Raw genomic sequence first — 144,179 nt, forward strand, 5'->3', positions numbered from 1 at the left:
CCCTACATCCAGTGAAGTAACTGGGAGGCCCAGCCTGACATTGTGAGTACCTGCTCCTGACCAGCATATGGACCATTGAGCTGACCTGTTCTGTTATATATAATAAAACCAGTTAGAACTGTCCAAGCGTCCAGTCGTCCTTGGAGGCCACAACACCAGTCCTGTCTGTTTAACCAATAGCGCTTTGAATTCTGGGAGTTGTAGTTTCCTTATGTCTCATTATCACTATTGGCCTGCATGACCCAGCATCTACAGCTAAAACATTGTGTTAATTATGTAAACCCACTTTTATAGAGCATGTTAATGATAGCACGTGCTGTTTCCCGCCAATTCTTTCTGGGATGAATGATTAGTGGGCATGAGGTAGTCGTGACTCTTCTTTTGGTCGAGTCCCTCGTAATCCGCAGTCCACACCTGGAAGGCCTGGAGGGGGGTACCCAAGGCTGCAGGCTGATGAGCACAGTGTGGCGTGGGTGTGGCTTCTCCGGGTGGGCGTGTCATGTTCATGCGAATGGGCGGGGCCTAAACTCCGGGCGGGGCTCGTCTCTCCCTTGGACGCGGCGCAGCGGATTATGAGAGAGCAGCAGAGTCCAGGGGTGTTGAGAGACTGTATCGGACTGTCACTTGTGAAGTTCCAAACTTGAGCGGGTGCCCTCAAAAAAGACACGCTCACCCGGGAAGGAGTCTACAGGAGACTGCATTCGAGAGAGAAACATACGGAGCCTGGGAGGAGTGACAGGACTCCGTTTAGAGACACCCCACTGCAGATTCCATTTGAATTAGAGAAGCCATCACCCTGGTGGAGGGACACCGAGAACCTAGGAAATAGAGAGTGTATCCGGAGGAATGAGACCCCTTCCGAAACAGCGCCCCACAGGAGTGGACTGCACTTGGGACGGCTGCGCCCTCCTGTATCAGTACCGAGTACAGACGAGACATTCCGTCAGGAACGAGAATATCCCTGAAGACGCCTCAGCTAGCCGGCAACTGAGAGAACCCGACCCCTGAACCCCAGAACACGAGTCCGTGCCTAAGCAAGTCTCCATGCGACTGTTCCCAGAAAAAGAGACCTCACTTTTCTGATAACTCCAGGACATGGGGCTGCCCTTGGCGGGCTGCCCTCAATAGGCGCCACCCCCAAAGACACTGAACGCTGGGCACACACCAGTCGTTAGACTGCACCCGTGCAGGGAAACTGCACTTGGAGTGCGGCACGGCGAAGTACGTAGCTGCTCTCGAGGGAAGAGACGGGCCGACTTTCAGGGACCCCCGCATAGAGTGGCACTCTGGAAACACGATATCGCCGAGGACCGCCCACATTAAAAAGAGATTGCATTTGTGTGACAGTCCGGCTCCAGCCTAGAGACCTACGTTTTCATCGAGAGGCGCCAGAGAGGTGGCGAGGAGACCTGGGTGAGGTTTTGGCGTTCAAAGAAACTCTCGCTGTCACCAAGAAGAGAGTGAGAGAACCCACTGACGGAGAGACTACATCTTGAAAAAGTGACTCGCCCAAGAGCCCGCTTCACGGAGCGAGAGACGGCGGGGAGGGACCGCGTCCGCTACATAAATGGTGTGACTATAGCACAGAGGACTCACCGTAGACAGACTGGCCCCACGTGTGACGGTTGACTTTCTGCACAGAGCCACCCTGAGCAGACTCACCAAACAGAGACCTTCTGCACGCACTGCACACGCTGACCTCTTCTGTGCAGACTGAACACGCAGACGGCACCACAAACTGGACTAGCGGGGACCTCCTGTACAGACTGGACTACCGGGGACCTTTTGTACAGACTGGACTAGCAGGGACCTCCTGTACAGACTGGACTAGCAGGGACCTCCTGTACAGACTGGACTAGCGGGGACCTCCTGTACAGACTGGACTAGCAGGGACCTTCTGTACAGACTGGACAAATAGAGACCTTCTATAGAGTCTGTCTAAGCCGAGCCCTTCTGTAGAGGCGGCCCCAGCAGAGACCTGGACAGGCTGAAGCAGCAGAGACCTGGGCAGGCTGAAACATCAGAGACCTGTGTGGGCTAAACATGGCGACTACATAGTCTGCAGCAACAGATCGCTTCAGTTCAGACTGAACAAGTAGAGATCCCTGGTACACACTGCACAAGCAGATACTGCTCTGCAGATGGGCAAGCAGAGACCTTCTGCACAGACTGCACCCTCTGAGCTGTTCTGTACAGACTGAGCAAGCCTAGTCCTGCCGTAGAGACTGCATCAGCAGGGATCTGGACAGGCTGTGAAAGCAGGGACAGGCTGTGAAAGCAAAGCTCTCATTTGTAAAGGTGGCTGACTGAGACCTTATCTACAGACTGAAGAAACAGAGACCTTCTGCACACGCTGGGCTGTTCTGTATAGAATAAACAAGCACAGATGAGTACACACTGAAGAAGCCTAGTCCTCCTGCAGAGACTGCATCAGGCTGTACAAGCCGAGACCTTAAATACAGACTGAACAAGCAGAGCTCTCCTGTATAGACCTGGCTTGCTGAGACCTTCTGTACAAACTGAAGAAGCATTGTGGCCCTTTGTGCAATCTGAACAGTAATACACCTATATGGACCACACAGACTCCATCAGCAAAGACTTGTACAGGCTAAACAAATAGACGCCTGACTGCAAAAGCTGAGCTCTTCTGTGCAGACCGAACAAGCAAAGACTTGGGCAGTCTGAGCAAATAGGACTCTCACGTGTAGACTAGACTCTCTGAGAGCTTCTATACTGGCTGAACTAGCACTGAGGCCTGCATACCAGACAGATACCATCAGAAAAGACCTGCACAGGGCGAACCTGGAGACTCCAGGTGTAGGTGATTTGTGTACAGACAGAACAAGCAGGCAGCCTTTCTGTAATGAACGAACAGTGACCGTCTGGACAGACTACACAGACACCAGCCTGAACAGGCAGATCCGTTTTGTAGAGACTACACAGGAAGAGAACTTCTGTCGACGGTGCACGGGCAGAGTCCGGCACAGGCAGAGTCCTTTTGGACAGCGTGCAGCAGCAGAGGTTTTCAGTGCAGACTGAGAAAGCAGAGAAACATGTCCAGGCTGTAGTGGACTGAATAAGCGGATACGTTTTGTAGAGGGGCGCATACGCAGCCTCATAGACTCCAAACGTGGAATTGAACAACAGCCCCCGATTTAGGCTCACTGCAAAAGCAAGACCGTCTTTACAGATTGCAAAGAGACTCAGAGAGAGACCGTCTGTAGAGGTGAACATTTCCAGAGACTGTCCTTTGAAACAGAGGTAACTCTACAATTATTTATTTATTTATTGTGATTCTGGTTGTTCATACTTAATCTTACACAAGTTAAAACAAAGGGAAAGGAAGAAAACACATCATCTACATATATACAAACTTATATCATAAAAAATACAATTTTAAAACAAAGGAGAAAAAGAGTAATTGTTCCAACCGCTCCATAAATCTACAATGGGATTGCAGGCCCCAACTCCTCAACAATGCTGTAAGTGCAGGATATACACATGCCCGGGATTGGATATGTGCATGTCGTTCATGGCTGAAAAGGTAGCCCACTGGGTGAATGCGCCTGCTGCAAAGAGCTGTTCTGGCCAACAATTCATAGGCGCGGCCCCCAGTGGGGCTGAACTAGCCTCCCACCCTCCATTTCTTAGGTCAAATAAATCAGTCCCAAGTTTGCTGGGTGGCAGCAGCTGTGCTAAGCCCTTTGGGAACCTTATGGCGGAACCCCAAAGGAGCTGCGGGCGCCAAAGCTTGACATGGTGGAGGGGCTAAACTTCTGACCCCCCGGGGCGGTCTCTTTACATGCAAACCTAGCATCACATAGCTAGCATGTTCCAAGAGCCTGCCTAGACGGGAGGGGGAGGGGGAGGGGGGCTGTTAGCTAGGATCTCACGATGGAGGCGCCTTTTTCAGAAGCCCACGCACCCCTTCTGCAGATCTGACCGTTTCTTCACTTTTGGTGCATACTCGCAATTGTGCACATTGCGCCTAGAAGCGCGGGAGTTGCTCCAGACTTCTAGATTGGCCTTTACTAATATCTGAATTATGCGGATGTGACACAGGCAGAAAGCTTTGTAACCGAACCGATGTGTGCCCTGCAAGCATCTACTGCTGTCTGAGTGTTATTGTCAGGGCGAGGGGCGCAGGCTATTTTTGGAACCGTGTTGATACGCGTAATAACTTTTGTACAGCGCTGCATGACTCGAAGCGTTTTCAGGGCGCCCTGAAGACTCCACGGATCGCGAGCACGGTTCCTCGTGTTAATGTGGGGGTTTCGGGGGCGCCTTTCAAGCTCCAAACCCCCCCCGCCCCATCACCCTCGCCCCCCCGCCCGGCCCCCGCCCGCCGCCCCATTCAGCCTGTGTTATCTCGGGATGGGTGTCCGCTTTACTAGAGATCTCCTGAATTTTTCAGTGTGTTTTGGAAGATTACCTGTCGGTTGCCATGGCAGCACCGTGTCTAGGGTTACATGCGAGAGCATGAAACGGGATACTGGGGTGGCGAGGTGGAAAAAGCATCATCTCCCCTCCTGTGCCAATGCCGAGCCTCTGACTCGTACCCACAGGGCACAGCGTGTAACAGTGCGGCCCTGGGACACTGCCATCAGAGTCACCGCCAGCAGGGGTCGCTGTGTTATTCTCACCCTAGCAAGGAGTGATGTGCCACTCCCAGCGCATCAGACGTTCTCAGCAAAGGATCGGGCGCTTTCTCTATCTCCCTCCCTCTCGCCTCTCATGGCAACGGTCCGGCGCCATGGCAGTGCCTCCGTTGCCCCCTGGTACTCAAAACAATGGCGATTGTGCCAGTCTCACCTTCTTCCGGGAGGCGGCGCTGCCTGTGTCACCGGGAGTGCAACTAGACTAACATTTCGGTGGCCTGGGGTTAACCCTTCAAGTTTTGGAAGCCGGGCTAACTTCAGAGACTGTGGGGGCAGGGCTCAAGTCGACGGTACACGCGTGGGGAGCGGGGGACGACATCGACGGGGGTCGATGGAGTCCACCCACTTTATGCAGTGGGTGGACTCAGTCCCCCCTCCCCAGCTAAAAGAGAAACATTGGATGAACTCTTTGAATGTATGAGTTAAAGTCGACCTCGGGAATCAAACTGCAACTGCAGTCCTCAGGTTTGCAGGCCGGACACTTCACCACTGCACCATATAACCTGATGAAAAATAACAAACAACTAAAGGTGGAATATCCCATTTCGGTGCTGGAAGTCCCAGGGAAAACATTTGTGTTGGTTCTTGGAGTTTAACACATGCACACCTTTTAACGTTTCCAAAAACACTATTAGAAGAAAATATCCTCTCTTGGTTTTGTGTGTGTGTTGATTTTATGAAAGGCAAACGCCATTCGACCTGTGCAATGTGGGTGGTTATGCAAAGCCTATTTAATGAAATGTGCATATTGCACCTTGATATGCTCATTTCTGGTGATGTCACATCCCATTGCGTTTGTTGAGTCCCCCCACTTTAATTTTTAAGATTTGACCCCTGGTGTCGGAGCATTCTAATGAGACTATTCTAGTCCAACTTCAATGTTACAAGCAGTTAACTCCCCCCTTTAAGTCTGAAAGCACCCACTTAAGGAGTGCCGTGAGAATGAGCGGTCGCCTCGCCCGGCATGCAAGTACTAACCCACCATCACGATTTCAATTCCCTAAACATGTCTGTCTAAACATGTCTGTATATGAACGCAGCTCAGGGCTTTAAGTGGGGTAAGAAATCAAGGGAGGCCTCATTTGGGGGTGTGGCTTGTGGGGTGGGCGTGGTCTTAAAAAGTACACAAACCATAGTACAGTACGAAAACATTTTATATATTTGTATGCGTACCTTACTATGGTTTGTGTAGTATGCAAGCCATCTTTTATAAACATAGAAATATGTAACATGGTTTGTGTAATTAAAGACCCCTCAGTGACCTGGGGAAACAAAAGCACAGTAACTTCCTCTGGTGACCTCTCGCGTGAGGGGTCACCAGAGGAATTTACAGTGACTGATACAAGTGCCAGCCAGTCACATCATCGCTGTGGCTGGCTGGCACTTCTGTCAGCTTGCCTAAAGCCCAATGATCGCCGCATCACTGTGTGTCACCAGGCCATGCATTTCCCATCAAGCGGTTTCTATGCCACTTCCGCCGGTGCCCCTGCCAGCAAAAGGTGCTGTGCCATCCCACCCTGTGGCGCAGACATCTCGGCCTTTCCCGCCATTGGGTGATGTGTCGGCCTCACCCCCGCTTCTCACGGCAGCGTGTTATCATGCCAGTCGTGTCTCTGTCTCGCTGACATCTGGGCATGATCTGCCACCCTGTCCTTTGCCCAGCTGTAGTTGGTGTTGCGCCACTTCCACGCAGGTGTGGCGTTCCCAGCAGGTGAACTGTACCCGAATTGCACCGTCTCTCCCAGCAAGGGGCGCTGCTCTAGTCGCCCCCATGGACGCCTGTCATGGAGTCGTCCTATTTCATTTCCCCCGAGGCAGGTCCTCCTCTGTGGTCGCTGCCCACTTCAGCCCCCTGTGCACAGGCTATTCCACGAGGCCAGGCCAGGCCAAACTTTCGGTTAATGTTATGGCGAGGTCTCAAAAAGGGGGCCGATGCTTTCGTATTTGAAAATCGATTATTGTCGGATGCAACAGTCGTCCAATTGGCGGAGCACGTGGAACGGAGCCCACTTCTCCCCCTACACGTCGCCTTAGGCTACTTCTGTAGCGCTTATACCCTGCGAAGGCAGCGTCAAGGTTCTGGTTCTGTAGCGCTTGTACCGTGCCAAGGCAGCTTCAAGGTTCTTTTTCTGTCGCCCTGCACTGCTCTTAGGTCGAATCAATGTGTTGATAAAAGTTGGTCTTAGCAGTGAGGATGCGGGAGGTAAGCAGCTTGTCTTTTGAATGCTAAAGTTGTAAATTCCATTTGTGATTATTACGGCAGCATCACAGTTTCGCGATGCGGCGGTGGAGGCCACGCTGGAACGCTACAGATGTGCATGTTTGTTTGTAGTAGTATCTCCGTAAACTGCCTTGCAGCGCCACCTGGCGGGCGAGGATGGCATGGGCTGAGGGGAGCTCGCTTTCACACGGTGCTTCCGCCTCAGCGGGGCAGCGATAATAAATAGAACTTGGACGCTGCCTATTAGAAAGTGCCACCGAATTACGGCCATTTTTACCAGACTGCCAAACTCAGAATGAGGCCGTGTATGTTTAGGCATTGTGTGGGCTGTGAACTTGGATTCACAACATACATAAAGAGTAAATGTACGACTGCATGGAACAGTGACTCCCAGCAGATGATGTATCGCGCGGATAACCCAGGAGCAGGCTCGGAATGGCCACTGGGGCAAAAGGCCCATGGCCGCACCGAAAACGCAAAATGCTGGTGCAGGCCACTTGTTGGGCCAATGTGGGCCAGTTTAAGGAGTTACTTCACTATGCGGCTAGTAGTTTTGACACGATTTGCATCACATTTTATCAAAAAACGCCCCCTTGCGTTCAAACAGTGTCACAAAGGGAATGAATAGCCATTTGCAACTGTTGGTCACTTTTTCATCGTGCCCGAGAAAATGTTATTGCCCCAGTCAGAGCCTGTCCAACAGAGGCATTAAAGACATCTTGAGTTGGCCCATGTCAAGTGTGATATACGTAATTCCTGAATGTTAGGCTCCTATCACATTACATTATATGGTGCTTGTAGTCCTGTGTTTCAAGTAGGACAATACAGCAACACATACTGTACAAGAATACTTAAGGCCATCTAAAAACCTAAGACTTGTAATAGATCTCAACCATCAGTCAAGACAAATAAAGGGCTTTATTTCTGCAAATGTTTGCTTGTGCAGCAATTCCAATGGGCTGGCTCTTCCTTTGCCTGCCTTCCGATTATTGGGATGTTTAGAGCTGCCAGGATGGGGGACCAGAGAGCATTTTTTATGTCCAGTTTAAAATGAGAGAAATGTGAATCCATAGGTGCATTGTCTCCACTCCCACCCAACCACCCACTCCTCTTATCCCATAGCCTTACTTGTGTGCAGATAGACACTTTTCTCTGATGTCACTTCTGGCTCTGTCAAAGCTTGCCTTTTTGGACCAAGCCTCATCCCCAAAATGGAACATTTACGAGTTGGCACCTTTGCACAGAGTAGTAGTTTAACACTTGCCATACTACGTGATAGACAGCATTGCACGCTGGAACACAACTAATGTTGAATATTGTGTACGGTTGTCAGAGAGCAACCAGGACCACACATACATAAATACATGCATTTCAGAACTAAAGGTGCAGCAGTGGTATGTGTAGGCTGAAGTGGAACCCGGACTCACAGTCAGGCTTCTCCCTTGACCAAACTATGTGATCCTGGGCAGGTCACTCTACTTTAAAATGGAGTTATTGTCTTTGCCTGCCAACATAGGGATCCTTTAGAAAGAAGGTTGTTAAGTGTGCACTACTCAAAAAGTCTCCCTCGTTTATGCTTTAATATGCCACTGTGTTTAGTCCACATATAATGATCACTTCTGTAGAGTAGGCCGCAGGATGCCGTGCCCTTTACTCTGCCCATTGCTCAGAGAGTCATCCGCTGTGAGCCAGGATTCTCTTCTAACAGAAAGGGGAAATAACTGATGCAATACAGAGCTTGATGGCTGTTGGGGGTTCCCTGGCGTGTGGGCCTTGACTGTGGAAGGAGTCCACCCGCTCACCGCCTTCTACTCATAGTCGGTGGTAGGGGCCATGGGCTCTGCGTCTTCTGCCAAGTGATGGGGCGGGGTTGTTTGTCTAGACCCGAGGCTTCCCACCTGTCACGCTCTGCTTTGAACTTTCTGCCCGCTCTCCTCCCTCCAGAACCTGTGGGTGCCACCCGCTTCTCCTGCTTGGGCCTGAGAGCTGTCGCAGGAAAGCTCACCTCTGGCCTAGGCCCGCTAGCAGCTCAACCTGGCGGTGCCCGTCACCTGACAGGAGGCTAGACACGTGTGACCTCTCCTGTGCGCACATATGTCTACAACATATGCATCAACCAACTGAGGTACTGACACATTACATTTAAATGATCTATTCTGAGTGTTTATATATAAGGTGTGTAATGGAGAAATGTGATATAACAAAGCAATTGATGCAATCCTTTGAATTCATTCTAATCTGCTTCCTTACTCCATGCCTTCACATTTTAAGCTGTGTCAGTAGCATTAAAGAAGAGGACCAGCCATGCCACCGTTTTAGCGTGTCCCCCAGGTCACAGAATGTTTACTCATACGTGGGCCCCATGCTTTCTATGGCTAGGCAATCAAGCAGCGCTTCCATGATTAGAACTGCGAGTCCGAACAGTTTACGAGGTTGGCTCTGCTCCCTGCAGGGCTCTCGTTGTATTGTCATCACTAGGCGGGCACAAGACCAGTTTGCAAACGGTTGGTCCCGTTCTGCCCTGTTACAGGTGGGATAACGTCATCAATAGTATGAAATGTGGTTTAGAGCAATGCCAGTGGTTGTGGTTCATCATGCTTCCATCCGTCACTTGTCAGTTTTCAAAGAAAGTGCATAGAACCGAGGACTACCCAGTGTGCCGCCCACAGTCACTTGTCTGTGACGTCACTTCCTCTAGTGTCGCTCACCGGAATGTAACTTTCCATGACATCACCTGGGTCAACATTTGGACCATAAGGCTACCCCTCACCCCACCACCCGGTAAATTAAAAAGTTTGCACCCCTGTACAAAACCTCTGGTTGTAAGAGGTTAAGACCTGGAAGACGGGGCAGGACGATTTGGCGCAGCCAGTTCGGCGCTGGGCGATTCGCCCAGACCGCTTCAGGGCAGGAGACATTATTACGGCGTGCCCATTTTGGCACGCCCAGTTCGGCGCTGGGACGTTTCGCAGCAGGGCTCTTTTGGCGCTACAGATTAGTTTTTTTTTAAATGTACGGTATTGCATTATGCTGCTGAAATATGTGACTTGTGGACATTACAGTAGTACTACCAGTTTGACCTTGTGGTTACGTTCTCACCGCAGATCCTTACAGGCTACGGTTCGTGGCCGAGACACAGCTTTCATTTTTTTTAACCTTTCTTTTATTTTCCCATTAAAATAAAAATAATGGTATGTTTTGCTAATTAAAAAATAAAATAAAGCTGTAGCTCAGCCACGAACCATGGTCACTAACCACAAGGCCAAACTGCTCCTGTGAGTTCAATGCGCACAAGTTACCTATTTTACCACCATCATTCAGTATGTTGATAAAAACACATATATATTTATATTATATATATAATCGCTGTATTTACACGTAACAATATACCGTTTGTGAAGGAGACGTGTGTGCAGAGAATGGTGTTTTGCAAGTAATCCATTTCCGTTTGGCGTGAGGGTTTTTAGACTGGCTGTAATGTCAGCCACGTCCAAACGTCCCTCGCGCCAAATCGGCGGTGCCAGAAAGGCTTCTGCGCTAAAATGCGTGCGCCGAACTGGCCGCTGCGTCAAAGCGGTCGTTCCAAACTAGCCCGCGCCTAATCGACAGCGCCAAAAAGGGGTGTACCGCTGGAAGAGGTCTTATTACAAGTTTAGCAGCACCACAGCACCTCCCACTGGGAGAAGCAGGAAGTCCAGGACCTGGGCACACCCTCCCTCGGGCCACTGTATCTGCTGCTCCTTCTGATGCAAGAGGCAACACATATGGCTATTTAATGTCTCTTTTCTTTTATATGCATTTACCCCACTCTGAATCTAAATGTATTTGTCTGCTTTCAGAGGATGGCGCTGAACCCGGAGCAATGGCACCGGAGCACGCTGCGGAGGAGAGCCAGCACACCGTTGCCAGCGGCGCACCACTTCCACCAGAAGGACTCCCAGACGGGCACAGACCCAAGCCGCCACCCTCACTTGGGGCAATCGCCCGCCTTTGGTGCCATAATCAAGCAGCCGGTGAAGCCCACGTGCAGCTGCTCCTCAGACTCCACAGACTCCGAGGGCTTCTCAGAAGCCGTCTTCCGCGTCGCCCTGTTGGGTGATCCTGGGGTTGGGAAGTCCAGTCTGGCCAGTATCTTTGCCGGGACGTCTGACCGGGGGACTTTGGACCAGCCTGGAGGTAGGCAAGCACACCTCTGCTTTGACTCCTGTGTACTCTTCTAGCCAGCATCACTCCTTCTCCCTGCAGACACATTGACTCTAGATGCAGCTGCACAATCCCAGACCCGGTTGTGAACACGCAGCTAGCAACACATGACCTCTTACCCCCCCTATGAACCGCTGCCCACAATGAACACTTTATTGATAACCAGTAACCCTGATCTCCACGTGAACCTTTTCCTGGTCAGACATGGCTCAGTCAGAGCGATTTGGTAGCCGCAATGACTGCTGATCCCAGCGGGGAAGCAAACACTTTTCCCACAGTCTCCATGGGAGTCCTTCCGTGACTACTGATGGCCCACGGTCCCTGTGTGCACAGTGGACTTCGCCACCTACCACCCGTGATCTCTGTGTTAACCCATGCTTTGCCCTGAATGGCCTTTTTCCCGCCATGTGCCCTGTTCCTTATTAACTAAGGGCCCATCTCGGTACGAATTTGTTGGCCACAATGAACGAGTCGTGATCAATTAATGGGCTACTTGTGTAGTAGCCTGATCCCTACCAAAATTATCTATTGACAACCAATGGGCCCTCATTGCTGAGGGCCCCACTGCTGCTGCGCCCTTCTTTGGCCACAATAACCCCTGACCACACTGAGAATTCTTCATGGACATGCAATTATACCTAACCCCTTTCATCTGGGCGTTTACCACCAAATGTGCACATTTATAATGTAAGTCTTTCATTGATCACCAATAATCTTTGGTCTCCAAGTGAACCATTTGTTAGACCTCCCGTAATCTCCGAGTTGGGTCTTTGTTGGCCTTTGATGACCAATAACCTCACCTGACCCTTTCTCTGGCCACAAATGAGCCATGATCCCCGTGTACACCTTTCTCTGACCACCAATGGCACCTGATCGATGTGTGAACCCTATGTTGGCCACAAGCACTTAGGATTCCTGTGTGAACCCTGTTTTTATTGGTGATCCTGGATTCTCTTCCTTGTCCCTCTAGTGTTCTGCCCCTCTCTGTCCTGGTGTTCCTGCCTGCCTCCTTCCTCTCTCTGCTCTGCTCCTTCTAAGACTGTTCATGCTGATTTCTGATTCCCTGACCCTGGTCCTGCAGACCGGTGTCCCCCTTGAGAAGTCTTCCCGTCCAATGCCTAGATCCTCTTGCCCCTTCTGCTTGCTGCAACTCATCCATGGTCCTGCTGCCTGTTTCACGTTTCTCCTTCTTGCCTCCAGAGATGCACGAGTGCACCCTGTGCGTGGATGGCGAGGAGACCACCCTGCTGCTGCTGGACACTTGGGAAGCGGAGAGGCAGGTAACGCAATACAGGGAGGGGGGGGAGGGGCAGACATGGAGCATGACTCCCAGTGAATGTGTGTGAAGGGGGACCTCCTTCTCTGGCTACAGGCCTGAGCCCCCAAACCCCGTAGCCGTGCACTCTGGCCACACTGTGACAAGTCATACAGTCACCCACTTACAAGCTGCAGGATCCCTGGAGCCCACAGGGGCTTCCTTACAGCATGTCTGTCGTCCATGCAGTGCCACTGAAAAATGGCTATTTGCTTCGGTAGTGGCTGGCCGGATCTTTATGTCCCCGGTCTCACGAAGCATGCATAGCGAGGCCATTTTGCAAATTGTTAGGCATCTACTAGTACAACGGGGGTCACAGAACCCCCTAAATTGGGCACAGCATTTATTTCAGGTACAAACTATATCCAAAAGTCAAATATGATGGAAATAAAATATATGTATGGGCAAGTTAATGAGAGTGTGGGCAGAGACTCGAAGTCGTTAGTATAGTTACCAAGCCTTGGGTAATTAATTTGGTGCAGGCTGATCAGACATTATGACTGGGAGCTTAGCGGGGGTTCAAATGCGGCTTTGTTATATTGTGCAAAATATCTCACGTTTGCTGCGGTGTTCCACTGCAAGCGAGTTCTGCTCCTCGAAGGCCCCGGTGATCCCGCCTCCCGTCTTCCGGTGCACGCACCATACATGGCAACAAACATTCTGTGACCTAAAATCTGTAGGAATCTTAAAATTTCAAACATGCTAATTAGCATAATAATGACATCACAGGAAATGATGTCATAACTTGATCCGATGACATAACAGGACAACATCACAGTAAATGATGTCACGAGAACTTTGACCGTATGAGATCACAGGAAGTGAGTCCACTTGGCATATGGCCTTGACGAGATCGCTGGAAAGGACTGCCTGTCCTCTGAACCATCATGAGAAAGACATTTGCCACATGAGTGACCCGTGAGAACTGTGACCACTTCTTCCTCATTAACACATATTTTCCTCTTCAAACATACAATCAGGTGAAACCACTTCTTTATACCCCAAGGGAAGAAACGACCGCGATGACTCCAGCAAATGCAGCTTGTGAGGCGAGCCAATGCAGCTTGTGAGGCGAGCGCTGCGGAGCGCTCATTTAAAGCCCCGAACGAAAGTAATATAGAAAGAAATATATGGGTGTATGAGTGTTGGGAATGAACATTTAGCTCTGTGCCCTTGCTCTGCCTGTCAAATACCTGAAAATCTCCTGCCGAGGTAAAGGAGGTGGTAAATCATCCAATAGCTCACGCGCAAGTGGCATCTGAAGAGTTGGTACGCAGCTGTTCCCTAAAACATCTGAAAAATAAATGCATCTGTGCCGCTGTACCCACAAACATCTGAAGAGGAAATGCAGCTGTGCCATAAAACATCAGAAGGTTGTGTGTACCTGCATCCTAACGCATCTGGAGCAGGTGCAACTCTCCCTTATACTGTGTCCATAACGAGTGCAGAGAAGTGGTGGCCTAGAGCATGCTGCCTAGCGAGTGCACTGAAACCAGGAATGGTCTGCACACAGCTAGCAAAGGAAACACAATGTGGCCCCAAAACTTAGCATGCAGCAGCAGCAGTCACCCCAACCTTCCACAGAGCAAGTGCAGTGTCCCCTTACGAACTACTGCAGTAGTTGCAAACGGTGCCCTCCTACCCCCAAATGAGGAAATGACAGGGCCTCGGATATGAGTTGGCTGTGGCATTAAAAGCAGAATTCTTTGTACAGTTGGAGGCGGGTGACTTCATCAGGGATTAGGAATAATTGGGTAAATGGTGCTCTGTATTACAATGTTATTAACGCAGAATTGCTTTTTCATTGCATAGGAACCATGCAAAAGCATAATGGTAACTGGCCCTGCCACACTCCCTGTTCAAAACTAAGGTTGCACACGACTTAGAGGACAAACTCTGTTTCGTCATCAATTCGTCAAGCACACTGTGAAAGATATGAGCGCCAACCCAACTGTTTTGTAGTGTTTACAACAACGGAAACGGTCCGCCTGAGAATGAACACGTCCCAATAAAGTGCTCGCTTTTCCTGGCCCCTTCCTCAAGAGCTGTGCATGTCAGGCACCAAAAGAGCTTGGGTGATGGCATCAGCGCTTAGGGATGGCTTCAGGGAGCTGTACATTCTGCACACCAAAGTAAGTTTATTCTGCGTGCTTACAAATGTGTGTTTATGTTACAAAATCAACCCACGTGGCCACACTACTACCTGTAAACCCACTGCTGATATTCTTCGCAGTCCGGAGCTTCTGCCATTTTCTTAGCTGTCCTTACGTTTAGTGGTATACTCCACAGCACTGAGCTCAGCAGCCCACATGCTGAGCGATGCGATGTCTGCAAGGAGCGAGTGCACTGGGGCGACGATGGGTCCATGATTAATGTGCACCGCTGCAGGGGCTGAAGACATTGGCTTGGTGGTGGGCACATCGTTTTTCGGGGTGGGTGTTATGTATGGCACAAGGCTCCTTTTGTCTGACATAGGGAAGGCTAGTGAGCTTGGACTGTGGGTGGGGAGTTCATAAGGAAAGCAAGCAGCCTAAACATGCTTCTGCGATAGTTCAGGTAAGACCCTTTGCGGTGCCGTAACAAAATGACTGGAGCTTTTGTTAAATCACATGGGTATTCCTTTCAGCTGAGCTCCCTCGATGCACACGCTGACTGTTACTACTCCCGATTGCAAGATTTAAACCTTGGAACTGAAATGTGCATTTCATTTTCTTTAGGTGTCTCCGAAAATAAGGGCTTCTGGAAATGGCAATCAATATCAAAACGGGTATGGGCATCGTGCCATGCACTTCAGGATTACAGGAAGATGGTTTTGTTTCTTAACCTCTCAAAGTAGACCTATATCAAAACGAAACCACATTGATGTAAAACGAATAACCCGAACAAGAAGGTTTTTTTTACAACAACCAATTTTCAGTTTACTCTAGAAAGTTGTCTGCAACCAAACACAGTCACCTTATTGTTTTAGGCGTGTTTATTCACCGTTGGCAACACTTGCACTGCCTACGTGTGAAGACCTCCACCACAGTATGCATACGATCAAATGCCACAGGCAACTGGGTGCACGTTTACTCACCATAATTACAAGGCTTTAACGAAACTAAGCATAGGCTAATTCTTTGAAGATGCGATACTTTAGAGCTGAAAGCTGACACATGAAGTCAAGCGCACATGGCCCTGGCCTGCCCTAAAACAAGTTAAAGTAAGTTTACCTGCATAGATTGGTGACAGCCTGCTTTTGCAGTAGGCACATGTATAATGTACAGCAGAGCTGAGGAACACAGAGGAATGTTTAGTTCAGTACGAAGATCAGAGACTACACCGGCCTGGAGCTCGCAGCAGTCTGCAGGCAGCTCTGCTCCGATAGAGGCACGGGATCTCATGGCAGCATCATGTGACGCTCTGACACAGACACTCCTGGATCAGGGGTGGGCAGGGCAGAGTCTGCGTGTCTGTTTCACGTTGGCCACGCAGTTATCAATCAACATGAAGGGCCATTAACATGTCACGCCCACCTTGGAGGATTCTGCATTGCTCTGCTCCTGGCCTCAGGCAGGCAGACAGGCCCATAAATCCGTAGTGTTGAGAGGGCAAACCAGTAGGAGGTAGGACTGTTTAAATAGCGGTAGCCTACCACCTAAATCTGTGGGGTTGGCAAGTATGATGCAGAGTCTTCCTGTCCGATCCAGGTCTCCTCCTTTGAGGACACGATCTAGACAAAGTGAAAACAGTCCAGACAGGGCCAGGACCCTAGCGTGTCCAATCTGGTGTGTAGCTTGTGAGGGGACGACTACCCTTCTCAGCCTCATGAGTGGGAGGTTTGGACGGGTGCTAGTGTTTGGTGTGAGAAGGCAATGTCTGGTTCCAACTCGATGTGAGGCTGTTGACTTCCTGTGATGGAGGCCGCAGGCGTGGGATCTGGCTTCCCGCCTGGCTGGGAGCTCGGTCTTGGACCCAGTCAGGCGTGGGCAGCCGGCCTTCATGCCTAAGGCCCTCTGATATTGGCACTGGAATCTTGGGCTTCCTCTAGTTGCAGGGAACATTTTCCGGGGGTTGGGTGCGGGGTGTGCTACGAAAACCAGGGGTGGTAGAGAGTTGCCATGAGACAATACCCTTGTGGTAACAGTACCCACTGGATAATTCAAATGCACTTCTATTTCCTATGTGGAAGTCAGTGAGGTCTGCCTGCTCAGGCTTCTGTACTTCAGAAGGCCCCCTGTACCCGCGCCTCCTCCGGGCAAACCCTTTCTGGGTTGGTATGACCCCTTCCTGCAATGCTTCAGAACAAAAAGATACAATGTGGCCAATTTGAAGCTAAGTTGCTGAAGTGTTAGTGGTTCTCATTCTGCAATCATGCATCAAAAGAAGACACACACAGTTAACAGGCCACAAGTAGCTAGACATTCCTGGCACCAACCTTCCAATAAAAGAGTAGAGACGTTCAAATTAAGAAGATAAGAGACACACATCACCCCGAGTGACTTTGCAGGGTGTATGAACATTGTGTGGAGAGTTCCCGCCAGAGAAGCCGAGAGCGCCTCACGCAATACATTCCCCAGACAGGCTCACCACCGCAGAGGCTTCACGAGAAAGGGATTGGAATGCCTCAGTGTGGCACAGCGGCACGATAGGCCACACGTGGCACTTCCACACCACCAACGATGAGGTCGATCTAAATAGCCACTCAAAATTCATGCACACGCAATGAGCCCAGTGGTAGTTGGTGAATTTCACAATTGGAGGGATGTCAATGTTTCCCCCTAAATGTGGGTGCAACCAAGAGCACGGGGGGAACCTGAACTAACCAACAGAGGTTTGGTGGGTTACCCCCTTGAGAGCATGTACAAAATCCCAGGTTAAAACAGTGAATTTTACAGCAGACGTTCTTTGAAAAATTGAATAAAAAGCCACCCATTTTGCAATCAGTATTTTAGGGTAACACATGGAAAATTTTAATAGGTGCAACAAAGCCACCAACTGTGCAAAGCAGTATTGCCCTAGGCATTTTCACGATGCATTTGCCCACAATATATGCCAGTATGCAAATCATATTTATGCTGGCTGTGCCCATACAAGTCCATGCAGGTTCCATCAATATATGCCAGTATTTAAATGTAAGAACATACTCCTGTTTGCTTTGCACATAATGTCAGTAAGGATACTGCATAGAAATATGTCCATGGTAGCTCCAACCAATATATGCCAGTATCCCCATGTAAGAACATATTTTTGTTGGTTTTGCCAGTAAGAAACACCATGCTACAGTTAGAAAACATTCCCAGATTGGCTGCACTAATTTATGCCAATATGGCCACGTAAGAAGTCTCATCATGTTGACTTTACCCTAGATGGCAGTAAAAAATGACAATTCCAAACTGCACCAATGGACAGAAGTATGGAAACGTAACAACACTTACCTTGTTGGCTTTACATTTTACGACAGTAAAAAATCCCACGCCACTGTGAGAAAATATGACAAGACTGACTGCACCAATGTAGGCCAGTACTCTAATGTAGCCCAGCAACCATCAAATCAGTGGCCTGCTTCACACCTAGCTCACTGGCAAGCACAAGTATACTTACAGCATACACTCTATCATTCTCGAGCACATCCACAAAACATACACACTTTCAATTGTGTGTTCAACCTTACACCATACACTCTTTCATTCACACATGCAACTAAACAACATACACTCTCTCATTCACACAAAGACGTATAGATGAAAACCCTGGCTCACACACACACACATACATACATATATTTATTTTCTTAACTGTCGCCCAGGTCCCGACTGCCACACTGCCTCATGCTGCCTGCCATGATGTCCCTCCAGCTCTGGTGCAGCACAAAACCGGAACCAGGAAGCACATACAGCTTCCTGGTTCCTGCACATGGGTGGTGGAGCCAGTGCACATCCATCTCACTGTCCCTGGGAACCTGAAGGTACGTGGAGGCATAGGGGAAACCCCTACGCAGATTCAGCCCTTCAATGCCCCAGTCTGCATCCCCAATGGGCAATTCAAGGTTGGGGAAGCAAAACACCTCCAGCCTTGCACGGCTATTGGGCATGACCCCTGAGGTACTGAACTATCAAAGGGAAACCATGTTTCTCTGTACAGATAAAGCCAATCCAAGATAGCCCTCAGTGTTTTCACTGGGTGGCGTGGCTCCTCTATAAGGGCAGAATGCACACTATATAAGACCCAGGTGCATTACATTAAACATCATCCAGCACATGCTCTCCCCAGCTTTACGCCTGGTTTCTGTGACCCTCCCCTGGGGCTGGACTTTAATGAATGCACTAGGCCATTTACCCTGATGGGGCCTTATGCCTTGGGTGACTTTAACCTTTCCCGCCCAACCACTTCTCGGAAATCTGGACTTCAGTCTTTTCTTAGTGACCACACACTCCACTCTATCCATAACTACCTACCCCCACAGGGAGTAAGTCTTTGGATCTCTTATTCATCTCCACCTCTCTCTCAGCCACTAATACTACTGTCACACCACCCATATCTGATCACTCAGTTGTTTCCCCACCATCTCCTCCTTTCCACCCTCTGACCTGTCCTCACCACTTGGTTCACCCATTACTAAAAGGAAATTTAAACCTTTTGCCATTCCCCCCTTTCTCTCCGACCTACAGTTCTCACTCTCCTCCTTCACACCCAATGCCTCCTCCACCAACACTGTCATCTCCAGCTTCCAATCTCTACTGTATAATTCATTCTCCTCTCACTTCCCACAGCTAACTTTCACCCCTAAGCCTCAGCATCCTCAACCATGGGTCACCCCATTCATACGCTCTCTCCGCACAGACTTGTCAGCTGCTGTGCAAATGGAGGCAAAACCACTCGCACGAGGACCTGAAACTCTAGCTCTCTGCCCGGAACTCTCAAGTTCACTCTTGATGGAGCGAAAAGGGAATTCTACCTAACCCTCATTGACTCTCACTCCAACCATATTCGCTGGTTACAGGGCATGATTTAAATATCTTCTCCTGGTTCACAAATCTATCCACAGCAAGGCACCACTGTATCTATCCTCCTCTATCCAACTCTATAACCTTTCTCGTAATCTCCGCTCTGCCTCCTTGACTACCCTTGTGGCTCCTCGCCCTCTATGTGCTTCCTCTCACTTCTGCACTTTCTCGCTTCGTGCTCAACTTCCATGGAATTCTTTTTCCCCAGAGATCCAAGAAACAGTCCACACAGATGAATTCAAAACTAAACTAAATGCGTACCTCCTTGGTTCTGAGTTACCCTCTTAACCTACCTCTCATCTGCGTGCTAGGTAATATTTTTCCCTCACCTCTAACCTGCCTCTGTCTCTCACTTCCTCTGTCTCCATTCTAGCACTTCACCCATCATCTTCACACCCCGAGCACAGCTGGCCGTGCCGCCTACCTGTACTTAAAAATGTCCAATGTTGGTTGTCCTTAATCTATGTATGTCCACTTATGTATTGTCACTGGTGACCGTTCCATTTACTCCCCTCCACAACCTGGTCAGAATGTACCTCAAACTCACCCCATTGTAAGAAGTTCTCTGCTTCCCATCAAATCTGATTTATCTATTGTACGTTCTTTTGTGATCAAAAGAGCAGTGTTCCTTCCGTGTATAAATAAATAAATATTAAATACTCCATACACCAATACATTTACCACCTGTACATCACACACAACCACAAGCAGAACTCTTCCAGTCTGGAAACTATTGGTGCACCCAGACACACAGGGGTCACTCCCAGAGGCCTTCAGGGTTGGAAGGAGTGCATGTACTGTGTGAGAGCCCCCTAGTGGATAGACCATATTGCCACACTCTTCTCAAGGAGAGACAGAAAATATCCTTTCTAAATGGGCTAAGGCGCATCCTCTGACAACCAGCTCGGGTCATTAGTGGTTAAATCGCACTTATCGTACAACTGAATGTGGCCTGGGATGTGAGTTGGGGGTCTAATGTGAGTTATAAATAGTTGGGGATCCTGTTCCCTAAAATCACTATCGCACAGTCCGCACAAGTTGCTATCCTTGCTGATTCTAAGCTGATAAGGTAAGGAATGCAAGATTTTGCAGACAAAGGAATCTACCCTCCCTCTAAAAGAGCCTCCCCCCGGATGGGGGACTGTAGCACTGATGCTGCCCATGTTAATGTGTGATGTGTGCAATGGAATTGCCTTCAAATCGATCATCGTGTGTCTGTGTGTGTATGAGAGAGAGATACTTGGACTGTTGCTGCCTGAGCAGTACTTTTTCTCTGTAATATGGAAGCTTCTGTGGCATGGGCCTTTAATCACCTTAACCAAAAACAGGCCCACCACTTATGAAGTGAGTACATGGTTGTACATAAGGCAAGTTTATTGTACAAGGCCCCGGGCAGCGGTTAGATGGTGTTGCAGGACCAAACTAACCCAAGTCTCGACAATTCAACATCAGTTGGCAGTTTACATACTTTTTGCAACAATTTCAAAACACTTCCAGGTACTTTATTACCATCCTCCTCCAGATATGATTGGACAAAACCTCTCCAAAAAAATAATTTCTTTCCCCAATTCTTCCATTTTCATTGGTCAGGTTTATATTCATTATTATCTTCAGATCATTTTCAAAACACACCTCTTCTTGAGATTCGTTGTAATAGGTCCTGACGTCAGTACATGGTTAAACATTGCTATTAAAAACATAATTCATTGCTAGCAATAACTGGCCTAAGACCTTTAACTTTAAGTATGATTGCACATGGCCTTGCTGACGTATTTTAGCAAATAGAGGAAGGTCTGCATAAAACAAGATTTTCCTTGAACCATGATTTGATATGATAGTTTATTTATATAGCGCCTATACACAATGTGTTTCAAAGCGCTTCAAGGCAAGGGAGGGAACAAGGGAAAATACAATGACATTCTTACAGGCCATGAACAGTAAGGATGTGAAATTAACTATCGTACTCGGCCTGACGACATTTCAGATAGTGCAAGAGCTATGACATAGATAAGGAAGGGAGGGGAGAGTGGGAAGGAAATGGAAACAGACAGGCGACTACCATACTAGGCATGACAACTTTTCTGGTAGAGCTGGAGAAAACAAAAGGTGAGAGAGAGTGGTGCAGAAAGGGAGGGGAGGAACAAAACAAGTGACTATCATACTAGGCCTGACAACATTTCAGATAGTGCTGGAGGCCGGTGGGGTGGTGGGGAGGAAAAAACAGTAATGGAAGGGTGGAGGAAACGGGCGAGGTGGCTATCATATTAGGTCCAGGGACAAATCTGATAGAGTAAGTGCATAGAAGAAAGTAAGGGGAGCAGATAGGAACAGGGAGAAGGGAAAGGAGGAGCAGTCAAAAAGAGTGGAGAAGCAAGAGTGGAGAGTGAATACAATTGCAGAAGTCAGTAGTAACACATAATGTTGGAAGCCAGGATACAAGATGAAGATGAGAACAGCATGAGTCAGGGCCACCATGAGTACAAGATGGAAAGGAAGTCCAGCGTGAGAGTTGAGAAAGGGTGACGCACCGTGAATGAATGAAGTCCATAAAAGTCAAATCCAGCATTGTCCACAAGACGGTGATGGTGAAACCAGAATGTATCAGGACAGACTCCTGCAGAAGTAGGTTGGAGAAGGTTGAGGGGGAGCAGGGTAGAAGAATCAAGCCATAGATTGTAATCTCCATTCCACTGACTCCTGTCGCATTTAAAAGACTCATCGCTAAATGCTAGGTGCTACCCCACCGAGCTGGTACCTATATTTACAAAGTTGAAATTTGACTTTGGTAGCGTATAGCCACATTGGTCACCGACAAGGGACTAGAGCCGCCAGCCACTAAACAAAAATACAAAAAACGAGTGTGCCCTTGACCAATTGCGCATACACCAACAATTATTTCTTCCAATTGTTGTATCCTTTAAAAGTTAAACAATTTATGCACACATCTGAAAGTTATTAGTTAATCATTTTTAATGGTGGTATGCCAACACATGTTTCAACCTTCCCATGAGGTCTTCTTCATGGCGCCATTACCAATACATATTCATCATAAATACAAAAACCATAACAAATCAATTTCATACATTACCAAAGAATAGGAATTCCATCAATTTTCATAAAGATTCAACCACATAGTTACAATATCAAATTCAAGCATGGGTTGCAGATGAAAACAAGAGGAGACAAACAACAAACTGTTATACATACATATGCCCTATACAATTCTTGGAGCCTTCACCTTTCACCTTTACCATGTTGTACATATATTTCCCCTATACAGTTCTTGGACCCTTCACCTTTACCAAGTGTTCACCACAACCAAGTATCACTGTGTACGTGCCTTCATCGTTTAATTAATTAGGCCCTACACTTATTAAGAAGACCACACAACTGCTCAACAGGTCCTGTACAACTCGCAACCTCACTATTCTTTACCGTTTCTTGATCCTAACCGCATTCAAGCTCTATAACAATATTTCAACTTCCCTGCATGACAAAAAAACACAAAACAACAAGCCAACTTCTAGTTACGCTATATCCAATCTGGTGCCCCCCCGCAAAAAACAAGAGAAGAAAGAGAAGGTAACACCCCATTTACACAACAAATATAATGGCCACCCCTTTACCTTACTAGCTCCAGCCGACTATGCATCTCCCTTCTGATTTCCATACACTTGTGTGCTCATTGATTCATCATTCAAAAAATTCTTCAATACCTGCAACATTATTCAAAAGCGCCATCGTTACCTCTAATGTTTGTGGCCACTTCCCATACTTTCCCAGAGCTTCAGCTGATTTGGACTTTAAAGTATTTTTAGCAGCACACAACACAACATACTCATCACGCACGCCTCGCTGCTGATACTGGATTAGGAATGACAAAACAAATTTAGAGCCTGCCAAATGCAAGCAACCAAGCTCCCCCCACAGCCCTGTGCCCAGCAATTCTCGTCCTTGTAGCTAGTCATTATAGACCATACCGAACATCCTCACGTCTCACTTACTGATTCTGGTGAGCGATCGTGCTCCAAAGAGCCCAATGGCTCGACCTGCGGCAGTCCACACATATTCTACACCAGTTACCAATGAGAGTGGAAGCCCGCCCATTTGTAGCTATGTTTATATCCCTTGTTACCATGCCGACACAGAACGTGGCCATCATGACATTTCTAGTGTCCCACGTCCTCCAAGCAAATCTTAATAGATGTGCAGACACAAATCTATACAATGCCATTACTTGACAAACCTTCATAACGTGCCTTTTAACATGCTAACTGCATTCCTGCTCGTTTTAACATTCACCTACTTAAATATCCTACTCACATTTATATATATACTATTTCCATAACGACACAGCGCATGCTTTCCTACCTTATCTCAACTGCTCCCACTATAAATCACCCTCACATATGATGTGCCTTTCACCTTAAATCCTGAGCTCCCCTAAGACAGATTTCCTTCAAGATGCACTCACATTTATTGTGACTTACACCGTCAAACATGACCTTACTTAACCTCACAGAGGAAATCTTCACTACCCCTAACATTTAATGTGCTTTGCACCACTATCCTAACCTCCATTAGAATACACCTACTCCAGATTTCACTCACATTTATTGAGACTTGGACCACTACTAAGCCCTTATTTTACTTTGCAGGAGAAATCTCAACTGCCCATGGCGTGTGCACACACTAAACCAATTCTGGTGAACACATGGGGCCAGTCCTTGGATAACAAATAGTACATACAGTCTTTCCCATACCTCCTTCCACCCAACATAAGAAACCATCCTAATGGACCCCAAGGGCTGGTGTTTAGTTGATATCCAATTTACAGAGTATTTTCTTAAATAAACCTCCTTCCACCAAACCTTAGTGGCCCATCCATATGATGCCACCAACATTGATTGAAACTTGGCTCTTTTACAAAAAGGCCCCCATCTTGTGCTCAGTATTTAAGCCATGCATAATGGTTCTATATTTACAGATTAACTGAGCTTCAACTCTCCTTAATACTCTCTCCCTCTATCCCCCCTCTTGGGTCTCTAGGAATTGTCAAAAGTCCAATGAATCTTAGATCCTCTTTTCTGTCCAGCTGATCTTGCTGCACCCAATGTAGGGATAATGGTAATCTGAGATCCTCCTTCCTTAGTACGGACATGTGCTCACCAATCCGGACCCTAGTATAGTCCACATGGACATGTGATTGCATACACTACATATTTTGTTTTACAATTGATAAATTCACTTTTTACAAACGCTTCCTTAATATTGATCACCACATTCGTACATGTGTTTGTATATTGGCACATCTTGCATGTAGCACATTTAAAAAAACCCTTCAATGCATTCTTAAGCCACATTTCTGATCTCTCCACAGGTTTAAGAAATGAAGGACACAATTCATTCTTAAGTATCAGTGCTTCAGTGAACACCATATACAGTCTCTTGAATATGTATTCCTGTAGATCTGACTCTAACATCAGGATTCCCCAGTGTTTATGCTAAATTTTTAATAGCTTACTGTTATCACTGGAGTGATGTGTCACCATCCTAACAGTTCTCACGTATTGGGTTGCGCCATGCTTTGGGTTGCAAAAGATACTTCCTATTCATTGTCAAACCTTTGTTTTTTGCTTTCGACAGGATGTCACTCGGGTACCCCCTCTTAACAAATCTTGCCTCCAAATGTTTACATTCACTCTCCAATTCTGTCCTTTCCTTACAATTTCTATGTGTCCGGATATACGCTCCTACAGATATATTCTTGATAACACTGGACATATGGCAACTTGTAGCCAGAAGTACCGAGTTAACTTCTGTGGACTTTCTGAAGGTACTCAACATAATTTTATTATCTCTCACATAACAATGTATGTGTCAGACTTCGGCTCCACCTCCCCCTTCTCCTCACCTGAATCTTCTGATACTGAGTCCTTTACCGTAGTCCGGATTCAGGGACGTTCCTTCTTCTTGGTAGAGATAAGATCCTTAGGTGTTCTAACCTTCTTATCGTGCAAGTAAGGTCTGGCCCCTCCGGAGGCCACCTTGGCAGTAGTGGAAACCTGCCGTGGGGGGCTCCCAGTGGGCCAGCCTCGGTGCCCAAGGGAAAAAGCCGGAACGGCAGAAAAAACCCTTGAATGAAGATCTGCAGGCAAGGTGAGGAGTGGTTCCTAAGGCAAGGTATAAGGCAGGTTCTCCCAGGCTGAAATGATGAAGATTCAGGAATGATGTATCGAAAAGCGAGGGCTTTCTCCAAAGTCAGGACACTGTAGAATGCCTGGAGTGCCAGATGCCTCGGACACAGAAACTGATAGGAGCCGCAAGCGGTATAAGGTACAGGAAGGTAACAACGAGGAGCAGAGTGCGAAAGGTTTCGCTAGCAGAGAAATGGTTAACTGGAAGGCTAAGAGAGGAGCGGAACGCGAAAGGGATTCCGAGCAGAGAAAGGTTTCAGGAAGGCAGAGTGAGATGCAGAGTGCGAGAGGTTTCGCTAGCAGAGAAAAAGTAAACAGGAAGGTAAGCAAGGAGCGGAGTGCGAAAGGGATCGCGAGCGGAGAAAAAGGAATCAGGAAGGCAGAGCGAGGAGCAGAGTGCGAAGGGTTCCGCAAGCAGAGAAAAAGTAAACAGGAAGGTAAGCAAGAAGCGTAGCGCGAAAGGGATCGCAAGCGAGAAAGGCAGAACACAGATAGTCGGTTACGAAAACCACGTAGACAAAAACACAGAGCGGACAGAAGGGGAGAGGGATACAGGAGAAAAAACAAGCTCACGCCGAAAACGAGAGCGTGAAGGAAAACTCGGAAAGAAAGTTACAAGCAACTCTGAGCGCTGGTAGAAGTGTAGGCAATACACAGATACAACGCGCCGAGCTGGAGGCGGGGCCTAGATTTATAGTGGAGGCAGCCATGATGGGTGAGGACTAGAGCGTCCATCGATCCCACAGCTTCCACCCTCGATTCCTGACAGTATGTCCAAGAAATCAATCTCAGTGGGTGTGAGTGCATCGTGAACTCTATACCAAATGTATTATCATTCAGTTACTGTACAAACTCAACTAACTTGGAAACATTCCCCTGCCAAATTATAAAAACATCATCTATGTACCTGACTCACAACTTATCCTGGTTCTATATTATGTCTCAAAATGCACATAAACATCCTCAAAATACCCCATAAAGAGGTTGGCCAGAGATGGGTGTAATTGTCCCCCATGACCACTCCCCTTGTTTGTTTATACAGAATGTTGTTAAACAGAAAAATTTTATTACGTAGAGTAAAATCTAACAGTTCCTTCAACATTACTGTATGTCAGAAATACAAAGCAGATCTGCTTGCATAAATGTACTCTACTGTCCTAGTAGCCATATCATGTTTAATGGACGTATACAGTGACTTCACATCTAATGTAGCTAAGATAAAATCATCCATCCATACAAGAGTTTCCAAAGTTTGCAAAACCGGCATGATATCTCCCAGAAAAGCAGGCAACTTTGGTACTTCTTTGCTTATAATGCTTTCTAGATATATGGAATACTTTAGTCACCCAACCAATTCCACTTCCAATAGGCCTTCCCCCAGGTCTCTTATCAAAGACCTTGTGGACCTTCGGCAGAAAATAAATCGTTGGAGTTCTTGGTTTGGACGTTGTTAAAAACGTCTTCTCTTCATCTGTTAGGAGACCAGTTCTCACTCATTTGAGAATTAGGTCCCCAGATTCTCTCATTATCTCTGCAATAATGTCAGGTTTAACTTTTGCATAACATCCTGGTCCAATGTAATTCTGCCATTGCTATATAATCATCCCCATCCATGATTACCACATTCACCCCTTTGTCCGCCTACTTGATAATGATTGTATTATCCTCCTTCAAAACTTTCAAGGCTTGTCTTTCTAACTTTGTCAAGTTATGAGGTACAGTTACAAGCTCATTTTTGTTGATCAAATCATGAATATCTCTAATTACTGCTTGTTGGAACAATTATATTGCATTCTCAGTACCTAGAAAGGGAATAAACCGAGATTTATCCTTCGTCTCAATATTGGTCAAATGTTTAGAGTCAATTTGGAGTTCTCTCAACAAATCGATATTGGAAAACATGTCCTCCTCTTCCAATCTCCTTAATAGGTGTATATCATCAATATCTGAAATGAGTAGATCACTATCAGGTTCTGGTCTATCAACCTTATACCTCAGAAAATCCCAAGGGGATTGAGTGTGTTAATCTTTCCAGACTTTTCTAATCCAGAAGACCTTGATCTAGCAGAGAAATGGGAGAAAAATCTCAATCAGAGTTCCATTAATATGATTCTATTGCTGATAGAACACGCAACCAGAGAGCATAGCAGAGTAGTTACTCAAATAGATGAAGTAAAAAAAGAGATAGAAACCATGAATGCTGTACCAGCCACAGTGGATACAAATTATAAAAAGATGTTTTAGATTTTGAAGCACACCAGAATAAGGTGAAATTACAGCAAGCGCAAAAATTCTTCTGAGACGAACGCGATTACCGAGCCGATAGAGTTTATAATTTTTAGACTAAGTATGATGAGAGGGTCCAAATCAGTCAAGGGAAAGTGATCCTGAGGTGACGGAGGATGGCAGAGGATGGCGGAAGCCAATCTCAACATTAATATCTTAGCGAATAAGGAGACCTGGCTCCATGAAGCCGCTGGTCCTGCTTTTTCACTATCCCTCCCACAAGAACTCTCTATCTATAGGCAAGATAGACACACATCTAAAGGTGGGGGTGTAGCCATCATAGTCAAAGATTGCCTAACGGTCAGACAAACCTCCTCAAACCTCGGGGTGAATATCGATTCCGTCGCAGTTAACATCTCTATCTCCCCCAACACCACCCTCACCATCCACGTAGCCTACCGCCCACCAGGTCCAATAGTGGACTTCCATGATAACCTCATCCACCTCCTAGGGGAAAACCTTAAAACCTCCACAAAAACTGTTCTCCTAGATTACTTTAATTTGGGTCTTAATGACCAGAAAGATAGACCTTCCAAAGCCCTGGCACAAGCGTTACAGGAGCTTGGTTTCCACCAAAAAATCCTCACACCCACCCATAGCAATGGATGCACTCTTAACTGGGTAGTAGAACACAACTGTGATATAGACGCAAGATACAAGACCCCTACCCAATGTCTGACCATCACTGTATACATTTCTTCATTCCGACCTGCGTAAACACACCCAAAACTCTCAGTCCCATCCCACCTGCGTTAGCCAGAAGTGCATGGAACCTTGCTAAAGAAAAGATCGTCCCCCACTTAGACTCTCTAGCACTCAACCTTCCAACCTCCTCAGGCCCATCGGTGCTGGCGGACGTCTATAACACAATGCTGAAAACAGCTGTCGACACCATAGCACCACTACAAAGTAACAAAGCAAAAAGAATAAAACACTCCAATTTTTGGTTCTCCGCAGAATTAAAATAACTACTTGCCCAAAAACAGGATCCGCATTATCCACCTACAAGACTCTGGCCACTCAATACAAGAAAGCCATAATGACAGCCAAATCCTCTTCCTACAAGGACAGAATCACCAATGCCACCTCCGAGATGAAAGAACTCTTTGCCATCTTTAAAGAACTATCCACTCCAGCCACCAAATCACAAGAGATTGTCAAAGACAAAGCATGGTGTACCAGTGTACAAACAGCCTTGCTAAATAAAATTGAGCTCTTGCAAAATAAATTCCATGAGCATCATAAAAACCTCTAAACATATCATTTTAGCATCCCACCATGACAGCAAGGTCACCACAGACAAGATGAAACCCTTCTTTTTTAGGGAATTTACTGAGTCTGAAGTTATAGATATTGTCAACAAAATCAGGCCATCAAATTGTAAAGGAAATGCCTGCCCAGCCAAACTAGTCAAAGACTTTGCAGAAACCCTTGCCCCTTTTCTAAAGACTTTCCTCAACGCGTCCTTCAAAGCCAATACAGTTCCTGACAGCTTAAAAGAAGCATGGGTTTTCCCACTTCTAAAAAAAACCTCACTGGACCCTGAAATAGCGAACAACTACATGCCCATCACCACTGTCCCATTCTTGCTTAAAATCTTGGATAAAGTGGCATATATGCAAATCCGGCAATTCCTAGAAGAAAACAAGATCTTAGGCAAAAGGCAATATGGATTCCGCCCAGGCCATGGGACAGAATCTGCCCTACTTGATCTCAAAATCCAACTGGGCGACATTATGGACAAAGACAAACCAGCACTTCTCCTCCTGCTTGATCTGTCGGCTGCCTTTGATCTCGTCTACCACGATATTCTCGACAAGCAACTAATAAATGCTGCCCACTTCTCCCCGCAAGCCACAGCATGGATTGCGTCCTTCCTCAAAGGAAGACTCATGAGAGTCTTATCTGACTCTGTGTGTGCCTCTCCCACTACTATACACTGTGGAGTCCCACAAGGATCATGTACTGCACCCACCCTGTACAACATCTTCACCCTCCTTCTCTTCAATGACTTGGATCAGCGTGACATAGCCTACACAAACTATGCAGACGACGCACAAGTCCTACTCCCCCTAACCAGCATCTATGAACGAGACGCTGCGGCCTTAACTAATATCTACACAGCCATCGAAACATGGATGGCACCCAATGGCCTTTGTCTGAATGGAGATAAAACAGAGATCCTCGTTGTAGGCACCAAGAAACGCTCAATAAACTCTCCCCCCAATATAGCACTTTCAACATTGACAATATCACTATCACTGCTTCATCAGCAGTAAAAACCTTAGGAGTGTACCTTGACTCCTCCTTATCTATGACACACTAGGTCAGTGCCATAGCCTCCTCCTCTGCCCTCAGCACAAAGATTATCAACGCGGTCAAGCCATTCCTGTCAACCAAAAACTGCCTATGAATTGCCAGAGCCATAGTCAGCACCAAGCTTGACTACAGTAATGCCCTCTTCCTAGGCACCTCTGCCAAAAACCTTAACAAGCTTCAAGTCACACAAAACAATGCCCTCAGAGCAGCATTGAGCATTCCAAAAAGGGTACACATCTCACAGGCAAGGAAAGATGCAAACTGGCTACCGGTTAAAGAATGCATTCTCTTTAAAACCATGGCCATTACGCATAAGTGCCTATCACTTAACGCCCCCCCTATCTATCGGAAAGGATCACCCTCAACCCCTCATCCAGACCTACTAGAGCGCATCTCTCTAACCAGATCTATGTCCCCTCCTTCAAAAGGTCAAAGGCAGGAGGCTCCAGCTTTGAACACTTAGCTCCAAAAAACTAGAATGCCATCCCCACTGCACTCAGAAATGAAAAATCCTACACAGTCGCCTGTAAAATGCTGAAAACCAAACTGTTCAACTAATCATGTCGCTTCTCTGTAACCTGCAACACTCTTACAGGCCTGTTATGCTGTTCCACTGTAACCAATGAATGCATATTTTTCCTACGATTGTCATTATTGTTTTGCATTGCTGCTCCTCTTATGTAAGTCTGTATTAAGCAAGCATTCTGTAACAGCGCCACAATTCCCCAGGGCAGCTGTGCGCTATACAAATTCAAATAAATAAAAAAAAATAATAATAAATAAGGGGGCCCTGTCAAAGAAGACTTTTTGTTAGAACAGCACAGGAGAATAAAGAAAGGCAATTTCAAGGAAAACAGCTAGTGGGTAAGGTTTCGAGATCCACTTGCCATAAGTACCATAACCAAGCCTAGGTCAAACGAGGCTGTACAGGTGGGAGAGGAGTCAGAGGAGGTAGACACAGATCGGCAAGCAAGAATCACGAGATCTTGGATGCACAAGCAGCAACGTCCGCTAAAGCCGTGAACCTTGTAATGAACCTTTCTCATAGAGGTTTGACTACTATTTAGGGATCATTTTTGAACAAAGGGCTATCATTTGCTCGCACGAATAGGAGTGATTGGGTAACTATTCAAATGGATCTCTTTGTTTGTTAGAAAACTCAAACTAAAGAAATACTTTCATCAGCAAACTTTGAAAATGTATAAGGGTAAATAGACAGGAACCTGATAGTGATCGACTAATTTTGTATATTGAGGAAATACACCTATTAAGGAGCTTGGAAGAGGAGGACACGTTTTCCAATATCGATTTGTTGAGAGAACTCCAAATGGACTCTAAAGCTTGCACTGTACGTCATAACTTGACAAAGTTAGAAAGGCAAGCCTTGAAAGTTTTTAAGGATATTAATACAAACATTATCAAGCAGGTGGACAAAGTGGGGAATGTGGTAATCATGAATCGCTGTGATTATATAGCAATGGCAGAATTACATTTGAATACACCAGGATGTTATGCAAGTTACACCTGACATTTTTGCAGCGATAATGAGAGAATCTGGGGACCTAATTCTCAAATGAGTGAGAACTGGTCTCCTTACAGATGAAGACAAGACGTTTTTAACAACGTCCAAACCAAGAACTCCAACAATTTATTTTCTGCCGAAGGTCCACAAGGTCTTTGATGAGATACCTGGGGGAAGGCCTATTGGAAGTGGAATTGGTTGGGTGACTGAAAAGTATTCAAAATATATAGACAGCATTATAAGAAAAGAAGTACCAAAGTTGCCAGTGTTTCTGAGAAATACCATGCAGTTTTTGCAAACTTTGGAAACTCTTGTATGGATGGATGATTTTATCTTGGTTACATTAGATGTGAAGTCACTATATACGTCCATTAAACAGGATATGGCTATTAAGAGAGTAGAGTACATTTATGCAAGCAGATCTGCTTCATATTATTTACATACAGTATTGTTGAAGGAACTGTTAGATTTTACTCTACATAAAAAAAAAACTTCTGTTTAACAACATTCTGTATAAACAAACAAGGGGAGTGGCCAAGGGGGCCAATTACTCCCATCTCTGGCCAACCTCTTTATGGGGTATTTTGAGGACGTTTATGTGTATTCTGAGACAGAATATAGATCCAAAATTAAGTTGTGGGTCAGGTACATAGATGATGTTTTCATGATTTGGCAGGGGAATGTTTCCAAGTTAGTTGAGTTTGTACAGTACCTGAATGATAATACATTTGGTTTAGGGTTCACGATGTGCTCGCACCCACTGGAGATTGATTTCTTGGACATACATTGTTATGTGAAAGATAATAATATCATGTCGAGTACCTTCAGGAAGTCCACGGAAGTTAACTTGGTACTTCTGGCTACAAGTTGCCATACGTCCAGTGTTATCAGGAATTTATCTGTAGGAGAGTATATCCGGACACATAGAAATTGTAAGGAAACGACATAATTTGAGAGTGAACGTAAACATTTGGAGGCAACATTTGTTAAGAGGGGGTACCCGAGTGACATCCTGTCGAAAGTAAAAAACAAAGGTTTGACAATGAATAGGAAGTATCTTTTGCAACCCAAGGGATTGCGGAACCCAATACGTGAGAACTGTTAGGATGGTGACACATCACTCCAGTGATAACAGTAAGCTATTAAAAATTTAGCATAAACACTGGGGAATCCTGATTTTAGAGTCAGATCTATAGCAATACATATCCAAGAGACTGGATATGGTGTTCACTAAAGCACTGATACTTAAGAATAAATTGTGTCCTTCATTTCTTAAACCTGTGAAGAGATCAGAAATGTGGCTTAAGAATGCATTGAAGGTTTTTTTTAAATGTGCAACGTGCAAGATATGCCAATATACAAACACGTGTACGAATGTGGTGATCAATATTAAAGAAGCTTTGGTAAAAAGTGAATTTATCAACTGTAAAACAAAATATGTAGCGTATGCAATCACATGTCCATGTGGACTATACTAGGGTCCGGAATGGTGAGCAAATGTCCGCACTAAGGAAGGAGGATCTAAGATTACCATTATCCCTACATTGGGTGCAGCAAGATCAGCTGGACAGAAAAGAGGATCTAAGATTCATTGGACTTTTGACAATTCCTGGAGACCCAAGAGGGGGGATCCAGGGAGAGAGTATTAAGGAGAGTTGAAGCTCAGTTAATCTGTAAATATAGAAGCTTTACACATGGTTTAAATAACGAGCACGAGATGTGGGCCTTTTTGAAAAAAGAGCCAAGTTTCAATCAATGTGGGTGGCATCGTGTGGATGGGCCATTAAGGTTCAGTGGAAGGAGGTTTATTTAAATAAAATACTCTGTAAATTAGATATCAACTAAACACCGGCCCTTGGGGTCCATTAGGATGCTTTCTTATGTTGAGTGGAAGGAGGTATGGGAAGAACTGTATGTACTATTTGTTATCCAACGGCTGGCCCCATATGTTCGCCAGAATGGGTTCAGTGTGTGCACACCATGGGTAGTGGAGATTTATCCTGCGAAGTAAAATAAGGGCACGAGTAGTGGCACAAGTCTCAATCAATGTGAGGGCAATTTGAAGTAGGTGTGCTCTAATAGAAGTTAGGACTGGTGGTGCAAGGCACATTAAATGTTATGGGTAATGGAGATTTCCCCTGTGGTAAGGTCATGTTTGACGGTGTAAGTCACAATAAATGTGAGTGCAACTTGAAGTAAATCTGTTTTAGGGGAGCTCAGGATTAAAGGTGAAAGGCACATCATATGTGAGGGTGATTTGAAGGGGGAGCAGTTTAGATAAGGTAGGAAAATACGTGCCGTGTCGTTATGGCAATAGGATATACATAAATGTGAGTGGGGCATTTAAGTAGGTGAATGCTAAAACAAGCAGGAATGTTAAAAGGCACGTTATGAAGGTTGGTCAAGTAATGGCATTGTATAGATTTGTATCTGCAAATCTATTAAGATTTCCTTGGAGGACGTGGGATGCTAGAAATGTTATGGCGGCTGCATTCCGTGTCGGCATGGTAACCAGGGATAGAAACCAGGCTACCAATGGACAGGCTTCCTCTCTCATGGGTAACTGACATACAATACATGCTGACTGCCGCAGGTCGAGCCATTGGACTCTGGAGCGCGATCGCTCACAAGAATCAGTAAGTGAGACGTGAGGATGTTCGGTATGGTCTATAATGACTAGCTACAAGGACGAGAACTGCTGGGGACAAAGATGTGGGGGGAACTTGCTTGCTTGGGTTTGGCAGGCTCTCAATCTGTTTTGTCGTGCCTAATCCAGCATTAGCATCGAGGCGCGCGTGATGAGTATATTTTGTTGTGTGCTGCTAAAAATACTTTAAAGTCCCCATAAGGCGAAGCTCTGGGGAAGTATGGGAAGTGGCCACAAACATTAGAGGTAATGATGGCGCTTTTGAATCATGTTGCAGGTATTGAAGAATTTTTTGAATGATGAATCAATGAGCACACAAGTGTATGGAAATCAGAAGGGAGATGCATAGTCGGCTGGAGCTAGTAAGGTAAAGGGGTGACCATTATATTTGTTGTGTAAATGGGGTGTTACCTTCTCTTTCTTCTTTGGTTTTTCTGGGGCGGGTGCCAGATGGGATGATAGCGGAAGTAGTATTTTGGTCGTTGCTTTATTTTTTTTCTCATGCAGGGAGGTTGAAACATTCTTATAGAGCTTGAATGCGGTAAGGATCAAGAAACGGTAAAGAATAGTGTGGTTTTGACTTTATAAAGGAGCTGGTTGAGACTTGTGTGGTCTTGTTGGGTTCTAGGTTAAAGGTTCGAAAACAAAAGGCTCTAATGCCTTTTTTTTGACACCAAAAGGACCGAAAAAAATGGTCGAATTTTTTTTTCTTTTTTTTATGGGGTGGTTCCCGCCCAACGCCACGTTTTCTCCTTTAAAAAAACTTATTTCCACATACCAAACAAAAAAATATAAATAAAAAAATAAAAAGAATTCGACCCTTTTATTTTCGATCCTTTTGGTTTCGATCAAAAGGGCATTCGACCCTTTTGATTCGAAACTTTGACCGGACACCATCTTGTTGATAGGTGTAGGACATAATTAATTCATGAAGGCACGCACGCAGTGATACTTGGTTGTGGTGAACACATGGTAAAGGTGAAGGGTCCAAGCACTGTATAGGGGATATATGATCCATCTTCTACTGGTGGATCCTCGAACAATCACTGTATTACATTGACAGGTAGCCCACACCATGCTGTTCAACTGACTGTTACCTAAACGCTTCCCATTGTGTAAGAACATGCTGTTCAATTGATGCTGATACCTTCAACGCTACCTATTGAGTATGAAAATGCTGTTCAATTGATGCTGATACCTAAACGTTTCCTATGGAGTATGAATATGTTATGCAGTTGATGCTGACTCCCTTAAACGTTTCCTACTGTGTATCAACATGCTTTACAATTGATTCTGATCCTGATACTAGTAGTAGGTTAGACTGCACTGATATCATGCCTACCTCCCCACTGCTCACAGCTAAAAACTGCCAGGAACCTTGCCCTAACAATCAGACCTGGGCCAGAGTCCTCCTTATGCTTGCAATGTCTCACCACCTCCTTGTCTCCAACGTAATAGCACCTAAGCGATTCCTACCACCTGCTCAGTACCTACCCCTTAACCCTGGGCAGGTCAACACAACCTTCACTTCCAGTCAACCTAAGGCTAGAACTGTTATGTCCACATCCACAGGAATTAGTCGCCCATGCCTACCACCACGTAGAAACCCGAGTCACACTACCAAGACCTGGCAGGATAGCAACTGCATGGTCACTTTCGCCCCTACCCTACTAACAAGGAACAGTTTCCTTGCCTATAGAACAGGTGTTCACCATACCACGATGATCAATCGCCACACTCGCCACATGCCTGATATGCCACACCTAACCACAAACAAAAGAAAATCCCAACCTAAATCTAACCCACAGACCTGTCTAATGTCACCTAATAAAACTGTGCTGAACAGTTCACAAAATAGTGCGAGCAAAAAAACCAATTCATACAAAGCGCCCTCATAAACGCCAGATCCTTACCGGCCCACGCCCTAGAAATTGTAACACTATTGTCACACGGAACCTTGACTTCATAGTCATCACTGAATCCTGGCTCCATGTAGCAGCGGGCCCAGCACTTGCCTTAGCCGTACCTAACAACTACACCATATTCAGAATGGATAGACCCATTGCTAAAAGAAGCGGAGTAGCCATAATCGCAAAAAACACTGTCAACATTAGAACTGTCCCATCTACCTTCATACCATCCAGGGAACTACTGTCAATAAAAATGACCTCATCAGCCACGGCCACCCTGGACATCCACTTACTCTAAAGACCACCAGGCCCGATCCTCTCTCTGGAAAATGATCTAGCCCAACTTCTCTCAACTAATACTAAACCTGGCACTCGGACAATTATTATGGGAGACTTCAATCTAGGTTTCAACGACCCGTCCGATAAGAATGCCCTCTCGATGGCCAACATGATCTCAACCTCTGGCTTCTCACACCGAATACAGAACCCCACACATATCAAAGGCTGCACCCTTGACTGGCTAGCGGACCATAACTGCAACACAGACATCACATCAAGCTCCCATTGCCTCTGGTCAGACCACCACCTCATTACCTTCACAGTTAACACAAAACCCAAACCCACTAGGCCTGCCCAATTGGTACCTGCTGCCCTATCTAGAAACAAACAGAATAACACAGCCAACAATATACTTCCACTGCTACAGCCTATCCTGTCACCTAACTTAACCACAAAAGACCCGACCATAATGGTTGAATTGTACAACCAAACAGTACTCTCAGCTACAGACAAGCTAGCACCGCTTTCCAAGCGAAAAGCCAAGCCAGCAGCACATCTTAATTATTGGTTCACACCAGCCCTAAAAACTCTGCACAATGTCAAAAGACAAGCAGAATCCACCTGGCTAAAACAGCCTGGTGATCTCAACAAAACTAAATATAAGGCAGCTGCGCTTGACTACAAACAAGCGGCCCAAATCGCCAAAAAGCACTTCCTATAATGACAGAATTAGAAATGCAAAATCTAAAACTAAAGAACTCTTTGTCATACTTAGAGAACTGGAGACCTCAGTACCACAGGTAGAAGTCTTTAGCAAAGACATCCTGTGGTGCTCAAATATCCAGAATGCTCTATCCAACAAAATAATTCTACTTCAAAAGAAAATTTAAGCCAAAAAAATGACTACCCATATGTCACAAACAAGACCCCTTACCTAGTACCACTATCATTACTTGCACTACACCCCAATTTGAATTTAAGACTGTCAGCAACAAAGAAGTCCTCAGAATTATCAACAGCCTTAGATCTTCCAGGTGTCAAGACGACCCTTGCCCAGCCACAGTCATTAAGGAATGTGCCACTGAACTCACACCATTCATCACAAACCTAATCAATGCCTTTTTCACTAACAACATGATCCCATTGGATCTTAAAAATGCATGGGTACTATCGCTCCTCAAAAAAAACATCTCTGGACCCTGACATAGCTACAAACTACCGTCCTATTACCACAGTACCCTTCCTTCTGTAAATATTAGACAGAGCCACATACTTGCAAATACAAAGTTACCTAGAGACTAACAATCTCCTTGGTCTTAGACAATCTGGATTCCGACCCCGACACGGGACGGAAACTGCCCCACTGGACGTAAAAATCCAAATGGATGATCTAATAGATAAAGGGAAGCTAGCATTATTGCTCCTACTAGATCTCTCTGCAGCATTTGATCTTGTGGACCACAAGATCATTTGCAATCACCTAGCCTCAGCTGCCAATTTCTCCCCCAATGCCATCCAATGGATCCAATAATTCCTGTCGGATAGAACTATGAGGGTCGTCTCCTCCACTGCTGAAGCTCCTCCCTCACTGGTCATGTGCGGGGTTCCACAAGGGTATTGCATCTCCCCAACGCTCTACAATGTATTTGCCAAACCCCTCTTCGACCACCTCGACGACCTGGGTGTCACCTACACCAACTATGCAGATGCGACCCAGATCCTCATCCCTATCACTGGCGATCACAGCATTGACTCAGATACCCTCAAGGCCATCTACCTAACTGTTCAAGCCTGGATGGCACACCATGGCCTTTGCCTTAATGACGATAAGACGGAGCTGCTCCTCTTAGGTTCACAACTCTGTATTGCCAAACTAAACAACGCCTTCAAAACCTTCACTATTGATGGCAACCTCTTTAAAGTTGCCAAATAAGTAAAAACCCTTGGTTTCTTCCTGGACTCATCACTCACTCTGAATAAACAAGTAAATGCTACAGCGTCTGCAACAGCATATACCTGTAAACTCATCGATGCCTGCAAACCATCCTTGTCTACAGACAGCAGCATGATGCTGGACAGAGCCCAAATACTGTCCAGATTAGATTACTGTAACGCCTTGTATGCCGGCACGAAGACTCAAAACATTAAAAAGCTCAAAGTACTTCAAAATAACACCCTCAGGGCGGCTTTCAGCATTCCAAAAACTACCCATATCTCTAAGATTAGACAAGATGTACATTGGCTACCAACCAAGGAACGTACTAAATCTAAAACCCTAACCTTTACTCATAAATGCTTAAATAAAATAGCACCCACCTATTTTGCAGACCAAATAGTTAGATCCCAGACTGTCAGGAACATCCGCTCAGCCAATAAGAACCTACTAGCTACACCGAGATTCTACTTGCCCAAAGCAGGAGGCGGCAGCTTCCCCACACTAGCTGCAAAACATTGGAACGCCTTGCCTACCAATCTTAGAGACGAAACTTCCTTATGGAAATTCACAAACAACTGAAGACACACCTTTTCACACAGGGCCTTGCTACCAACCTATGTAATCATGCTTTGTAATCTAATGATCACATCCCTCATCTGTATCACACATGTACACGTGTAACAGTACAAAATTGTTATGTCAATGTTTATACCTGAAACTGTACAAATATGTGCAAATCAATTTTCACACTATGTGCAACCCTTTGTATGACTATGTAAGATAAGCGCCTAGATGCCTCCCGGTTAGGTGCGCTATATAAATGCAAAATAAATGAATAAATATATGTATAACATGGTAAAGGTGAAAGGTTAAGGTTCAAATAATTATATAGGGGTATATATGTATGACAGTTTGTTCTATTCCTCCTCTTGTTTTCTTCTGCAACACATGTGGCAATATATTTTATCTATGTGGTGGAATCGATGAAAAATTGATGGAATTACTATTCTTTGGTAATGTCTGAAATTGATTTGTTATGGTTTTGTAGCCCTGAAGAAGACCGCATGGGAAGGTCGAAACATGTGTTGGCATACTACCATTAAAAATGATTAACTGATAACTGTGTTTATAACATATTTAGCATTTAAAAGACTTTCTAAGTTATGTGGCACCATACAGCCTATGATGACCTGGAAAAAAACGTAACCGCCGGACCCTGGCAAGGCCTGTGAACCTTGCCCTGTTCATACGACCTTATTACTAGGTATCTAATTCTGTTTTCCATCAAGAATGTCCCTGCTACTTTAGAATGTCTGTGTAACAACTAACCATGGAAAAAAGCACCCCATTGTATGGATTTGTGTTCATGTTGCAATTGCAGTTTTAATATTGTATCTTTCTATGTGTGAAGACCTAATATGTATACAGTCTAAATAATTGTAATACTATAAGTAACATATTATTAATTCCATTCAATTCATATGGATTTGCAACACTATCCCAGTTTTGCTGCCATCCCCCCCGTCATCAATATGGTGTGCGCAACATGAATCCCTCCTAACAAAGAGGACCCTCCTTGACCACCCTGACACTTGCATTGTAACTCATTTTACTGTACATATGGTCTGTGTGGTTTGCGTATGTGGGACATTTGAACTGCTTCTGCACTGCCTGTACTGTACTTTTTCGATGTGAAAGGGAAGCATGCAGTGCTGTTGCCTGTCCTGTGCGTGTTTGTGTGTGAAGTGTGCACTGTACCTGACTGCATGTGTACTGTGTGTGATAGTCTTTGTAATCCTTCTGCATGTTAAAGGAATCCTTATCTGCAAAATGGCAACTATGTATCACCCGCAAAAAGAACAGTTCACCAATATGCAAAGGATTGGTAAGATTGTATCATTTGCATGGCAAATACCGCCACACAACTGCACGCTGGAAACACACCACACGCATGAACTGGATCCTTATCCTACGTGGGATCTTGGACACCAGCAACATCGTGGATTTTAAAAGTGTCTTGTGTGCAAAGCTGACTGTCGATGAATCCGTGGGCTTTTTTTCTTTTCAGGGATATGGGGTCTGGCTTTTGGGCCCTTCAGGTTCTTTCACGGCACAGCGGGTGTGCACAGATTCCTCAGGTGACTGTCCCCTGACCTGGGAATGGAGCTAAGGGAGGAGGGCCAACGGATCTTCTTGGTCACACCCTAGAAGGCTCTGTAACCAAGCTGGGGATTTGGTTTTAGATATATGATAGTAAACCTTACATTTGATACACACAGGAAGCCTTTTTTGCAAATAACGGAGGTAAGGTCCTGGGGATTAATACCTAAAAGAGGTGTTCTTCAGTCAAACACAGCTGTTTTCAGCTAAAGGGACACTGCTGCGTATTGTCTTTAAGTAATTCAACATACATACAATGTAAATAGTTCTTCTTTACGAAAGAAATAATTTCCTTGAAACCATTTCCTAACCGTAAAACAAGTACTTTTTGCCACAGTGTACAGCACTAAGGGGATACCTAGGATGCCCTCTTCTCTACTGTGCACCTCAGCGAGAGGAACACCTAAAGTCCTCTTTTCTCTACTGTGCACCTCAGCGAAGGGAACACCTAAAGTCCTCTTTTCTCTACTGTGCACCTCAGCGAAAGGAACACCTAAAGTCCTCTTTTCTCTACTGTGCACCTCAGCGAAAGGAACACCTAAAGTCCTCTTTTCTCTACTGTGCACCTCAGCGAAAGGAACACCTAAAGTCCTCTTTTCTCTACTGTGCACCTCAGCGAAAGGAACACCTAAAGTCCTCTTTTCTCTACTGTGCACCTCAGCGAAGGGAACACCTAAAGTCCTCTTTTCTCTACTGTGCACCTCAGCGAAAGGAACACCTAAAGTCCTCTTTTCTCTACTGTGCACCTCAGCGAAAGGAACACCTAAAGTCCTCTTTTCTCTACTGTGCACCTCAGCGAAAGGAACACCTAAAGTCCTCTTTTCTCTACTGTGCACCTCAGCGAAAGGAACACCTAAAGTCCTCTTTTCTCTACTGTGCACCTCAGCGAAAGGAACACCTAAAGTCCTCTTTTCTCTACTGTGCACCTCAGCGAAAGGAACACCTAAAGTCCTCTTTTCTCTACTGTGCACCTCAGCGAAAGGAACACCTAAAGTCCTCTTTTCTCTACTGTGCACCTCAGCGAAAGGAACACCTAAAGTCCTCTTTTCTCTACTGTGCACCTCAGTAAGGGGACACTTGATGGGCTCTTTTCACTTATGTTTGCCAAAGTGAGGTGACCTTGTTTGGTCCTTTATTCTACTGTGTGCCACAGTGGTGGGGCTCTTGATGGACTCTTTTCTCTACTGTGCGCCCCAATGACGGAACACTTAAAGGACTCTTGTCTCTACTGTGCACCCCAGTGAGGGGAACACCTAGAGTCCTCTTTTCTCCATTTTGCGCCTCAGTGGGAGGCAGGGGAGTTGCTAGGTCTGGAAAAGACCCGGGGCTAAGCTGATGTCAGAACTGTTGGGACTGGGGGCTAGCTAGTCTTTTGGCTGTAGCTCCTGAGATTCTATCCGGGGCTACAACCAAAAGATCAGGGGCTATAGCCCCCTTAGCCCCCCCCCTAGCAACGCCCATGGTGGGAGGAACACCTAAAGTCCTCTTGTCTCTATTGTGCACCACAGTGAGGGGACACTTGATCGGCTCCTTTCCCTATTCGTACACTGTAATGAGAGGACGCTTGATTGGCTCTTTTCCTACTGTGCACCACAGTGACATAGCTCTCAACTGACACGCTTTTTGGCAGGTGCCACCCGCCTTGTAAAGGGCTGAATCACCTGCCAAGCCTCCTGCACGCCCATTCATTCCAATGGGCGTCTCACCCACCAAAAACAAAATAGGGTGATTTCACCCACCTTTGCAGCAAAAATGGTTGAGAGCTAGGCAGTGAGGGGACACTTGATTGGCCCCTTTCCCTATTGTTCACTGTAATGAGAGGACGCTTGATTGGCTCTTTTCCTACTGTGCACCACAGTGAGGGGACACTTGATTGGCCCCTTTCCCTATTGTACACTGTAATGAGAGGACGCTTGATTGGCTCTTTTCCTACTGTGCACCACTTTGAGGGGACACTTGATTGGCTCCTTTCCCTATTGTACACTGTAATGAGAGGACGCTTGATTGGCTCTTTTCCTACTGTGCACCACTTTGAGGGGACACTTGATTGGCTCCTTTCCCTATTGTACACTGTAATGAGAGGACGCTTGATTGGCTCTTTTCCTACTGTGCACCACTTTGAGGGGACACTTGATTGGCTCCTTTCCCTATTGTACACTGTAATGAGAGGACGCTTGATTGGCTCTTTTCCTACTGTGCACCACTTTGAGGGGACACTTGATTGGCTCCTTTCCCTATTGTACACTGTAATGAGAGGACGCTTGATTGGCTCTTTTCCTACTGTGCACCACTTTGAGGGGACACTTGATTGGCTCCTTTCCCTATTGTACACTGTAATGAGAGGACGCTTGATTGGCTCTTTTCCTACTGTGCACCACTTTGAGGGGACACTTGATTGGCTCCTTTCCCTATTGTACACTGTAATGAGAGGACGCTTGATTGGCTCTTTTCCTACTGTGCACCACTTTGAGGGGACACTTGATTGGCTCCTTTCCCTATTGTACACTGTAATGAGAGGACGCTTGATTGGCTCTTTTCCTACTGTGCACCACTTTGAGGGGACACTTGATTGGCTCCTTTCCCTATTGTACACTGTAATGAGAGGACGCTTGATTGGCTCTGTTCCTACTGTGCACCACTTTGAGGGGACACTTGATTGGCTCCTTTCCCTATTGTACACTGTAATGAGAGGACGCTTGATTGGCTCTTTTCCTACTGTGCACCACTTTGAGGGGACACTTGATTGGCTCCTTTCCCTATTGTACACTGTAATGAGAGGACGCTTGATTGGCTCTTTTCCTACTGTGCACCACTTTGAGGGGACACTTGATTGGCTCCTTTCCCTATTGTACACTGTAATGAGAGGACGCTTGATTGGCTCTTTTCCTACTGTGCACCACTTTGAGGGGACACTTGATTGGCTCCTTTCCCTATTGTACACTGTAATGAGAGGACGCTTGATTGGCTCTTTTCCTACTGTGCACCACTTTGAGGGGACACTTGATTGGCTCCTTTCCCTATTGTACACTGTAATGAGAGGACGCTTGATTGGCTCTTTTCCTACTGTGCACCACTTTGAGGGGACACTTGATTGGCTCCTTTCCCTATTGTACACTGTAATGAGAGGACGCTTGATTGGCTCTTTTCCTACTGTGCACCACTTTGAGGGGACACTTGATTGGCTCCTTTCCCTATTGTACACTGTAATGAGAGGACGCTTGATTGGCTCTGTTCCTACTGTGCACCACTTTGAGGGGACACTTGATTGGCTCCTTTCCCTATTGTACACTGTAATTAGAGGACGCTTGATTGGCTCTTTTCCTACTGTGCACCACAGCGAGGGGACCCGTGATGGACTCTTTTCAATACTTAGTGAAGGGATATTTGGCTCTGAAGGAATGTAATCAAGAGGAAGAGCCTTAGGCCTTTAGGGGGATCCTTTTTGTGGGCCGCTCCTAGGGTCTGCACGGTGGGCTGGCGGCCCCCGATATACACAATGAAAAAGATGTAAGGATGTATTGTTGTGTGGCACACTGATATGAAGCGTCTCTTGAAATCATGTGCAACGTTCCCTCGGTGGAGCTGAAAAGTAAAGGTTGTGTCAATCATGAATCGTACTGCTATAGTCCAATTGATTCTTTTGCAGTAAGTCAACAATGCAACTTCAAAAAGTAAGCATGCTGGGAAATCAAATGCCATAAGTGCGGCATTGGGTCCATGAAGGCAAGGGGTCACTTGTTAGTGCTGCCGGCTTGCCTGTGAGGGGTTAAAGTTCATGGAGGATGTGACGCTCAGGCTGACCTGGAAATCAAGGTCCGCTCACCCTCCAGGGACGTTCCCAAATGTACAAAGCAGTGCTTGATATGTGACAATTCTCGGGCCTATCTCCTAGGTGAAGTCCTCTCTCTTTTTCTCTCTCTCTAGTCGGCGGAAGGAGCCGAGGCGTGCTGGAGCTTACAAACCGGAAATGCGTACCTCCTGGTGTACTCTGTCACGGACCGGAGCAGCTTTGAGAGTGCCTCTGAGCTCCGCATCCAGTTAAGGCGAATACGACAGTCGGAGGACATTCCCATCATTCTTGTGGGCAACAAGACCGACTTGGTGCGGTGCAGGGAGGTTTCAGTGGAAGGTGGGTATGGCCTGGGCCCCCAATATCTCAATTGTTTTTGTAAACCTATCACTGGCCCTCTTCGCAATGAGCCCACACATCCCTCTGCATGGGCCATTCATTGCTACTAATCCTTGACCCTATCAATTCTCCCAAACGCACACCTCACCACTGTTTCACTCCACTGCCAAACATTAGGCCGCCTTCTTGATCCACTGTGAGGGTTTTACAACTTTGAACCCCACTGTTTCCTCTGCTATTCGATCATGCTCCCGCATTTTGCTCACCAGGCCCCACCTGCTGGGTTTAGATTGTGTTGCTGCAATCTCCCCGTTGGCGTCCATTTCAGCACCAGCAAGCAGAGTGTTTTGCTGACCTTTGCATGCACAGCCCAACAGAAGCCTGGACCAAAGTTCATGAGAGGCTCCAGGACTGTCCCCACAGACTGTACGGCTGTCACGGGGCACCAAGAGCAACTTAAGTCTACAAGAAGATAGAGCATTGAGAGCCCATCTTTGCCCATTAAAGGAACCTGCCAACAGTAACCACACAGAGCGCTCCGCTCACAGGTACCACCTAACAGTCGAGGCTTCTATCAGTCATCCAGATACTGAAAAGCATGGTGGTCAAATCTGCTGATCAGAAAGGGTATATAGCTACATTGGTCCAGCAGTCCTGCAGTCATTTGGGTTTCCTTTTACAAAGTAATCTGTTTTCTCACATGTCCCATGCTTCCTTACAGGCCACCAAAGAGCCTATCAGGCTGTCCTTCTTTAGTCAGCCAGGCTCAATTACCTGTAGGGCCAAATAGCTCCCCTTGGTCCTAGCACTGCCACAGTCCAGTGGTGCAACACAAAATGTGGGGGGCCCCCTGCGAACCATGCTGAGTACTCGGCAACAAATTACAGATCGCGCCACACTCTGGCCCGGCCTAGATTACCACGCTTCGGGCAATACGCATGAACCTGCTGCTGCAGAGGTACGCCGCACAATGCACTGGGAGAAATGTATAAATATGTGTTTTAATGCATTACACAGCACACTTTCTGAGAAAAATTAGCTAAAAGGCCAGTCACCATCAGTGCACAGGAACATTAATGCTTTAATATAATGCTTTTCTATAAAAAAAATGCCATCCCACAATGAAAACATATCCAACTGGCTGCACAATGTAGACCAGTCTAGACACGTAATAACATAGTACTGTAAAGCATACCAGGCCACATTTAAACATACCTAGACTGGTTGCACTAAAATGCCAGTCAAAGCAGTAACACTTATCATGGTTATTTTATAATAGATGCCCAGAAGAATATACAATGCTGCAGTAAGAAATGACTAGGCTGGCAGAACGCAAATGCCAGTCTTGCCAGGTAATTACACGTAGCAGGATTGCTTTATCAGAGATATCCAGTTTTAAAAAAAAATCAAGCCGAACTAAGAAATTACTAGACTGGCTGCACCAAAATACCTCTCTAGCCACTAATACAACATAGCAAGCCTGCTTAGCCTGGACATGAATGACCATTACGAATTATCGCACAATCCCCATCCAACACCCTCACCCCCCCCACACATCCCCTCTCCCTCCCACCCCCCTGCCCCAAACCCCAAAATCTGCTTCTCTGCCCAGAATTACCTCCACATCCCTTTTCCTTGTCCCAGTGATTACGTATGAGACTTCTTGCCTCATAGGTAAGTACTGGAATGAGGAAGAGTGAGACTAGGAGTAATTAAGATTACAGGGAACTAAACCAGGTATTACCTCCATGTCCCTCGACCTCATCTCAGTACTTGTGTATGAGGCAAATTGCCTCAAACACAAGTACTGGGACGAGGAAGAATCTTCATGGGTAATGAAGATTACTGAAGTAACCAGGGGATTAAACACAAGTAGTGGTGCAACACCGTTGAGCTGGCTGGGCTTAAGCCCCCCCTCCTTGACAATTTGGGCTAGGTTGACTCGATCTGGCTGACCTACAGAGCCATTGCCGTCAGAACAGGACACAGATGTTAAACAGCACCTGGGGTTCGCTGTTAACCAAAGCCCAGCAATTACTAACGGAAAGCATTTCACTGTTAGTACCTGAATCCAAATGCATATTTCTTCAGGCAATTGAAATCTTGATGTGGGTTTAGTACTTGCATGCCACTTGACTTTTTACACATATCAATAAAACTCCATATTTAGATTACAGGGAAACAATTTTAAAAAATGTACAAATTGCATAAAAGAAAAAGGAATTTAGAGTGGCAAAACTGAGCAGGAAAAAAACACGGAGAGAGGGAGAAAAGAGTAAATAGGGAAAAAATAAACAGAGGTTAAAAAAAGAAAAGCAAGGAAAAAATCAACAAGGATCTCCATCGCTTTTCACGTGTCACAGAGGTCAATCTCCCCTTTTCCAATTAAGTTCAGTTTTTTAAGAAAATATACCACCTCGGCCGTGAGAAAAATTTCATTTCCTGATGAGAGTCTTTGCCAAAACATGGGTGAGTCCAGCGACCGAGCGCCATGTATAAATCTCGAGACTCTTTGAGCTCTCTGGTTCAATGTCCCTGTGCATTTGGACAAGAGATGAAAGATTGTCTATATTTCCATTGCGTCACACCTCTCACATACATTTGACAGATGTTTTCCTTTGTCTCTAATGTGCTGGATTTCCAAAATTGGTAGAATATTTAGTCTAAATCTCAAGAAATTTGACCGCATACCAGGATCAGGAGATTTCTTTAGATATGTTGGTAGGAAGGACCTAGGTTTATCTGTTAAAGTGAGAGATGAAGATAGTTTAGCCGATCTCATTTTCCCTACAGTCTGAATCCAGTCCATACGTTTCATTACTTCCTTTACTTTTAGAGGATTTTGTAACAGGATGTCAATGGAACTATGAGTCAGATAGTATGTCCTCACATTTTGATCTCCATTTATTCAGGAACCAATTATTCGAGTTATGCATAGAAACTTTCAGGTCCTCGTATAAAGATGATTTGAGAGGATCTAAGATTGACCTGTACATGGAAACCCATTTCCACTCCATCCATGCTAACAATGAAGTGAGACCAAGCTCGTATCTTATGCAAGCAATAGGTAGACAATTGGGAAGTGCAAGGGTTCTTTGCCAGATTTTGCCTTTGACTTTTTCCCAGTTAATCTCAAAACCCTGGAAGTTAGATTCCAAACCAAAGATAATAATCGGGACCACCTTTCCAATATAAAATTTCAAGACAGGGAGAATTGAAAACTTGCAGTATTGCGAGTAGTTCTTCATTTGGGATCCTAGATTCATTATTTTTAGATCAATGGTCGAGAGTAGATGAGGTTTGGTGGGAAAAGCAGTAAGTTGACTCACCAAATAAGTTATTTCTTTGGAGGTAGAAATTGGTGATTTATCCAATTGCCATAAGAAAGGTTTTAATTTTTTATCGGATGCTTGAATATGATTATTTTTTATTTATTTGGATTTATTTTCAAATCATTTATTAGTGCATATTCAGAGAGGGCAGTCTGCAGTCCAACTTGTGTGTAGTTTAGGACTACAATATTGTCTGCATAGGCTAACCAATTTATTTTCATGTCTCCAACCCTGGGACTAGCCAAGCCAATCCCCCCTCAACCATTGAAACAGATCTGACAAATAAAGGATGAAAAGAAAAGGGGCGATCAAACATCCCTGGCGCACTCCTCTTTCAATAACAACCGGCTTGGACAAAGACCCTGATCTAGACATTCTAACGCTCAGTGAGGACCTTTGATGTAATTCTATTAAGATGGACAATAGATTGTCCGGGAGGCCCCAATTTTTCAGCTTTTTCCATAGCCGGTTTCTGTTGATATTATCGAAAGCCTGGTAAAGGTCTACCCAGACTCCAAATAGAGGCATCCTGCCCTTTACAAAGGACTCTGTGCTAAGGCTGGTAAGGATAAGGGTGTTCAATGTGGTCGATCGTCTCCTCTTAAAACCTGCCTGTTGTTTATGTACTATTCCTTTGCTCTCAAGCCATTTCTCTAACTCACCCAATATTAGACCTGAGAAGATTTTACCATCCGCATCAAGAAGAGAAATAGGTCTGTAATTGGATGCAACCAAACGGTCCCCTTTTTTATAAATGGGCATAATAATGGATTTTCTCCATGACTCAGGGATTATCTTGGTGGTAATTATGTTATGACTCTAGTTATAATCTCTATTTTTGTTAGCGGACACATACGAGAACCAGACACTCTCTCTCACATTCCTTATGTAAAGCTGAAACCCCTTTTAATATGGGAAAACAGTAGAATCAGAAACATTCTCCTATAGCCCTAGTAAAGGGGGACACACTCATTTTATTTGGTGACCATCAGGGGAAATGGAGATGCTCTCTAATCGCCTAGGTTTGAGGATGACGCATCTCACTCTGCTCAAGAGAGGATCAGGCATGCCAGTAAGCTCTCGCAATAACCTTGTGTGAAGGTGCCATCACCTTGACACTCTTTGGTGACAAAAAACAAGGCCAGTGTAGGTCTCTGACAGAACTGGTGAGTGGCTTGCATCTCCCCATGTGTTAGGCGATAAGCAAGTGAATGAGAGTTCCCCACCAACACACTAAGAGCGCGACCAGGATTGCAGCCTGTGGATGTGCAGTTCAGTCGGCATCTCTCGCAGGATCCCATGAGTTTCCTAACCCATCTAGCTAGAGCGGGGTGGGCCCACACACCTGGCCAGCCTTGCGCAAGCCCGATGTAAGCTTAATCAGTTTAGCACAAGAAACAAAGCGTAAACAAGTTTTTAGCTGAGCTTCTTGTGAATTTTTTCCAATAAGTGTCATCCAAGAAAGTGACCCCTCTTAGTCTCGAGCAGCCATGGTAAGAATACTCCTCATGCAAAGGTACTTCGACATGTACATGCTTGAGTATATTCTGCCCTGATTTACTGACGTTTGAGTTGATAATCACAAAACCAAGCCATTTTCTAATGAGACACTGTAGGCAACTCTCTATTTTTAAATCCCCGCACATGGTCGATGTTGCTTGTCTTAGGCTTGGATGACAAATCTGGCCTTCCAGGGGCATACCTCCTTGCATGATAATCCTTCCTTACATGGTCGCCATGCTTCACATGATCACCATTCCCTCCATGGTCGCCTTATTCTCCAAGGTTGCCCTACCTTCCAAGGGTACCCTACATCCATGTTCTTTTCTAATCGCCATACGTTTCATGGCCACCTGATCCATAATCATCTTAACTTCTATGGTTACCCTTTCTTTCGTTGGACTACTAGTTTACGGATTGTCACTTATATTCCATGGTATTCTTCACTTCAATGTCTTCATTGATCACCCACCTTTCCATGATCACTGCACCTTTCATAACCATCCTCATTTCTGGGTGCCCATGGAAGAAAACCTGTTCTTCCATGGGCACCCAAATCATGACCACTCATCCTTATATGATTTCCATGTGCACCCTACCTTCTGTTGAGGGTGACCATAGAGTCTATGGTCTGCATGGAAGAGAGGGCGATAATGGAAAGTGGCCATGATTGCCTGACCTTTGATGGAGACCCTAGCTTCCATATTCACCTGTGCTTCCATATTTTCCTGTGCATACCATGTGCGCCCTGAGGCCTGCGGGCATGTGACGCGTTACAAGAATTAAAATAAATAAATAAATACATAAATGAACCCATTATCTCCCATGGTGCACCTGTCTTCCATGGTCACTGTGCCTTCTAGGGTCACCCTACTCTTGTTGGTCATATGCGCTATGATGGGCACACCAGTTGTCATTGCATCAAGCTTTCATGGGAAACCAAACTTCTGTGGCCATCCTACATTCCATTGTCAACCTAACATTTGCTTAAGGTACTGTTGACCCAACCGTAGATCATCTCAGTGCCTTGCTGTCTGTTGCATATATCTGTCTACCCACCCTTTATCTTATCTTCCATTACCTGATTGATTTACTTTACTCATCTTCCATCTCCCCCCCCCCCCACACAGAGGGCAGAGCCTGTGCCATGGTCTTTGACTGCAAGTTCATCGAGACCTCAGCAGCTCTTCATCACAATGTTGCCGAACTCTTTGAGGGCATCGTCCGGCAGATCCGACTGCGCCATGACAGCAAAGAAGCTAATGATAAGCGCAGGTCCATCTACAAGCGCAAAGAAAGCCTCACCAAGAAGGCGTGCCGCTTTCTGGACAAACTGGTGGCCCGCAACAACCGGAAGGTAGCCCTTAAGGTGCGCTCCAAATCCTGCCATGACCTCTCCGTCCTTTGAAATCACATGCTGGGGAGACGTTCACTAGGATGTCACATTGGGGGTCTCCACTTCGTTCTTCTATTTTGTAATGAGTGAGCTGCTGCCTCACAGAGTCCTGGGACACCATGACTTTACAAACTACACTACCTCAAGTGCTTTCTAGCTGGAGTGGACTCTGCGCTGGTTCAACCGCCGAGGCAAAGCATCTAAGGCCGTGTGATGCACACCTTAAATCTGAGCTGGACCACTGTAGTCAAAACCACGGTGTCTTCTATGGGGAAGTGAAGGCTCGGATCCCATCATCAATGAACTCCAGCTACAATGCCGTGCTGCCTTATCCTTCTCTCCTCCATTGGGATGAAGGGTGTTACTGTGATCAATCTTCATGAGCTGGGGTGCCCCAGGCAGATGCTTCATTGGTGGACAGTGAAGCCCCCAGATGAAACTCACACTCTTCCCTGGGAATGCGCTGCAGTGGGATTGTTCGAATCGTCGGCTGTAGGGACATGCCGACAGGATCCGGCGATGCTCAGAGCTAATAGGGGCAGTGATCTCTTATGGAAAATGCTGGCACTGAGGAAACAGGGTTGGTTAAAAGGAACTCTGATGGACAGTTTTTACAGGGGATACTGACATTGCTCCCCACAAAACAGGGATCTGTTAGTATGGCGTGCTTTAATCTGGGGGAAGGGTGTTAAAAAGATGGGTCATCTACCAGGTGCAGCTCCTAGCGAACGTTGATGTTGAAGCCTGAGGGACAGGCGTAGGTGAAGCTAGGCCTCTGAGATAGGATGGGTCTACATTTGGGGCCTCTGCAAGCAGTTGGTCCTGAGGCAAAGGCCTCTGCAACAGAGTGGGTTTGAGGGTTTGGCTCTATTTGACCTAAAACATTTGACCTAATCATATTTGATCGAATTTATTTTACCTTTTTTTCAGTCTAAAATGCAGGGGGGGGTGAGACCCCCACAACCCACCCCCACTTCCCCTCATCCTAATCTATGCCCTTACCCACCCCCGAAAAAAAGGTTTTAAAAAATCGGTCAAATGTGTTTAGGTCAATTATGAGGCCCGAGCCGCTGCAATGTATAGTTTTCATGTCTGGAAGTTAAGGACAGGGCTATAATGTGAAACGAGTCCTGGTTCTCCCAAAAACGTGGACAAGCCACACCCTTTAGATGGAAACATTTGTGTCAGATGCTTTGAATCTTAACTTCAGAAACTCTCTCACCGGAGACGAGCATAGTGGACTGTGTAGTGACTGCTTCAAGGAAGCCAACCTGGATGGCAGATATGTGGCATGTGGGAGGGTCTATGCTTTTCAGTTCTATGCAAAATAGTGCAACATGCTGCATGATTGGCTCTTGATCAGCACATGGCCAGCGGTGTCGGCAGATGGGGTATAGGGCAGCTGCATCCATCTTGCAAAGGCAGCTGAGTAACCGTGATGGTGCAGAGAGGCTGCTGCTTTCCTCCCAGGAAACAGCGGAGCCAGGCAACTCTGTGTCATCAGCCGGGTTGGTACCTGTGTCTCAGGCATGTCAAAGAGGTTTCCAACAAAAGGCCTCCATCACTGGGAACCCCCGTAACCTCTCTGTGCTGCAACGTGGCTTTGATCCCAGAGACCCCGGTCCCTAGTATTCCATGTGAGCTTCCGTAAGAAACTGGGATATGATGGGAAAAGACTTTCAGCTGCATGTTGTGAGTCTCCACCTTGACTGGCCAACATGATGCAGTCAGCACTGGGGGGAGGGGAGGGGGAGTTGCTGTTGGGGAATGTTGGCAAAGGACTCCAGCCAATCCAGAGCCTCTGGGTCCAGTCTGGGTCCATTGCTCAGCAGATGCATTTGCCTAGCTTCCTGTTTAGCCTAGAGACAGAAATGCCCACTTTCAAGGGCCCCCAGAACGTCTCCCTGAATCCAATGCATTGATTTCTAATTTGCATCAGAATTGGAGAGCCCTGGACGATTTACAGCCTGAGCCGTCAGTGCGTTCCCTGGGTTACAGCATCTGTATTAGCTGCACAGGTGTCTCTCGAACCGGCAATACAAAAATGATATTCTGATCTTCAACCTCTGCACCTTATGAGTGCATCTGTGTTATTCTTTCGGCCTCGTGGATATCCAGAGTGGGAAGTTGATCCACTGTAAGTGGCAGACCCCCAATGCAAGCCTTTCTAAAAAACAGCAGCAGCTTTCAAAGGGGACCATTTGTCTGTAAATATATCCTGATTTCTTTAAACAGCGAAGACAGACTAGGAATGCTTCTATCCTGTAAGACTCCCACATTGGGAAGGGAGCGGGGGCATGAGCCGAAGGAGCGTAACATCAAACATCCATAAGGAGGGATCCAGCCCTACAGCTAAAAAGTAGGGTGCAGGCTGTTTTCCCAGGGTTGGTGAGACAAGAGTCAGGGAGGTGTTACCACGGCCGGAAGTGAGAAGAACGAGCATCCCAGACACAGGCGCAGTCCTCTTTCTCTCCTCCTCTTCAACAGTGCAGGAATGAACACCTTGTGCAAAAGCAGAGGTCTGGAAGGGAGGGACAGGGCAGTCTCTGGTGAGCTGGGGAGTGAGCCCACCAGCTGTGGGACTCAGTTGGAGGACAGATGTTCTAAAAAAAAGCATACTGTGCATGCTGGAGTAGCCAGCATATTTGGTAGCTGCATTCTTAACCATGGCACCACCCACCCGCAAGGTATTCGCAGGGAGCAGCTAGCATAGCGGGCTAACCCCTACCATGGGCCCCTACATAATAACAGTAAATGAATAACATGTCATACCCTGCTTACCCCCAATGATAAGAGACAGAGACCTTCTGAAAGTTGGAAACATATTACACTTCATTGGAAACATATGGGTCCATTATTAGAGTCATCCTATCGGGCGGCCCCAGCCCCGCTCAGGTCTTACGAAGGCCTGGCCCAACACATAGTCCTTTCCCGAGTGGCTCCGCCAATCCCCAGAGGGAGCAGCTAGAAGAGCAATTCGTCCACTAGAGCAGGCCTAGCCTAGCTCATGCCAGGTCTCTTCCGGCCAGCATTGCCCACTGATGGAGACCTCTGCTCGGCTCTTTCTTGCGGTGCATGCCCCATGAAAACCTGGCCCGTCCAATGACTCAGCTGGCAAGTAACCCATTGTGGCAATATAGTCGTGCTGGCACCAGCCAAATGCTTATCAGGGGTCTTATTTTGGAGCGTGCCCGGCTGCTTCCTGCGATGCCCTAATTGCTGCTGAGTGTTGCCAATCCCCTTAGGGCTGGGAGTTGAGTGGAAGAAAAATGGGAAACACATTATCCCTGCAACCCGACCAGATCCATGGGGTCAAGCAAAAGGCGCTGGGTGATATAGTTTCCAATGAGATCTATTGAAATTCCAAATGCTTACCATAGAGTACATGATTCCCCCCTCCCCCCGCCGTTTATTCCTCCGCCTGAGCTGTGTAAGCCCGAATACTCTAGATCAGTAGAAAGAAGCATTTTAGTTGTTTAGTTTTCATGCAGCAGAATGATACATCAGGAGCCCTTCACACTGACTTTAGCCCTCCGTGATGTGGGATGTTTTCTGCAGCCGAAGGCAGTGCCAAGACTGAGGAGGCACTGCCGGCCCCAAGGAGCTACAGGAGGAGTCGGGCACAGAGGGTAAGTGTGCCTAGAACGCGACACACTTCCTCAACACTTTCTGCAACTCCCTAAAATAAAGATAAACTCTGAGGTAATGTCGCACATTGTGGTGTGTTTCATCCATTGGGTTCCTAAAACTGCCGATTTGCCTGGTGTGCGGCGCCATCTTCAGAACGGAAGGAAGATCGAACAATAATGTCTTGAGCAAACGAGGGGCTCCCACCAGTTTGCAGGACTGTCCCGGGCAACCCACGTCTTTGGCCATATCAGCCAGACACCATTACACATCTGGACTGTAACAGACCTGATTGGCCAGAAAGAATCGTCCCCTTGCCAGGCCTTCCTCGCTAAGAAGGGTTCCATGTGTTAAAATCACTACAAAAATGGCAGTTTATACAAAAAATTGCGGAAAAAATGCTGTGGTTTTGCCGCTGCGATCCATGTAACCCCCGCAACCCTCAGACCCATTATACCATTTAAGGGGAGCACGGGATATCCCCGCAACCCCTGCTCCCCTTAAATGGTATAATGGGGTACACCTTTACCGGGTCAAACTATGCATTTTTGCCATGTTTTCTTGTAAAGGCGACATTTTTACCACAATTTTATTACTGCTTACCCTAAGCAGCGTGTGGCCTCTTTCTGCCCAGGGTGTTCCAACTTTCTTACATAATTCAGTAAGTTTGTTCGTACATATCATATGCCCAGGTATTACTCTAGTCGTACAAGTAATTACAAACCTCCTGGAGGGACTTTTTATATGGCTTCCCCCCACCCCCCTGGCCTCCCATATCTGCAGTTCCACAGATAATCAGTGTTCACCCTTCCACCTTTTTCTTCAAGAAGTGTTTCCAAGCGGCGTTCTTTTCTCTATCTCAAAGGTGACCCCCAAAGGCTCGATCTCCTTAGCACCTGCGTTCGGCCAAAGATGGGCCCTTCACGTTGTTCGTTTGACGTCACTTTACAGGCAGCAGTTAGAATCTGCGGGGATGTTTCTTTTTATAAGTGCAGCTGGCTTCGAGTTAGTACCCTTATTCTAGACACACACACACTCCACCCCACTCTCCCAGGCCAGCGTGCTGGCTGCACAGAGCACCCCATCAGACTCTTCCTCTTATCCCATTAACCCTTCCCTACCCAACACATTATCCTTGCAATTAAGCTTTTACCACTCTTCAGACAACGTAGAAATGAAACTGGCAGGCCAAAGTTTGATGTTGCTGCTTGACACAGCAAACTCAAAGAGATCACAGGAGAATGTGTTTTCGGAGGGGAAGGGCAGGTAGCCATATGGATTAGCATGGCCATAGGCAGTCAATGGGTGGGCAAATAGCCAACTAACCTCCACAAGATGTGTGCCCCTCCTCCCATTTCCTCTTCTACCTGTCCTCCACTGCAATCGTTGTGGCTTACCTGATAGCTCAAACTAAGAAAAAGAAACTAAAATGCAGCACCTGCGTGGTGTCTTTTACCATACTCTACACTTTCAAAAATCAGAAAGGTGGCAGACATTTTGGAAATCCTCACAGTGACCCTGGTGCACACGCCAGCCCCGCGATACGTTAGCAGTAGCTTTTGCTGTGGGAAAGCATGACAGCTCCCCTCACATCCTCCCACCAGACCTTCAATCCTCCTCAGAATGATCCCAGGGGTGGACTGGCCTTCTGGAGAAGTCCCAGGTTTCCTGGGCCTCTTTGGTGTGGTAACCTATTTCATTTTCAATTTTTCCCATAGGAAAAGGTCGGGCTTGCTGAAAATGTGTAATAGGGGGCCACTTTAACATGTATTTCCGGGGTCTGTTTTGGAGCCCAGTCCATCCCTGGATAATGCTGCTGGAACCTGGGGGGAAGCTGGCTTTCCACGTTACCGTTCACACAAGCTCAGAGAGGGGCCCAACAACTCGATTTCCAAGGAGTGCAAGCTTCACTTTCTTCCTGTCCCCTGTGTACGTGCACCCAGAGATAAACACACGCCGGCAGCGGGCAGTCTCGCTCGCGCGCTGTGTAGCACTTCCCCTTCTGGAGAGCAGGGGGGAGCCCTCCCCACCCAACTGCAAACATGGAAACTTGGCAAGCGACTGTAGACAAAAGAGTTTATGGAAAATATGAGCTCAAACTCAGGAAAAACACAGCTAACGAATGACCCCTGACACCGCTCTCTAACTGCGGCATCCTTTGACCGAGCGCCCTCTCACTCGCATCCCAGGGAAGCTGTCGCTGGTGCTTGCGAATGAGCGCTCATTTCCCAGTGTCTCTGCCTGTGACTTCGGGGGTTCGTGTCACTGTCAGTAGATGAGTTTTGAGCAGCCAGTCACGACTCAGGGTTCATGTCAGTATGACTCTCTGTGATTAAGTCCTCGTCTCTCATGAATGACTGTGACTGAGGTCTGAACTCCCAGCCTCACTGTCTCTGAATGACTGCTGATCCCTCAGGCTCACTCTCTATACTGAGGGCTGATCTCCCGGGGTCACTGTCTGTACTGTGACTGAGGGCTTATCTCCCTTGGTCACTGTTACTGAAGTTTTATCTCTCAGATTCCCAGGCTAAAACTGAAGCCTGATCTCTCACAGTCACTGTCTGGGACTGAAGTCTGATTTCTCAGGGTCTCTGTTCGTGACAGAGGGCGGATCATCCACTGTCCCTGTCCGCAACTGCGACTGAAGTCTGATCTGTCAGGGTCACAGTCTGCGACTGAAGTCTGATCTGTCAGGGTCACTGTCTGCGACTGAAGTCTGATCTCTCTGGGTCTCTGATCGCGACAGAGGGCTTATCTCCCTGGTCCCCTGTCTGTGAAAGAGGGCTGATCACTTAGTCGGTGTTTGGGGCTGAGGTCTGCGGTCTCGGGGTCCCTGTCAATGAGTGAGGGTTAATCTCCCAGTAATCTCCCAGTGTCAGTATCATTGTTTGTTATGTTATCTTATAAGGCATTTATATTGTGCCCATCACCTCTTTAGGGGTCTTACAGTGCCAAAGCCTGTCCGAAAAGGTGACATATTTTGTTCTCGCCCAGGGGACCAGACTATGGTCTGTGGAAGAAAAGAAGAGCATGGGTTGGAGGATGGGGGGGGGGAGCAGAGGAGGAGAGCAGTAATAGGATGCCAACAGACAGACACATGTAAAGAGGCAAGGGGGTTGAGGAACGGGGAATATGGTTGTGGTCAGGGCCGGCCCTAGGACCTGCGGGGCCCCGGGCGAAGAGTAAGTGTGGTGCCCCCTCCTATTTTCAAATGTAGTGATGTCATAGGAAGGGACACACAATGCATACACGTTGAAAAATGCAAAGATTTTAATTTAGAACAATGCCATGCAATGCCAAAAGCAGAATGTGCATAACCTGGGCATTTGTCCATTTGTTATGCCAACTTACATCACCTATTACTCATTCGCTTATGTCCCTTTCTTTCCCCTCCAGTAAGGTGCAGAATGAGACATGTTTTCTTTGGGGCATAAAAAGGCAGCAGATTTATTTTCACAGATAATAACCACAGCAAACAAATAGTGAAAATAGCTCCAAAGGTGCAGCGACTGCTCCATATCCAAAAACCTGCTTCCCCCATTTTTTCCAAGTCCATAAAAGGCCCAACTCCCCCAAGCCATTCGAGTCTGAGAACCGCCTGCCCCTGCAGGTGTTTCTAGACTGGGGGAGCGCTGTTTGTTGGGGGGAAGCTGAGCCCTCATTGCTACCAGCAGACACCACCGCCATTTTAGGCTCCCAGGAGGTACTGTTCCGAACGAGTGAAGACTCTTCCGGCTTAGCAATGGCTCATTCGGAATCTGTCTCTATCATTGGTCGCCAAAACACGCCTTGCCATCCTGCGACGTCGACGGCCGGGCCCCGCCATAGCTGTTCCTCCTGTAGGGTGGGTGGGTCGTAAAACGAAATCCTTTCCTCGGTGGCGAGCGTCCGGCTGCTGGAAAACTGCAAGTGCCTTCTAGCCGGACGCCCGCCACTTATATGGGGCTTGCCCCGCCCCTTCCCTTTGTCTGCCCTTCGCGGGCTTTCTGCGCGCTTTGGCACTCTTTGGGCTTCATGACCTCTCCCCCTGACCCCGAAGGGGGGCGGGGGAGAGAGAAGAGGAGGGAGGCCCCTCCCCCGGTTATCGGGGTGCCTCCTCCATTTTGGAGATTATTTTCCGTCGTCACCTTCACATCATTTGGCGGGCATTCTGACCTTTCTGTGACTGGAGCCCCAAACATGTGGTTTTGCAGTGGGCTTTCCTTCCGAACTGATTGCTGACCATGGACTGGCTGTGACTGCAGGGGCCAATGGCTCGTGCTTAACTGCATGATTGGAGGGTGGGCGGGTGTGAGCGCCACAGAGTATGGTTTCCTGCCCCCCATGCATTGTTTCTTCCTGAATGGAGGGAGATGCAATAGCAGGGGGCTCTGATACACTCAGAGATGTGACCTCAGATGCCTGTGCTCTGAGGCGTTGCTAGGGGGTGTGGGGGAGGGTAGGGGGCTCTAGGCTGGGTCTTTTGGTTGTAGCCCCGGTTAGAAGCTCAGGGGAAACAACCAAAAGACTATAGCTAGCCCCGAGTCTCGACAGTCCCGACATTAGCGTAGCCCCGGGGCTTACCCAGACCCAGCAACACGCCGGCCTGCTTTAGGTGATTTCAGAACACGGAGCCCGTGATTCATTCATTCAACTGTGAAGCTGCACTCTCTTGTTGTCAGCCAGAGCCTGCTGCCGAACGCTGCTCATGAATGTGATTGCAGGATGCACACCGTGGGTCAGATGCCTGCCTGCCCTCCCCACCCCCGCGCTGCAGGCTCCCGTGCCACTGCACAGTCGGCCCAGGCCTTGGGCCGGCTCTGGTTGTGGTATCGAGAGTCTGTAGGTAGTCGTTTCTGATGGCTCAGATGGAGTAATGATCAGAAGAGAGGGGATGACACCCATTTGTAAAGCTGAGCATTTTCTATGCAAGCAGATTGCGGCACATTCTCCAGTGGCGCTGCAGATAATGAGTGCTTGGTTGTGTGATGGACGCGAGGTGTGCTCAAGCATGCCCCTGAAGTATGGAGACGTCTTCACCAGATGAAGTTGATCAAGCATACAGCCTTTTTCAGAGAGGACAATGGGGTGATATCCCAGCCGTCTGACCGGAGTGTCAGCACCAGGCCTTGGCCCTGTGCAAGTGTGTGCAGAGGGACACACCACGTAAATAGACACTTCTGTGATTGGTGCTGAGCTCCCAGTCTCATGGTCTGGGACTGTCCTGCAAGGCGTCGCGCCGGTGCTGGGCACCTGTCTTCCGTTGCTGGCACTGTGTTGGAGAGATAGTGCTGTTGGTACTGATTATGCAGAGCGAGAAATCAAGCCAAGGTGGCCCTGATAAACACAGAGAACCCCTGAGCCAACTCCCTCCGCGGCGGGACGACACTTCCCTGATTTCCGTGCCAAAGGGACCATGCAAGCACTGACAGGGAAGGCCATTCCAAGGACACAAGCGTCCAAGTACTGGTGAGATGACGGGCGTTCCTTTGATATTGATAATGATATTTTATTTCTATCGTGCTCGTACACAAGTGCTTCAGAGCGCGACAAGGCAAGGGAGGGGAACAGGGGAGAACAAAACAACGATCTTACTAGGCCCAGTGACATTGAGAACGCGCAAGTGCATGGGAGAGGGGGAAGGGAAAAAGTGCATGGAAGGGGGAGAAATGGAGAGTGCCGAGCAAGGAGAAACAGATAAATAATAATAAATAATAAAGGCAACAAACAGTGGTAGTGCAGCCAGCAAGTGGCAAGTGCGGAGGCAGTGCGGGAGGGTGGCAGGGTGAGCAGGTACCTGGGCCCGGAGGACAGAGGGTGGCCAGGTGCACGGTGCCAAGAGAGAACAGATCAGCAGGGGAGAGGGGGAGCGAAGGCAGAAGCAAAGAGGAAGGTCTTGAGATGCTTCCGGAACCGGAGATGGTTCTCCTCAACTTTTAGAGTGGCAGGGAGGCTGTTCCAGAGGGAGGCCCCAGCCGAACACCGAGATCTACCCCCGGCTCGTTTCTTTGAAAAACGACTGACCCTGAGGGAATTACAGGTAGAGGAGCGAAGAGCTTGAGAGGGGAGGTATTTGCGCAGGGATAGTTGAAGGTATTTTGGACCCAGGCCCCAGAATGCCTTGTGGACAATGCAGAGGGTTTTGAATTTAATCCTTGCATCCACAGGGAGCCAATAGAGAGATTTCAGAGCTGGAGAGATATGATCACAGGGCTTGAGGTCAAGGACAAGTCTGGCAGTCCTGTTTTGGATTAGTTGCATAGGGCGGAGAGTAGAGGCAGATAGATTTAGAAAGAGGCTGTTACAATAGTCCAACCCAGAAAGAACCAGAGCTTGGGAGACCATGACGTTCTGAGGGAAGTAGAGGAAAGGCAGAGTAACTCTGAGGAGGTGCAGTAACAAGTTTGACTTTTTAGAGACATCAGGGATGTGGGCGGAGAAGGAAAGTGTGGCGTCAAAGATGACCCAGAGGTTCTTAGCCTCGGAGGTGGGGGTAGGAGGAGGGCCAAGGGAGGCTGGTCAGAGAGTTAGGTGAAAGGATGGTGAAGGAGTGCCGATGAGAAGGATCTCCATCTTGCTGGCATTCAGAAAAAGATCATTGGCGGCACACAAATCTTGAATGGCAGTTAGGCAATCAGCGATGAGAGAGGGAGAGGGGGTGGCCGAGGGCAGCCTGAAAATGAGTTGAGTTTCGTCAGCGTAGCATTGGAAATTTGAGCAGAAAATGGAAATGCAGTTGGCGAGAGTTGCCAGGTATTGGTTGAAAAGCCAGGGCAAGAGGTTAGACCCCTGGGGAACACCACAGGTAGAGAGGAAGATAGATGATAGGAAGGACCCAAGTTGGACCTGGGAGGGTCAGTCAAAGAGGAAAGAAGTCAGCCAGGCCAGAGCCTGATCAGTGATACCCAGGTTATTACGGAGACGGTTGAGCAAGATGGCATGGTTGACCGTGTAGAAGGCAGAAGAGAGATCGTGGAGGATGAGGACAGAGGGAATGTTAGAGTCAAGGTTGGAGAGCAGATCTTCACGGATGGGCAACAGCAGTCGGCAGTGAGGAGAGGGACCCCCAAGACCTGAAGAGGACCAGGACCAGCAAAAGGCAGTATGGACGGAACAGTCCAGATGAAAGGAGGTCAAGCATGATTGTAACGAAGCAGGAGCAGACAAGAAGCATGCAGACTGGACAGTGACTGGGGCCAGGAGAAAAGGACATGGGGCAGGCAGCAGGGGAGAAGGCAATGAATGGACCCAGGACAGGTTGGAATAGTCCCAGGGCAGGCTGGTATATGGACCCAGGGCAGGCTAGGAGTCGATGAAAAGGGACTGGACCCAGGACAGACTGCAAGGACCCAGTGCTGGATAGCAAGACCCAGGGCATGGACCCAGAGCAGGCAGAACAACAGGAGGGGAAGAGGAGCTAGCACGTGGTCAGGAAGCAAACTGAGACGCAGCTTGCAGGAGCCTGAATGGCACCTAAATAGGCCCTTGTAAGCGAAGCGAGGCTTGGGGCCAAGATGGCTGCACCCATCCGCATCAGCATCCGCTGGGGGCCTATGTCCCAGGCCTGCAGCCAACGTGGATACAGGTGCCAGGAGGGACCGCAGACACATGGTAAGGCCCTTTGTGAATCGGGTGCGGCATGTGGCATGACAGGGACCGAAAGCTGGATTTCTAGTGTTACAGTCTGATTCTGTCACTGAGGACAGATCCCCAGCCACACGGTCACTATCTGTCACTGAGAGTGGTCTCCAAGAGTCGCTGCCCATTACTAAAGGCTGGTCTCCTGTACCAGCATCACTACCTACGATGGAGAACGAATCTCCCAATGTCATAATCTACAAGTGGGAAATGAACCCCCAGTGTTACTGTCTGTGAGGGGGGGCTGATCTCCCGGGGGGGGGGGGGGGTGGGCTGATCTCCCAGTGTCATTGTTTGTGAGTGTGGTCTGATCTTGCAGTGCCATTGTGATTGAGAGCTGACTTTGCAGTGTCACTGTGACTGAGAGCTGCTCTCACAATGTATGGTAGTCCACCAGGGTAGGAGAGGTGGACACAGAGGTAATTCCGTGGCACCCCACAGTGTATTAAGTCAACTGTGGAACCACAAACCAAAGAAAACATTCCAAAAGGAACAGTACAGTCAAGCAGAACAGTGTGCACACACAGACGCGTGCACAAAGCTACAGCACACTCCACCTTACCTAGCACCCAACAAAGGAAAGAGTAGAAATAAATGAAGAACGAAAGGCATACAGAACAACGATGAGCACCAAAAGCAAAGCAGAAGGAAAAGAAAAGCAAACCTCAAAGAACCCAAACAAAACAAGAGGACTAAAATCATGGACACACATCCTCCAATCTTCCAGGCGGCCTGCGTGCCCTAGTGGAAACACGCAACCCACGTTTCTCTGCAACGCCGACAACACCCACATCCTCCACAACAACACTTGACATGTCCTCCATGAGAGAGGTTGGCAGCCCTCCCACAGTCGGATCCTGCTGGCGCACTTCACCCCACCAGCAGTCCCACTCACCTCGGCTGACCCGTCGTCCATCCACCCATCATGCCCCGGACACGTCCTGCACAGAAATCCTCCCTTTACTCGAAACAGTGCCATCGCTCAACTTCACGTAGCCACTAGCCGCTCTAATCACCTCCCTGGGGCGGAAGGAAAACCGGCAAGCCTTGTCTCGCAAAAATGGACTCTTAACCATCATTGTGTTGTGTTTCCCACCTCGATGGTGCATTCCTTGTGCCACACACTCTTGCTTTCTGCTTCAATCGTCTGCTTCTCCCTCGCCACAGCAACACCATCTTCCAGGTTTTACTAAAGACTGCATACCCTCACCCAACCATCAATGGCTGAGCCTCCCACTCGCCCTCTTACCACTCATGAGCCTGAAAGACACACACTCAGTCATTCTGTTCGGTGTCTCCCTATGTACAACCACAGCATCTGTCAACACAACCCGCCAATCAAAACCATGAGCTAATGCAAACTGGATCACCCACTTCACACATCTATTGGCATGCTCTAACAACCCATCAGCCCCGTGGGCTGGGCAACGCCGTCCTCTGATGTTGTAGCTCCCTTTCTCTAAAAAAATACATAATCTCCTGCAAGACAAACTGCACATCAGTGTCAGTGACAATGCTCTCCGGCGAACCCTCCCTGCCAAAAACGCCCCTAAGAAACTTCAGCACTGAGCCAGTCGTAACAGAATGCACAGGGGCAAACTCAATCCACCTGGATGTTTAATCAATCAAAACAACAATGAACCTGCCCCTCTCACCCAACACATCAAAAGGTTCCATTATGTCCGATGCAACTTGGCTCCACACCTCTGCACCCGCTGTGTCCTTACCACCTGACTCTTATCACTCACCGCATATGGGACACAATCCCTGACCACTCTCTCCACGTCACTGTCCATCACAGGCCACCAGTAACACCCTCTCAACCTCTTATTAGTCAACGTTGTGGCCCAGATGCCCCACATGGGCTAAAGCCACCAACCTACCATGTCCACTGGCCGGGGGCACCAACCTGTCCCTAGGCTTGTCACACCCCAGGCACTCTATGCAAGCTCATTAGTAACTAGCGCATACCATTTACCAATTTCCGAGTCCTAAATGGCAGTCCACCATCCTCTCAAACCCCTCCTAATGTCTTCCAACTCCGGATCACAAGTGTTCTCCTTTCTCCACTCTTCTTCTTCTATCCCTGGTATGACACAGGCAGCCTGCAAACACTCCTTACTTTCCAAACTCTCCTCACCGGCTCGCCCTGGCAACCGAGATAGACAAGCTGCCACTGCTTTCCTCTGAAACGGAATGTACTACACCAAGTTATAGTCCTGCAACCCTACCATCTAACATGCAATTCTGGGGGAAACTGACCCCCACCCGTTGGTGGTAAGTACATGCACCAGTGGCTTATGATCAGTCCACATCACATAGGGCAAACCCCACAGAAGCATTGGAAAATGCTTGGATGCCCAGAACACAACAAGCGCCTCCTTTTCAATTATGGTGTACCTGGTCTTCAAGTCGCGCAAAACCCTGGATGCAAACGCCGCAGGCTTCCCCCCCCCCCGCCTCTGACCCCCCAACTCCAGCAACTGTGACAAGATGGCCCCTAGACCAACTTCACTAGCATCGACAGTCAAAACGGTCTTGCACTTGTCATCAAACGTAGACAAAGAAGGAGCCTCATCCACACACTTCCTCTCACTCTCTAACTCCCTTTGACACTCCTCAGTCCATTCAAACTTCACATGCTTCTTGAGCAACTCCCTCATGCAAACTGTCTTTTCCGCATAACCTGTAATGAACTTTACATAAAACTCGGCCATCTCTAGAAAATACTTCAACTGTTCCTTTGATCCTGGGACAGACAACCCCTTCAGCACATCAGCCAAACTCTTTTTCAGCCTGATTCCATCCCCATCAATGGGGTGGCCCAAAGAGGTAATGCACCACACTTTCCACTGGCACTTAGTAATTTTCACTGTCAACCCCTTCTCCTGCAACACCAGATGAACCCTCCAATCGTGTTCAGTCTGCGTCTCCCCCCACAGCAGGATATCACCTTGAAAATAATTCACACCAGCCTGACCACCAAACAACTCTTGCATGAATCGCTGGAACACTGCAGCCGTGGATGCCAACCCAAATGGCATCATGCAGAACATGAAGGCCCCAAATGGTGTCACAAAGGAAGTAAAATGCCATCTTGCTCGTTGCAGTATAAAGGACATTTTTTTTGTTTTCATTTAATTTTTGTTCTGTTGCTTTGTGAGGAGAGTAACAGGAAGCTGCATTCTTGAAGTAACAGGAAGCTGCATACTATTGGAGTTTTCATGGCTACTTGGAGTGACCATAAACCCTCAGCATGCAGAGCATGCATGTGGACCTCCACCCGCTTCCTACTTGCCCAGTGTGGGGGAACCAGCAATACCTTAGGAACTGTGGCCGGATTCTTTCAAGGTCTACCTCAGGACAGCGCGAGGTGTGTGTCACACGAGGACCAGAAGGATGCAGCACTACTGAACTGTTTGAAGATGGAGGGCCTGTGCATTTTCAGACATTTGCCATGCGAACAAGTCACTGTAGCGGCTGAAGGTGGAGATATGGTGGTGAGTGCTGTGAAGGATCTGATGGGAATCTCCCCAGAAACCTGGTCTGGGACCCTCCTCATGTCGCCAGGGAAAGGCAGGCGTTCCCTGATCCCGACCCTGGCGGCGGTGTACTGCGGGAGGATCACATGGGGGATTGGAGGGAATCAGACAAGGAAGACTGGGAGGAACCCCTTTTTTAACGTTCCCCGTAAACCCTCCCTTTTGATGCTTTTTGCCAACTTAAAGAAGTGGAAACACCTAATGTCACTAAAGTGAACTACATATCCCAGAATCCCTTAGGGTCAGAGACGAAGAAGAGGGCTGCCGAGGCATGTAGAAGTGAAGGACAGGCAAACAGAACTAAGAGTCGTTGCCAGGGTCAGGCACTTAACAATAAGGGCCTGCAGCTGAAGTCAATTGCCCCACCTTAGAAGCATAAAAGGCTGCAACTGGAGGGAGAAGCAGAATGGAGCTGGAGCAGGAGCTGGAAGGCTGGTTGTAGTAGCAGATGGAGAAGAGCATGAGGCTGGCAGTTCATGAGGAAGTGTGTTCACTTGAGGGACGCCAGGGCAAGAGGAAATCAGATTTCACCTGCAAGTCCTGAGAGAGTCCTCTCTCCACAAACCCTGTTTGGACATGGCTGCACTGCAAGAGATGTACCAAGGTTGAAAGTCTTCCCAGGTGCACCTAGTGGCTGTGACTGCAGAGCTGTGACCATGCTGCAACCCGAGGTCCATGTGCAAAAGCAAGTCGAGGGACAGAGGAGTGCAGGAGACCTCCCGTGGTTGCAGCCGGACTGAAGACACCTGTGCTGCCAAAGGGTGTGGCTCCCAAGAGTGCCTAAAGTAGTAGCGGAATTAACAGAAGTCGGAAAGTGGGAACAGCCCGCAAGTGAAGTGTTCCTGGAGCCGGTGAGTGAAGCTCTGTGTGCAGGTTCACTTTTAAAACCTTGCCGGTAACTGTTACCAGCTCTATAATAACTTGCATAATAGTGGGAGCGAGTAGAAGTTGTTTGTCACTGGAAGAATCCTGCTAACAATAAAAATGTATTCACGCACTTCTAAGACAAGTCAGAGTGCTCGCATATAAAAGAAAGCTTTCATTTCCATTGTTGAACTATTTAAACATTACCCGAGTGGTCACGGGTCTCCAATTAAATCAGAGGAACGCTTTCCAAGTCACTCGGAAACCTAAAGCTGACTTTCACAAGTTATTACAAGGTATATTCCATCAAAGAGAGGTCGCCTAATAAAGGGGAATACAATTCCTTGTGGGTCTTTAACGTTAAAGATTCTCCTTAAAGAGTAGTCGACTGTACTTAATCTGTTTCTAGTTTGAAGATTGATCCGTGTTGCATCCAGAACAAGTCTTTTATGTATGTAGAAGTTGCTGAACTGTCAAGAAGAACAAGCATTGCCAAAGCCAGTAGGCAAATCCTTTCTATATTGAAACCCGTCCTGTTGAGATCTATTCACCCGCAGTTGGAGGTTTTAATGTTGTTGAAGGTCCTGTGTCCTCTGATACAAGTGCGACATTGTTATCCAAGTTGGAAGTGTGACAATACAGCTCCGGGGTAACTACTGGAACCAAGAAGGTGTGAATGAAGTTTGGGAAGGGAGCTGGGTACGTGTATGAAGATTAAGTCAACAATCTGTAATACTGAGACTGTTGAAGCTAAAAGAGGAGCAGTCTGGAAGCAGAGGCTGATTATAATGGTAGGAATTAGACAGACAGAAGAGGCAAAAAGGCTGCCCTTTTTCTTATAGCCTAGGAAAGAAGAGTGCTCGGCCTACCTGTGGATGTTGAAGAGTCTTGTCTTTAAAATACCTTAAACTTTGGATGTATCAAGTTGGAGTAGAACTGCCAGAACTGTGGTTGTGTATAATACGGTCAGTGCATCTTACCCTGAAGCTGGTTGAAGTAGTAGCATATTGTGGAACAACGGACCCTACTCTCGTGGTAACAGCAGTAGAACGGGTTGTCAAGAGGAAAACAACACCCTTAGAAGAAGCATCCTGACAATTATACCAAAGACACTGCAGAGGTCAGAAATACAAAGGGAAGCTGTTGAAGCAGAAGTTGTTTCTTTATTCTTTGAACTGTGGCAAACCAATCCTGCAAGTAGAATATCCAAGATTACCATTGGTGTTGTGGTCTTGGCTGGAGTTGGAAGGGGAACATTTCAACAGAAAGCTGAAGAACTGTTACCAGTTGATTTTGTTTGGTGAACTTGCATTTGGAACTTACAAGAACAGGTTCAAGACTTTACTTTTCTTTTTTGAACATTTGAACATTTGGGAGAAATTGACTTAGAGCAATCCTGGGTAAGGGGTCTAAACAGGACAGGTGACGGGCATCCAAATCACTGCTTGTTGGCTATTTTCTTATTTATGTTGTTTATGTTTTGCTTTGAATGTTTTGTTGTTTAGTGTGAAGGCCAGTTGCGTTGATGCTAGGAGTAATTCCCTTAGACTAGGTAGGGCACTCTCTGTTAGGGTAGGTTTAGTGAGAATTAATTTGCACTTTTTACCTTTAATAAAATGTTTAATTTGGATAAAAACACAAGCAGTTGTCTGCCCTCGCATTACTGACCCCTCACAGTGCTTACGAGACCACCTTACAGAAGCTGACAAAATGATTTGCGGAGATGGTAAATGTTGTTTTGGAGAAGTGCCATTTTTTTCTCTAGGGTTCAAGGCTCAGACGAGTCCATGGACAGTTACGTAATTGCCCTCAGAAACCTGATGGTAACATGTAGGTTCACAGGGGTGATCGACGAATACATAAGGGAGCGCATAATGATGGGCATGTGTAACAAGAAGATAAGGGAGAAACTGTGGATTGATAGGGATCCTTCTCTGGTGAAGGCGATGGAGATGGCGCAGGCAATATAGGAGTCTGCCAAGAGCATTAGGGCGATGAGGCACAAAGAGGGTATGCAAGGTAGCAGAAGAGGGCTGGCGGTGCAGGGTGTGTACCTGACAAAGAAGACAGAGGTGGGGAAACCCTACAGGAATAGGACAGAAGGGCAACCCAATGCTGGAACAATGCCCCGCTGCAATAGATGTGGATGGAACAGTCACTCCGCAGGGGCCAGAGACTGCCCAGACCTGTCCATGAAGTATAGGTGGTGTAGCATGTTGGGACACTTTGCGAGGCAGTGCAGAGTGGCTAAGGAAGGTCCACGCCCACCAAAAGGAAGTGTCAATTTAGTCCAAGAACCAGAAGAAATGATGGCCCCAGTAGCAGTGGTGAGGGTGTTGCTCCATGTCCAAGGGGAGAAGAGGTATAAACCGTGGGATGTGGTGATGGTGAATGGTGCTCTCATTGAGATGATTGTAGACTCAGGGTCTCTGTACACCATGGTGTCTCGTGAGTTGTATGAAGAGACCTTTAAGAAGTCTGTGGAGACGCTTGTGCCACCGGACATAAATCCCAGTGCCTATGGACATGTTCCCATCACTGTTTTTGGGTACAATTGGGCCGACAGCCAACTCAAAGGGAGAAAAACGAAGAGGAAGTTGTATGTGGTGCATAAGTGAGCCAGTGTCCTTGGCTGGAATGAGCAGGTAGTGTTGGACATACAAATATGCCTGGGAAGGGATGTCCCTGTATTGTGTGTGGAGGCAGAGGGACAAATGTCTAAGGAAGGCCTCAAGGTTATGTATGCCACTGTTTTCAGCGACAAGCTAGGAAAGTTGAAGAGGTTCGCGCACACGATTGTGTTGAGGAATGGAGCGACGCTGGATGCTCAAAGGGTGAGGAATGTACTAGTTTTGGCTCGAGGGGGGCTCAAGGCAGAGTTGAACAAGCTGTTGCAGGAGGGAGTTATTGTAGCAATTGAGTCCCCGAAATGGCTGTCGCCAGTGGTGTTGGCGAGGAAGCAAGACAGGGGGCCTAAGGATATGTGTAGACTTACAGGATCTGAACTGTAATATCTGGGTGGACAGACACCCCCTCCTGCCACCCGCAGCAGCAGTTCCCTTCACTCCCCGTCTTCCAGGCAGGCCTGTCACAGCCAGATACACCTTCCAGTGCACACAGCCAAGTCTGTTACCGTGGGGTGCCGTAAGCCAGAACCTGGCCCCATAGCTCCTTGCCAAAATATGGTAGTCCACCAGGGAAGGAGAGGCGCACACAGAGGTAAGTAATTCTGTTGCATGCCAAAGTTTATTAAGTCAACTTTGAAACCACAGACAAAAGAAAACATTCCAAAAGGAACGGTACAATCAAACAGAACGGTGCACGCACACACACACACGCACACAGCTACAACACATATTATAGTGATTAAGAGCTGACTTTACAGACTCGCTGCGATTGAGAGTTGATCTTGCAGTATCATTCTGATTGAGAACTGACCTAGCAGTGCAACTCTCTGTGATTGGGAGCTGATCTTGCAGTGTCGTTGTCTGCCATTGGGGGCTGGCCTCCCTCCCTGACCCTTTGTCGCTGCCTGTACCTGAGTGTCACAATTGGAGTCACTCACTGACAGCTGATCCCTTGTGTCACTGTCACTCAATGAAGGCTGCCTTTCTCCTGTTAATATATGTAATTGAAAGCTGATCACTCAGTGTCGCTACTTTAATGATTAACTCTTCAGAGCACTTTGGAGGGAGATTTTGCTCCAGGAAGCAGGGGTGGAGGGTCGTTTTTTCCTATTGAATTGAGTAAAGTAAAAGGTAGGCATGAGAAAGTTAAAGCAATTTGCAAAACAACAACCTTTTGGCATGGACATGTTTGGAGACTCCGTCCTAAATAAGGAGAGTTAATGAGTTTGTTTGTGACTGACGGTTGGTGTCACTGATGCTGACTGGAGGTTGAACAGCTTTTGCCATAGTCTATGTCGGCACGGTGGTCTGGTGCCCTCTCTGTGGCTGCGACTGAGAGCAGACCTCTCAGTGTCACTATCAGACTCTGGAGAGTCCCAGTGTCATTGGGCCTCATTACGAGTTTGGAGGTAGCCATGCCAAACTCGGGTCCGGGTCCCGCAAAAGGGGACTAACCGGGCCATTCCGACCTTGGAGGGCCCAGTAATTCCCTTTCGTGGGACCCGGACCCAGTATGTCCCCATTCCCATTGAGCCCCATATGGGGCTCAATGGGAATGGGGAGGATGCTAACAACGGGCCCGTTGATAACGGGCCCGTAGTTAGCATCCTGTACTGCTAGTGGGTCCCGCTCTGCACATCTGGTCTGGCCAGGCGTCCAGAGTGGGACCCGCTGCAGAACTCGTAATGTGGCGGCCCGGAATGAACGGTGCCGGTCCCTTACCGGCACTGTTCATTCCGTGGCCACCACACTCATAATGAGGCCCATTGTCTATTACTTAGAGCTGACATTTGCGCAGTTTGTTGTGCTTTAGGGTTGTGGATGTGTTTGGTTAGAGTTTGAGAGGTGTATGCAGAGGGGTCAAATCGTTAGTGGGTTGGTTATTGGCCTCGCTATCTAGAAGTGATATGTGCTAAATGTCCACGTTCTTTCTAGATGTGGTGCGTGAATAGCTCTGCCTTTCTATCTAGAACCGGCACTGGCTAATATTCACAATCCTGTCTATATATGATGCATGCCAATATTCACAATTATATGAAAATGTGGCACTGGCCCGCCTTCAAAAACCTGTCTAGATGCAAAGCAAGCTAGCATTCAAATTCTATTTAAATGTGGAATTGGTAATATTCCTAATGCAGTCTAGATGTGGCAATGGCTAACATTCACAATTCTCTCTAGATGTGGCACTGGCCGACATTCACAATCCTGTCTAGATGTGATGCAAGCTAATGTTCACAATTCTATTTAAGTGTGGCACTTGCTAACATTCACAATTCTATCTTCTAAGTGTGGCACTTGCTAACAATCACAATGCTATCTAAGTGTGGCACTTGCTAAGATTCACAATCCTATCTCGAAGCGACGCAGGCTAATGTTCACAATGCTATCTAAATGTGGCACGTGCTAGTATTCACAATTCTAAGTAAATGTGTTATTTGCTATCATTTACACATCTGTCTGGGCCCGGCACCGGCTAATGTTCACAATTCTATCTAAATGTTTCACTTGCTAACATTCACAATCCTATCTCAAAGTGATGCAGGCTAATGTTCACAATGCTATGTAAATGTAGCACGTGCTGAGGGGGCGTGGCCTGGAGCACCAACGATGCAGATGCTCTTCTAATGGCCTCTGTGGGATACCCGCTGCTTCCGCTGCTTCCAAGCCTAAATGCAGCTGTAGCTCTCTGCCGCATGAAGAAAATCCCTGTGGTGATGCATGACATCTAGGGGCATCTTCCGACCAACTTTCATACACCTCTGACCCACTGGCTTTGAGCCCCTCAGCGACGCCCTGCTGTCGGGGGCCCCTATCCTCAGCCGCGGACACCCAGCCTGGCGGATTGCTGTGCACCCTTGCCTGGGGGAGGTGCCGTGGAGCTCTCTCGCTATGCCCGCCCAGCTTCGCCTTCGCGCGGAGGGCTTTCACCCAAGCCCGCGGCACTGGCGCAGGGGGCCCGCCTGCATGAGATCGCACCTGTCGGCGCAAGGAGAACGAAGTGTGATCAACACCAGCATAAGGAGGCCTGAACCTGGGGTCCCCACCCCCCAACTGCTACTCTACTTGACGGCCCCGCAGAAGAATTAACCAGCATTCTCTTTTTTCCACGGAAGCTCCAGCTGGCTCTTGCCGCATCCCCACGGAGGACACAGAATGCAACAGTGAGGCAGCCCGGACCCCGCCGGTGACTCTCTCCACATGTGAGGCTGCTTCTGACTCCTGCGGGGGTGCTGAAGCGCGCGCCCTCTGCCTCTGGCCCTCTCTCCGTGGGGGGACCTGTGGGAGCCGGTGCTGCGCCTGATCCTGATCCCGCCGTGGGCGGCGCGGCTGGCCTCCCCTCCTCCCCCGCTTCCATCTGGGGACCTCACAACGCTAGTCCCCGCGGTCACACCAACCCTGATGGCCCGCGGGACCACCTCTGCAACTGAGCCTGACGGGGGGAGAACTGGGAGGCCGCACTGAAGAAAGGGCGAGGAAAGCCCTCCTCCCACCCTTGTTCAATGATCTCGACATAAGCTCTGCTTCAGGGATGGACCGGTGAGTTCCTCACTCCATAGTGTGCCCCAGCCTGCACCCCATCAAGGGACCCTACACCTCTCCACTGGAACTCCTAGCCTGAGACAAGAACGAGGTAAGCTCCAGTTGGCATCAACATTGCTGCCCAGCTTTGCCTACGCAGTCCCTCTGTCCCCCCCCCTCTCTGAACATTTCCTGAGGTGCCCCGGCCCACATCTCGACCTTTCTTCTGCCCCCTCTGTGGGCCCAGAGAGATCCTCTTGCCGTCGCCTACCTCCTGGGGGAACGGAGAACCCTCTTTCACAAGTAACCTCAGCATTCACACCGGCAGTAGGCCTTCACCCATCTGGAAGGTCCTGTGCAGCTCCAAGTTATTCCACCAGTGACCGAGGGGTCAATTTTCTCACCACTTTTCCTCCAAAAGGCGCAGAGCCCTCCCTCTGCCCACGAACGACGCAATGGCCAAACAATTAAAGTCCGGCAAGAACCCAGACATTGCTGCAATGTTAATGTCATCCGAAAAATCTAGGAAACAGGACCCCTCTACCCCTCGCTGCAGGAATCTTTAGATAACAAGGGGTCTCTTACGACTAAGGAAAACATCCGAGCATTCATGGCCGACATCAAATCTGAATTCAGATCCTGCATGGTTGAATTTACCACTAAACTAGAAAGCACCGACCAAAGGGTGACGGAGGCTGAGCAAAGTCTGGGAGATGTCGAAGATCGGACTCAAGATCATACATCCACCCTGATTGAAGTACAACGCTCAATCAGACTCCTCTGAGACAAATACAAAATCTTGGAAAACAAACAAGAAGACTTTAAAAATAGGGCCCGACGTAATAACCTCCGAATCCGAGGAATCCCAGCTTCAATCCCAGACAAAAACTTGACGGAATATGTGGGCGACTTTTTTCAAAACCTCCTTCCACAACTAGAGAAGCCACAACTCCTCCTAGACTGCACCCACAGGTTGCGCCCTCGCCGCAGGGACGCTCCACTGGACGTTATCACCAGGATACACTTCTTCACTACAAAGGAAGCCATCTCAGCAATTGGTCGCACCAGGGACGAAATAACCTTCCAGGGCTCTCCCCTTCAGATCTATCAAGACCTATCGCTCCTCACCCTCCATAAAAGGCGATCCCTCCGTCCACTAACTATCTTCCTTCAGGACAAACAAATCCGCTACAGGTGGCTCTTCCCCACGGCCCTACGGTTCTCCTACAAGGGCACCCTGAGGAGAATTAGCCACCTGGAGGACGCTGAGAAGATTATGAACCCAGCCTCACCTAAATGCCCATCACCCCCCACCTCAGAAACCGTCACTGACTCAGACCTCACGGCTTCCCCAAAAACTAAGCAAAACTCATGGTCAAAGGGCCTGAGGTTTAGGAAAAAGAAATGATCGGACACAGAGACGCAACAGATTTACCGAAACGTTGAAAGCTCCGAACACCCTGAAGCCAGAACGTGGCCTTTGAAATGCTGGGCTCGGCTCTTACCTGGCCTAGCCCAGCTCACCTCATTCACTTCCCGGAACAACTCTCTGTTTCCCCGAGGAAGTTTCGTCACCTACGAAAATGCAGATGAACCCTGACAGTCGGAGCAGCGGGCCCTACCCCACGGCCCATGCCCATTTCCAAAGCACAATCCACCTGTGAGTCCTTGGAATGATCCACTAAGCTTGTTCTTAGTTCCAGCCATGTTGGCTGAAAACTGTTACTTGGCCCTGTTGGCCAAGGGGCACACCGATTCCACAAAAGTGGCCCCCCCTCAGTTAAATCTTGGCCCTCCCGTTGGAGGTCTGAACAAAGATTTCAGAGGCAGGTTAATGAGCGGCTGCAGATGCTACGAAATGCTGACTGATCCATCCACATCCCCCCCCCCCTCCAAACCCACCAGCAATGCCACATCCCATTCCGGAACACCAAACTCTGAGGTTTGTTTCCCTGAATGTTAAAGGACTAAACTCTCCTGCCAAACGCAAATCGATTCTGCAAAAACTCCAAGACAATAATGCAGCAGTGGCCATGCTTCAGGAAACATACCTTTTACCAGCGGACTTTTGGGGTCTATGCTCCCAGTGCTTTCCAAAACAACTCCTCGCCTTGGGAAACCCTTGGGAAACGCTAAAAAAGGAGGCACAGCGATCCTCTTCAGGAAAGGGTTACACCCCCAAATATTGGACACAATACTTTTCCCGGATGGCCGATTTACAGTCGTAAAGTGCCTACTGCTGGGACAGCTATACTCCTTCATTTCAGTTTACGCTCCAAATACAGACCAAGCTGCCTTCTATGAGTCTTAAAGCTCCACTCTCTCCCCCTTCCTAGAGGGCCAGATAGTAATCAGCGGCAACTTCAATGGAGTTCCGGATCCCGCAAAGGATAAATCGCATCCACCCTTCTCGGGGGACTTTGCTTCTGCACTGGCACTTTTACAGCTATTCAGGACCCTAGAGGTGATGGACTCATGGAGGATACTTCATCCCTCGGAAAGAGATTTCTTTTTCTATTCCTACGTTCATAGGACATTTTCGAGAATAGTCCTCCTCCTGGTATCCCCGCAAATACTCACATTCGCCAACGTTACCATAGGCCCAAGGATCACGCCCAGGTGACCTTGGAAAAATCGAGTACACGAGCCATCCCCCACCGTGCAACGCAGATGGACGCTGTACGACCCCAATACTTAATGAGATGCCGCTCAAGGACTCAATAGCGACCGTAATAAGGAACTTCTTTAAGGAAAACCCCAGCGAAGACACTTCCCCCGCTAACACCTGGGATGCTATGAAAGCGGTAATACACCGGGAAGGCGATAGTTCAGGGTGTGGTCTTCCATAAGAAAAGGCGACAGACCCGCCTGATCCTTGAGGAGGACCTCCAGAAAGCAGAGAAGACCCACAAGGAAAAGGGCTGGTCCCCAAAAACACAACAAGCTATTTGCATGGCACAAAAAAAGATTGCAGCCCACTACGCCGAACACACTGCACATCAACTGGCAAAGGCTAAGCAATTTTATTATGCTAAGAATAATAAGGCGAACAGACTATTGGTGGCCAAACTCGCTAAAGCGAAAAGAAACAATCATTGGTCTGCGGGACTCGCAAGGCAGAATACAATACGCTGATCAAGACAAACAACGCCTGGCAGCAGACCATCTGACACAGGTGATGACCGCCCCAATACGAGATCTGGAGGAACAGAAAGAATATTTACAGAAAGCAGCACTTCCTCGACTGAAAGACCCAACTCGAGACACCCTGGATGCTCCAATCTCAAGTGAGTAGGTAGACGAGGCCATAAAGTCCCTCAAATTCCGAGTGCTTGGTCCTGATGGCTACTCAACCAGATTCTATAAGATCTTCAAGCCCCAGCTACTCGCACCGTTAGTACAATTATTCAATTCCTTCAGAGCCCCGAGCGTCATAACCCCCTCCATGCAAGAATCATTCACTGTCCTTCTACCTAAACCTGGAGGCGATACAAGAAACCCTGACTTCTATAGACCGATTGCCTTGCTCAACATTGACGCCAACATAATTCATCCCGATCAGAGCGGGTTTCTCAAGTACCGATCCATGGCCGACAACATTCGCAGAGCCTTGAACCTAGTGGATCTGGCTTCCCGGGACTCCCAAGGACTAGCACTCATGGCACTTGACACGACCAACGCTTTTGATAAGGTGGACTGGACTTTCATGAGGCTCAACTTGGAGGCATTTGGGTTTGGGCCGGAATTTCGTTCTGGCTAACTATAAATCGCCCAAAACCCTTCTCAGAATCAATGGCACCCTCTCCACCCCTATCATCTTGACTTGTGGAACCAGACAGGGATGTCCACTGTCCCTACTATTCGCTCTGATTATGGAGCCATTTGCCCAACGGATTAGGCTGAATACCTTGGTCAAGGGCCTCCGGGTTGGTACCTCACACCACAAACTAGCTCTCTACGCAAATGATGTCCTGCTGACATCACAGAGCCCCGCTCCTCCTTGACACATGCTTTATCTGAAATAAATAGCTATGCAAGGGTCACAGGATTCTCCATCAACTTTAAGAAATCAGCGGCACTGGGGATAGGGATACCCCCTGGGGAGAGAGGTCTTGATTCCAATGTGCCCAATCTAATGAAAGACGAAAGCTATTAACTATCTAGGGGTTCAAGTTCCAGATGACTCAAAGGACGTTTACCATGCAAACTTTCCCCCACTTTCAAGGAACTGGAAACCGATCTAAAACGCTGGGCGACCCAAGAAATATCATTAATGGGCTGGATTACGGCCAGCAAAATGAATCTGCTACCAAGATTTCTATACGCATGCTCATCCCTTCCAGTTGCGATCCCGGCACCAGCCCTCAGAAACTTACAGAGGAAAATGCTACAATTCATTTGGAGGGGGAAAAAAGCTTTGATTCCTAAAGATACGATGCTAGGTAATGCAAAGCTTGGCGGCCTAGGTGTCCCAGACCTACAGAGATACCAGATGGCAGCTCAGCTGGCATGCATCCAGGCGTGGAAAACTCTTACTAATTGCCCCAGGTGGGTGGACCTCGAACAATCAAGATTATCCCTCCCTCTACGCTTCCTTCCGCACATTCCACCACTGATGTGGCGGCAATGGCAGGGACTGCTGGCGGTTACTAAACACACCATCTCTGTCTTGGATAGAACCTTAAAACAAAAGGGGATCCCAATAGGACTTGGCCCCTCCTCCCCAGTGCTCTTGAACCCAGCTTTCTCACCTGGGACATCCCCCCCAAAACTTCAAAACCTGGATCGCAGGGGGATTAGAGACCTTGGGACAGCTCTTTGAAGACGGACAACCCTGTACTTTTGAACGATGTAAAGAAATCTTCCAGCTCCAGAAAAAGGATAGATTTACATACATCCAGCTACGTCACTGGTGCTCCCACTCACAGACTTGCCAAGCAGCTACTCGCCACCCCACAGCAATAGAACTGACTCTCAAGGAGCTCCTGGCCCGGGGCAAGATCTCCACTCTATATAAACACCTCCAGAAGGATTTTCTAACCTCGAAAACCCGATCCATGGCACAATGGGAGGCAGACCTGGGCCACCCTGTAGAGGACCAATCTTGGGTAGACATCTGGACCCGCGCCCAATCGTCATCGGCATGCATCATGAATAGAGAATGCGCATACAAAATCTTACTGCACTGGTACCACCCTACCCTAAGACTCCACCATATGAACCACACTTTCGACCCGACCTGCTGGAGACAATGCGGCCAAATAGGGTCCTTCTTCCACATGTGGTGGACTTGCCCAAAAGCCCAAAACCTTTGGAAGCAGTGCTTAGCGACCATTGCAGAAATCACTCAGACATGGGTTCCCTTAGACCCCAAACCCATTCTCTTGGGCGTCCAAGTCCCCGGGATCTATCCAAGATCCGGAGCCAAAGTCAAATTGTTGTCCCAATGCCTTCTGGCAGGTAGAATTGTGGTAGCCCGCTCGTGGAAATCTATGGAAGGTCCTCTCTTGCCCTTTTGGTGGGTGAAAATATGGGATGTACTAATTGCAGAAAAGGTGACAGCAGCCAGGGCAGGTCTCCTTCATCGCTTTCGGAACATTTGGGGCCCAATCCTTGACTTTGACCGAGACTTCCCAGCCCTGACCTATAAGCCCCAGCTGGCCCGGAGGGTCCTAGACAATGGAGATGCTCCGCAGGAACAGGAATAAAGAGAATGGCCCTAGGCGACCCAACAACCACGGGGAACGAGGGGAGAGTAATAAGATATGTTGTTAGTATGATGCATAACATGCTTTGATAAAAAATATTCTGTATTGTTGCCATCCTGCCTTGTTAAAAAATAAACATATATTTTTTTAAATGTAGCACGTGCTAACATTCACAGTTCTAAGTGTAGCACTTGCTAACCTTTACAGTCCTATCTAGATGCGACGCAGGCTAATGTTCACAATTCTAACTAAATGTGGTATTTGCTATCATTCACACATCTGTCTGGGTCCGGCCCAGGCTAATGTTCACAGTTCTAAGTCTGGTACTGGCTATCATTCACACATCTGTCTGGGTTCGACGCAGGCTAATTCACAATTCTATCTAAATGTGGTAATTGCTAACATTCACAATTCTATCTAAGTGTGTCACTTTCTAGCATTCGCAATGCTATCTAAGTGTGGCGCTTGCTAACATTCACAGTTCTGTCTAAATGTGGCATTTGCTAACATTCACAATTCTAAGTGTGGCATTTGCTAACATTCACAGTTCTATCTAAGTGTGGCATTTGCTAACATTCACAGTTCTATCTAAGTGTGGCATTTGCTAACATTCACAATTCTAAGTGTGGCATTTGCTAACATTCACAGTTCTATCTAAGTGTGGCATTTGCTAACATTCACAATTTAAAGTGTGGCATTTGCTAACATTCATAATCCTATCTACGTGTGACACTTGCTAACATTCACAGTTCTAAGTGTGGCACTTGCTAACATTCGCTATCCTATCTAAGTGTGGCGCTTGCTAACATTCACAGTTCTATTTAAGTGTGGCATTTGCTAACATTCACAATTCTATCCAAATGTGGCATTTGCTAACATTCACAATTCTAACTGTGGCATTTGCTAACATTCACAGTTCTATCTAAGTGTGGCATTTGCTAACATTCACAATTCTATCTAAGTATGGAATTTGCTAACATTCACAATTCTAAGTGTGGCATTTGCTAACATTCACAGTTCTATCTAGGTGTAGCATTTGCTAACATTCACAATTCTAAGTGTGGCATTTGCTAACATTCACAGTTCTATCTAAATGTGGCATTTGCTAACATTCACAATTCTAAGTGTGGCATTTGCTAACATTCACAGTTCTATCTAAGTGTGGCATTTGCTAACATTCACAATTCTAAGTGTGGCATATGCTAACATTCATAATCCTATTTAAGTGTGGCACTGGCTAACATTCACAGTTTCAACGTGTGGCACTTGCTAACATTCGCTATCCTATCTAAGTATGGCGCTTGCTAACATTCACAGTTCTATTTAAGTGTAGCATTTGCTAACATTCATAATTCTATCCAAATGTGGCATTTGCTAAAATTCACAATTCTAACTGTGGCATTTGCTAACATTCAGAGTTCTATCTAAGTGTGGCATTTGCTAACATTCACAATTCTATCTAAGTGTGGCATTTGCTAACATTCACAGTTCTATCTAAGTGTTGTATTTGCTAACATTCACAGTTCTATCTAATTGTGGCATGTGCTAACATTTACAATTCTATCTAAGTGTGGCATTTGCTAACATTCACAATTCTATCTAGTTGTGGCATTTGCTAGCATTCACAATCCTATCTAGGTGTGGGACTTGCTACCGTTCACAATCCTATCTAGGTGTGGGACTTGCTACCATTCACAATCCTATCTCGAAGTGACGCAGGCTAATGTTCACAATGCTATCTAAATGTGGCACGTGCTAATATTCACATTTCTAAGTGTGGCACTTGCTAACATTCACAATTCTATCTAGGTGTGGCATTTTCTAACATTCACAATGCTATCTAAATGTGTCACAGGCTAATGCTCATAATTTTATCTAGTATTTAAGCAGGTTAGTGTTAATATCCTGGTCTGCTATGGTTTGCGGGCAGGTAGCGTGGCGGGGCTTCTGGAGTAGAGTGATTGCTCTACTGCCCACCCAGGCTACAACTACCTTAATGGTTGCTGCTGGTTGATGGCTGGCCGCTGGCCTCCCCTGGTGACACCTGCAGACACAATCTGGAGCCGCTTCTGTGGGAGCCACCCTTTGACTTGGGGCCCTTAGCCGCAGGGGCTGCACAGGCAGAGGACTGCCTTGGGAAGGTCAGTTATGACCAGGTGGACGTACCAATCAAGGGAGGTGGGTGGGACTGGGAGAAAGCCAGACACACACAAAGAACTATTCCCCAGGGACTGCACTCTCTACATGCAGGCTATCAATATACAGTATAGAGTCAACAGCTACCCCTTTCATAAACGCACAGGAGGTGCACCTAAACTACAGTGATGCTAGGTTTTCATATACTAGCATAGAGGTCACAGGAGGAGGATATAGCGTGAAACAAAGTTTAATTGTTAACTAGAAAACATTTTTAAAATAGGCAGGAACCTATGTAACAAACAGAGTGTAGAATACAGAATACAAGTGGAACCAAAAGAAGCATTTCTAAGTAAATGACAAAAAAGTACAATTTCATGTACTGCTGTACAAGTATCAGTACGTAATCATTGTCGACATGTATAATAGGTGTTTCTGGTTCGGGTTAGAGTGGAACACGACAGATATTGTGATGTAACTGCAGGCTTTCTGAAGGTGCCGAACTGTCATGCCGAATATTATGAGGTAGACAACTGTTGAAAGGGCTTGGTTCACCTGAGAGGGCTTTAAAAATGAAGTGTTTTAAAATGTGATCGTATCTTATTAATAAGGAGAGAGGGAAACACTGTAGTATGTGACCTACCAAGGTGGTTAGGTTGCGTCTTGAAAAGAATGGGTGAAGGCTGCTGGTAGTTGTCCTTTAATTAGTCAAAAATATCTGATCAATCTGGTAAAAGCTGGTATCTGGTGGGAAAATGAGGCTGGTTATTAGCCATTAGGAGGACTTGCAATAGACTACATCACAGCCATTTACTCACGCACACATTGGGAAGACATGACAGAACATGTTGTGAGTTAATAAAGAATGGGCCCCTTTAAGAGAAAGAGGGCATGCACTGGTGGGAGGGAGCAGGAGGAGGGAGGAAGAGGAGGAGCAAATGAAGAGGAAAGTCAGTAATGGTATGGACGAATAAAGAGAAGGTTGGAGTGCACAATGGTTCCTGTAGAATCATTTGGTGTGTGTGGGGCAGCCCCATGAAAGGGCCCAACAGAACACACACATCTTCCTTCCTTACCCTGAAAAGAGAAGGAAGATGCAGGTTGCAACACGTCTACCTCCGTTGCATTTGCAAGAAAGGAAGAAGAACCAACGCAGGGGCGAAAGGTGCAGCCACAGGTGGTCAGGTAAGGAATGCAAACGGCAGAAGACCAACGCGACAGAAAAGGGCAAAGGCAAAGAACCAATGTGCAGACGCCGGAACCCACGTGAGGCAGAGCGGCCCATCTCCCAGCCAAGGACAGTCAGCACAACTTGCAAATGGCTAATAAAGAATAACGTTACAGTGGCAATATTAACTGCCAAAGGAGATGTTAAAACACAAGGGTTAATCAGATGACAGGTGGAGATCATGGGCAACCAAATTCAGTGATTGGTATCATATGTCAACCTTTGAGACCGCAAATCGCTGATAAATTGTGAAATAGCTGCAGTACACAGTGGGGCATCCGGGGTGTGTGCCAGGCGGAAACATGACAGGCACAATGAGGGAGCCTCCGCAATATTATACTGTCACCTGGCATTCATTTTGATGAAAATTTAACATTGAAGCTCGCTGATCAACAAAAATGATGATATCATCACACTCGTACAAGGAGGAAACATTTGGGTTGTTTGCTGGGTAAAAGGAGGGAACCTCTGGGTTCCGGGGATGGGGGGAGAGGGGGTTTATCCAGTGTGTGTGTGCCAGGTTGCAGAGAGGGAACATCTGGTGGGTGTGTGTGTGCTGGGCTTCGGGGAGAGAACATCCGGTGGGCGTGCCAGGTTCCAGGGGGGAAACCTCTGGTGAATGTGCTGAGTTCGAAGGAGGGAGCCTCCGGTGTTTGTGGGGAGGGCACATCTGGTGTGTGTGCCGGGTTTGAAGGAGGGAACATCTGGTGTGTGTGCCAGGTTCCAGGGAGGGAACATCCAGTGTATTTGGGTTCATTCACTCACGCACCGATAAGGAACACAGGACAAAACCCACCTTTCTTCTTTACCCAGAAAAGATGCAGAACATATGAATGATTTGCCCAGGACCACACAATTTGGTTAAATGATGAACCCGGGATGTGGGCCCATTCTGCGTCATATCTTCCTAGCACTACCGCTAATTTCTAACAATAATGTATGATTGGAAAAATATTCCATTCCATTTTTGAAGCTGCCGGTTTCCTTAGAGCCAGGCCAGACTTCCTGGCTCTCGGCCGGCTAGGGCTTGTGGGGCCTATTTCAACATGGTGTTTGGTGGCCTCCTTGCTTAAAGCTTGGAAAACCAATCTGGGGCAGCCACGGGGTGCTTAAATTATAATGGAGACAAAGGAATGCATCCAGGGTGTTAATAATTGCAGCTTATCACGGGATAGGCAGACGGGGCTAATGAGGAGAAACCAGAGTAAAAAAGCAACTAGGTGATACGAATCTTGCTGGATACTGCAAGAGGCCTCAGGCTCCAATTAGGCCGCGTGTAACATGTGGCTCCACAGCGCACATTCAATGATCTAAATTTAAAAGTATATTTCTGCGTCATAAAACTAGCAACATGGTAGCTGCTATGGTATGGCCCTAGTCATGAATTGCCTGGAATCGCCCAGTTTTGCTAATCTCGGAGCGTCACTATCTGTGTCCAAGGACTGGTCTCTCGGGGGCTTTGTCTGCCATTTCGGGCAAGGCTCCTGACACTCCTCGCCCTCTGTCACTGGTTCAGCTGACGTCGCACTGACTCTGCTCCAGTCCTACCCAGAATCCAGAGGCATTCGCCTGGCCGGGATTTCACTTAAGAGGACCAGGGCCTGGAGTCGTTACCGCGGGACTCGGATGGGGGCTGGGACGCATGGAAATTCCTCGAGGAAAGCACAGTGGGTCAGCCAACTTTCCAGGCCTCCCGTGGCGCTGCTCCAGCTGGGGGCCTGCACATTGTGTGCGGATAGGCTAATTGAGGTCAGTCAGATGTAATGTGTGGAGGGGACAAGGGCGAAAGGGAAAACAGACAGTAAGAGAGCAGCAGCCAGGATCCAATTCAAAGAAAGGCATTGGTGTTACCATATTTTTGTATGGCCCTCTTCCGGGAGTCATCTCGCGCTTTTCCCTAGCCCCAGAGTTAATAACTGGCTCTGCGTGATCAGGGTTATCTTTACGAGAAAACAGCAGCGCGGTGGCTCAAGGGAAAAAAACAAAATTCAATATTATTCAATTCAATATAGATCACATTGAACCATATTGAGAGAGAGCCGCAAAGAACAGGGGCCAAAAAGAATCCTGAAATCACACCAACTGCATTTATCAAACAGCACAAAACATATACAACGTGTAATTAAAAGGTCATTCCAAGACAGAATTCTTCTACTGCTCAGAAAGAGCAATGCTGGTCTTCCATCCTCTTCTCCTCTCATCTTGCACCTCATCTACATGGACATGATTTTTTGTGTAAAAAAAGAGCAGGACAGACATACAAGACTCAATTCATATACAAAACAATTATTAATCTCCTATGTAAACATTATTTTCTGTGGAAAATACAGAATTATAGTACAAAATACAGCAGGATAGACATACAAGTCCATGTTCATATACCAGGCGACAATCCTCTCAGTTCATAAAGTATGACAATGGTCACGCTAGGCCATACACTACACGACACAGTCTAATCTCAGACCATTAGTAGTGGAATCTTGTCAACTATTAGGTGGTAACGGGAACACAAATACCTTCTCATCAAAGTCCCCAATTATCTATGTTTTTGAATACCATCCTTATAAATAGTTTCGACAGAAAAGGCTAATACAGCAACATTGCCAGTCTTCTTCAGGACTAGAACAACCAGTTGGCCGCATCCCTTTGCTTCTTTACTTGGGATGTGTGCCTCATAGGAGTATGCTTAATTATTCCTCACTGGCTCTTTTGATCTGAACACAAACACAAATACATGAAAAAAGTCACATACCACTGCAATATCACAAAATGAACACCTCCTATTTAATCAGCCTAAACCAGTTCATACACACATAATAAATTACCCCCTAAGAGCATAGGACGTGGACAACTGCCATTGTCATGACGTTTGAATGTGGTTTGCAAAGTCAGCATCCCCTAACTAGGGTAATTACCCTCCAGTTGCAAAGTGATTAAAATGTCAATGCATGTCCACCTGTGTAAAGAATTCCCCCAGGCCTCATCCCAAAGCCGGAAGGGCTGCCAAACAACCAATTCTGAAATGCTCAAAACGATTCCATCGGTGTGTCGACACAATGTTTGCTGGCGAGTTCCTGCGTGAGGACCTTGCGAGGTCCAAGATTTACACATGGACTGACGGACTTACAATAGGTGGCTAGTAGCTAAAGAAACTAAAGAAAGCCAAACTAGTATCCATAATAGAAACCAAAATAGAAATCATGACTATGAATGATTTGTTTCAATAGGCAATCCAAGGGCACTATGATGTGACTAATAAGGGTGGTGTTTGCGACATTCATAGTCGGTGGCCATGGGCTAATTATCCAGGTAATCTCTGGAAGAATTTATCCAGGTAATCTCTGGAAGAATTTGGGATCGGGAAGACATACCTCATGTGTACACATCGTGAACCTTTTTATGGATTATCAAATTCACAACACGTTCACAAATTGGTGTGGCCCCTGATGAATGTTGGGCAGATAAATGCATTGTGGGCAGAAACATGTAAATGTAGGGCAGGCATGAGAGTGAGGGAAATTGTAAGAGTGAAGAGACATTTTGACTGACTGGGCTCGACTCATATTCCAAGAAAATGTGTTTGTCATTTTTTGTATCTTGGGTAGAATAGACGTGTATGTTACACTATATGTGCAATAGGGTTGCCATTGAATGGGTGTGTACTGTATTAATGTTTTTTCACATTATCAAATGATTTTATTGTGTATTAATGTTGTGTATAATAAAGTTATATATTGTTTAAACTGTGTATGATGACACTAGTGTGAGGGTCCATTATTTCAGGACTACTCCATATTCTTTTTCAAACAGGGAGGATGAGATTCTGTTAATGAGAGCCTTCCTTTTGAATATGAAATTAATGACTGCTGTTCTTTGCACCATCCTGCTGTTTTTGCACCAAAAATAGTGTCCATATAGATCAGGTACAATTACCATTATATAACTTTATGAGTATTAGAAGAATGTTGTCTTGAAAGAACCTTTTATTAAATGTTCTATGTGATGTGTTGTTTAATAAATGAAGTTGATGTGATTTCAGGATTCATTGTTTTTTTCCCACTATATTGAAGTAAACACAATTGAATAGATTTTTGTTGCCATGGGACATGGCCCTGCTGTTTTTTCATATATTGACCCCTGTTGTCTGGGAGTTATGGGGTATACCCATCCATCCATAGTTTATGTTGTTTCAGGAATACCTTTATTCAATTCTAGCTATATAACCAATAGCACTTGGCGTGCTGGGAATTGTAGTTCATTTCTTTGGCTATACGCATGGACCTACAGCCAGGTATCGGCTTGCAAAGCGATATTGGCTGAAAAGCCAACTTTTGGTGACAGTAGCCATTCTTCAGCTTAAAGGGAGGTACCAGAGTGGTAGAGCATAATAAAGAGGCTAGACATAGAAATAGTTCCACTCACAACCAAGACACTTGGCCTCCTCTCCCTCTTCCCTGTTCCCTTTATCTGCCTAGGTGGACAGAGATATGTTGCTTCTCTCGTGTCAATATCTTTCTGCATGCCCTGTGTTAGGGGATGGGTTGGCACACAATATAGGATAGCCAGCCCCCCTTAGCTTCCATTGGCTCACCACCTAGGTAATGGTGGTTGAGTAGTCTAGTCTGATGAAATGTAACCCCTGGCCCAATATGGGCCCATCTTTGTGGGGTCACGCTTATAAATGTAACACCTGTAAGGGAAAAGAATAGATAAAACAGACAGCTCAGGTTCAGTACATATCATTTATTTCACGTTTGCGTTCACGGAATGACAACAATTACCTTGCAACAGGTTCTCTGAATCAGTTCGACGTCTCTGGGGAGCACCTGGAACGTTGGAACATTGGGCAGGTCTCCCCTGGACTGGAATGAGGGTCTGAAATCAGGAGAAGAAGACGGAGAAGCAGCAGAGCCCCAATAAGCCATACTAGGGGTCAATGGTCCTCATTACGAGCATGGAGGTAATGAAAAAAGGAAGTCAGAATGGTAATTCCGGCATCGAGTACCGGGCCATTACGAGCCTTTAAACGCGGCATTACCACCACCGCCTGTACCGTGCCCCTTCATACCGGCATGCGTGCTTCCAAGTGCCCTTAGCGGCGGCAATACCGGGATGCCGCTAACATGAGGACATCACAAGTAAGGCGGGCATGCACCTACCAGCATCCCGAAGGCGGTAAATAGGGTCTGGACGATGGCGCTACTACAGGCATCGCGGATCACCCGTTAATAGCAAACTGCTGTGTACCCAACTGCCACAGGTGCACACAATCTCCACAGGTGGAGGCAATGGAGCCTGTCCCAGCACAAAAGGAGCACACCCACACACCACACCCCTTCCTACACCAAAATGATCCCACTTGCTGTTGCAATCCTGGGGCTGGAGGACATGCCTGTACTGCTACACCAGCAACAACAACTACAACTACAACAACAACAGGCAGCACAGAGGAGAAGCAGGAGGAGAAGGAGGGTGAGACAGGCCCAGCAAGTCCCACCAGTGCAGCCAGTGATACCACGTAGGCAGCCACCAATCCCTCGCATCAGACCAGTCCATTTAACCTAACCCCTGTGCAGATCCACACCCTGTACCGGTTGGACCGGGACACCATCACCACCATAGTGGACATGATACACGATGACATCGTCAGCCTGATAGAAATCCGCACTGCCGTCCCCCCTCTACTGAAGGTAGTGTCTGTGCTCTACTTCCTGGCTACAGGCACCTACCAGCACACAATGGGCCAGCTGCATGGCATATCACAACCCCTCTTCTCACGCATGCTGACCCAAGTGCTGGATACCCTCCTGAAGCATGCAATCATCCAAATATCCCTACCACGGATGGTCTAGGAGTTCGCTGACACTAAAGTAGGCTTCCACGCACTGGCAGGCATGCCCAATTGCGTCGGTGCCCTCGACTGCACCCATGTAGAATTGGTGGACCCTCATGCCATAGAGGTGGTGTACCACAATTGTAAGCAATACCACTCCATCAATGTGCAGATGGCATGTGACTCCAGCAAGATGATCATATATTGTTGTGCTCGATATCCCAGATCCACACATGATGCCATGGTGCTGCGTAACTCCTCGCTGCCCCGCTACATGGAGCGACATGCTGGACGACGTGCCTGGCTGCTCAGTAAGTTGCCTGACAGGGCCATGGCAGTGCAGTGCGGGGGGTTAAATGGAGGGAGGACGCATACTGCACCTGGGTGAGATTGGGGGGGAGATGCATACTCTAACTGGGTGAGAATCGGGGGGATGCATACTCCACCAGGGTGAGATTGGGTGGTGAGTGGAGAATGCACACAGAGCTAAACACTGTTGCCCTGAGCATCCCAACCTGAACATGACACGTCAATGCCATACATAAGACCAATGCTGCACTGCAATGACAATATGCCAGATGTACAAGCAGGCCACCATGGGAATGACAAGCGATGGATGACAAAACATGATTACACCTGTGGCAATGCCGCTAGTGGCAATACATACAGAGTAATATACTTCACTAATACGGGTGGAAAAACATTGTTCCGCACCCACAGTACATGTTCATCAGCATACAAGTGAACACCCTGCAACATTTGGACAACACTATCCACACCAGCAGATCATAGTACAGCACGCATAGCGTCAAATGAACCTGTGTGCATACATCTAGCGACATGAGCTTGTCAACACCAAATAGCTGCAGCCATGGCAGTGATTCCTAAAGGTATTAGGTCAGATATTGACTCACACATACCTCATTGTGCTCCCATGCAGGTGATGGTGGCTATCCTTTGAAACCGTGGCTACTTACCCCTGTACCGAACCCGCAGAACCGGCGCGAAGAGGAGTACAATCGGGTTCATACCCTTACCCATGTTGTGATTGAGCAGACCTTTGGCCTGTTGAAGGCACGGTTCCGCTGCCTCAGCAGGTCTGGTGGAGCATTCCTTTATGGTCATGAGAAGGTGGGAAAGATCACCATGGTCTGTGCCATGCTGCACAACATGTGCATCCAGAGAAACAAACCACTGCCACCTGACATTGACCTGCATGCACCGGTTGAGGATGATGATAATGGAGGAGAAGCAGCACCCCTGCCAGTTCGCGATGCACCAGATGGGTGTGCTGTGCGGCAATCAGTGACTGACGATTTCTTCTGAACCACAGCGATGCTGATTGTTCTGTGTTAGTACTACACTGGACACTGGGATCGTGTGGAAATGGACACAGGGTGTGTGGGGAGTTGGGCACTGTGCGCTGTCATGAATTGAATAAACACACACAAAATGAACAATGTCCAGTCATGATATGATTTTGAACATAGCAAGTGTATTGGAAAAATAACAGTATTGTGCTTGAACCCTCAACCTCACACACACCCTCCCCTCAGATCCCAACACCCCCAACACCCCATAACCCCCCACAACCCAAACACCCCAAACACCCCCAAAAACCCCAAACACACCCAAACACCCCCAACACCACCTCACCCCTCACCCATTGTCATCCCACACACGATGTGCCAATCATGATTTTCCAAGGGTGGCAGTTAGCACATGCAGGGTGGACCTGCTAGTTCCGGCCTCTCTACGGTTCTTCTGGCAGCATGTCCGTGTGGCGTGTGCTGCGCCTGGTCATGAGCACAGGGCTTGCAGGAGTCGAACTGGCAGGTGTAGTGGATGGGGTGGAGGTGGATGCCTGTGCGACAGCCGGAGCAGGTTGTTGCTGCTGCAAATGTTCTACAATCCTGCCAAGGACCTGTGTTACCGCAGCTAAACTGTCTCGGGTGACCATGGTGTTGTTGTTCATGGCTATGATGGTAGCCGCATTTGCCTCCCGTATCTCACGGCGGGTCAGTTCCCCCTCCGCCACATACTGTCGGACCAGCTCGATCATACTATCCTTGCGGGCCTCAAACCTCGTCAGGCGGGCCTCCATGTTGATGGTGGCTATGCAGGTGGACGGTGCAGTGGCAGGGCAGGCCAAATCTGAACTGCCCTCTGATGGGGACGACAGATGGGGACTCCCCAGTACTACGTCATGTACTTGCATAGGGCTGACTAGTGTGCCCTGTGTGGAGTGCAGGGGGATGGGCTGGGGGCTGGGGGTATGAGGACATACCACATGGAGGTTGTTGTCCATGTCTAGAAATTCCTAGCCGTAGACCTCCACATCGCTGAGGGGGGCTGAGGCAGCTACCTCCCCAATCGAACTGGTGGCAGCAGACTGCGTGCCATCACCCTCTGCCTCTGCAACAGTTGTCGACTCCTTTGTGGCAGTTGCATTGGATGGTGTCTCGCATGTTGTTTCCATTTCAGCTGGCCTGCCCTCTACTGCTGGTGCTGTCCTGTGTTGCAGTCTGGGCGTCGGTGTTGCCCTGGAGGTTGAAGGTCCTGTGCCTGCTTGACTGGCCCTGGATCCCTTGGAGGATGTGCTGGCCTTTGGGGCGGGCTCCTGGCCTTCACTTTCTGCATCTGTGCCTGTGGGGGACAGGAGATGCAGGGCATCAGTGAGGGTGGTATGTGCAAGATGCATGATTCGGTGCTGTTCAGTAGTTCACGTTTCATGCATTGCATTGTTGTAGGTGTGACGCACAGGGTACTTGCAATGGGGGGCATATTGGCATACGCCGTGGACTCTCCTTTCTGGACTGATGTGTACAAGGTGGCATACCGTTGTATTTCTGTTTGCATGATGTGTGACATGTGATTTATCCCTGTGTGTTGGGTGTCTGTTGGTAATGGGATTGGCACGCAGCATGCATATCATTGTGCCAGGGCTTGGGCCACCATCTGGGCATGGATATGTATATGTGTTTATGATGGGTCATGCATTGGGCTGGTTCACTTTCACATCTGTTGTGCTATGTCATGCTTTGGTTCTCTGGGGTTTGTGGGGACACTCACCTCCATCTGCCGATATCGGCACAACCGTCTCCATTTCCCCAAAGCCCTCGATCGATTCCATATTGATCATGGTGCTACATGTCTCCTCCCATCTCATCAATTTGGTGGGTGAGTGGTCCCCGCCGCCCTGTGGTGGCTGATAGTATGTTGCGCACCCAGAGACGTAGATTGTCCCACCTTTTTTTGCAATCCTTCACCGTGCGGGTGGTGGTGCCAACCGCAGTCACCTTCCGTGCCACCTCCTCCCATATTTCTTTTTTGCACAGTTGGGCTGCACGTTTCAGGCCATTGGCAAAGACCTCATCGGCATGGGCTGCCAGCGTGTCCGCCAGCATATTCTGCTCCTCGTCCGAGAAGCGCTTCTTGCGCATGCGGGGTGGACTTCCGAGTAGCCTTGGACATGATAGCTTGATTGGGCCTGCTCTCCACTCTGTACCAGTGCTGTGTTAAGAGGATTGCAATGGATTGTGTTTTTTAAGATGGCCGCCGGTGTATTTCCCGTTCCGGCACGATGATGTTACTTCTGGGTCCGGTATTACGAACCTGGTATTTACATGATGGTATTGCCGGGTCCGTTATTAAGGGGTTGCTCCTGGGCAGAGCCAGTATCAGAGGGTTCCGTGATGGCTCTATCAGTGGATTGGGGGGTCTTTAGCGGCATGGCGGTTCAGCCATTACTGGCATGGGCGTTCGCGCATGCTCGTGCTCTCGTAATCAGCCGCTATTTGCGGTGTCGAGGGAAAATGGACGCGCTAATTACACCATGCCGATAATGACTGTGTTTTTTCCACGATTCTCGTAAGGAGGTCCAATGTCTCCTCGAGCAGGGATTTCTAGGCCTATGGTCCAGCCTGCCTAATTTCGTTCTGAAGCATAACTCCTTCTTCTGGGTAGAAATTCTACACAATCTGTTGCATATATTGCCCTAGAGGGCTTTTTACCCCACTCCTGGGGATACAGTGATGTACTACCAATATATAAGAAGTGTGATGTAGACAGCCCAGACATTTATAGGCCCATCAGTCTTCTCGATACCTTTATCATCCTTCAAGAGTTAAATGTCTGGGCACAATCCATTGGAAGGCCAATGAAATTCCAGAAAGGCTTTAGTAAGGTATTTGGTACCAATCTAAATGCTTTGCTAATTAAGCTTCTGCGACAACAGGTGTTAGGGAGAATTCTCCTTTATGGCTAATTTCCCTTGCCTAGTGAGTCCCTCAGCAGCTTTGCTGGATTTCTGGGGTTTATTGTTTCCACCTGGTAAGAGTGCGAACCTTTTTCCCACTCTTACATGTGTTTTGCCATATGTATTTCTACCTTTTGTGTGATCTTGGGCTCTGGAGCACACCACTCCATGAGCCCCACTTCTTGCGTGTGTTACAGAGCACCTTCAGTGCAGTAACACAGGGTTGTCTCTAAGACTTCCCACTGACTCAATTTTTCTGGGACTGACTACTGTCCCCCAGAAACAGGTAAAGTTGCCATTTACTTTATGTAGTCATTTAACCTACAGACCCAGTACACCCCATCTTACATGGAGTACTGGAAAGGGTCAACTCTGGTCCCTTTTTTGTCTGTACCTCCTGGAGCCTTGTTTCGCTCCCTTAACACTAAGACTTGGCTGGTGGCAGTGGTATCTACCCTAACCTTTCTACCACGATTATACTGTATAAACGTGGTACTGTTTTAGGCTATTTTATTAGCCTCGAACATAAAACCGCTTCACCAAATACTTTTTATTTTGGCTCTGGTCGGGTTTGGTTGCCATTTCTTTTTGTTAATATCCTTCTTGTGTTTTACTTTGCGTGGCGCCTTCTTTGTCCGCCATCCTTTGGCGGGCTTCTACAAAGAAGCCCTCCTTTGGCGTCTGGGTGTCTAGGTGGGCTGAATGTGAGGGAAGGGTTTAGTAACCCCCTGCACAGGGTCTCCTTGGAGACCCAAGTCGCACTTTGTGTCCATTGGCTGAGGTGATTGTCCGGGCTGGACAACCCCTCTGGTGTGTGATTGACAGCCAGGCTGTGTGAATGGGGGATTTTGGCATAAAAGGCAGGACTCTTGAGCTGGAAGTCAGAGTCGCCACTGGAACTACAAGAACTGAAGAGAAGCGGAGAAGAAGACGGCTGCTGCAACTCCCGAGTCCCGGTAAAGCCCTTCTGCAGTCCTGAGCTATCTACCCTTCAACGACAGAGAAGATCCAGTCCGGAGTCTTCTTCCCTTGAGCCTGGTGGGATCAACCAGCTCACCTTCCTACAGCCAAAGAATCCTCTCCTGGGTCGGAATCGCTGCACGAAGCTGTAGTGGTCCAGGTATCCATCAGAAGAGCCCTCTCCTGTTTTAAAGGAGCGCACCTTTTATTCACTGTTGCTTTGCTGCTGCTGGCCTCAACCCTGGGTAGTGCAGATCACTCCAGACGTCCTCCTTCTTGTCCCCACGGCTGAAGCTCCAGGAACTATGAGTCTGCAGGAACTACCAGGAATAACTGCCGTAGCACCAGCTTTCTTCAAACAAATAAGGTACTGTGTCCGACTTCGAGGAATTGGGGTGAACCCTTTGTCCTCACCCAAGGCTTGCCCTTGTCTTCCTTCCCTCTTATAACTTTTGCCTTCCCTTTTTGACAATATCCAAGTACTCCTGGCCATCTCAAATAGTGAACTGTTCTAACCTTGTGATCCTCGACAACAGGACCCCTGTTCCATTTGACACTGGCACAGGCCTATTGACTTTTATCTACGTTTTAGAAAGTGTCCTCTGATTCTATCTGCCTTGACAAAAGTATTGCCTATGATTTTTATCCCCTATTCCCTTGTGTTAATTTATGTGCTAAGTGTGTTTGACTTCGGTTACATTTCTTCTCGCGGGTACGTTTTTCTTTCGTAAGACCGAACTGTCATTACTGTCAAAAAGCGATTGCGTATTAACCCACGGTAACGTCTTTGTTTCGCAACACCGGTCTGTCAAATTCAAATGTACTTACCTTGAATTGATCTGCACAAGGAGAATTGGTTGTGTGTAGTATATTAAGAGTGTGGTTTTGTTTAATAGAAGTGAAGTGTTTTGTGAACTGGTGGTTTAAAAATAAATGTACTTATATTTTTTAACCAGAAACCTTGAGTCAGTCTTTGCTTGAGTCACAGTATTTGTAGTCCTTTGTGTAATCCCTATTACTGCTCATTTGCTCTTGAGATAAGTCTGGCTGCTTCGCTACTGTCACCACTATAACTGTGTAGTACAGGCTTGTACCAAAGGTGAAATTGTACTGCCACTTGTAGACTTAATTGTCTGTAGTGTTCCCTAAGGTTCCTGCAGAGGATTCTGCCTAACAACAGGCCTATTTAAAAGATCAAAATCCCTTATTCATGGCCTGTGTCGACCTATCAAATGCGTTTGACTATGTGGATCAGTGCAGGCTTTGGAACAGGCTACATAGGTGGGGTATCCTGGGAGGGTTTCTAAACCTAATAATAGAATTATGCTGCAATACAATGGTGCAGATTAGGCTAAATATGGAAGGGCATTTTCGCGCTGCCATAGAGACGTAGTCAGGCCTAAGACAAAGCTGTGCGTTAGCGCCATCTCTTTTTAGTTTATATCTATAAGACCTGCTGCAAGGGTTTGTAGAGGAGCAGGTGGATACGTAATCCCTAGCTCCTGCCCCTCACCTACATCATATTGGAATAGAAGGAGAAGAGCCCTATGTGGGACACCAGGTATTGTCCCAATAACGCATCTAGTGTATGAGAGACGATATGCACTCAGACAACCGTATCGAATGTTCCCTCGCACTGAAAGGGTGGAAGGATGTCTGTAAACACCATTGGATATCGAAGAGCTATATGTTAAATCGGACAGAGGCAGAGTGACTTCATGAGGGAAAGACACAAAGACGCACTGAAACAATGTGAAAGTACTTAAAGGATAAGATGTAATGGGAAGTGATGAGAGAAACATGTAAGACGAAGAAATAAGTAAGAAGAGATTAAGTAAATGTAAGGTCGATGAGACATATAGAAGCTTGCTGCAGAAGAAAACATTACGTGGCTAAGGTGGCCATGATGAAAAGATGGATGTCGAACTTGTGTTGAAACCAATCATTCTACCTCAGAGACAGACCAGGGCTTCAGAGTCATGAGCCACTGCAAAATAGCTTTGGGGTGAGGGAGCAGAGGGACACCACAAAATGTCAGACTGGCCCCCCAATGGGTGGGGTAGTAGGTTTTGGGCACACTGGGGGCAGAATGGCACACTATTGTGCCCATCTGCACCAAGAGGAGTTCGGTAAACAAAGCAAAAAAGTGAAAATGGTAGATAGCATTTTAGGGGGGCTGTGGGGGCACCCCCCTTCACATTACAAAATCCCCGCCAGTTTAGGGTGCCCCTCAGCCCCCCCCCCCTAAATTGCAGTCTGGCATTTTCAATTTTTTTCTTTGTTTACCAAAGTTGCCTTGGTGCAGATGGGCACATTGGTGTGCAATCTGCCCCCAGGGTGCCCAAACCTTACTGCCCCCCCCACTGGGGGCCTGTCCCATGCTTTTTGGTGGCCCTCTCCCCCCAACACAAATGGAGTGGGGGACACCTCATGCAGCCGTTCGTAGGAGCACCAGGGAAGCCTGCATGAGGTGCCCCCCCATCCTTTTGGGGTGGGGGGCACCAAAACATGGGACAGGCCCCCAGTGGGTGGGGCAGTAAGGTGTTGGTGCCCTGGGAGCAGAATGGCACACTATTGCCAATCTGCCACCAGGGTGCCCAAACTCTACTGCCCTATCCATTGGGGGGCCTGTCTGAAGTTTTCGGGTGCGCCTCTCCCCTCACCCCAAATGGAGTGTGGTGGGGCACCTCATGCAGCCCTCCCTGGGGGCAGATTTCTGCCCCTAGGAAGGGGAAAATGTGCTTTCATTGGGGGAGGGTGAGGTTCAGTAGACCACCAGCGATGGCTTGCAAGGAGGGGCATGATTGGAAAGTATGAGTGTAGATTTGTTTTTGCTTGGGTGACCGTAGGTATCACATGCTTTTAGTTTCATATACAGCAGTTTCTACGCGAGCAGCTGCAACGTTATGTGAGTACTGTTTTTTTATTATTCTATGGTTAGGGCCCACTGTCAGTGGGGTGGGTGAGACTGGGGCTGGATTGTTGGTGGTGTGGGTGGGAATGGGTCATCTGGGCAGATATTTTGGTGGGCTGGGACACAATTGCAGAGGCAGGCCACAAATTGCCCCCATGCCAGCAGAACATTGGTTTTTCCCTAGGAGCAGTCTCCCATGTGGGTTGTCCGTCTGCAAGCCCAGGCTGCACTACTGGCTATGCTACGTTACAGATGTCACCTTCGCCGAGGAATGGGGATCCTGTCGGCGCTCCCTGGAGCTGCCACTGTGCTAGGGGATGGTACACCCACATGGTACATGGATGTCCAAGGCCGCGGACATCACCTCCCCCCGTCCTGGAGTTGTGGCTGGGCTGCATTACAGCTTTTCCCTTCGGGGAGGTATTGGCACACTACCGAGACTCCCTGGTGGGGAGAAGCTGTAACGCAGGCCAGCCAGAGCACCTATGTGGGTCTTTGGCGGGGCCTGTGGGTAATACATTCTGGGGAGATTTGCACAAGTCAGATCTCTGTGGATTCCCACGGGTGTCCTCTTTTGGGAAATACATGTGGTTCCCTGTTTTCCTTGCTGGCTTTGACACCCTAGGGCCAAATATGTAGGTTGCCCACATGAACAAAAATGTGCTGTGCCGAAAGAAAGGCTTGGGATTACCAGTGGGTTAGCCTTTTCCTTTTGCGCCCCGATAGGTGCACCCACACATGTGAGGTACCGTTTTCGTCGGGACACCTGTGGGAACGCGGGAAGGTATGACATCTGTTGTTGGCGATGTGTTTTGGTGAGTGGACAGAGGGAAATGTCTCTGAAATTGGCTGGAAATAAAGACAATTCTCAGACATTTTGCTCTGGCCACCCACCGAAACACGCCGCCAACAACACATGGCCTACCTTCCCGCTTCTCCACATGTGTCACAACAGTACCTCACATGTGTGGGTGCACCAACCTGGGCGCCAAGGGGAAATCCTAAAACACGGCTAACCCCAAGTATTTTCCGACAGCTGAATTTCAGGATTTTTTCAGAAGCGCACACCATACAGATATGGGCTTAGAGTGTCCAAGCCACCAAAGAAAACTGGGTACCCCATGCATTTCTGAAAAGAGGACACGCGTGGGAATCCACAGAGGTCTGACTTGCCAAATCGGCCCAGAATTTATTGCCCAGAACCCCTAGCAAGTTCCAAATTTATGGGGAAAAAACACAATTTCTGCACATTTCGCCCTGCTCACCTACTGAAATACGCTGCCAAAAACACATGGCTTACTGTCCCGCGTTCCCACAGGTGTCCCGACAAAAACGGTTCCTCACATGTGTGGATGCACCTACATGGGCGCAAAGGTGAAACCCTACATCATGGCTAAATTCAAGTCTTTCGGCACAGCATAATTTCACGAATTGTGTGCATGCACACACCCTACAGATTTGGGCCTAGGGTGTCCAAGCCACCAAGGAAAACAGGGACCCCCAGGCATTTCCAAAGAGAGGACACCCGTGGGAATCTGCAGAGGTCTGCATTGTGCAAATTGCCCCAGTTTTATTAGCCACAATTCCTTACAAAGTGTGATATTTGGTGGGGAAAAAACACAAAGTTCACTTTGTCTGGGGTTCTGGGTGATAAATTCAGGGCCGCTTCACGCAAGTCAGACCTATGTGCATTCCCATGGGTGTCCTCTGTTCAGAAATACATGGGGTTCCCAGTTTTCCTTGGTGGCTTGGACACCCTAGGCCCAAAACTATATGGTGTGCACATGAGTCAAAATCCTGCAATCCTGCTGTGCGAAAAGAATTGAGGTTACCAGTGTTTTCAGCTTCGTCCCTTTGCGCCCCGGTAGGTGCACCCACACATGTGAGGTACCGTTTTCATCGGGACACCTGTCGGAACGCAGGACGGTAGGCCATGTGTTGTTGGCTGCGTGTTTCGGAGCAAATGTCAGACCTTTGTGCATTCCAACAGGTGTCCTCTTTTCAAAAATGCATGGAGTTCCCAGTTTACCTCGGTGGCTTGGACACCCTAGGCCCAAATCTGTATGGTGTGCACATGAGTCAAAATCCTGCAATCCTGCTGTGCGAAAAGATTTGGGGTTACCCATGTTTTCGGATTCGTCCCTTTGCGCCCCGGTAGGTGCTCCCACACATGTGATGTACAGTTTTTGTCGGGACACCTGTGGGAACGCAGGACGGTAGGCCATGTGTTGTTGGTTTCGTGTTTCGGTGGGTGACCAGAGTAAAATGTGCAGAAATTGTGTTTTTCCCCCCAAATGTGGACTTTGCCGGGGGTTCTGGGTAATAAATTCAGGGGCGATTTGCGCAAGTCAGACCTCTGTGGATTCCCACAGATGTCCTCCTTTGGGAAATGCATGGGGTTCTCTATTTTCCTTGCTGGTTTCGACACCCTAGGCCCAAATCTGTAGGTTCCCCACATGAACAAAATGTGGTGTGCCCTGCTGTTTTTTCATATATTGACCCCTGGTGTCTGGGAGTTATGGGGTATACCCATCCATCCATAGTTTATGTTGTTTCAGGAATACCTTTATTCAGTTCTAGCTATATCACCAATAGCACTTGGCATTCTGGGAATTGTAGTTCTTTTCTTCGACTATACACATTGACCTTCAGCCAGGTATTGGCTTTTGGTGACATTAACCATTCTTCAGCTTAAATGGAGGTACCAGAGTGGTAGAGCATAACAAAGAGGCTAGACATAGAAATAGTTCCACTCACAACCAAGTCACTTGGCCTCCTTTCCCTTTTCCCTGTTCCCTTTCTCTGCCTAGGTGGACAGAGATATGTTGCTTCTCTTGTGTCAATATCTTTCTGCATGCCCTGTGTTAGGGGCTGGGTTGGCACACAATATAGGATAGCCAGCTCCCCTTAGCTGCCTTTGGCTCACCTAAGTAGTGGTGGTTGAGCAGTCTTGTCTAATGAGATGTAACCCCTGGCCCAATATGGGCCCAAATTTGTGGGGTCACGCTTATAAATTTAACACCTGTAAGGGAAAAGAATAGATAAAACAGACAGCTCAGGTTCAGTACGTATAATTTATTTCACGTTTGCGTTCACATTATGACAACAATTACCTTGCAAGAGGTTCTCTGAATCAGTTCGACGTCTCTGGGGAGCACCTGGAACGTTGGAACAATGGGCAGGTCTCCCCTGGACTGCAATGAGGGTCTGAAATCAGGAGAAGAAGAAGGAGAAGCCTTAAAACCCGGCATTACCGCCATCGCCTGTACCGTGCCCCTTCATACCAGCATGCGCGCATCCACGCGCCCTTAGCGGCGGTAATACCGGGATGCCGCTAACAGGTGGACATCACAAGGAAGGCGGGCATGCACCTACCAGCATCCCAAAGGCGGTAAATAGGGTCTGGACGATGGCGCTACTACAGGCATCGCGGATCACCCATTAATAGCAAACTGCTGTGTACCCAACTGCCACAGGTGCACACAATCTCCACAGATGGAGGCAATGGAGCCTGTCCCAGCACAAAAGGAGCACACCCACACACCACAACCGTTCCTACACCAAAATGATCCCACTTGCTGTTGCAGTCCTGGGGCTGGAGGACATGTCTGTACTGCTACACCAGCAACAACAACTACAACAACAACAGGCAGCACAGAGGAGACGCAGGAGGAGAAGGAGGGTGAGACAGGCCCAGCAAGTCCCACCAGTGCAGCCAGTGGTACCACGTAGGCAGCCACCAATCCCTCGCATAGAGCCAGTTCATTTAACCTAACCCCTGTGCAGATCCACACCCTGTACCGGTTGGACCGGGACACCATCACCACCATAGTGGACATGATATATGATGACATTGTCAGCCTGATAGAAATCAGCACTGCCATCCCCCCTCTACTGAAGGTAGTGTCTGTGCTCCACTTCCTGGCCACAGGCACCTACCAGGGCACAGTGGGCCAGCTGCATGCTGTATCACAACCTCTCTTCTCACGCATGCTGACCCAAGTGATGGATGCCCTCCTGAAGCACGCAAGCATCCACAAATCCCTACCACGGACTGGCCAGGAGCTCGCTGACACTAAAGTAGGCTTCCAGGCACTGGCAAGCATGCCCAATTGCGTCGGTGCCCTCGACTGCACCCATGTAGAAGTGGTGGTCCCTCATGCCATAGAGGTGGTGTACCGCAATCGTAAGCAATACCACTCCATCAATGTGCAGATAGTATGTGACTCCAGCAAGATGATCATACATTGTTGTGCCCAATATCCCGGATCCACACATGATGCCATGGTGCTGCGTAACTCCTTGCTACCCCGCTACATGGAGCGACATGCTGGGCGACATGCCTGGCTGCTCGGTAAATTGCCTGACAGGGCCATGGCAGTGCAGTGGGGGGGGTTCAATGGGGGGAAGGATGCATACTGCACCTGGGTGAGATTGGGGGGGATGCATACTCTACCTGGGTAAGATTCAGGGGGGATGCATACTCCACATGGGTGAGATTGGGGGGGATGCATACCCCACCTGGGTGAGATTTGGGGGGATGCATACTCCACCTGGGTGAGATTGGGTGTTGAGTGGACAATGCACACAGAGCTAAACACTGTTGCCCTGAGCATCCCAACCTGAACATGACACGTCAATGCCATACATAAGACCAATGCTGCACTGATGACAATATGCCAGATGTACAAGCAGGCCACCATGGGAATGACAAGCGATGGATGACAAAACATGATTACACCTGTGGCAATGCCGCTGTGGCAATACATACAGAGTAATATACATCACCAATATGGGTGGAAAAACATTGTTCCGCACCCATAGTACATGTGCATCAGCATACAAGTGAACACCCTGCAACATCTGGACAACGAAATCCACACCAGCAGATCATAGTGCAGCACACATAGCGTCAAATGAACCTGTGTGCATACATCCAGGGACATGTGCATGTCAACACCAAATAGCTGCAGCCATGGCAGTGATTCCTAAAGGTGTCAGGTCAGATATTGACTCACACATACCTCATTGTGCTCCCATGCGGGTGATGGTGGCTATCCCTTGAAGCTGTGGCTACTTACCCCTGTACCGAACCCGCAGAACCGGCACGAAGAGGAGTGCAATCGGGTTCATACCCTTACCCGTGTTGTGATTGAGCAGACCTTTGCCCTGTTGATGGCACGGTTCCGCTGCCTCAGCAGGTCTGGTGAAGCACTCCTTTATGCACCTGAGAAGGTGGGAAAGATCACCATGGTCTGTGCCATGCTGCACAACATGTGCATCCGGAAAAACGTACCACTGCCACCTGACATTGACCTGCATGCACCGGGTGAGGATGATGATAATGGAGGAGAAGCAGCACCCCTGCCAGTTTGTGATGCACAAGATGGGCGTGCTGTGCGCCAATCAGTGATTGACGATTTCTTCTGAACCACAGGGATGCTGATGGTTCTGTGTTAGTACTACCCTGGGCACTGGGATCGTGTGGAAATGGACACAGGGTGTGTGGGGATTTGGGCACTGTCCGCTGTCATGAATTGAATAAACACACACAAAATGAAGGATGTCCAGTCATGATATGATTTTGAACACAACAGGTGTATTGGAAAATTAACAATATTGTGCTTGAACCCTCCACCTCTCACACGTCCTCCCCCCAGCCCCCAACACTCCCAACACCACATACCCCCACACCACAAACACCCCCAAACACCCCAAACAACCCCAAACACCCCCTGCACCACCTCCCCCCTCACCCATTGTCATCCCACACACGATGTGCCAATCATGATTTTCCAAAGGTGGCAGTTAGCACATGCAGGGTGGACCTGCTAGTTCCGGCCTCTCATCGGGTCTTCTGGCAGCATGTCCATGTGGCGTGTGCTGTGCCTAGTCATGCGCATAGGGCTTGCAGGAGTCAAGCTGGCAGGTGTGGTGGTTGGGGTGGAGGTGGATGCCTGTGCGACCGCCGGCGCAGGTTGTTGCTGCTGCAAATGTTCTACAATCCTGCCAAGGACCTGTGTTACCGCAGCTAAACTGTCACGGATGACCATGGTGTTGTTGTTCATGGCTATGATGGTAGCCGCATTTGCCTCCCGTATCTCACGGCGGATCAATTCCCCCTCCACCACATACTGCCGGACCAGCTCGATCATACTATCCTGGCGGGCCTCAACCCTCGTCAGGCGGGCCTCTGTGTTGGTGGTGGCTATGGAGGTGGACGGTGCAGTTGCAGGGCGGGCCAAATCTGGACTGCCCTCTGATGGGGACGACAGATGGGGACTCCCCAGTACTACGTCATGTACTTGCATGGGGCTGACTAGTGTGCCCTGTGTGGAGTGCAGGGGGGTGGGCTGGGGGTTCGGGGTATGAGGACATACCACATGGAGGTTGTTGTCCATGTCTAGAAATTCCTCAGCGTAGACCTCCACATCGCTGAGGGGGGCTGAGGCAGCTACCTCCCCAATCAAACTGGTGGCAGCAGACTGCGTGCCATCACCCTCTGCCTCTGCAACAGTTGTCGACTCCTTTGTGGCAGTGGCGTCGGATGGTGTCTCGCATGTTGTTTCCATTTCAGCTGGCCTGCCCTCTACTGCTGGTGCTGGCCTGTGTTGTAGTCTGGGCGTCGGTGTTGCCCTGGAGATTGAAGGTCCTGTGCCTGCTTGACTGGCCCTATATCCCTTGGAGAATGTGCTGGCCTTTGGGGAAGGCTCCTGGCCTTCACTTTCTGCATCTGTGCCTGTGGGGGAACAAGAGATGCAGGGCATCAGTGATGGTGGTACGTGCAAGATGCATGATTTGGTGCTGTTCAGTAGTTCACGTTTCATGCATTGCATTGTTGTAGGTGTGACGCACAGGATACTTGCAATAGTAGGGGGGCATATTGGCATACGCCGTGGACTCTCCTTTCTGGACTGATGTGTACTAGGTGGCATTGATGTGTGACATGTGATTTATCCCTGTGTGTTGGGTGTCTGTTGGTAATGGGATTGGCAAGCAGCATGCATATCATTGTGCCAGGGCTTGGGCCACCATCTGGGCATGGATCTGTATATGTGTTTATGATGGGTCATGCATTGGGTTGGTTCACTTTCACATCTGTTGTGCTACGTCATGCTTTGGTTCTCTGGGGTTTGTGGGGACACTCACCTCCATCTGCCGATATCGGCGCACCCCTCTCCATTTCTCCGAAGCCCTCGATCGATTCCATATTGAACATGGTGCTACATGTCTCCTCCCATCTCATCAATTTGGTGGGTGAGTGGTCCCCGCCGCCTGTAGCCATGGCCTCCCTGTGGTTGGCTGAGAGTATGTTGCGCACCCGGAGATTTAGATTGTCCCACCTTTTTTTGCAATCCTTCACCGTGCGGGTGGTGGTGCCAACCGCAGTCACCTTCCGTGCCACCTCCTCCAATATTTCTTTTTTGCGCAGTTGGGCTGCACGTTTCAGGCCATTGGCAAAGACCTCATCGGCATGGGCTGCCAGCATGTCCGCCAGCATATTCAGCTCCTAGTCCGAGAAGCGCTTCTTGCGCATGCGGGGTGGACTGCCGAGTAGCCTTGGACATGATAGCTTGATTGGGCCTGTTCTCCACTCTGTACCAGTGCTGTGTTAAGAGGATTGCAATGGATTGAGTTTTTTAAGATGGCCGCCAGTGTATTTCCCGTTCCGGCACGATGACGTTACTTCTGGGTCCGGTATTACGAATCCGGTATTTACATGATGGTATTGCCGGGTCCGTTATGAAGGGGTTGCTCCTGGGCAGAGGTGGTATCAGAGGGTTCCGTGACGGCGCTATCGGGGGATTGGGGGTCTTTAGCAGCATGGCGGTGCAGCCATTACCGGCATGGGCGTTCGCACAAGCTCACGCTCTCGTAATCAGCCGCTATTTGCGGTGTCGAGGGAAAACGGACGCGCTAATTACACCATGCCGGTAATGACTGCGTCTTTTCTGCAATTCTCCTAATGAGGTCCAATGTCTCCTCGAGCAGGGATTTCTAGGCCTATGGTCCAGCCTGCCAAATTTCATTCTGAAGCATAACTCCTACTTCTGGGTACAAAATCTACACAATCTGTTTGCATATATTGCCCTAGAGGGCTTTTTGCCCCACTCCTGGGGACACAGTGATGTGCTACCAATATATAAGAAGGGTGATGTAGACAGCCCAGACATTTATAGGCCCATCAGTCTTCTCGATACCTTTATCATCCTTCAAGAGTTAAATGTCTGGGCACGATCCATTGGAAGGCTGGTGAAATTCCATAAAGGCTTTAGGAAGGTATGTGGTACCAATCTAAATGCTTTGCTAATTAAGCTTCTGCGACAACAAGTGTTAGGGAAAATTCTCCTTTATCGCTAATTTCCCTTGCCTAGTGAGTCCCTCAGCAGCTTTGCTGGATTTCTGGGGTTTATTTTTTCCACCTGGTAAGAGTGTGAACCTTTTTCCCACTCTTACATGTGTTTTGCCATGTGTATTTCTACCTTTTGTGTGATCTTGGGCTCTGGAGCACACCACTCCATGAGCCCCACTTCTTGTGGGTGTTACACAGCACCTTCAGTGCAGTAACACAGGGTTGTCTCTAAGACTTCCCACTGACTGCCATTTACTTTATGTAGTCATTTAAACTACAGACCCAGTACACCCCGTCTTACATGGAGTACTGGAAAGGGTCAACTCTGGTCCCTTTTTTGTCTGTACCTCCTGGACCCTTGTTTCGCTCCCTTAACTCTTAGACTTGGCTGGTGGCAGTGGTATCTACCCTAACTTTTCTACCGCGATTATACTATATAAATGTGGTACTGTTTTAGGCTATTATGTTAGCCTCGAACATAAACCTGCTTAACCAAATACTTTTTATTTTGGCTCTGGTCAGGTTTAGTTGCCATTTCTTTTTGTTAATATCCTTCTTGTGTTTTACTTTGCGCGGCAAACCAGGTTTGCCTTCTATGTTCGACGCCCTTTGGCGGGCTTCTACGAAGAAGCCCTCCTTTGGCGTCTGGGTGTCTAGGTGGGCTGAATGTGAGGGAGGGGTTTAGTAACCCCCTGCACAGGGTCTCCTTGGAGACCCAAGTCACACATTGTGTCCATTAGCTGAGGTGGTTTTCCGGGCTGGACAACCCCTCTGGTGTGTGATTGACAGCCAGGCTGTGTGAATGGGGGATTTTGGCATAAAAGGCAGGACTCTTGAGCTGGAAGTCAGAGTCGCCACTGGAACTACAAGAACTGAAGAGAAGCGGAGAAGAAGACGGCTGCTGCAACTCCCGAGTCCCGGTGAGGCCCTGCTGCAGTCCTGAGCTATCTACCCTTCAACGATAGAGAAGATCCAGTCCGGAGTCTTCTTCCCTTGAGCCTGGTGGGATCAACCTGCTCACCTTCCTACAGCCAGAGAATCCTCTCCTGGGTCGAAATCGCTGCACGAAGCTGTAGTGGTCCGGGTAGCCATCAGAAGAGCCCTCTCCTGTTTTAAAGGCGCGCACCTTTTATTCACCGTTGCTTTGCTGCTGCTGGCTTCATCCCTGGGTAGTGCAGATCACTGCAGACGTCCTCCTTCTTGTCCCCATGACTGAAGCTCCAGGAACCGTGAATCTGCAGGAACTACCAGGAACAACTGCCGTAGCATCAGCTTTCTTCAAACAAATAAGGTACTGTGTCCGACTTCGAGGAATTGGGGTGAACCCTTTGTCCTCACCCAAGGTTTGCCCTTGTCTTCCTTCCCTCTTATAACCTTTGCCTCCCCTTTTTGACAATATCCAAGTACTCCTGGCAATCTCGAATTGTGAACTGTTCTAACCTTGTGATCCTCGACAACAGGACCCCTGTTCCATTTGACACTGGCACAGGCCTATTGACTTTTATCTACATTTTGGAAAGTGTCCTCTGATTCTATCTGCCTTGACAAAAGTATTGCCTATGCTTTTTATCCCCTATTCCCTTGTGTTAATTCATGTGCTAAGTGTGTTTGACTTCGGTTACATTCTTCTCTCGGGTGCGCTTTTGTTTCGTAAGACCGAACTGTCATTACTGTCAAAAAGTGCTTGCGTATTAACCCACGGTAACGTCTTTGTTTCGCAACACCAGTCTGTCAAATTCAAATGTACTTACCTTGAATTGATCTGCACAAGGAGAATTGGTTGTGTGTAGTATATTAAGAGTGTGATTTTGTTTAATAGATGCAAAGTGTTTTGTGAACAGATGGTTTAAAAATAAATGTACTTATATTTTTTAACTAGAAACCTTGAGTCAGTGTTTGCTTGAGTCACAGTAATTGTAGTCCTTTGTGTAATCCCTATTACTGCTCATTTGCTCTTGAGATAAGTCTGGCTGCTTCGTTACTGCTACCACTATAACTGTGTAGTATGGGCTTGTACTAAAGGTGAAATTGTACTACCACTTGTAGACTTAATTGTCTGTAGCGTTCCCTAAGGTTACTGCAGAGGATTCTGCCTAACAACAGGCCTATTTAAAAGATCAAAATCCCTTATTCATGGCCTGTGTCGACCTATCAAATGCGTTTGACTATGTGGATCAGTGCAGGCTTTGGAACAGGCTACATAGGTGGGGTATCCTGGGAGGGTTGCTAAACCTAATAATAGAATTATGCTGCAATATAATGGTTCAGATTAGGCTAAATATGAAAGAGCATTTTAGCGCTGCCATAGAGACGTACTCAGGCCTGAGACAAAGCTGTGCGTTAGCGCCATGTCTTTTTAGTTTTTATCTATAAGACCTGCTGGAAGGGTTTGTAGAGGAGCAGGTGGATACGTCATCCCTAGCTCCTGCCCCCTCACCTCCATCATATTGGAATAGCAGGAGAAGAGCCCTATGTGGGACACCAGGTATTGGGCCTCATTACACAGATGGCGGTGGACCAAGGTGCTATTAGCACCTTGGTCCATGCCTGTAAAATACCGGCACCGCCAAGGTGGAAAGGGGAATTTCCGCCCTATTCCAAGGTTGGCGGGGTGGTAATTCCCCTTTCCCCCATTGCCCTTCCCCATTCCCATTTTTGCCCCATAGGGCTTTATGGGAATGGGGAAGGCGCTAATTACGGTGCCGCAAATTGCGGTATCGCAATTAGCTCCCTGGTCCCTTTGCGGGTTGGTTTTTAACGGCTGCAAAAAGCAGGCGTTAAATTCACCAACCTGCAAAGGGACCTCGTAGTAAGGCGGTAAGCGTTTACCGGTACCGGTAAAATACCGGTACCAGTAAACCCTTACCGCCTACCGTGTAATGAGGCCCATTGTCCCAATAACGCATCGAGTGTATGAGAGACGATATGCACTCAGACAACCGTATCGAATGTTCCCTCGCACTGAAAGGGTGTAAGGATGTCTGCAAACACCATTGGATATCAAAGAGCTATATGTGAAATCGGACAGAGGCAGAGTGACGTCATGAGGGAAAGACACAAAGACGCACTGAAACAATGTGAAAATACTTAAAGGATAAGATGTAACTGGAAGTGATGAGAGAAACATGTAAGACGAAGAAATAAGTAAGAAGAGATTAAGTGAATGTACATACTCAGAAATGTAAGGTCGCTGAGACATATAGAAGCTTGCTGCAGAAGAAAACATTACGTGGCTAAGGTGGCCATGATGAAAAGATGGACGTCGAACTTGTGTTGAAACTAATCAAGCTACCTCAGAGACTTGCCAGGGCTTCAGTGTCATGAGCCACTGGAAAATGGCTTTGGGGTGAGGGGGGAGAGGGCCACCACAAAATGTCGGACTCGCGCCCCAATGGGTGGGGTAGTAGGTTTTATGCACCCTGGGGGCAGAATGGCACACACTTGTGCCCATCTGCGCCATGGGGAGTTGTGTAAACAAAGGAAAAAAGTGAAAATGGTAAACAGCATTTTAGGGGGGAGCTGTGGTGCACCCCAAACTGACAGGGAATTTTCTAATGGGAAGGGGTGGAGGTCCCCTTCCCACCCACCCACAATGGAGTGGGGGCCATGTCATGCATCCCTCCCTGGGGGAAGATATCTGCTCTTAGGAAGGGACGCCTGACCCCAGGGAGGAGTGCATGACAGTCCCCTCTTATCCACCCCCAGGGAGGGATGCATGACATGGCCCCCACTCCATTGTGGGTGGGGGGGCCAAGGCCACCACCTCTTCACATTACAAAATTCCCCGGCACTTTGGGGTGCCCCACAGCCCCCCTAAAATGCTATCTACCATTTTCACTTTTTTGCTTTGTTTACCGAACTCCCCTTGGTGCAGATGGGCACAATAGTGTGCCATTCTGCCCCCAGGGTGCCCAAACCTTACAGCCCCACCCACTGGGAGACCTGTCCCATGCTTTATGGTGGCCTTCTCCCCCCACCCCAAATGGAGTGGGGGGCACCTTATTCAGCCGTTCATAGGAGCCCCAGGGAGGCCTGCTTGAGGTGCCCCCCATCCATTTGGGGTGGGGGGGCACCAGAAAATGTGGAACAGGCCCCCCAGTGAGTGGGGCAGTAAGGTTTGGGTGCCCTGGGGGCAGAATGGCACACTATTGTGCCCATCTGCGCCAAGGTGAGTTGAGTAAACAAAGCAAAAAAGTGAAAATGGTAGATAGCCGTTTAGGGGGGGCTCTGGGGCACCCCAAAGTGCCGGGGAATTTTGCAATCGGAAGGGGTGGCGGCCTCCTCCCCCCACCCACAAGCAAGTGGGGGCCATGCCATGCAGCCCTCCATGGGGGCAGATATCTGCTCCTAGGAAGGGACACCTCACCCCAGAGAGGAGTGCATGACAGCTCCCCCTTATCTGCCCCTAGAGAGGGCTACATAAGATGCGCCGCCACTCCATTTGGGAGGGTGGAGAGGGGCACCCCCCTTCACATTACAAAATTCCCCGCCGGTTTAGGGTGCCCCTCAGCCCCTCCTAAATTGCAGTCTGGCATTTTCATTTTGTTCTTTGTTTACCAAAGTTGCTTTGGTGCAGATGGGCATATTGGTGTGCCAATCTGCCCCCAGGGTGCCCAAACCGTACTTCCCCACCCATTGGGGGGCCTGTCTGAAGTTTTGGGGTGCGCCTCTCCCCCCACCCCAAATGGAGTGTGGTGGGGTACCTCATGCAGCCCTCCCTGGGGGCAGATTCCTGCCCCTAGGAAGGGGAAAATGTGCTTTCATTGGGGAAGGGTGAGGTTCAGTAGACCACCAGGGATGGCTTGCAAGGGGGGGGCATGATTGGAAAGTATGAGTGTAGATTTGTTTTTGCTTGGGTGACCCATTTACAGCTGTTTCTACGCGAGCAGCTGCAACGTTATGTGAGTACTGTTTCTTTTATTATTCTATGGTTAGGGCCCACTCTCAGTGGGGTGGGTGAGACTGGGGCTGGATTGTTGGTGGTGTGGGTGGGAATGGGACATCTGGGCAGATATTTGGTGGGCTGGGACACAATTGCAGGGGCAGGCCACAAATTGCCCCCCATGCCAGCAGAACATTGGTTTTTCCCTAGGAGCAGCTGTCTCCCATGTGGGTTGTCCATCTGCAAGCCCAGGCTGCACCACTGGCTATGCTACATTACAGATGCCACATTCGGCGAGGAATGGGGATCCTGTCGGCGCTCCCTGGAGCTGCCGCTGTGCTTAGGGCACGGTACACCCACATGGTACATGGATGTCCAAGGCCGGGGACTTCACCTCCCCCCGTCCTGGAGTTGTGGTTGGGCTGCATTACAGCTTTTCCCTTTGGGGAGGTATTGGCACACTACCGCGACTCCCTGGTGGGGAGAAGCTGTAATGCAGGCCAGCCAGAGCACCTATGTGTGTCTTTGGCGGGGTCTGTGGGTAATACATTCTGGGGAGATTTGCACAAGCCAGATCTCTGTGGATTCCCACGGGTGTCCTCTTTTGGGAAATACATGGGATTCCCTGTTTTCCTTGCTGGCTTCGACACCCTATGTCAAAATCTGTAGGTTGCCCACATGAACAAAAATGTGCTGTGCCGAAAGAAAGGCTTGATGTTACCAGTGGGTTAGCCTTTTCCTTTTGCGCCCCGGTAGGTGCATCCACACATGTGAGGTACCGTTTTCATCGGGACACCTGTGGGAACAAGGGAAGGTATGACATCTGTTGTTGGCGATGTGTTTTGGTGAGTGGACAGAGGGAAATGTCTCTGAAAGTGGCTGGAAATAAAGACAAGCCTGACATTTCGCTCTGGCCACCCACCGAAACATGCTGCCAACAACACATGGCCTACCTTCCCGCTTCTCCACAGGTGTCCCAATGAAAATGGTACCTCACATGTGTGGGTGCACCTACCTGGGCGCAAAGGGGAAAGCCTACAACACGGCTAACCGCAAGTCTTTCGGCACAGCATAATTTCATTAATTCTGCGCATGCGCACACCCTACAGATTTGGGCCTAGCGTGTCAAAGCTACCAAGGAAAACAGGGAACCCCATGCATTTCCGAAAAGAGGACTCTCGTGGGAATCCACAGAGGTCTGACTTGTGCAAATCACCCCTGAATTTATTAACCAGAACCCCCGGCAAAGTCCAAATTTGGGGGGGAAAAACACAATTTCTGCACATTTTACTCTGGTCACCCACCTTTTCGGACTTTGGCAGGGTTTCTGGGTAATACATTCTGGGCCGATTTGCGCAAGTCAGACCTCTGCGGATTCCCACAGGTGTCATCTTTTCCGAAATGCATGGGGTTCCCTGTTTTCCTTGGTGGCTTGGACACCCTAGGCCCATATCTGTATGGTGTGCCCTTCTGACAAAATCCTGAAATTCAGCTGTCGGAAAAGACTTGGTGTTAGCCGTGTTTTAGGTTTTCCCCTTGGCACCCAGGTAGGTGCACCCACACATGTGAGGTACTGTTTTCATCGGGACACGTGTGGGAATGCGGGAAGGTAGGCCATGTGTTGTTGGCGGCGTGTTTTGGTGGGTGAGCCGAGTGAAATGTGCGGAAATTGGGGTTTTTTCGCCACATTTCGGAATTTTACAGGGTTTCTGAGTAATACATTCTGGGCCGATTTGCGCAAGTCAGACCTCTGCGGATTCCCACGGGTGTGCTCTTTTCGGAAATGCATGGGGTTCCCTGTTTTCCTTGGTGGCATGGACACCCTAGGCCCGTGTTTAAGGCTTTCCCTTTGGCGCCCAGGTAGATGCACCCACACATGTGATGTGCCGTTTTCATCGGGTCACATGTGGGAACGCGGGAAGGTAGGCCATGTGTTGTTGGCAGCGTGTTTCGGTGGGTGAGCCGAGTGAAATGTGCGGTATGACATTTGTTGTGTTTGCGTGGTTTTCATAACGTTTCGACCCATTTGCTGGTGCACTTTGTCACACAACCTTCAAAGTACATGTATTAAGTTGGAAAGAACACAACGTATCAATGTGGCAAAGGAAGTAAAAACTCTAGGATTCTACCTTGACTCTTCACTGAACTTACACAGCCAAGTCAATGCCATAGGTTCGGCAACAGCATACACTTGAAAATTCTTTCATGCATGTAAAACATTCTTATCAACAGCAAGTTGCATTACCCTAGCTAGAGCGTTAATTCTTTCAAAAACAGACTATTGCAACGCTCTTTAATTGGGCTCAAGTAAACACAACATCACCAAACATCAAATAGTGCAGAACAATGCATTAAGAACAGCATTAAGTATTCCTCGTAGACATCATATATCAGAGTCTAGACAATGGGGGAAGAGGGATTAGGGAGAGGTTGTGGATGGGGTGGCGGAAGTTAGGGAACACGTAAAGAGTAGTAGGGAGAAACTTGCTAGGATAGATAAGGGGAAGCACCGTGAAAAACGCATATACATATCAATAACCTGACACACTCCTGATCCTGACCCCTCATGCGCCCTTTCTAGCCTGTCCCCTGAATTCTTACCCAGTTCCTACATAGTCAGTGCAAACCTTGGTAGTTGTAAACTTGCAATGTGAGAGATAATGAGCATGAAAACATGAAACACACTTAGCAAGTAGAATGAGACATACTGGGAGGTTTTCCCACAATTATACAAACACATGGCACCAAGGGCAGGCAGAAAGCAAACATGACAAGCCCTTAATTCAACTTCTAGAAATTAACCTGAGCGTGCGTGCTGGGTTCGCTCATGTACTGACACATGTTGTAAAGGCACACACTTCTGAGCCGTAACCCTGTACCCCTTATTTCACTATAACGGAGTAACCCATTGTAGTACGTGCTCCTCCCTTCCCTGGAGCATAATGGTCTTTCATTCAACCACTGTCCTTGTGAAATAAAGAAAATAGCTAGCTCCTTTTTAGTTGCCAATATTAAATGATAGTGTTACAGTGATGTGTGTCACAGGAGCATGAAAAACAATCATATCCCTCAATTCTGAGGTGGAGAAGCACAACCGCTTCAGGCAGCTGGTACTCCAACTGCTATACATCAGCACAATCAAAACAAGCACACATTACTTAGCTTTTTGTCCGCGCTCCCCACAGGACTGCCCGGACCAGAAGACCTTCAGCGTGTAGGAGCGGGGCCCACTGTCGATCACCGCCGCACGGCCCGGAGACTTGAATGCCTTGCCAGTCCTTCAGCATGACCCTCAAAACGATCGCCTGCATACCCGCCGTCACCGCCCGAGCCTACAAATTAATCCACACCTGGCAGGGGTGGTTGACGGCTAATAAGCCGTTCATCATTAGCATCAGCTGTCTCTGTGCAGGAACGTACATAACTACAGAAGAGTCCCAAGCACTGCTGGGAAAGGTAGTTCCAGGACTAATACAGTTTATCAGCCTTTCCATTGTCCATAGGTTTACTTCCACGCTGCACAACACCTTGTCTGCCCCAGCCCCTAATCCTGAAAGATTTTATCCTTTAAAGTAATTGAAAGTAGCAGCAGGTATGTTAATCTGACATACGAGCCCCGACTTATAATGCAAGGACAATATGTAGAGAGCAAAAGCAGAGAATGCAAATATATGTCAACATGCGATTAAAGTAAACAGCGTGATGAGAGACAAGACAGACAGATAAAGATAGCAGAAGAAGCAAATAGTCAAAGAGAAGTGAAGAACAAGGCTAAGGGACTGATGATGGTACAGAATGAATGGGTATTGGAGGTCAGTAAAGAAATAAGAGAACAAGAGAAAGCATACAAGGAAGAGAAGGAAAAAGAGAGGAAGCAAAAGGAAAAACGAAGAAGGTACGAGGCATGGAAAGAAAAGGAGAGATTAGAAGAGAAGAAACGCGAAGAGATAGAAACACAGAGATTTAAAGTACATAGGTTGCAAAGAGGGCAAGAGGAAGAAGAGACGAGAGATGACGAGAAGGGAAGAACAGATCGATAAAAGTAGGGGATTAAGGGATGATGAAATAGATCATTTATTCAATAGAAGCATGGTGCCTTTCGAAGCATGATGCCATGATTTAGCGCCCCAGGACTCATTTGGCGAGCTGGAGATACCATTCCCACTTTGCGGGCACAATTTTTCCTTGCAACATGACTGCCGCCTGCTTTCCTTGGCATTGCAATGCACAGTCTAGTCTTTCTGTGCATCGCGTTCATTTTCACTATCACAGCCGGAGCTCCTCGCGTCTCAATGCTTGGCTATCTTGTTGCCCAGCTTAGCGCTTCTCTGTGTATTCATCATTCTTACCTGTTCCTTCTCCCTTTCCTTCCTCGGCGCTGCTCCTGGCCGTTCCTCTTTCCCTGTTGCTTATCACCTTGGATTCCCTGATTTCTGGTTCCTCCTTGGTGCTTCTCCTGTATTTCTTCTCTTACCTTCCAGTCTCCTTGCTGTCTCGGCTGGCCAAGCTCCTGGAATTCTTCTGCTGTCTTCTGGACTACACACAAACGACATCTGCAGGTTTACTCCCCTCACTGAGGTTTTTTTCTGCTTATTGGGCTGTCTCCCTGGGGTTACTCTGCCTGATTGTTTACCTATTGGGCAGGGTGGTATTAGGGGAGGCTCGCCCCTGCCTTCACGAGACCCGTACAAAAAAGAAGACCCTTAAAGGTGAAGACCTTGCATAAGAAGCCACAGTTGAGCTATATCCAGGAGCCTGTACACACTGACACACGAGAACGATTGGAGAAAGAGAGAGGGTCATAACAGCCCCACAGGGAGCTGCAAGGGATAAGGAGAATACAAACAGGGGCTGACAAGTATGACACGGAAAACATAGGGAAAAGGATTGGGGATTTATGTAGGAAAATAAGGGCTAAAGATGGGTATAAAACCAAATAGAATGTCAAAGGGTCTTTATCGAAGGAAACGTAGAACACTGTCCTTAAGTAGACTAGATCTTGATGTGGAAAGGGAGGAAAGTCATACAAGCTGGGGCATAATGATGTCAGACGACAAAAGGGAAGTAAATGAGAAAGCATGAAGAGAGGGCGCGTGCGGTTTTTCAAAAGGCTCAAGTGTAGAAAATGGGGTAAAATGGTCAGACTTAGAGGACCCTAAAGAAAAAACACCAGAACCAACACCATACACTGAGCGACCACAATATGCTCCATTGTGGTCATACACATTCCTGCACTAGTGATTTCCTAAAGTGACCTTCTTATTGACGTGTTCCCAAAAATGAATACCAGAGAGGAAAGAGATCACTCAACCTCCGTCGGCTGAAGAGGGAGAATTATTTCTCATGAAAGTCAATAGCAGCCTATGACAATATTTCATGGCGTTGGTAAAAAAGAAACTGCTATTTTTCCAGGAAGATTTAGAGAAAGTGCCAAATAATGTATGGACTACCAGTCCATATAACGTGGGTCTATTGAAAGGAGTGGGAGCAGTTAAAATCAAGCGGAAACCAGGAGCAATCTTGCCACGGGCAAAGCAATACCCTATGCCTAGGGAAAAAGATGAGGGTATATTTGAGACTATTTCCGCTTTAATGAAGCAAGGAATTTTGGTGCCATCTGAGTCCACATGTAAAACAGCTGTGATCCAGTGAAGAAATCAACGGGGTGTCATGGAGATGTATTCAGGATCTCCACCTACTAAACAATATTGTTGAAGCAGAGTTTCCTTTAGTTCCAAATCCTGCTACAATATTATGCAATATCCCATCTAATGCCAAATATATTACAGTAATAGATTTTAAAAACATGTTCTTCTCAATTCCCCTTCATGAGGACTCACAAGATTTGACCTCATTTCCGTACAGAAATACGCACCTGAAACATACCTGTTTGCCTCAGGGCTACCATGAGTCCCCCTCAAAAAGGAAAGATGCAGAGAAGACTCAGTTCGACTGATGACCATACTAACAGAGAAACAATACTAGGTAGACAAAGAAAAGTTACGATATTGTCAGGAAGAGGTCCTGTATAGAGGACAGTCAATCCCTCAAGAAGGGAGTAAAGTAACACATGAAAGAGCAGAAGTAGTTATGAAGACATCAGAACCTAAAACCGTTAGGCAAATGCAGCAATCTGTAGACCTATGTAACTATTGCAGAGCCTGGGTTTTCGATTACACCACATATATTCGACCACTTTTAAAAAGGGCTTAATGAAGCACAGGTAGACACAAGTAAGAAAACATGGACAGATGAAATGACTGAAGGATTTGAAGAATTAAAAAAAGGCAATCAGTACCACCCCTGTGGTTTGAATTCCATATTATCATGAAGAATTTTACCTATTTTCCCATTCAAATGGAGAAGTTATGACAGCAGTTCTCACACAGAAAATGACATTAGGACATGGACACAAACCATTGGCTTATTATAGTGGGATTGTAGGCCCAGTAATGAAAGGGCATTACCCCTGGGAACACGCTTTAGCTGCTGTTGCATTTTCTTTTGAAAAAGCTTCAAGTATTACAATGGGGTGTTCAGTGACCTTATTTGAGGAGCACACACTATTTGCTATTCTAGAAAAGCCCAAAAGTATATTGACTACACAAAGAGCATCAGGATACTAGGTAATTATTTTGAATCTTGCAATCAAAATTGTTAGATGCAGAATAGTGAACCCAGCAACATTTAGCAGAACCAGCAGGAAAGGATTACTATGTACACAACTGCACAACATATACTGAATTTTATGATAACATTCCCCGTGTTAGAGAAAATACTCTTGGAGGGGGGGAATTCTCTTTATTGATGGGTCTTCAAAAATGGACCAAACGAGGGGTAAAAGCCATACTAGACCAGCAGAAGTGAAGCTGAACCGTGAGGGTAAATTTGAAGTAGTAACAAGCGCAAGATTCCCTTCGCATTGCTCAGCACAGGCTGCAGAATTAGTGGCACTTATCGCAGCACCTCAAAGATATGAGGATGAGGAAGTGATGGTGTACTCTGACTCCGCCTAGGTGACATCAACTGTACACGCAGGTTTATCACACTGGAAAAGTAGGGGCTTCCTTCATACAGGCGGCACACCAGTGCAACTTGCGTCCCTATTGGATAAGCTTATTGAGGCACTGAGACTCCGATTGGCTATCGCAGTCATGAAATGTGCAGACCACACTTAAAGAACAGAAATGATTTCTCTCGGTAACAAAGCCTCAGATTTAGAGGCCAAAAAGGCAGCATATTTCCCAAATATTTCTCATTTTGAAGTAAAAAGCATTAAACAGATGGCAGGGCTGTGTATGATGGTAAAGGAGGGTTTTAACATGCAGTCTATTGTTCAGCTAATTGAGTTACAAAGTCAAGCCCCACAAGAAGAGCAAGACTTATGGAGAAAGCAGGGGTGTTCTTTATGCCCCACTGAGGCAATTTGAAGACAGGATAGCACTGGAAAGCCAGTTATGCCTCTAGCATTATTGAGAGTAGTGCTGGAGCAGCTTCACTACCCCACGCATACAACTCGAGAGAGTCTTGCTGCTACAATTGCAGAAGAGTGGTTTACAGCAAATTTACTAGAACATGTGGCACAGTTTATTGTAAATTGCATTGTGTGCCAAAAATGTACCGCAGGGTGAGAGGAGCAATCCCTAGATCCAGTGGCCCATTTCAGCATCTACATATAGATTTTGTTGATATGTTGCAGACATACAACTGTTATAAGTCCATGCTGGTCATGGTATGTCCCTTTTCCAGATGGATTGAGGCAGGTCCATGTATGCACCCAAATGCAACATGCACTGCCAAGTTCCTCGTGCATGGGGTGTTCCCAAGATGGGGTTTGCAAAGTCCTGTGGTCTGACAATGGACCGCATTTTGTAAATGAACTATTTGAGCAGGTTACTCTTTTATTAGGTATAAAGCACAAGTTCTCTTCAGCCTATCATCCACAGGTGAATGAGATTTATGAACATTTTAACAGACTCCTTAAAAAGAGGATAGCAAAAATAAATACCACTTTAAAGTAGGGATGGTTACATTGCACACCCCTTGCATCATAAACACTGTAAAATCAGCCTGGCTCAGATCACCACCTAACTCCTCATGAGTTGGTGGTTGGACCCTATATGAGAATACCTCTTGCTCCTCCTACCAGGTTAGAAACTGATGTGCACAGCATGGCGAAAGTCATTAGGTGATGAGATGCATGATTATTTGGCAACTATGACCACTAGTGTCCCTTTTATTTCTCAACCAATCAAGTACCGGAGGTTAAAGAGGATTGAAGAAGACAGCAAACCAATTGATCCCAACAAATGTCTTGGTAGGATAGCTCAGGGGCTATGTGCTAGCCTTGGAAGCAAGGCGACGTGGAGCAAGACAGGTTCAATCCCCGGTTCCACACTTATAGACCTCTGGGTATTAAGCACGTTATAAATAACCAATTATAAATTATAATCTATTGAAGCAACCTAGTTTATATCCAGCAGACCAAGTGCTGGTACGACAATCTGTTCGCACCTGGAATAAACCCCGCTTTGGGGTACTATACAAGGTGGAAGAAGTTACTCCCACAGTTATCAAGCTACAAGGAAGACAAGCCTGGCTGCACCTGCATGATATCAAACCATACAAAGGAGAGACCTCCATACCTCCTGCATCTGCTGACAATGAAGCAAGAGAAGAAGGTCCACGCATGCAGACCAGAATAGTTACCAGGAGCAAAGACAAAGAATTTATGGAGTCTAAAAACACGTTCGAATAAAAATAGACATTTCCTAAATCTGATAAGGAATGAATGGCCTTGCAGCTATCCTGGAACTATTTTAGATAGGTACAAGAAACAATGGCCCTCATTACAACACCGGCGGTAACCAATGGCACTATTAGCACCATGGTTGCTGCCGGTATTGTAACGAGTCCGTCAATGGTAAATGGGGAAATACCGCCCCATTCCAAGGTTGGCGGGGCGGTAATTCCCCATTTACCATTGGCCCTTCCCCATTCCCATTTTTGCCCCATGGGGCTCAATGGGACTGGTGAAGGCGGTAATTATGGTACCGCAAATTGCGGTACCGTAATTACCTCGGAAGTCCCTTTGCGGGTCCCTACTTTAACGGCTGGTCCAGACCAGCCGTTAAGGTCGGGAGCCGCAAAGGGACCTCGTAATCAGGCGTTAAGGGTTTAACGGCGCTGACACCTTTTACGGCTCCGTTAAACCCTTAACGCCAGGGTCGTAATGATCCCCAATGTATTGACGTACCGGATCCAAAGAAAAAGAGCACACTGCATCTTCTATGCTGCCAATCATAATCACAATACACACATTCGTGTATGCTGTTTTTACCTATATATTGCAGTCTTTCCCAATACTGATAAGACAATCATATTATTTTCAGAATCATTGTGGCTATTATCCTGCAGTTTCTGATATAAAAGTGTGATTTATAAAGAATAACAAAATTACATAGTGAATTAAAACAAGATGGGAAGGTCCCAAATTATAAGAGATTCACTACCATAAAGAAAGTTGATGAGTTTTTCTGGAATGGTAATTGTGACTTCATTCTGCCTTGTGATTTGTCTTTTCATCCTTCTTAATATGGCCTTTAGACACATAATGATAACAAATGCAGATACAGTGGTTGACAATGAAACATTTCTTACAATCCCTAATAAAAGCATGAGTAGCATCTTCCCTAATTTTATTAAGCAAACAGTTTGACTTAAAAGAGATGCTTATGAAGATAATGAAAATATAAATACATATTTTGATTATTCTGCCCATTTAAAGAATAACATGGTATCAGCATATGAAGGAGGTGGGAGAGAGAACCTCAGATGAAAGCTGCTACATATGTTCTCTCATCCCCATGCCATGAACGCAGTCAGAACATTCCTTGCAGGAGAAAGGACTGCACACGATGCAAAGTGCCTCAGTCATCTAGCAGCTTGCACATCCAGAGGACAATTTGAAGGATGATGGGCAACCCTACGATGGCGATCAAGGAGAAAATGTCCATATCAAGAAGCTTATGTAAAAACATAAAAGATGGAAAACGAGATGAGCAAGATGCTTTTATATCCATCCCTAGCTAGAGAACAGATAAAGGTTGTTGAAATGAAGAGAATGGAAGGCTCGGACATACTGGAAACATCAGGAATACCAGGATGCTGGGAAAGACTTCAGCTATTGGTATATGGATGGGTTGCCACCAATACCTAATGGGAAGAAGGCGTGTTATCTTGCACTGCAAACATATTGGAGAAGGAAACAGTAAGCATAGTGAAAATAGTAAATGACATTTGCCTAAAGTCATGGGCCAAATATTCTAAGCTACTAACATGGGTTGACAATGAAGCACGACAGGTGTACATAATACCAATAAATAATGGACAACATGCTTCAGGAACAAAGGCCTGATTCCAGTTGGAGAAAATAAAGGATACAAGCTTATACTTGAAGTACCAGGAATGAATGTAGGAATTGCTGTGCTGATGGATCGATATTGAGCCTGTGGATCCAGAGATTATATTCAGCTGCCTGAAAATTGGGGAGGAATTTGCTCCATTGTGGTCATACTGTTGCCTGAACTAGTGATTCCCCAAAGTGACCTTCATATTGATGAGTTCCCAAAAATGAATGAATACTGGAGAAGAAATAGGTCCCTCAACCTCTTTCGACTGAAGAGGGAGAATTATTTCTCATCAAAGTCAATAGCAGCCTATGACAATATTCCAGCGGAGCACAGATTATTCAGCAAAACGGCAATGATATGTCCATCAATATTTACGCCAGAGTTCCAGACTGCAGTAAATGCCAAGTGGTTACAAATCACCAGATGGGAGCTGTTACAAACAATCAAATTGAGAATAAAAGGATTTAATGCAATCAAGGAAGAACTGAGGGCAATCAGACTTATTATCCTCCCATACAGGTATGTCCTGGACTTAATTACAGCAGTAAAAGGACGGTGTGTGCCAGAATCAGGCCTTCTCACTGTACATACACACCTGCCCAGGATAGAGAAAATGGAACCCTGACAAAAGCAATATCTATGTTGACAACCCTGCATACGAAGATGGAGGATGAAGTTGATGAGCCGTATGTCAATGTTTGGTTTACATCTCTGTTTTAATGGATTCCAACCTGGCTGGCAAATGCCTTCAAGCTACGTGGAGCAATACTAGTGTTGGTATTGCTAGGATTCTGTTTCATAAGGATCCTTTTATGACAATGTAAGAAGACAGCCAAGAAAGCTATTGGGATGAAGGTAATGATTGAAATGGATGCTGAAGCTGGTGAACACATGCAAAATGAGAGCAGCACTAGTTACATAAAAAGAAGTGCCCTTGGACCCACAGGAATGAAGTTCTACTACCTTAAGGATCACAAGAAATATGTGGGAAGTTGGGTATTCTGTGCATCATCTGGGAAGTGCTGCCGCATGACTTGGAGTGTGATGAACATGTAAAGAATGCAGGTCACCTAAGAGGGGTGATGAAGATATAGATTCCAAAGAAGCCACAATGTGAAGAAAAGATCAAGAATATTGAATAGGAGGAGGTGGTCGAGGACTCGACCAGAGGGTAGAATGTAGAGGAGCAGGTGGATACATCATCCCTAGCTCCCGCCACCTCACCTTCATCCTATTGGGATAGCAGGAGAAGAACCCTATGTGGGACACCAGGTATTGTCCCAATACCGCACCAATTGTATTACAGACGATATGCACTCAGACAACCGTATCGAATGTGACCTCGCACTGAAAGGGTGGAAGGATGTCTGCACACACCATTGGACATCTAAGAGCTATATGTGAAAACGGACCAAGGCAGAGTGACGTCAGGAGGGAAAGACGCACTGAAATGATATGAAAATACTTAAAGAATGAGATGTCACTGGAAGTGATAAGAGAAACATGTAACTGAAGATGAATAAATCATACACGCCAAAGAAATAAGTAAGAAGAGATTAAGTGAATGTACATATGCAGAAACACAAGGTAGCTGAGACCTATAGAAGCTAGCTGCAGAAGAAAACATAACGTGGCTAAGGTGTCCATGATGAAAAGATGGCCGTCGGACTCATGTTGAAACCAATCAAGCTATCTCGGAGACAGACCAGGGCTGGAGAGTCAGGAGACGCTGGAAAACAGCTTTGTGTGAGGAATGAAGAGGAGTCAAATGGCCTGGGATCAAGGATGCCACATCAAGGAATAAAGGGAGTCAAGAGGATAGGCCATGTACATAAGACATATTTCTATAAGATTAAGCGAAGAAGAAAACATCTGCAAGAGCCAAGTATTGGACATTCAAAAGATGTGAAAAGCCTATGGAAGGTGGAGTAAGCAAGTCTCCAGAGGCCAAAATGAGACATGACACCCAGCATAATGAAATCAAACAGCAGTAAATAAAAGGATGAAATGGGCAAAATGGTGGTCTCCTCACACGTGACTCAGAAGTCGAAAACAAGGGCTATTCATTAAGCTCCAGACAAAGATAATGGTGTGCCTACAATCCCTTGAAAGCTACATGGTCAACTATAAAGAAGAAGCCTTGTCTTGGGGCCAGACCAATGAGAGACGATGGACTAATTGGGCAAGTGGGTAGTAGTCTGATGTTGCTGTTCGCTCCTGAGTTTCCTTTTGCTTATGTGCTGCTAACGAGCTCAAAGTCCAAAGGTTGGGAGATAATTTCAACCAATCAGAGGGTCTATGTAGTGTGAGACAGGCATGGTATCAAGCGAGATACAGACTCAAAAGTAACAGTTTGAAAACCTTTATTATGAAACTTTGTGGGGTTGATGTAATGCCTATCTGGCCCTAACTCTAAGGGGGTTGTTCCCTTAACAGATGTTTCTAAGGGCGGTTGATGTCCCTAAGTCCAAAACCAAAGTTCATCTGTGACCAAACCTATGCTTGCCCTCAATCTAAACCAAATGTGATAGGGGATCTTCTTAAATGAAAAATGGTAACTCTGCCAGTTCAAAATAGCTCCACGTAGGGCTCTTGCTACAAACCAATACAGTTCTCAGGGTCTCTTGTGGTTCCCATCCTCAAGCTTCAAACTTTCCAGTTCCAAACAAAAAGACACAGTTCATGTTAGGCCTCTTAGGGTTCACTTCCCCAAGCATAGGCCCCTCTAGTTTCAAACAAACAAAAAGTTCCTCTTGTCAGGATGTACCTTTCGCTATACAGTTCTTTCATGGGGGTAGTATCTGAGACTTTCGAGAATGCTGCTTTCTTGGGTACTCCCAGGCGCAACCACTCTGACCTCTAACCCCTCCCCTTTTTTTGGCACCTTCTCCTCTTCCGTACCACATTCACTCTGTCCTTTTCTCCTTTGTTGTGTGCCCTGCAAACCTTCTTTTCCTTTCGTGCACCCTTGCACCTTCTTTTCACCTTTCAGTGCCTCTTGCAATCTTCTATTTACTTTTCACCCATGCTCTCTTGCACCTTCTTTTCCTCAACGTGCTCTCTGGCACACTCTGTGTTTCCTTTGGGTCGCTTGCATCCGGCTTTCACCCTCTCATGATTGTCCATTTTGCTTCTCACTGTCTCTGTACTGTCTTTCTCTCTGTTTTGGGTTGCTTGTGCCCCTCTCCTTCTTATTGGGTCACTCGCAACCTCTCTTACCTGTTTTCGCACCACTATCACACTTGTTCTGTGTTTCCTTCTATCTGCACCTCTAGCACAACCTTTTTGACATTCTGCTTTCTTTCACTTGCTGCTTTCGCTTGCTTCGCTTTGTCGTTACCTTTTCTTCCACTTTACTTTCCTTTCTTACCGCTTTTGCTTCACTGGACTCTTCCTTTCACAGTGCTCCTGCTCCGGCCACCCACACTCTACTGGGTTTCTCATTCACAGTAGCATGGCGCCGGCGAGCAAGTCAGGTAAGTTCAAATGGGTTTGGGTCGAGGTCAGGGTCTCACCACTTGCCTCTCAGATGCCCCTGGGACCCGCACACATCCCAGGGGAACAAGGACTGGCCTAACCAAGGCCGATAGGCTGTCTTTCGTTCGGCTCCAACTCTCTAGAGACACGACGCCCTCGCCACGCTGCAGCCCTTCACACACACTGGGCTAGCGTCTCACCGTCCCGCATTCCACCGGCTTGTCTGGGCTCCACTTCTTGCTGCTTTCTGCTCCTTGGCCTTCTGGTTCCAGTCAGCAACCCAGCTCGCTCAATGATCCTGGCAGAATCACCCTTTATATACTGCAGGTGAGAGTTAATGGGAGTCAGGAGTGCACAGTTGGGGAAAAGGGCCTGACCATGCGTGACTCTACTAGTGGGACAATTCAAAAGTGTTAGATGGTAGGCCTCACTTTGTATCTCTATGTTGTTGCTATGAGTAATCTTCATTATTCTCTTTCACATCACCTCTTCCTCGTCCCAGTACTTGCTGAAAATGGGGAGGGGGAGATGGGCTGTGATTGAAAATACCCCATTAGGGCTGAGAGAGAGTGGGTTGGCGTGTAATGGGAAAAGGGGGAATACCATGTCTTGCCTTTGGGTATTCTCCTCCCAATCCCCTGTGACAGTCCACTCTGGTGATCCTCCCTCGCTTGTCCACCCCCAGGGTCGGGATCCAAAAACGATGACCCTTCCTTGGCCACCTGAATGGAAGATCCCAGTGGAGTAGGTGGAAGAACAGCATCAGGGTTCTCACAGGCCCTAGCCCTATGCTGTTTGGACTGAATTGCTTCACAGGGGAACCTCAAAAGGAAATCTACATTTCCTTGTTCTCTGCCTTTTCGAGATTCCACTGAGAAGCACTAAGGTTGCAAGTCCAAGAACCACCACATAACCCTTGGGTTAGGCTCTTTCCTTTGACTGATTCATATGACGGGGGAGTGGTCAGTGATCAATCAAAAATGTCAGGATAATAAGTCATATTTGAGATGTATAATGGCCACTTGATCGCTAAAGCTTCGATCATCGAATAGTTATTTTCCCTGGGGAACCGATTTCGACTAGCATACAGAATGGGATGTTCTAGCCCCTCATGATTCTGAGATAATACGGCACCAAAACCAGTCAAAGAAGCATCAGTCTGTAATATGAAGCCTTTAGAAAAAAAGTCTGCTACATTGAGAATAGGGCCTTGACACAGCGTTTATTTGAGGACCTGATAGCAGACACCGTCCTCTTCATCCCATTTTCATTTCTGGGATTCTGCGTTTCGTAGTTAGTTGGCCAGTCTGGTAGTTTTACTGGAAAAGTTACGAATGAATCTCTGATAATACCCAATTAATCCCAGGAAATATCTTAAATCCTTTTTAGTATTGGGTGTAGGGGATTTTAAAACTGCTCTAACCTTTTCCTTTTGAGGTTGAACGCTGCCATTTCTGACAAACAACTTGCATTTTCTTGGGTTGGCTGTCAGTCAGACTTTTCTCAAGGCTCTTACTACAGTGTATAGATAGTACAAATGGTCTTCTCAAGTTGGACTGTGGATTACAATGCCTGTAAAGTTTCTGTTCAGATTTTATCGTTTCCAGTAATATTAATGTTTCCCTATAAACATGCACCCACTGACCTGATCCTGTAGCCCGGACGTGTGGATTTTGAGAAGCCCCCACGGGGGAATCCCCTCCTATCCCGTGATAGCTTACACCAGGAAGGAATATGACTCGTGGATAACGTGATGTAACTTCGGGAACCTGGCAGCAGATTTGAATCGAAGCAAAAGCCTTACGAACAACGCGGCTGGGAAATGAGTGAAACAGCTGACTCGAATCAATGTGTGTAAACTGTCCAGCCTGGTGTGAATGGAAGCGGTTGTAGGAGAAAGGAGAAGGATCTGTATTGATCAGCACTGGAACTCGTAAATATAGTTTAGGAAGCGGAATCTCTGTCTTTGAAGTGCAACAAGGAGGCTTGAAGCGCTGACTGGGAAGAGTAGCAACGCACTCGAGCGTTGTGCCTGCCGCAAGATAACCGGATCTCTGCTGAGGAGGAGGAGCCTCCACAGCCAGCAACTCTTGCAACACTGGAACACCGCCCTCGGACGGCGCCGCCATCTTGGGAGAAAAAATGGCCGCCACCCGTGATTGGGACCAACGGCGCCACAATGACCATCTCCTTCTATGGAATATGACAGTATGCCCCCTCCAAAGAGCTGACGTACCCGGTTTGCCTGGATGAGAACGATGAAAGCGGCGAACCAGTTGTGGAGCATGAACGGCAGAAGCCGGTTCCCAGGACCGTTCAGCCGGCGAATACCCCCGCCAATCCACCAAGTACTGAAGACGGCCCCGGTGGTAACGGGAATCGCAAATGCCGGCAACTTCAAACTCCGGCCCCGAAGAAGTTGAAATAGGAGGAGGACGAGCCATCCGATGACGGGAAAAGCGATCCGCCACGTCCTGTTTAAGCTGAGAAACATGAAATACTGGGTGAATCCTGGACCAAGAAGGAGGAAGACGAAGACGATAGGCTACCTCACCCAGACGTTGAAGCACAGGAAACGGACCAAAGTACTTAGGAGAAAGTTTGGAAGGCACCAGGTGTCGAGGAAGAAAACGAGAGGCCAACCACACCCTGTCCCCGGATGCAAAGACCGGAGCCGGAGAGCGTCTGCGATCAGCAAAACGTTTGATTCGTTCCTGAGTGTTCTGAAGAGAAGATAGAGCCTTCTGGTGACCCTGCTGGATATCCTGCAGCAGACAGACTACATCCGGGAAAGAAGACGCAGACGACACCCCCACAGGGAAGCAGGTAGGATGGAATCCATAGGAACAGTGAAAAGGACTGGATCCCAATGATGTGTGATGCGCATTATTATAAGCAAATTCAGCCAACGACAATAACTCTGTCCAATTGTCTTGAGATGCTGAAACATAGCATCTGAGGTAGCCCTCAAGGGTCTGATTCAATCGTTCCGTCTGTCCATTGGTTTGCGGATGGAAACCCGAGCTCAAGGCGCGGGTAACACCAAGCATCTTGCACAGTTGCTGCCAATATCTAGACGTGTACTGGGGACCTCTGTCCGAAACGATAGTATCTGGTAAGCCGTGAACAGAAAAAATATGCGTAATAAAGATCCTTGCCATCTGTGCTGAGGTAGGTACTTTAGGCAAGGCCACGAAGTGGGCCATTTTAGTGAAATAGTCAATAGTGACCATAATGGTCGTACATCCTGCTGATTTAGGAAGGTCCACTACAAAGTCCGTGGAAATGATCTGCCATGGACGAATCGGCACGGGCATTCTCGTGAGTAGACCTAAGGGGGAACCTCGAGGTGCCTTTGATTGTAAACAGACGGTACAGGCAGCCACATATTGTTTAACATCTACCACAAGACTAGGCCACCAGAAGTTGCGGCGGACCAGTTCCAGAGTATTGTTGACTCCTCGATGACCAGCTATGAGTGAGTCATGACACATTGTAAGAACAGACTTTTGGAGTTCCGCTGAAGGTAAAAACAGTTTCTGATGTCGGTAAGCACAGTCCTGAAATACAGTGAGTCCCAGGGCCCGAAACAGGTCAGGGTTATCCTGTTGGAAAACCGACGTAGCTCTTGCTACGGACTGAAGAAAACTGGATATCACATGCACAAAACGAGCATTGGGAAATAAAGGTTCGGCCCGGAAATGAGCCCACTCAGTAGATTCCTTCCTAGATAAGGCATCAGCCTTTAAATTACTTTTGCCAGGAATGAAGGTAAACACGATCTCATATGGAGAGAAAAAATGAGCCCAACGGGCTTGTCTGCTATTGCGAGTTTGTGCATTCTGAAGGGCTCGAAGATTGTGGTGGTCAGTCCGAACCTCCACCGGAAATTGGGCTCCTAGCAGTAAATGTCGCCATTCCTCAAAAGCCCGTTTGATGGCAAGTAACTCCTTCTCAAGGACTGTATAGTTCAGTTCTGAAGGAGAAAGGGTCTTAGACATATACGCCACGGGACACTCCACCCCCTGATCATCTTCTTGAAGAAGGATAGCTCCAAGGGCAAAGTGGGAGGCATCCGATTCTACGATAAATCGCTTTCCCTGATCAGGAGAGAGTAGAATAGGCCCGGTCATGAAACAGTCTTTCAGGGAGGTGAAAGCTTCTTCCGCTTGTTTGGACCAATGGAATGGAACCCCTTTCTTGAGGAGAGCCGTTAACGGTAAGATGATCTCAGAGAATCTGGGAATAAATCGCCGATAGAAGTTGGCAAACCCCAGGAATCGCTGGATATCCTTAACGCAATTTGGAGAAGCCCAGTCTCGGATAGCAGAAACCTTCCGGGGATCCATAGAAACCCCCTGAGCGGATAGAATGAAGCCCAAATATGCCACACTGTCTTGATGAAACTCACACTTGTCCAGTTTACAGAACAAATGATTGTCTAGAAGGCGCTGTAGTACATCCGTAACATGACCAATGTGTTCAGTGGGAGTATTAGAAAAAACCAAAATATCATCGAGATATACAATAACTGAATGCAGGAGAATGTCAGAGAATAAATGGTCCATAAAGCGCTGAAAAACTGCCGGAGCATTGGACAATCCAAAAGGCATCACGCGATACTCATAATGACCAAATGGCGTCCGAAAAGCCGTCTTCCACTCATCACCCGATTTGATGCGGATGAGATGGTAGGCCCCTCGCAGATCTAGCTTGGTGAAAATCCTGGCTCCTTTTATGGCTTCAAGGATGTCAGCTATTAGGGGCATCGGATAACGATCAGGAACCGTAATCCTGTTCAATCCGCGAAAGTCTATGCAAGGTCGGAGTTCAGCAGAGTCTTTTTTGGGAATAAAAAACAAGGAAGCCCCAGCAGGGGAGGTGGATTCGGCAATGAGACCATTGTGCATATTCTTGCGAAGATACTCTTTAAGAACCTCCTTTTCTCTCGCGGATAGCACGTACAAGCGACCAAATGGGATAGGGAGGTCCGGAAGTAGATCAATGGCACAATCATCCCTACGATGAGGTGGCAGTTCAGCATATTCAGTATTAGAAAATACTTTATGGAAAGATTGATAAGGTTCAGGAATCCCCTGAATCTGATTCAGCACAGTGGTTCCTAAACCCTCCCCTTCGCGTGACGAGGCAGAAAGTAGTTCACCAGTACCACGAATAAAACAATGAGCTTGACAGTGAACAGAACCCAGAAAAAATGTTCCCGCTGACCAATTGATGTAGGGGTTGTGCACTCTAAGCCAAGGTAAACCCAATATCACAGGATAATGGGCAGTCCGGATAATGTCTAACGTGATGACTTCCCTATGATTAGAAATAGACATCTGTAAAGGAACTGTCTGCTCCTTAATGGGACCTGAGACCAACGGACTCCCATCAACTGATTCAACGGGAATAGCCATAGATTTGGAAGAACGGGGAATTCTAAATTGGGTCGCCCAAATGTCATCAATAAAATTGCCTGCTGCCCCGCAATCCACCAATGCGGGAACCTCAACTAAACCCAAGGAATCACAAGAAAAAGTAACCTTTAGAACCAACATAGAGGTGTCAGGGACGTCAGTACCATTGGATGAAATGGAGGAAGAAGGGGAACCGCTCACTGATTCCCTAACCGCGGTTCCCCTGACGGTCGGGTTCGAGCGTTTCCCTGCTTCCGAGAGAGAATTATCGGACAATTTTGTAAAGAATGCTCCTTGGAACCACAGTACATGCATAGCCCTAAGGTGCGACGTCGAAGCCGCTCCTCAGTGGACAAAGGACCCCGAGCAGCTCCTATTTGCATTGGTTCGTCAGAGAAGTTTCCCTTGGGGGAGACCATTGACTTTTCAGGCTGAGATCTAAAATTCTTTTGCCGTCTCTTTTCCTGACGTCTTTCCAAAATTCTATAGTCCATCTGCATAACCATGGATATTAATTCGGCCAAATTAGGTGGGCGAGGAACTCTAGAGACCTCATCCTTCAGCTCCTCATTCAAGCCCCGTCTAAAAAGCGTAATCAAGGCGTCATCTGCCCAAGACGTGCCTGCTGCCAATTGTTTGAAACGGGTAATATAAATCAAGAGATCCAAAGAACCCTGATGGAAGTCTAATAGTTGTTCTTGAGCTGATACTGTGACTTCCTGCCTCCCGAACATGGTCTTAAGACTATTCACAAAGGTGGGATATGAATCTAGAATTGGATTGTTTGAAGTGACTAAAGGGGTAGCCCAGGCTAGAGCGGGACCGGTAAGGTGAGCAATCATGTGTCCCACCTTATCCCTATCAGTGTGAAAGAATGCCGTCTTAAACGTAAACTGCACTGTGCAAGATTCTAAAAACTCTCTCAACTTATGCGGGTCTCCATCAAAGCGTCCCCCTGGTAAAGGTCCAGGAGGTAGCTCGGAACAACTAGGGGACCTCCCCATGTGTTGCCGCAACACCGCATTCTCTTGTTTAAGTGCCTGGACTTCGGCCGTTAGTGACTGGACCGGCGCCAATAATTGTTGTTGTTGAGCCGGATCCATTTCAGTGTGAGCGTAAGGGAAAGAACAATATGCCTGGAAACCGAATGGAAGTAAAAAAAAAGAGACTAAGATAATCTATATATATATATATATATATATATATTTTTTTTTTTCTTTTAGGCGTTGCTAACTGTAAAGTTTCTGTTCAGATTTTATCGTTTCCAGTAATATTAATGTTTCCCTATAAACATGCACCCACTGACCTGATCCTGTAGCCCGGACGTGTGGATTTTGAGAAGCCCCCCCGGGGGAATCCCCTCCTATCCCGTGATAGCTTACACCAGGAAGGAATATGACTCGTGGATAACGTGATGTAACTTCGGGAACCTGGCAGCAGATTCGAATCGAAGCAAAAGCCTTACGAACAACGCGGCTGGGAAATGAGTGAAACAGCTGACTCGAATCAATGTGTGTAAACTGTCCAGCCTGGTGTGAATGGAAGCGGTTGTAGGAGAAAGGAGAAGGATCTGTATTGATCAGCACTGGAACTCGTAAATATAGTTTAGGAAGCGGAATCTCTGTCTTTGAAGTGCAACAAGGAGGCTTGAAGCGCTGACTGGGAAGAGTAGCAACGCACTCGAGCGTTGTGCCTGCCGCAAGATAACCGGATCTCTGCTGAGGAGGAGGAGCCTCCACAGCCAGCAACTCTTGCAACACTGGAACACCGCCCTCGGACGGCGCCGCCATCTTGGGAGAAAAAATGGCCGCCACCCGTGATTGGGACCAACGGCGCCACAATGACCATCTCCTTCTATGGAATATGACAATGCCATTGATGTATGCCCCACAAAATTCTGAAGAAAGCTGAAGAATCTTATCCATCAACCTTTGGAATGTTGCTGGGGCACCATGTAACCCGAAGGGTAAGACTTTAAACTGACATAGACCTATTGGGGTGGCAAAGGTGGCCTCTTCTTTATCTGGTCTGTCTAGTGGAACTTGCCAATAACCCTAGGTTAAATCTAGGGAGGACAAACACCACTACCCAATTTATCGAAAAGATTGTCAATATGAGGTATTGGGTAGGTGTTGAAGGCTGAGATGTTATTCACCTTTCGAAAGTTTATACAGAAACCTCCAGCTTTTGTCTGGTTTTTCCACTACCACAATGGGAGAGGCCCAGGGACTGGGAGATGGTTCAATTATGTTGGCTTGGAGCATTTGCTCAACTTCTTTGATGACAATATTTCTACAGGCCCCATGTAATCAATATGGTTTAAGATGTACTACCTTGCCTTCAAGGGTTTGGATATGATGGTATATTCCTTTCACCCTGCCAGGCTCTTCACAGAAAACATCAGGAAATGGTTCTAGGTGTTCAAGGAGATCTTGTTGTTGAGTGTTAGTAAAATCAGAGGGAATCAGGGTGTTAGTATTCACCTTATCCGGTATCAAACAAAATAACATAGTGGCATTAGCCTCAGAGATGTACTCCTTCCACTCTTTCAACAGGTTTACATGGTATATCTGCATCTCCTGTCGATGGTCAGGTTGGGCAATCTTATAATTACATGGTCCTGTCTTTTCCAATACCTCATATGGCTCATGTTGTCTGAGGTCGGGTGAAGTACAAGGACCTTTTGCCCGAAAGAGAATGACCTAAGGGAGATTTATTTTGTCATAAAACGCCTTCTGTTGACTTTGGGCTCTACCAAGGTGGTCTTGTACCAGGCATCAAACAGCTGTCATATGTTCTTTTAACTAAGAGGCTGTCTGGGAGCGTGGTATTGGAGCCTCTTCCCTTTCCTCCCATGTTTCTTGAAGCATGTCTAAAACATCTTTGGCTTCTCGCCCATACAGTTACTCGAAGGGTGATAAACCAGCGGAGGCTTGAGGTGTTTTTCTTATGGCAAACAAGGCCCACGGAATCATCTAATCACAGTTGGTTATGTCCTTGCCAACTAGTGTCCTAAGAATGGTCTTAAGGTTCTTGTTAAACCATTCAACTTCTCTGTCTATTTGGGGATGGTAAACAGACCTCCTCAAGGTGGTTATATGTTATGTTATGTTATGTTATCAAGTAGTTCTTTTAACTACCCCATGATTTTACTCATGAAGGTGGTACTCTGATCCTTTAGGATTTGTTCAGGAAAGCCCACTCGAGAGAAGGGAAGTAAATGTTTTAGGATATGCTGGGTGGTATTATTGTGCTGGGAAAATACCTCCTGGTATCGGGTGGCGTAGTCAAGTATAACAAGCACATATTTATTCCCTAACTTGGATTTTTCATGGCGTACAATAATGTCCACCCCAATACTCGAGAATGGTACTTTGATGATGGGTAGTGGATTTAAAGGGGCTGGTGGTGGTGAGTGCTGGTAAGCTGACATTTCACAAGTCTGAATGACTTTTTTTGTGTTGACATGTATCCCTGGCCAGTAGAATTTGCTGGCTAGGTGAGCCTGAGTTGTGGCTTGGTCCAGATGTCCCCCTGTGAGATGTGAGATGTGAGTGTGCGATCTTGAGCACTATCTGTTTGTGACTTCGGGGAACCACAGCTAGGTCTTTGGTATCCCTTCTGAAGTGACATCCCCTCTATACAGAAGTCCTTTCTATAGAAAGAAAAATTGCTCCCCTTCCTTTCGACCCTCAGACTCAAGTACAACTTGTAGGAGGGCTTCATCGAGTAAGGGATAATTTCGCTGAGCAAAGGCCAACTCAGGAAGTATGTCAGAACTTTCATCACTGATGGGTGGTGGGTGTATAGAACTATGTTGGGAATCAGCTTCCCCAAAGCCTAGAGCACCTCTCTCAGTGGTATCCTTCTCAGCCTCTTCTTTGAGGACAGGTAGTATCATCCTCTCAAGTATCCCCAGGGCTATTTGATCCCCTGCCTGGATCTGAAAGACCTCTTCCCCATGATTGTGGAGTAATACTTTCACATCCCCTCTAAAATCAGGATTGATCACCCCTGCCATTACATCGATGCCAAACTTCCAAGCAAGTCCTAATTTGGGTGCCAACCTGATGTAGGTCCCGGGAGGAGGAATAAGGACAAGATCAGAAGGGATGAGACGTCTTTCTTTTGGCAGGATGGTTTCTGACCGGCTACTCTAAAGATCAAACCTACAAACCTTTAGTGGCCACTGTGGGGTTGGAGGCTCTACCAATTAACTTCTCATAGTTTAGGGTCCCCCAGCCTGTTTCGGTTTAGTTGCATCCCAGTCTGACACTGTATGTGAGGCAGGCATGTTATCAAGAGAGACACAGACTCAAAATTAGCAGATTGAAAACCTTTGTTATCAAACTTTGTGGGGTTGGTGTAATGCCTATCTGGCCCTAACTCTAAGGGGGTTGTTGCCTCAACTGATGTTTCTAAGGACCATCGATGTCCATAAATCCAAAACCAAAGTTCGTCTGTGTCCAAACTTATGCTTGGTCTCACTCTAAACCAAATGTGATAGCATATCTTCATAAAGGAAAAATGGTGATTCAAAAGAAAATGTAAATCACAGCGGGTTTCAAGTCGTCTTACAAATAGGTGTAATTCTGCCAGTTCAAAATAGCTCAACTCAAAAGGGTCACTCTTGGAACCTTGCAGGTAGGGCTCTTGCCGCAAACCAATACAGTTCACAAGGTGTCTGGGTCTCTTGGGGTTCCTTTCCCCAAGCTACAACCTTTCCAGTTCCAAACAAAAAGGCACAATTCTCATTAGGCCTCTCAGGGTTCCATTCCCCATGTGTATGTCTGTCTTCACAAAGTTCAGCAATGTCTTTAATGGGTCTCTTACGGTTCCCTTCCCCAAGCCTAGGCCCCTCTGGTTTCAAACAAACAAAAAGTTCCTCTTGTCAGGATGTACCTTTCACTGTACAGTTCTTTCATGGGGTAGTATCAGAGACTTTTGAGAATGCCGGGTTCTTGGCTTCTCCCAAATGCAACCACTTTGACCTTTAACCTCTCTCCTTTTCTACGGCTCCTTCTCCTCTTGCGTGCCTCTTTGATTCTGTCCTTTTCTCCTTTGTTGTGTGCCATGCACACCTTATTTTCCTGTCGTGCACACGTGCACCTTCGTTTTACCTTTCAGTGCCTCTTGCACCCTTCTCTTTACTTTTCACCCGTGCTCTCTTGCAGCTTCTTTTCCTCAATGTGCTCTCTGTCACCCTCCGTCTTTCTTTCGGGTCGCTTGCGTCATTGTCTCAGTTTCCGGTGGCTCGCACCCTCTCATGATTGTCCATTTTCCTTCTCAATGTCTTTGTACTGTCTTTCTCTCTGTTTCGTTCGCTTGTGCCCCTCTCCTTCTTTTCGGGTCACTCACACGCCCTCTTAGCTGCTTTTGCACCACTAGCGCACTTGTTCTGTCTTTCTTTCTGTCCGTGCCTCTAGCGCACCCTTTTTGACATTCTGCTTTCTTACTCTTGCCACTTTGCAGCTTTCGCTTGCTTCACATTGCTGTTACCTTTTCTTCTGCTTCCGCTTTACCAGGCTCTTCCTGTCACAGCGCTCCTGCTCCGGCCGCCCGCACGCTAATACGTTTATCTCTCTGCTTCGCGAAACTCATTCACAGTAGCGCGGCACCAGTGAGCAGGTCAGGTAAGTTCAAATGGGTTTGGGTCGAGGTCAGGGTCTCACCACCTGCCCCTCAGATTCCCCTGGGACCTGCACACGTACCATGGGAACAGGGACTGGCCTAACCAAGGCTGCCTTTCATCCCGCTGCGGCTCCCTGCAGACACGGCTCCCACGCCACGGTGCAGCCCTTCAAACACACCGGGCCAGCGTCTCTGCATCCCGCATTCCACTGGCTTGTCCGTGCTCCATTCCTTGCTACCCTCTGCTCCTTGGCCTTCTAATCAGTAACCCCAGCTCGCTCAATGATCCTGGAAGAATCAATCTTTATTTACTGCAGGTGAGAGTTAATTGGAGTCAGGTGTACACAGTTGGGGAAAAATGCCTGACCTTGCCTGACTCTTTTAGTGGGACAATTCAAAGGTGTTAGATGGTAGGCCTCACTTTGTATCTCTAGGTTGTTGCTATGGCTGATCTTCATTCTCGGTTGCCTCTTCCTCGTCCCAGTACTTGTTGGAAATGGGGAGGGGAAATGGGGTTTGATTGAAAATACCCCATTAGGGCTGAGAGAGAGTGGGTTGGTTTGTAACGGAAAAAAAGGGGGAATACCATGTCTTGCCTTTGGGTATTCTCATCCCAATCCCCTGTGACAGTCCACTCTGGTGATCCTCCCTCGCTTGTCCACCCCCAGGGTCGGGATCCAACAGTGATGGCCCTTCCTTGGCCACCTGAATGGAAGATCCTAGGGGAGTAGGTGGGAGAATACTGCCATGTTTCTCACAGTAGCGACAGGTTATACAATGTTGCAGAGGCCAACCCACTGCTGTTATTCTGCTATAATCTGTATTTTATGTATTTAGAGGAGGTTCAAGGTGTGCCTATTAGATATGGGGCATCCGGTGATATCACTAATACTTATATGATATATAGGATACATACGTTTCCTTTAACCAATCCCTCCTTTCAATAGGTTTGACAGTTTGCCATGTAGGATGATGTCATAGCGGACGTACATTGAGGTATGTAATCAAAATTGAAGTGGGAGTGCATGGACTACAGTTTGTTGTTGATAATAAAGTAGTACTTTGCTATATTCTTTGAGTCTGTCCAGCTGTTTGGGTCGGGTATCATTATTAGTAATTTCATATAGCACATGAGACGCTTCAAGGTGGTAGAGCACAAGCTGGATGAACGTCTATCCTTTGCCGTCAAACTTGGAAATTTGAGCATCTCAGGGTTGCTGTTTGCCAGTGCTTTAAATGGAATATACACCAATAATAACAAAGTCTGAATTGATTATTACCTATAGCAGAGGTCAAAATTAAAATTGGATAAGCAGAAGCTAAAAGCAGCTCCTGGGTATCCAGAATTAACCAGTGACCAGGAGCTACCATGGCGCGACAAGGAGCTAGTACATAACATTCTGCAAAGCTAACTTGCACATCATATGGAAACCTATAATTTTGTCCATTGTTTATGACCCCTTATGCTTTAAATTACATATAGAGGGGTCTTAATGTTTATTTATGAGTTACATTCACAAAGATGTGTTTGTTCAGCACTAGTTGGCCCGGGGATCCAAAAGTATCCCCTGGTGCCTGTTGGTGTCAAGCTAACCAGGCTCTTCCAGGCTATAAGCAGGAGCTCCCACATCCCCTCAATTTCGAACAATGCCTATAGTAAGAGCAATAAGCATATGATGCAGGTGCTAGGATGAAATGAAAGGTAGTCCCTGTTTTTGCCCAGATGAAGAAAATATGGTTTAAATACTGTAAATTCACCTTGATTCCAATAATATCTATACGGCCAAGGTACTTCTGAACCTTATATATGGGGATGAGCTTCTAGCCTTGGACTGGAACTTCCTAAACCGACTGGAAGGTAATCTGTGGACAAAACTATTAGGCCTACCAGCATCACCCCATTTGTGTTAATTAGACATGAATTTGGTATAATTTTGTGGAAAACATTGTGAAGGGACCATGAAGCAAGATGCAGACAACAGATTAAAAGTTCAAAACAAAATGGTTTATTAAATCAAATGTCACGATGGTTGAAGACCTAACTTGCTCTATGCTAAGGTGGGATTTCCCTACCTGAACGATAGTCTGAGTCAGAAAGTTCAATTTAAAGGTCTGTCTGTGCCCAAAACCTATACTTGCCATCACAACTAAAGCTAAACAATGTGTAGGGATACCAATAATAATAGAAGTGGTGATTAGGGGGCGTGGCTTGGCGCCGATGGCGAGCGGTAGCTGATCTGCCGAGCTCCGGCCGAGACGCCGTTTCCTGATCCTTTCTCTCCGGCTCATGTGCGGCCCCAGCCCTTGCAGAGGAATGTGCGGTTGGGGGAAGCGGTTCTGCATCTGAATAACCATTGGGCCCGCCGAATTGGACCCCCCAGACGCAGCTGCGGCCCTAAAACGGCTCTCCCCCCCTCCCGCTCTGATCGGATCCAAGATGGCGCCTCGCATCGCATAGCGGAGCCTACGAGGGGTATCCCTCCCCCAACGGACTTCCAGGCCTGGTGGGGAGAAGCGGAAGCACGAGAAAGGAAAACGACCCCCCCGGGTGCCGCCCGTCTGACAGAGGACTGGCCTGGCTCGGGTCACTCTATCGATCCAGCCCCACAGTATAAGGTGCGCGAAATCTCGCTTCACCCGCGGAGGGGGCCTCCCGCCTACCCCTACTCTTCTGATACCCGCCTCTGTGGGCCGCACAACCAGACACAGGGGCAAAACACAGCTCACGGCCCGAAATTCGGCTAAGAAGTGGGCCTCACTAGCAACCCCGCAAGCGATCTATCCTTTGAGGCCTAGGACATCCGCAATCATCACCTCAAGATGGCCGCCAAGAATAAGACCAGAGCCGCCACCATGGACTCTTTTGTTTCCACCAAGGTGAAGACCCCCACTCAAGCCGGGGCCGGCTCCTCTGAAGTCGCCCGGACGAGCGAAGGGGTGGCCGCCGATAACCATTCTCAGATACTTGATGCCATAGCCTCACTAAAAACGCATATAGACTCTAAGATCGACGAATTCAAAGTTGATATTCAACTGATCCGCCAAGACGCTCGCAACTTAGCGGAGAGGGTTACGACCGTCGAACAGTCGACGGAGGAAACATCCACGGCCACCACAGCCATGAAGTCAGAAGTTGCCCTCCTGAAGAGGAAAGTTGCCTTCCTGGAGGAAAGGGCGGAGGAGGCCGAAGGTCGGGCCAGACGGAGCAATATCAGGATCCTGGGCGTCCCAGAGGGGAACGAGGGGGCAAATACCACATCCTTCGTCGAAACCCTTCTGCTGCAAGAAATAGGGGCCGGCAAACTGACCCAGGGATTCTCGGTCGAGAGGGCCCACAGATCCCTCCAGAGGCGCCCTCCCCCTGGATCGCACCCTAGACCTATAATCGCTAAGATACTGAACTTTCAGGACAGGGAAACTATCTTACGGCGATCCAGGGAGGGGGGCCCCATCGAAAGAGGGGACTCCAAAATCTCCATCTATCCGGACTATACGCAGAAGGTTCAGAGAGAGCGGAATTCATTTGTCCCGATAAAAGCTAGGCTCCGACAACTGAACCTAAAATATATATTGCTATATCCGTCACGCCTCAGGGTCGTCTACAAAGAGAGAGTGGTATTCCTCGATAATCCAGAGGCAGCCAACATGTGGCTAGAGGATAATAACCTGGCGGATGGCAAGGACAACTCACGGAATGAGGCCTAACCCCCCCTGATCCCACAAGCGACCCCCGAGTAACAGTAAGAACTATCGTACATGACGCTGGAACACAGAAGGTAATCCAACTTCAGTTTTTCACTTGGAAACGGCCTCGCTCGGCTCCGCCACCAGGCCCTCGCCCCACCCCCAGCGTAGAATTTACCCGGTCTGGGCACCTGCCCGACCCAGCTCACGCCCGACTCCCGGATGGGCTCCGACGGCTCGAGAGCGCCTGAGCACCGCGACAATGTTGCAGTCGCTGGGCGCACCAATTTGAGTTTTGTTATTAGTTTTATTAGTTGCACAGTCTTCATGCTTCCTTCGCCAACAAAGACCGAGATGGGTCCAGGACGTGACCCCGACGACCGGAATTCAGTGATATTCCCCCCGCAGCCCACCTACGGAGGACTAAAGCAGAGCCGGACTCCGGAGAACGAGTCCCGCATCAAATCCGAAACTCAGACCCGATGGCAGCACAGTTCACTGTGATGACATGGAATGTGAGGGGTATGGGCTCATACCTCAGACGCAATCGTATACAATCCTATCTCAAAAGGAAGAAAGTTTCGATTGCACTCCTTCAAGAGACTCACCTCACGACGGAGGCCATGTCCAAGATTGCAGACCGATGGGCTGGGACTGTGAGAGGGTCCCCCTACTCCAAATACGCTAGAGGGGTGCTAATACGGATAAGCCCGGACGTGCCCTTCCAGATGGAGGGGAGTGAACAAGATAAGGAAGGGAGATACGTAGTGATTTGGGGCACAATGGAACAGACCCCCAGTCTGCTTGGTCAACTCTTACTTCCCACATCACGGAATACCGGCGTACCTCGCCACAATGATTGCAAAGCTGATTCGGCACCGGGACCGCACCTTCATATGGGGAGGGGACTTCAATTGTGTTGCTGACGCAAGCGCGGACAGATCGCTGCCCCCCCCACACCCGAGCAACCTTGCATCCCGTGCCCTGAGGGAAACTCTGGAGCAGCTCAATCTAGTGGACATCTGGAGGGAACACCATCCGGCCGACAGGATTTACTCCCACTACTCAGCCCCACACGGAGTCCATACAAGAATTGACTACCTGTTTATCAACAAGGAGCTCGCCCCACGTGCTGCAGCTACAGAGTACCTGGGGCGAACGATCTCCGACCACTCCCCACTGACCAGACCCCCGATTCCCATGTGGAGGATGCCGACTGCAGCACTTGAAGATCTCAAGTTCAGGGAAGACCTTGCCGAAAAATTGGAAGATTACCTGGAAATCAACATGGGGTCGGTACCCTCCTGGGGCACATTATGGGAAGCTATGAAGGTGGTGACCAGAGGTGAAATCATATCGAGAGCCGGCGGTACTCGCAGGCAATTGCAGAGAACGCTCGAAGCACAAGAAGCTGAGATCTCCCGACTAGAGTCTGCTCACGACAACTCCACAGAGGCCGAGAATAAATTGAAGGAAGCCCGTGCAGAATGTCAACAAGCATGGGAAAGACTGGAGAAATTCGATTTCACCACGCATACCACCCGATCCCACAAAGAATCGGACAAACCAGGGAGATTACTGGCCTGGCTCTGCAAGCGGGAACACCCCAAACACCTCCCAGTGGAGATACGGGACTCCGATGGGATATCCCACATGACCCAGCTGGGGATCAATGAAGCCTTTGCCAAATTCTACACCGAACTGTATGCCCACAAGACGCAAATTCCTACTGAAGACATTATAGACACACTTGAGGAGATAGAACTTCCCCGCATCTCACTCGAGCAGAGAGAGGAACTGGAGATGGAGATCACTCTTGAGGACGTACAGGGGGCGATCAGGTCCCTCTCTAACAACAAAGCCCCTGGCAGCGACGGCCTCCCACCTGAGTTTTACAAGACGTATGAGTCCATCCTCACCCCAGTTCTCCACGAGGTCTACCAGGAGGCATACACGAACAGGATTCTCCCCAACACCATGAAAGAAACCATAATCGTCCCTATGCTCAAGCCACACAAATCGCCCACCGACTGTGAGTCCTATCGCCCTCTGGCCATGCTAAACTACGATGCCAAGATCCTCACATCCATATTAGCTCGCAAGCTGGCCAGAGTGGTGGGATCCATCGTCCATGAAGACCAGAACAGATTTGTACCTGGGCGCAACTCCACTGCTAACCTCAGGAGGCTACAGCATGTAATGGCTGAAACACACGAGAGGGACGAGGACCTGGCGGTGTTGTCGCTCGATGCTATCAAGGCCTTCGACTCCATATACTGGGAATGGATCAGGGAGGTCCTGAGAAGATTTGGCTTCGGAGGGGGCTTCATCAGGTGGATCGAGGTCCTCTATAATTCCCCAATGGCGAGAGTGAAAACGGGAAGAATGGTATCAGCAGCCTGGGAAATACAAAGGGGAACGAGACAGGGGTGTCCGCTATCGCCCATGCTGTACATACTGGGCCTGGAGCCGATTGCACTATACTTCAGGCAGCAGTTTTCCGACGCTGGTATCAAGGTGGGCACTGTACACCACATAATATCTCTATACGCAGACGACGTCCTCCTTTACCTAAGCACTCCCGAAGTTAACGCACCGACAGCACTGGAGGTACTAGATAATTACGCGAAGTACTCGGGGATCCGATTCAGCAGGAGCAAGTCCTCTGCCTTCCCCCTGGCGGGCCTACGCAACATTCCAGAAAGCAATCTCCCAGTGATAGGAATAGGTTGGCAACTGGTCAAGTTCCGTTATCTGGGGATCAACGTAAGCCACAACCCGCTACTCACGCACGAACACAACACTGAGGTCGCCATCATGAGTCTTCGACGCTCTATAAAATTCTGGTCCAGGCTCCCATTGGCCATGGTGGGCAGGGCAGCGATAGTCAAGATGATCGTACTCCCCCGATTCCTATATTTCTTCGTGAACATTTGCCATTACGTTCGACCGCCCTTCTTCAAGAAGCTGGAGGCTATCATCAGGGACTTCCTTTGGGGCCCCCACAGGCACAAGCTGTCGCTATCTGTTCTCTCCCTGCCACACAAAGAGGGTGGAATAAAGCTACCGGATCTCCAGTTATACTATCTGGCTGCCCAGCTGAGTCACATAACGAAATGGCTCTCGGACGAACCTTCGGCTGAGACGGAACTACTGAGGCAATCCTCGAACAATGTGATCCCCAAGGAAACCCTGTGGCACCCCACACGGCAATCCCTGGTCACCTCACAAGTGATTGACCTGGGAAGGAAGATATGGGCCTGGTCCTGCTACATCAGGCGAGTACAACACCCATACTCTCCGGATAACCCCATCTTAGCAGACACCTGCCGAACGGATGCAGACCTCTCCACAGCAAGGAGGTGGGAAGAAGCGGGCATATACACATGGGGCGACATGTACGAGGAAGGGGAATTCAGGGAATTTGAATCTCTTAAGGCCGCCGAGGGAATACCCCCGGGCCAGTTCCTCTGGTACCTCCGCCTTAAACAGACTGCTAAGAAACAATGGACCGGCTGGCCGGAGGAACCCTCCCCTGACCCTCTACTTCAAGAAATGCATGACCTCTCGGATGGCTGGAGACCAGTCTCCAGGCTCTACAGCAGACTATGCGACAAACCTAACCCTAAAGGCGAAGATCTGAGGGCGAAATGGGAAGCGGACCTTGAGACCCCGATCACGGATAAAGAATGGGAGAGAGCGCTAATATTTCCCAAAAAAGTGTCCAGGAATACCAGATTTGGCCAGATTCAACTGAACGTCCTGTATAGGACATACATGACCCCACATAGGGTCGCCTCCTTCAATAAGACATCCTCCCCTGCATGCCCATGGTGTGGGAATGATAAAGCGGACATGATCCACATGTTCTGGACTTGCACCAAGGCGATGACACTATGGTCCAAAGCCAAACAGACTTGCATGGACGCCGGAATGACGAGGTACGAATGGACCCCCGGCGAGTGCCTCCTGGGGAATTACCCCAGACCTAGCAAGTCCAAGCATGCTGTCAGACTAATGGACATCTCATGCATCCTGGCTAAGAGAACAATTGCAATGGCCTGGAAGACGCAGTCGGGCCCCAGGCATGAACGATGGCTCAAAGAACTCGAGAGATGGACAGTAGCTGAAACCAGGGCCTGGCAAGAAGGAATCACGTCAAGTGGCGAAACCGAGAGCGGCACCCTGGAATCATGGAAGGCCCTCCTCAGAGACATACGCTTCAGCGCCGACCACAAACCCCCCTGAAATCTCGTAGCATCACACTGACACTATCCCCTGATGCCAGCACTGGAAGGACAGCCCTTGTATGCGGCCCCTCCTGCTTCCTGAAACTCTGGGTCGCAGGCCCTAACCCATCCGTCCACTGTAAGTTCGCTGCAACATGAAGACTGTTGTTGATTTGTTTGTTCCCTCCCCCTCCCCTGTCCCCCTTGCACCGTCCCCTCCCTTGTTTGAACCACCGTTTGATTTCTCGTTGTATTGCACGTTTTTTTTCCCACCAAAACCAATAAAATACGTTTAAAAAAAAAAAAAAAATAGAAGTGGTGATCAAAACAAAGTTCTGAGCTGTTTCCAACTCCTAGCTTCCTTTTCAGGTACCCATCCCCAAATTCAAAAAAGTTCCACAAAAGACTTGAGATGACCTTCCTCAAGTTCAAACAATTGCACAAACCCTTGGGCTTCCCTTCCCCAAGTTCCACAAATCCTCACGGTTGCCTTCACCAAGCTAAAGGCAATATATTTCAAAAGAAAAGGGTCTTGAGTGTTTCGTCCTCAAGACAGCATACAAGTTCATCAAGTGTCAGGTTTCCCTTCCCTAAGACTTTAACTTGCCAATTTATAACACAGCTCCACACAAAAGGGTCTTGAGGGCTCTGTCCTCAAGACAGCATTGCAGTTCAGTAAACCTCAGGGTTCCCTTCCCCAAGACTCCAACGTATCAATTTATACTTGCTTTCAAGCTTCCAATGTTCAACACAACTCCAGGTCTTCAGGGTGCGATCGTGAGCGTCAAGAAAATTAAAGAGGCAGAAAATCCAATTTTCACGTGGGCGCTGCACCTGGCCTGATAATTACATCAGCTTTTCACAGGCTTACCCTATATCAGCTGCTTGGGATGCCACAGATGGAGGTTCAGCAGCAATCACACTGCGGAGCGCGAGCCGTCCGTCGTTGTGAAAGCACAGGAGGAGAATTAATGAAATAGGGGCCTCGAGTGGGCCTTAGCCGAATGGGCCAGCTCCCGCCTCCCGGTTACTGTGATTGGCTAATCAAGTCAATGGAAACCAATGGGAGGGTGAGCTGGGCCTGGCAAAGGAGAAGGCTTGCAAGAATCCTGGTGCGGCCATCTTGAAAGGTCGAGGGCACTGTAGAAGTGCTGTATCAGGGGTAACAAAAGCACACTAATTTCACCAGAAGTGCACTTTTTTGCCAGATGGAGTCTTCAGGGTGCGATTATGAGCGTCAAGAAAATTAAAGAGGTAGAAAATCCAATTTTCACGTGGGCGCTGCACCTGGCCTGATAATTACATCAGCTTTTCACAGGCTTACCCTATATCAGCTGCTTGGGATGCCACAGATGGAGGTTCAGCAGCAATCACACTGCGGAGCGCGGGCCGTCCGTCGTTGTGAAAGCACAGGAGGAGAATTAATGAAATAGGGGCCTCGAAGTGGGCCTTAGCAGAATATGCCGGCTCCCACCTCCCGGTTACTGCAATTGGTAAATCAAGCCAATGACAACCAATGGTAGGGGGAGCTGGGCCTGGCAAAGGAGAAAGCTTCCAAGAATCCTGGTACGGCCATCTTGGAAGGTCGAGGGCACAGTAGAAGTGCTGTATCAGAGGTAACAAACGCACACACATGTTTCCAGAAGTGCACTTTTTTGCACAGTCTTCAGGGTGCGATCGTGAGCGTCAAGAAAATTAAAGAGGCAGAAAATCCAATTTTCCCGTGGCTGCTGCACCGGCGTGATAATTACGTCAGATTATCACAAGCTTACCCTGTATCAGCTGCTTGGTATGCCGCAGATGGAGATTCAGCAGCAATTACGTGGGCCGTTCGTCGTTGTGGAAGCAGAGGAGAAGAATGACTATGTTATTGGGCCTCATTCCGAGATTGGAGGCAGCCATGGTGCTGTTAGCACCATGGCTGCCTCCAATACCAATACTGACTCCGACCTGGTTCAATGGGGACTTACCGGTGTAGTCCGACCTTTGCAGGACCGGTAAGTCCCCATTGAAAAAGGCAATCCCCATTCCCATTTGAGCCCCCATAGGGCTCAATGGGAATGGGGAGGGAGCTAATAACGGTACCGCAATTTGCGGTACCGTTATTTTCTCCCTGGGCCCTTTGCGGCTCCCGCTAAGGGCGCCTGGTAAAACCAGGCACCCATAGCGGGACCCGCTAAGGGACCTCGTAATAGGGCGCAAAGGGATTACCGGCACCGATGTCATTAACAACGCCCGGTATCCCTTTGCGCCCTACTCGGA

General features: G+C 47.7%; 1 protein-coding gene across 1 annotated transcript; it reads left to right on the forward strand.

Annotated features, from left to right (window-relative positions):
* Window positions 1–581: 581 nt before the first annotated feature.
* Window positions 582–54,706, forward strand: REM1 (RRAD and GEM like GTPase 1). The gene is made up of 5 exons (XM_069650964.1): window positions 582–3,261; window positions 10,719–11,055; window positions 12,283–12,362; window positions 44,564–44,768; window positions 50,731–54,706. The coding sequence occupies exons 2-5, from the start codon at window positions 10,722–10,724 to the stop codon at window positions 51,006–51,008; spliced, it is 897 nt and encodes a 298-aa protein (XP_069507065.1). The 5' UTR covers window positions 582–3,261; window positions 10,719–10,721; the 3' UTR covers window positions 51,009–54,706.
* Window positions 54,707–144,179: the final 89,473 nt, after the last annotated feature.

The sequence above is a fragment of the Ambystoma mexicanum genome, chromosome 3p (genome assembly GCF_040938575.1).
Source record: "Ambystoma mexicanum isolate Mex_15411 chromosome 3p, UKY_AmexF1_1, whole genome shotgun sequence".
Lineage (NCBI taxonomy): Eukaryota > Metazoa > Chordata > Amphibia > Caudata > Ambystomatidae > Ambystoma > Ambystoma mexicanum.

Bases quoted from the DNA above. Each gene is read 5' to 3' on its own strand.
- REM1 (XM_069650964.1), top strand. From the start codon at position 10,722: ATGGCGCTGAACCCGGAGCAATGGCACCGGAGCACGCTGCGGAGGAGA. The intron at 12,363-44,563 runs GTAACGCAATAC...CTCTCTCTCTAG, and splicing joins CTTGGGAAGCGGAGAGGCAG to TCGGCGGAAGGAGCCGAGGC. The intron at 44,769-50,730 runs GTGGGTATGGCC...CCCCCCACACAG, and splicing joins CAGGGAGGTTTCAGTGGAAG to AGGGCAGAGCCTGTGCCATG.